The sequence below is a fragment of the Strongylocentrotus purpuratus genome, unplaced genomic scaffold (assembly GCF_000002235.5).
Source record: "Strongylocentrotus purpuratus isolate Spur 01 unplaced genomic scaffold, Spur_5.0 spur5_scaffold_9, whole genome shotgun sequence".
In the NCBI taxonomy this organism is placed as follows: Eukaryota; Metazoa; Echinodermata; class Echinoidea; order Camarodonta; family Strongylocentrotidae; genus Strongylocentrotus; species Strongylocentrotus purpuratus.
In genome coordinates, this window is record NW_022145615.1 from 16,736,023 (window position 1) to 16,851,060 (window position 115,038).

The 115,038-nt window shown below is 37.5% G+C and overlaps 6 protein-coding genes and 1 long non-coding RNA gene across 12 annotated transcripts; 4 read left to right on the forward strand and 3 right to left on the reverse strand.

The window, feature by feature from the left end:
• Positions 1–29,687: 29,687 nt before the first annotated feature.
• Positions 29,688–34,851, forward strand: LOC575577 (kxDL motif-containing protein 1). Of its 2 annotated transcripts, none has more exons than XM_003724257.3 (4): positions 29,688–29,801; positions 30,761–31,105; positions 31,779–31,825; positions 32,395–34,851. In XM_003724257.3, the coding sequence occupies exons 2-4, from the start codon at positions 30,834–30,836 to the stop codon at positions 32,718–32,720; spliced, it is 645 nt and encodes a 214-aa protein (XP_003724305.1). In that variant the 5' UTR covers positions 29,688–29,801; positions 30,761–30,833; the 3' UTR covers positions 32,721–34,851. The 2 variants fall into 2 exon arrangements, with proteins under 2 accessions (XP_003724305.1, XP_011680708.1); XM_011682406.2 differs by having other exon boundaries at positions 30,764–31,105.
• A 2,352-nt stretch (positions 34,852–37,203) lies between these two features.
• LOC575648 (polyamine-modulated factor 1) lies at positions 37,204–50,152 on the reverse strand. Its single transcript, XM_030976506.1, has 5 exons — positions 49,930–50,152; positions 40,450–40,558; positions 39,985–40,088; positions 38,793–38,991; positions 37,204–37,923 (listed from the first exon to the last, which is right to left on the reverse strand). Exons 1-5 carry the CDS (start codon positions 50,112–50,114, stop codon positions 37,840–37,842), a joined length of 681 nt encoding a protein of 226 aa, XP_030832366.1. The 5' UTR covers positions 50,115–50,152; the 3' UTR covers positions 37,204–37,839.
• LOC115920566 lies at positions 45,787–49,872 on the reverse strand. Of its 2 annotated transcripts, none has more exons than XR_004062402.1 (3): positions 47,127–47,294; positions 46,542–46,685; positions 45,787–46,007 (listed from the first exon to the last, which is right to left on the reverse strand). It is a non-coding gene; the product is annotated as an uncharacterized LOC115920566 (long non-coding RNA). The 2 variants fall into 2 exon arrangements; XR_004062403.1 differs by lacking the exon at positions 45,787–46,007 and adding an exon at positions 49,707–49,872 and having other exon boundaries at positions 46,397–46,685; positions 47,127–47,203.
• Positions 50,153–64,528: 14,376 nt separating the features above from the next.
• On the forward strand, positions 64,529–73,987 carry LOC588810 (ADP-dependent glucokinase). The gene is made up of 6 exons (XM_788475.4): positions 64,529–64,882; positions 65,665–65,893; positions 66,610–66,675; positions 67,758–67,989; positions 69,039–69,223; positions 70,297–73,987. The coding sequence occupies exons 1-6, from the start codon at positions 64,698–64,700 to the stop codon at positions 70,888–70,890; spliced, it is 1,491 nt and encodes a 496-aa protein (XP_793568.3). The 5' UTR covers positions 64,529–64,697; the 3' UTR covers positions 70,891–73,987.
• A 4,008-nt stretch (positions 73,988–77,995) lies between these two features.
• On the forward strand, positions 77,996–109,105 carry LOC100893413 (dynein intermediate chain 2, ciliary). Of its 4 annotated transcripts, XR_004062556.1 has the most exons (20): positions 77,996–78,127; positions 79,597–79,680; positions 80,471–80,524; positions 81,030–81,077; positions 81,671–81,751; positions 82,512–82,638; positions 85,941–86,014; positions 87,162–87,188; positions 89,248–89,376; positions 90,702–90,803; positions 92,193–92,198; positions 102,779–102,947; positions 103,434–103,595; positions 104,329–104,576; positions 105,157–105,246; positions 105,649–105,736; positions 106,527–106,755; positions 107,267–107,369; positions 107,942–108,366; positions 108,440–109,105. XR_004062556.1 is itself a non-coding variant. In XM_030977457.1 (19 exons), the coding sequence occupies exons 1-19, from the start codon at positions 78,098–78,100 to the stop codon at positions 108,230–108,232; spliced, it is 2,142 nt and encodes a 713-aa protein (XP_030833317.1). In that variant the 5' UTR covers positions 77,996–78,097; the 3' UTR covers positions 108,233–109,105. The 4 variants fall into 4 exon arrangements, 3 of the variants coding, with proteins under 3 accessions (XP_030833317.1, XP_030833318.1, XP_030833320.1); XM_030977457.1 differs by having other exon boundaries at positions 107,942–109,105; XM_030977458.1 differs by lacking the exon at positions 92,193–92,198 and having other exon boundaries at positions 107,942–109,105.
• Positions 92,759–97,544, forward strand: LOC115920790. The gene is made up of 5 exons (XM_030977462.1): positions 92,759–93,028; positions 94,410–94,523; positions 94,867–95,020; positions 95,794–95,930; positions 96,660–97,544. The coding sequence occupies exons 2-5, from the start codon at positions 94,413–94,415 to the stop codon at positions 96,939–96,941; spliced, it is 684 nt and encodes a 227-aa protein (XP_030833322.1). The 5' UTR covers positions 92,759–93,028; positions 94,410–94,412; the 3' UTR covers positions 96,942–97,544.
• On the reverse strand, positions 97,705–101,532 carry LOC105440961 (putative nuclease HARBI1). The gene is made up of 4 exons (XM_030977461.1): positions 100,959–101,532; positions 98,869–99,135; positions 98,467–98,603; positions 97,705–98,126 (listed from the first exon to the last, which is right to left on the reverse strand). Exons 1-4 carry the CDS (start codon positions 101,313–101,315, stop codon positions 97,850–97,852), a joined length of 1,038 nt encoding a protein of 345 aa, XP_030833321.1. The 5' UTR covers positions 101,316–101,532; the 3' UTR covers positions 97,705–97,849.
• Positions 109,106–115,038: the final 5,933 nt, after the last annotated feature.

A 115,038-nucleotide genomic window follows, 5' to 3' on the forward strand; every position in this document is an offset into this window, starting at 1 on the left:
CTGCCAATTTGAGATGCGCATACCGGTATATATATATAGACCTAGCGATCTCAAATTTCTAACCATAACTTTTTTATTATTGGTCCCATTTATTTGATTTATTCCACCTTTCGCCAATCTATTAACCTTATTTTTCTGCTTCCATACAAATGAACTTATTACAAAGGTTGTATCGCCCTTTAAGTGCACAGAAGGAGTCCCAACTGATCACAGACACCAACCACAAAAATATAGGCTGCCATTCAGACTCGATGATGACTACGAAATTAGTCAGAGTAGAGGCATACCCTTACAGGTAGTCATGCTTTGTCTACACTTTGCCCGTTTCTAAATTTAGATAAAAGAATTTCAATGATGTAATAATGGAAACCCTCCCTATTATATGAACTACCTGTATTATGAGGAATAGGTTACCGAATCCTGTTTGGGATATGAGGTTGCTTGATATCATCGGTATAAACAACCACATACTGTAAGCCCTATAGGAGCAGAGAAAAACTAGGCTCTAGGTAGCACCCAAAAAAAATGAACCCACAAAAATTTAACTCAACTAAATATAACAATATTGCCCCTGTGCAAATCTTTTGTACAAGAGTTCAATAAAAAGCTCATGTGGAAAAGTAAAAAAGGAAAAAAAGAAATAAGAAATGTGGTCCCACATAGGGCAAATATTTTTGAAAGCAATGCCACAATTTCTGTCTATCATTACCAGAATATACATTGTATGTACAGGTGTACAGTATTAAATTTATTGTAAATGTACGTACATGTATCCATGTACTGTAGTTGCAATTAATCAGACATTTGAACATCGAAATAACATCATCAATTGGGAAGTGTGTCACTTCATTTGTTAAATGACTATTTCCTCATCAATGAACAATGCACATTTGTGTAGCAATTAATAGTATTGTTATCTTTACATGCTTAATCATTACAGTAATATCTTACAATTACATGGATGAATTATCTGTAATTTTCAGCTTAATGCCCTAATTTATGACAAAGTCACAGTCACAGAGCATGATTTTTACAATTTGAGGAATTCACAAATAAAACTCAAAGACCTGAATACCAGTGAACTTAAATCCCATTTGAAGGATTCATCAAGTGCATTTAACATTAAAAAGAGAACAGAATTCAAGTGAATTAATTTCCTTGAATTATACACAAGCAAAACAATCTCAAGAAAAAGCAACTAACCAATAATAATATTAACTGAAACATAAAATTAAATTTGTGCAGAGGGTAAATGAATTAGAAATATCAAACCTTTGCACTTTCACTGAGTGTTATATTCTGTTTTAAAAATCAATATTGATAGAGGGCTTTTGGGTTAAAGTTCAAACGGTGACTTGTTTCATAAGAGAGGACAATCCAATCAAATTAAAAATACATTACAAAATTGTATCTGTCATGGCAAGTACGGGGTCTGGTTTGTAAGACTAATCCACCACCTGCAGGAACAAAGCTGATGCTGCACGGTGCAAATCAAGACTAGAGCGAAGAAATTAATTTGGAGTCCAGCGCTTGTCAAGACAGGGCATTAAATACCAGCCGATACAGTTTTGCCTCTGGTGTAACGATGGTGGATAGCCTTAGTTTTAATTGAAACATGGGCTTTCTCTCAAAATGATTCATCAGTGTGATGGGACTTGTACAATCTAAACTCACCCCATCTTCAATTTATCATCAAGAATGTGAAACAACAGAATTGTAAATGGCAAATCTAAAGGTCTTGCTTCCTTGTAAGAAGTCGTTTTGCATAGGGGAGATCTTTTTTACATGTAATGTTGTAATATTGTATATGTGTGGGATGATTGGCAAAACAACGTAAGCAATGTATCTACTTAAAAGTTATATTTAAAACCGTTTACATTACATGTACCGGTACATGTGTACAAGGATATAGTGTGTAACACACAATAAACATGTTATAGCATACCTACATTGTACATGAAATGTACAACTGTACAGTTACAGTATAGTTGGAATTGTTTAACATTTATCTTTTATCAATATTGTCATTAAGATGGGATCTATAAAAGCAATCATCAGTATACAGCAATTACAAGTAGCCCTGAGGACACCATGGCATTGCCATGATATACTGTACATGTAACATTCAGCTTTGCCATACTGTACTTTGATACTTTACTATAACTTCCTTCATGTAGTGCATGCATGTTTAATGTAGATGTACATGTATGTACACATTGGTTTGTTTGTTTTTCTACTTAAATTTGTTACACTAAAATTTTGTAACATTAAAATCTCAAAGTGGAACACAGTACAAAGTCGGGCAATTAAATGTGTCTGTTTTTGTAGACAAGAGACCAAGCTACCATATTAAGCAAGGCAACTCAAAATGGTAAATACATGCAGACTATGACTCAGATATTGGGAGCTGAATATTTGGTTGTCGATTGTTCACACTGTATTAATTCTGTCCGAAAGACTTGCCAAGGGCATGCGTCTGCTATTTTTTCTCCTGCATGGTAGCTTGTAATTGGACATGAAATTGAATGAGTACAGTATCTTGTGTCTACATGTAGCCTACCTGAGGATACTGACATGGAAGAATGACATACATGTACACAATAGGGTATTACTTCACAGACGTATGTAGTCAGTTAAGTTAACAGAGAGATGAATGGTAACAATACATGTACATGTACTGTACATGTATGCTTGTTGATGTTGACATAGAGAGATGTGACTTGGGTAAAATCCCACCAAATCCTACACAGCGCTTGCGCTTGAATTTTTTTTGCCAAAGAAAACTAGTGTGGTAAAGAAACACAAATGAATGTGACTATGTGAGGGATAAGTAATATGATCTGTAACATACAATTTCTGTCATGTACTGTATCATCAATTTCATGATATAACATGAACCTGTAGATACAGTGTATGTGTTTTTAAACAAAAATGCTTTCAGTTTCACTTGATATCTAAATATGCTACTGAGGAAGAAAGTTGTTGATGCTCATCCAGTGCTGTACTAATGTATACTAACATGTACATGTAGGTAATGAAGAACATGATCGCGTACATGTACAAGTAGAGGCCTACAAGTACATTGTTTTCACTTGTCAACGCCTGAAAGCGTTATTTAAATGTCAAATGTGCATACAGTATATGTACATGATGCATGCAATGTGGCTTATCATTTACATGTACATGTACAGGTACTTGAAGATCTACTAATTAAATAAACTAACATGCATACCAGTACTTTTACAGGTCGTACATGTACATGTACGTACAGTGTATACATGTACATGTACATGAACCTGTATGTCAATAAATTGTTGTTTTTTTTTATTGTTTTTCTCAATTCTAACCCTCCTCAATACCCCCAAATGCCCAGACATGCGACTCTCGGATGTAATTTGGAGCCCTTTCTGGGACTTACTGTACATACTTCCGGTGTACGGTGCATGCATGCGGCGTACGTATTATGCAGGCGCAATATATACGTATCCAAAAGCTATTCTGAGATTCCCGATTCTTGTTGGCTGCTACTGATCTCCTTGGATGTTTTACAAGTCCATCTGCATGACCATCTGCATGTCCATCATTTCGTATTTGTTCTTTCTCAAAAGAAACAAAGTCGTGATCGTACAGTAATATCAAACTTGTCTTGCCTTCGGAGCAAATTTTTCAAGCGCAAGTGCTGTGTAGGATTTGGTGGGAATATTTACACAAGTCACATCACTTATTCATGGATATTTCCCAATGTCTCTTTTGTTTTATTTCATGAGACCAGCTCACAGCAGATTCACAGTATCGAACCATATTCCAACTGACAATTCAGTTTATAAAAAATAGAAAATTGCTTATACTGTATGAACCATTCTAGGTATCAAAAAGCCAAAGATGGAAGTACATTTGTACCTTGGTGACTACCAGTTGCCGCCGGCCAAGACCAGACGGCACAGTACAGCGGCACAAAATAGACCGGAAACAACTAAGTCAGCAAGCTAACCCCAGAATGCATTTGAAATGGGGGCTTGAAAGGAACATCCGGGCATTTGGGGTATTGGCGATAGCAAATATTCAGTAAAATTTTCAAGAAAGGTACATTGTTCAATCTGGTTGATTTTGAAATTCTTCCCTAAATATTCAGAATGTCAACAGGAGCAAACACAATATTTGTCATCCAATCTATTTTTAGGAAAACAAAGTAAATACACATGTGCAATGAGCCTTGACACATGATTTAAAGAGAAAAACTGACTGAATTGTCCTTGTAGCATGATAAGCATCGTTGGGTTTAATTAAACACACACTCTAGTGTAAATTTGTGTATTTGATCATCAATTTTATTTTAACTAGATTGTTATGAAACTAAAGCCACTCAAAACTCCAACCTACAGTACTTTCATATGGAATAAATATCCAGTCTGGTGTGGGTAGACTAATCACCAATCAACACCCAAGCTTTCCACTTATTTGTTTACCTAAATTCAGACTAATTAGGTTCATGGTCTAACTCACTAACACTGGTCAAATGTAATTCTTACAAAATACAATGAAAAGGATATCCCGCTTCAAGTACGATTATGATAAATCCATCAAAGTCAACAAATGATTACCCTTTCCAAGTATCTGCACTTTTCAAAGCTTCACAAATACATGCACAGGTTTTTAAAACAGGATATCACTATAAAAATAACCTAGTGAATTATTAGTTCTGCTCACTTCATACATTTCCTAGAAATAGGAATAGAGAATAGCATTCAGTGCAGCTTTTACAAAAGGTAACAAACAAGTGTATTCCATTCTTCTCCACTATAGATGCGTACTATAGATGCGTACATGTACATGTACATGTTGGCCTAAGAACTAAACAAGCACAGTGCGCACCCCCTCATTCCTCCTCGCTTGGTTCCTTACGGAACGTTGAGGAGTACTCCCGAAGAAGAAGAACTAAAAGAACTTGTGAAGTTACTGGTATTGATAATCATATACCCGGTAACTCAATTGTGTTATGAAAAAATATCACAAATCAATCAAATAAATCAATCAATTCAAAGCAATAGTCAGATAAGGAAGCCAAACATAATACGTTACCAGGCGAGGAGAAGAAGAACCATCCTGGCTTGGCACATCTCCTAAGACTAAAGACTTACAGTCACAGTTCTAACTGTCTTCAATAATATGGCAGTCTAAATTATGTGCATATCACAAGGGGGAAAATGCCATATGACACCATAACCACGTACAGGCCTACAAGAATAAGTTTATACAGTTTCTACTTTGGCTTAGTCATTAAAAATAAGGTGATACTAAATATGTAGTTTAGAGAGATAATTACAAATGGTTTCTAATGAGTTAGTATGTATCATGTTCAATACAATTAGAGAAATCCAAACCAATGCATTAATGCACAACCAACATCACATGACCATGACACTAGACATATTTATCTAATTAAGTTCATGACCTGTTTTTATTATTTATACTATAGCCCAGGTTTTAGTGCATACCACGCTTCATTCACACTGAACACATAAATGTGTTCTTACATGAAAGTGAAAGAATGGTGCTATACAAGACTGGTTTGCTGACATAATGTACATGTAATGTATGTGTCATGTGTCAATGACTCCTCTAGTTTTGCTTCCGTGGTCTAAATAACGTGTATGACATTTTATACATTCACATGTAGACATAATGCAGCCTAGAGAGTTTTTCATGACAATAGAGTACTGACCTAGCTATTCACACCTCAGGGAGAGTGGGTTGGAATATGATGAGGTAAGTGTCTGGAATCAAAACCCCTTCTTTGAAAGACTGGGATTATTAAACAGCCCTATTCATGTAACAAGGATCCTCCTACCCTACTCCTATTGTATCAAAGGGTCATCTTAATACTGTTAATGCAATGACCTTCCTTTTCCCTTTGATACTCTTTATTGTTTTTTACTTCCTCTGTGCACCTACATGTATAGGCCTGATGATTGACTGTACAATAACACTGCACAGTACATGTATACACATGTTTTTAAACATGTACATGTAGACATACATGTACTGTAGTAACATTGGTAAACAATTCACAATAATGTCCGTACATTTATGTGCATTGGGCTTGGGACTCATGCATACAAGCACTTGTACAGTCACTGTACACTGACTGTATCACTGTCTAAATACATGTATGTAAATGTACATGTACATTTTCTGTAGATAATGCATGTACACATACATTGTACAGGTGAACATGTAGCAAAGCTTTGGAATTACTTGTTTTAATTGGAACTCAGTGTACATTTGAAGTATTGACAGAATTTAAACACCACCAAATTTGAGCAAACATAATTTTTGTCTGAATCTCTTGAAAAGTAAAGCGACTGTGAATCTGATACTGCTCAATATCATCTTCTTCTTTAATGAAATAGGCCGCTTTAATACCAAATTATAGTTTCAAGATTAATGTGTCAAAAAGGAACATCTTTATGTCATGTACATACATTCTTGAACAAGTAGATCTCCACACTGTACATCTACACGTACATGTAGCAGGAAAATAAGAGGGGAAAAAATTGCACCTGTATATACAATATTAGGCCTTTGTCAAGGCCAGTTCGTTCAGCAAACTCAAACAAAATTACCTTCCTTTTTCCACACATTCATCTCAAAATGACAGGAAAAGAAAGATTGCCAATGCAACAAACAAGCTCTTGGTTCAATTACTTTGAGCTTGACCTGCCATGACCCCTAACCTTCACATCCGCTAGCACAATTTCTGTGTGTCAAGTGTGCTTTCTCTCTCAATGTTTCCTGAATCAATATATGACTCTATATACCCAGGACCTTTGTACAATTTCTAGCAGTAAGAATAATATCAAATACATAGTATGGAATGAGGTGTGAAATAGCATGCATGAAGTTTCCAAGCCCATCATACCGGTAGACCCCTTTTTCACTCACTTCTTTGGACCGGTCTACTCTAGACAGTCAGTTTACCAGACTGCTCCAGGATTATGGTTCATTTGCATTCACAATCATAGTAATTTTTTAGCCTGGTGAGACCTGTGATGCCATAGAAACTGTTTCTTCCATGGCATTACTATCTTTGAAATATTTTGGCAGTTCGGTGTGTTGAGTTTGTTTTGTTCTTTTTTCCCTGTTTCAATATTGGAGCTTATTTGGTGGTGAGCAAGCGAGTGTACACAATGCATATTGCAGGGACCAGACTGTTATGAGAAAGTGGGAGAGGAATGATGACGTTGAAACACATGTAATAAAGCATTCAAAACTGAGAAATATCAGCCAAAAGAGGGCGGGGAAAAAAAAACACATTCAAATTGAAAAATATCAGCAAAGAGGGCGACAAAAAAAAAGTTTTTCTAAAAAAACCTTTCCGACCGACCGACCAATGTTTTGGCACCTAAGAGCAATACAACAAGTTTTTATTTTAGGCCTTCTGGAAATGTTTTGGAAATTTGACCAACTTGGTCGACTTTAATTTTTTTTTTATTTGACTAATATAAGGGATTAACAATCACCCATACATGTCAGTCTATGAAGAAGAATCAGGATTTTGTTATTATCGACTTTAATAGCTGGTTATTTGACACAGGGGACATTGAGGTGTGTAAGGATGACTGTATGTGTACACTGTACAATGTATATCAGTAGTGGAAGTACATATACTGTACATGAAGTAAGCCTAGATTTTTTCAATCTGTTTTCTGAAATGGCATACTCTAATCCATGTCCATACAGACCGATACACAACGTTGACTATAAACCTTGAACCTTTAGATATGAAACTAGCTACTTGCACAAAACTTCTCTATCCCTAATCAATACCACTTGGCACTCCTTTAGAAAGGCAAAATCACCATGGCAATGGAAAGTGCATCTGTCATCACATTACATTTGGGTAGATTTACATCTCTTAAGAAAACAATTATATTAACAATAACATGTATACATGTCGCTGCATTTACACTGCAAGCAAAACTCATGGAATTTTCTGAATTTTTCTCATATTCCAGTGTTTTTTCAGAAGTTGATAGGATTAGGCAACTAACGGAAAACACAACAAAAAACCCAAAAAAACAAACTTGCCTGTGAAACAGAATGAGCAGACACCAATGTTTTTTATGGGTTTCCAGTAACTATTTAAATGGAAGTCAAATAAAAAAGAAATCTTTTTTTCAAATGTATTTTGGGGGTTGTGTAAATAGTAATACTTTTATTTGTTAATTTACATGTACATGAAGCCTCTGTAGGCTTAGATTACATGTATGTGTCAACATTAGGTCTGCAGTTTCTACACTGTATTTTTTTGCACATGATCACAACAGAGACAAAACATAGCCTACACTGTATGTTCTCACAAAACTCATCCTAATTTTGCTAATGATATGTCGTTGTCATAGCAATCACAACCATCTGCCTACATAATGCAACATGGACGCACATAATTTAGGTAGCATACTGTGTCATAATGCCACAGAGCAGAAAGGGAGATTGCAATTGATAAGTCATAGGTTATTTGTCAAACAGTAATTTAACCACAATTATTTCTCCTTTCTGACAAACACCATGGAAAAACACAACAAAACCCAAACAACAGTCCAGGATTAACAGCAATCGGTCATGGGTGGTTTCCTCTGGGCCCTTTGGCGCTAGTTGTTGGTCCACCGGAGGTTAGAATACAGATGACTCATAATACAAAACTGGAGAATTTCACTTGGCTCTAATGACCTTGCCTGGACTGTCTGTATGGTTTGATATTGAAATCTTCCTGATCTGAAAGTGCCATTGTTTAAAGCATTATTCTCCTGTGCACTGTACTGTACTTGCAAGTGCAGAAATAATAATGGGTTGTTAGCTATTACAGAGCATGCTCTGATTGCGTTGTAACGAGCACCTGATAGCTGATGCACTTGTGTTTTTCGGTTAGAAATAACATTCAAACAGTTCATACTCAAAATAATATACATGATCACAAAATATATACATCTAGAATACATGTATGAGACATGAACTGATATTCTTGACTTTTTTAAAAATACATGTAAATTTCACTAATTTATATGTGATAAAGTATATGTGATAAAGTAAATGCTAAAGTATTTGCTTCTTTTTATAAATTATAAAGATATACAAAATGTACATGTACATGGACTGTATGTACATATACTTTACAGTTAAATATCTCAATTTCTATTTGTTAATTGAAATTCTCTTCATTTTTTTTTAAGAGACTTTAATATTTTCTTACCCCAATGGAAATAGGTTCCACATTAATCTACATGTAAATTATATGACCCCCTGCTGAACCGAGAAAACTGATTTATCACTGCTTTGGGTTCTTATCCACTTGGAATCCAGGTAGCTTAGTACCAGTTGCGTTTAGAATTCAAAGAATCAAAGTGCATTGGAAGTTGCTTTCTCTACAGAACACAATGGCAAGATGGACTTTGGTTACATTTCACTAAACTCCCTACTGAAGAAAACACTCACTCTTGTGAATAGAACTACTGTATTAACAAACAATTGAATAGAAGAAATCCTCGCTTTGTAATTGAAGCTGTATGAAAAGGTAGGAGTTGTATAAAATGTATGTTGCAAATAAATAATACATGTATATGAAAGTACTATGAACTTCTGTTTTTTTGTTAACTACATTTCAAAAATATTATTGCTAGTGATATTCCTTTGTCTCGCAATGTATGGTCCATAAGGGATCTAAAAGAATAAAGATCACGACGTTTCGTGCGCCGCTGCAACACTTTGTCAGGTGATAAAATATAATGTAAGCAAGCGTGTTTTATACTCTACTGGCGGACCATTGGTCCCATAATTTGATCAATAATTAGAATAATAACGGACAAGGCCTATTGGCCGAAGCACACTGATGCTCAACCAATCAGCGGGCCGCTGGCTCGGCTCGCCTGCCGGATATCACTAGTGATAGTATTTTAGATACTACATCCTCAGTGAGCAATATATTTAGCATTACATGTAATAGCTAACAGCTTAGAATGTACTCAAGTTAAGCCTTTTTAAAAAAAGGAAGAGGCAGTGCTTAAATATTTACTATTTTTGCTATTTTTTCCTCCAAGATGACCGCCATGCTAAATATGGCTGGCCAAGGTATATTATTCATGAATATTGTGCTATTTGAGTATACTGATGCAATGTACAGTAAGACAAAACAAATGATTTGTGTAATTTTAGTCCACTTGCTACATGTAAGAAAGTTTTAAAATTCAGAAACGGTGAAAAATTTACATGTGTTCAGCTTGAATTAGCTTCAGTACATAAAAGCTATTTATACAAAATGTACATTTGTATCGCAGCCTTTTTTTCTGAATATTATTTAGTTAATAGTGAACAAAATGAGGCAGGGGCCAAAAAGAAGGCGGCCGGGGACAAGAAACTTGTAAGTTTCTTTTACTTGGCCTATAAATAGAACACAACAAAACACCCTAATCTAGAGTTTACACTGCATGTACATACAGTACATGTACCTACAAAGTATTTGTTGCGTTATTAACATACATGTACAGTGTATATTAGAAAAATATTCATCAAGAAAACAATATACATGTACGTACATGTATGTATACATTATACTTTTAGGCTTTTAGGGCAATCAATTTGCACGAACATGTATGTACATGTACATGTATCCACTTTCCAATGCAAAGCACCTCTTTGAATCTACACTTTAGCTACAGTCAAACCTGCCTTTGTGGCCACCTCTATTATTATTAAGACCACAATGTGTCTCTCTCAAGAAAGAAGGATGTTGACTGTTTCAGAACCTGTCTAGATAGGCCAGCTGCACTGCAGTACAGTGGGCACTTTTTCTGTCTCCCTTGGCTTGGGTAACCATAATAGATGGTTTTGACTGTACCTGCTGTGTACATGTACAATGTACTAACAACACTGTAACAGTGGAAAGGATTTCTAAAGGGATGCCATTAACATTGTATGCATATAATGTACATTGGTGATGTGATTTTACATGTACATGTACATGTACATGATGATGTGCGAAGGACTTTGTTCATGTAAGGAGTACAACCAGCCGTTGAAGCCAATAATATGACATCATTCAGCAACACTGATGCGTCTGTCATTTGTTTTGAGTATGACAACAGAGTCCATTACAGGATGACGAATATATGAGGGGGTTATGATGATTCATGGTAGCCCTGGCCTGGAGGCTGGTTCAAAGCTACACACCAGACACAGCTAGTCACATGGTCATGAAAACAAGAAATATCCAGCACCTTTTCTAAATTGGATACATGTGCTCTCCATAATGTGTCTGTCCACCACCCATACACTGTGTACAGTTCTGTACATACATGTACATGCTATTTCATACTTGAATACACCCAATAGTAAAATTCAACTTTTAAAAATGAAGAAATGTGTTAAGGCATATAAGGAACAAAAATTATACAAAGGCAGTGTGTTGCCATACATTGTAGCTCTACTTTTTTCTACAATAGATGACTTGTCTTAAAGAGGAAATTCACTAATACTATAATATGGTTGGTTTACTAAAGTCAGGAGAAAAGAAACAAAGAAAATACAAGTGCACGTACAGACCAGTAAAGGATTGAAAAAGTGAAAGTAATTTTGATACATTAAAATAAAGTAGGCCACTTTCGTCATGAAATCAAATTTAATGCACAAATCTTTGTTTGGATAGGTTGTGATAGGTTGTGATTGAGATAAGACACCCTAGGGCCTTGCTCTAGATAATTTGCTAAAATATCACCTTATTTTCAAGCTTTTACAGGAATTTGTGTGTTTCAGCAGCTATTTTGATATCCCAGCATAATTTCATGGATTTTTGTGAGTTGGATTGATGCTCAATTGAAGTGATTCAGAAGTTTTTCATTTGGATCAAGCTGAAAGTCCTTGGCAGCCATCTTGATTTCTCCAGACCCCATAGTCCCAGACATGCTTCTGGAAGTTTGAGTTTGTGACATCTTTTTGACTTTGGTCTGTGTATTAATTAGGTTATTGTGTGTGGATGATAGTGTCAGTGCACATGCAGTGTACTGTGTGTGTCTGTCTGTTGACTATCCACTGTTGGCTATTTACTAGCTCCTGTGCTTGGTTGTATTTAATTGATTAAATTAATTAAGAAGTAGAGTGTCTAGTCTAGTCTATATAAAGAGGATTTTAGATCTAAATTTTGTAATAAAAAAAAAAATCATGGCTGCAAGTAATATCAGTGACGATTTGCTGATAATTTCCCAGACTGATTCTCAGAGCCAAACTGGTAGGGCTGACAATACAATATCGGTGTTGCAGCCCAACGGCAACACTTCACTTTCAGTGAGTTCAGATGGAACAGCATGCATTGGCCCATGTAACTCTGTGTACAAGGACTCCACAAAGGTTGACATGTTAGAGTGTGGTTTATGTGGTGGATGGATGTGTTTCAAGTGTTTACCATACAACAAAACTGAAAAGAAGTTATTATCTAAGCCTGAGATACAGTGGAAGTGCCCCAGGTGTTTAAAAGATCCTTTGGCTCAGGCGCAGCTTCCAACTGGCATTGATAGACTTGCCAGCATTGAGAATAAGTTAGACAAGGCTATGGAAATGTTTACAACCAATATACAACTCCTGATAGGCAAAATTGACCAAAAGGCTGATAGGTCTGAGGTTGTTTCCATCCAGACACAACTCACTGCAGTCAAATCTGATTTGGACTCGCTGAAAGTGGACCGACAAACAAATGCAAACAAAGATGTTGGACTCTGTGTGAGTGAAATGGAAGAGAGAGAGGTAAGAAAACTAAATGCTGTGGTTTTCAACGTTCAGGAGAGTGATAGCATAGATGATAAGATTAGGAAAGAGGAAGATACTAACTTGTTTCAGGCAATACTCACACAGATTGATGCTCCACCCACTAAGATCATAGACGTTAGACGTTTGGGGAAATACAGCAGGGAAACGGCCGCTGGCAAACCACGCCCCCTTAGAGTTAGCACCGAAACAGTCAAAGAAAGGGACTCGATCATAAAATCAGCTCCGCGACTAAAACAATTTGTTAACACAAAGAGAGTTGTTATTCGTAGAGACTTAACCCCGATCCAAAGAGAGGAAGAAAAAAACTTATACATGGAATTGCAGGGAAAAAAGGGAGAGTCAGCCCGTCAAGGGGATATGAATGCACAGTGGGTGAGAAGGAGGGGAAGGGTGACCAACATCGGGACATATATAGAAGCAGCACAAGCAAAGAGAATGGAAACAAATGTGAGAAGAAAGACAAACAAAACACCCGTAGAACAAGTAAAAGACCTGGAGAGCCGCGAAGACTTCCCAGAAATCAACCAGTAGGTTGTAAACTTAATAAACTCAAGTGCATTTATGCAAATGTAGATTCATTATTGAATAAAAGAGATGAATTTAAATCAATCATTACTTTGTATAAACCACAAATAATTGGCATTACAGAAGTTAAGCCAAAGAATTTACGTTACAATGTTGAAGTAGCTGAAGTGAAGCTAGATAGTTTCGATATTTTTCATAATCTCTACGAAAATGGCCGTGGGATTTGTTTGTATATATGTAAGAGCCTCAAAGCAGAGGCCTATACAAGTTTTTCTGTTAGTAGCTTCAAAGAAGCAGTTTTTGCCACAGTTGATTTTCAGGAAGGTGGTAAACTCCTTGTAGGTCTTTTTTATAGAAGTCCAAACGCAGATAACCGTGTAAATGATGGGTTGTGTGCACTTTTCCAAGAAGTGGGTCAGAGTACCTTTCAGGATGTTTTGTTAATTGGGGATTTTAATTTTCCAGACATAGACTGGGGATTAGAATCTTGTACAAAGGGTGTAGAGCATCCAGCTCATAAATTTATTGAGAGCACTAAAGATGCTTTCCTAGTACAGCACCAAGTTCAGCCTACACGGCACCGTAGTGGCCAATGTTCCAATGTCTTAGACTTGGTTTTTACAGCTAATGAACATGCTATTGCAGATATTACAACCTCTGCCAGTCTTGGCAGAAGTGATCATTATACATTGATTTTTGACATGAAAATAAGAGGCCAAGGCGCCAAAACTGGAGAAACAAGATACATTTATGATAAAGCAGACTATGATGCAATGTATGATAAGATTATGGAAATTGATTGGAATAATGAATTTTGGGAGATGTCCATGGAAAAATCATGGTCTTTCTTCAAAACTACACTGTTAGACATCTTTAATCGTTATACACCAAAGAAAACACTAAACGTAAGTCAGAGGAAAAAACATTGGATGAACAGAGAGACTCTGGAAGTGGTTAGAGAAAAACATAGACATTTCAGAAAGTGGCAAGAGATGAAAAGCGAAATAAATCGGGAAAAGTATTCTAGTGCAGAAATTGAACAGCAAAGACGTTGTTATAGTAGATCCAGCAACCAAGCAAGGTGGCAGTGTAGGAAGGCGGTGAGTTCATATGAGAAATATATAGCCTCAGGAGTTAAGAAGAATGCAAGAGCCTTCTGGTCATATGTAAACTCAAAAATAACAACTCGGGAAAGTGTCTGTAATTTAACCAAACCTGATGGGAGTAAAACAGAAACGGATCAGGAGAAGGCTGAGGTTTTGCAAGATTTCTTCTCTTCAGTTTTCACCCAGGAAGATTTACAAGATATTCCTCTCCCTTTAGATGTTGAATTTGACACTCCACTAGACGACATACAGATTACGTCAGGAGATGTGTTTGAATTACTGCGTAGACTTAAGCCTAATAAATCTCCGGGGCCTGACAAAATACATCCCCGTCTACTAAAAGAACTAGCAGATGTGTTAGCTCTACCGATTTCTTTGCTGTTCCAAAAGAGTCTTGAAAGTAAACAGTTACCCCAGGACTGGAAATCTGCAAATGTTACCCCGATTTTCAAGAAAGGTAACAAAAGTGATAGTAAAAATTATAGGCCAGTTAGTCTAACAAGCATTATTTGTAAAATGATGGAGAATCTTGTGCGTAAGCAATTGCTTGACCATCTTATGACGAATGATTTGATTTCAGTTCACCAGCATGGGTTTGTAGTTGGTCGGTCTTGCATCACCAATCTTTTAGAAGTGTTGGACCAGTGGACACAGATTTTGGATGATGGAGGCACAGTAGATGCCATATATTTGGACTTCATGAAGGCGTTCGATACGGTGCCTCACCACCGACTGCTTCTCAAATTAGAATCGTATGGAGTTCGTGGGAATGTACTTGCATGGTTAGAGTCTTTTCTGAGTGGACGGCAGCAAAGAGTAGTGGTCAGAGGCAAGCAGTCTAAGTGGGGCAAAGTCCTGAGTGGAGTGCCGCAGGGCAGTGTGTTGGGTCCATGTTTATTTTTGCTATTTGTCAATGACCTTCCAAAAGTTGTCAACTCAAATATTTCGATGTTTGCAGACGACACAAAGTTGTATGTCCGTGCTGATACTGCAGATTTAAGAAAGCAACTTCAAGAGGATCTGTCACGGATGGAAGAATGGGCTGAGAAATGGCAGCTTTGCTTTCATCCTGATAAGTGTACTGTTTTAAGGCTTGGGAAGTTACCGGCAGAAGCCTCTACAGACTATTGTATGAAAAAGGGGACAGACTCTGTAACACTATCTGTTACAAACGTAGAAAAGGACCTAGGTGTCCTAGTAGATTCACAACTATCATTTAAAGATCACATTTCCCAAACAGTTCTCAAAGCGAATCGAGTACTTGGAGTTATCCGTAGGACATTTATGTACCTCAATACTGATACTATGCCGTTTTTGCTTAAAGGCCTCGTTAGGCCCATTTTAGAATATGGACAAGCCGCATGGTCCCCATACAGATTAGGAGAACAGAGAATGTTGGAGAACGTACAAAGACGTGCAACAAAGATTATTCCTGGCCTTAGAAATTTAACATACCAGGAGCGCTTGACCAAACTCAAACTACCAACTCTTGTTCACAGGCGTAAAAGGGGGGACATGATCGATGTGTATAAGTACGTGAATGGCTTGTACACTGTGCAAGAGATGCCCTTTAAGATGAGTACAGAAGATCGAACTCGAGGTCACTCTAGAAAACTTGAAAAGAAATATTCAAGGCTAGATATAAGAAAATACTTTTTTAGCAATAGAGTCGTGGAACTGTGGAACGGTCTCCCAGAAAACGTTGTGGCAGCTGGGTCGGTAAACTCTTTTAAGAATAGACTTGATAGTCACTGGTCAAAGAGTGTACCAGTAAGCCTTCTGTATGAGCCGGTCTAGGTGTTGTCTATTGTCTCATGTTATTACACAACCTCCTCCCTCCACAAAATAGCAGTAATCACGGAAGAATCCTGGATCGATGAACAGGCTTAGACCTACAACATCGTGTTTTAAAGTAAGTAAGTAAAGTAAGTAAAGTTACATGTAAGTGCCTTGTTACAAATTTGTTCATTCCCTGTTACAAATAATTATATCTTAATGATCCAAATGCAAATTGCATACATTGTACATTACACGTTGTTAGGTAGGAAAAGCCATGTTTGTCATAACTGGCAACAACTAATGTACAGTGTACATGTATACCGGTACTTGCAATTTGAATTCTGACTACTGAGATACATTTATTAATTATTATACACTTTGTTGACCAACTTTGCACCCTCATATTGGCATAAGATCTTCCTTGAGAGTGTGGCATCCTCATCACCTTCAACTTATATTTCAATTCCAATTAATATTTGAACTAACACATAGTATTAAACAGATATTTTTTTCAAGAATTAGTATTGTATGGCCATACATGTACATGTAGTTAAAGAGTTTTCTCAGAATTTTGCGTTCGTTCCAAAAAAAAATATGAACTTACCGACTAGGGTCTGGAAATCTTCTTGTACAGTATGATACTTTTCGTCAAATTAATGCAATTGTCTTACCTACTATGGATTGCTACATGTATTTCGGATATAAAAATATCAGCTGTAAGTGTAAACTCTCGAGTCTCATGCACGATTTAAAGATAATAAAGGACTAGTTTTTGTTATGACTTTTCCTTTAGACAGTTACTTGTATTGAAGCACACAAGCCTGACAAGGATTCAAAGACAAACTAATATTGTACATGTAGTTGCAGTGTTGCACCATTTCGAAGTCTACAATTTTGCTGTTCATTTGGTAGTATTTCATTCTAAATATTTTTGTGTAGAATATGACTTATCGGTAGAATCTACATTAGGTCTAGATCTAGATCTATGTTGTAACTTAATCATGGATCAAATTTCACATTCCTAATTTTTAAAAATTAATGTCAGCGAAACTTTGGACACACCATAACTTAAGTCTAAAGGAAATAAGATAATTAATATTGTTAAAATATAACAAATATTACCTTCTTTGAAGTTGGGCTTCTTGGTTCAGCACCCATCTCATTTCGTCTAAGACCATCACCACCACTCCCTCCATCACTAATCCTTCGATTACCATTCGTCACCAAATTGAGAGCACCCGCTCCTCGAAATACAAACTCATCCGTCACCCCGGCCCCATCGTCTTCTGTACTGTGATGTCGATACCTGTCTGATGAAGTATGGGAATCATGAGGGCCATTCCTGTGGTATTGTTGGTTGGTTGAAGATGTTGAAGCTGAAGAGAGTCCAGCATGGAAACTGCTGAGGCTGCTGGCAGGCTGGATAGGGGTATTGTCCGCCGTCAGATCCCCGAGCGAGTTCGAGCAGTAGTCGTACGGCCTACCGCCCAAGTACTCACCGCGGGTGGATGCGTTTTTCTTGCCCGGGAATATTTTGTTCAAGAATTTAGACATGATTATTCCTTTCTTACCGGATCATTCCGTCTTAGAAGATAAATCCTACTGAAAGGGTATGGAAGATTGTTTTTCTACCACTGTACTTTCGTCAGGAACAAGACTCTGAAAGCAATTCGTCACTAGCACTGGCTCCGATGAAATCGCATGAAGAGTTACTGAACAAACGGGTTAAATCTCTTCCTTTGTGTACGTTCAAATCAGTGCATGCATAATAATGCAGCATACATGGTGCATGCATGAACATTGTGTGCTGAGTGCGTGCGCGCTGCTGCACGGCAGCCATTTAGAATTTCACAATAATAATTTTGTGTTATCTGCAAAGTTTATTCAATTCAATTCAAGACTTTATTCCAGACTCAGCTGCAAGAGCAGAGGTCCATATAACATATTTACATGTAGATGTAAGCAATGAACAATAATAAAAGGGGAACATATTATTAAAACTAACATATTTAGATGCAGGGGCGCCTCCATAGGGGGGGGGGTCAGGATATTGTCGGTAAAATTGCGCTGTCGTCGGGGGAAAAAGAGAAAAGGGGGAGGGGAAAAAAGAGAGGGAAAGGGAAAAAAAAAAAAAAAGGAAAAGAAAAGAAAGAAAGGAAAAGAAGGAAAGAAAAGACTAAAGAAAGAAAGAGAAGAAGGGGGAGGAGAGGAAAGGAAGAAAAGAAAGAAAAGAAAGAAAAGGCAAAAAATAAGAAAAAAGAGTAAAAGGGAAACAAAAGAAACGGGGGATGAAAGAGAGGAGAGAGAGGGGAGGAAAGAGCCCGAGAGAGGAGAAGTGGGAGTAAAAGAGAGAAGGGGGTTGTTGGATGGAGTCGTCTCGTCGAGGGAGCAAGAAAGACACGGGTAAATTGCTGTGTTAAGGAAACGCAAAAGCTTCCGCGCTCCGCGATAAAGGGGGAAACTGAATTCAGACTTATTAAGAGTCAAAAACGGTACAACGAATCGTCTTCTTTCTCGAATAATTTAATGAAACGTCAGACAAGGATTAAAATCGGGCAAAGCTAGTTTTCATGCAATCGAAACCGGGCTGACCAGATTAAACTTTAAAAAAGCAGAAACACGAAGTTGCAAACCATCCAGAGACTCTGAATAAATTGCGTTACTTATTAATTTATTATTTCATTACAAATCTTTATTCTCAGTTTTCTTATGAAGACTATAACTGATTTTCTTATAAAACTGAAGATATTTATAGCGTATATATTCATTACTGAATGAACGCCTTTAAACATTTACCAACAACAAGGATTAAAAGTCGAGCACGGTTCAACGAATCGTCTACTTTCTCTAATATTTAATGAACCGTCAAAACTTCCGCGCTTCGCGCGGGAGGGGGAGAACTGAATTCAGATAAGGATTAAGAGTCGATACGGAGTCGATAACGGTACAGCAAATCATCTTCTTTTTATAATAATTTAATGAAACGTCAAAGCTTTCGCGCTTCGCGCGGGAGGGGGAAAACTTAATACAGACAAGGATTAATAGTCGAGAACGGTACAATAATCGTCTTTTTTTTCCTAATAATTTAAGGAAACGTCTAAGCTTCCGCGCTTAGCGCGCTCTTTAAGTGATTCGCTTGCTCACCGCCCCTCCCTAAAATAAGATCCTAGCTCCGCGCCTGCATTAAAATATATAGGTATGATGCTGATTAAGTTGACGAAATAATTCATATATTTATGTCGTCGAGGAAAATGACCATTTGCGCAAGTACTATAGATAGTCCATAGGAAAAACAATTTAGCCTTCGGCCCCGGGTTTATAGGGTTAAATTTGTAGATATTGGGACATTTAATTTTGTCGGTAATTTGTGGCTAGTTTTGTCGGTAATCGTTGGCCTCTACACCCCCCCCCCCCCCCACCCATTGAAAAAGGTCTAGCGACGCCCCTGTTTAGATGTAGATATAAACAATGAACAACAAAAGTAAGGGGAACACGTATAGATATTAAAGAGAAACAAAACTAAACTAACTGTGACAACAAGCTCTTCCACAAGTCTGAGGTGAACATTGTACTGCTTTACAACGGTTTACCAACATTTTAACAATCACATTTTCTGAAGTGTCAATTATCTGTATTCCACATTAGATCTTATGTTTAGACTCAAATTGAGTTTTTTAAAATGTTTATGCTTTTATTGATTATCAGAAGGCATTCGTAGGGTCAAATAATGGAGTCAGTTGATCGCTTACGAAATTAATGTTAGGCCTAAAGGCCATTATCAATTTGTACTAAAAGCCAGATCCTGTTTAAAGTCTAATTCTGGAGAACTGTCGCAATCCCTCCTCACTATATAAGGCCTAAACAAAGATGTTGTATTGCCCTTTAGGTGCCAAAACATGAGTCGGTCGGTCGAAAATCTTTTTTCTTTAAATAAATAATTATGACCTTCGCAGAAGAGGATATGGTTGTTTATTTTAAATTGATTACATTGTTGTATGCTGATGATACCTTAGATTTAGCAGAGTCAAAGGAAGACATGCAAAAATCCCTAGATACCTATAATGCCCCGAATACCAAAGTTGTTATTCCCTCAACAGGCAGAGGGAGGAATATTCCCTCTTTTAATATAAACTCAGACGTAATTATGTTGTTGGTGGATATGTTGATTATTTTAATTGGTATAACTTTCCATTATAATACCCCCAAAATATATATAAAGCCAAAAGTTTTATGATCAAGCTATCAAAGCATTACCCCTTGGTAGCCGAAAGAAGGATGCTAGTCTCGATTGATATTCAACCTGGCTTATTTGATAGCCTGTATTACCTATCAGGCGCGAATCCACGGGGGGGGGGGGGGGGGGGGGGGGGGGGGGGCGACGGGCCCACCCCCAGCAAAAACAGGTTAAAGAAAAAGAAGGTAGCGTTAAGTTCGCCTTTTATTAAACAAATAATGAAAATTGCCCCTCCCGCCCCCCCCCCCCCCCCCCCCCCGTCCCCTTGAAAAAAAAATTTCAAGGGGGCCCCCACCATGGGTCAATGTCGCTATTCATAAGGACCGCTATTCATAAGGTCCGCTATTCATAAGGTCCATTATTCATAAGGACCGCTATTCATAAGGTCCGCTTTTCATAATTGGAGAAAAGGGTCATTATTCATAAGGGTCATTATTCATAAGGACCGCTATTCATAATCAAAGAAGAGGGTCGGTATTCATAATATTAGAAGAAGGTCGCTATTCATAATAGGAAAACGGGGTCGTTATTCATAAGGGTCCCTATTCATAATATTACAAAAGGGTCGGTATTCATAACACAGAAAGAGGGTCGCTATTCATAATACGAAATGAGGGTCGCTATTCATAATACAAATGAGGGTCGCTATTCATAATGCAAAATGAGGGTCGTTATTCATAAGGGTTATTATTCATAAGGGTCATTATTCATAATAAGAAATGAGGGTCGCTATTCATAAAAGGAGAAGAGGGTCGCTATTCATAATAGAAGAAGAGGGTCGCTATTCATAATAGGAGAAGAGGGTCGCTATTCATAATAAGAAATGAGGGTCGCTATTCATAATAGAAGAAGGGGGTCACTATTCATAATAGAAGAAGAGGGTCGCTATTCATAATAGGAGTAGAGGGTCGCTATTCATAATAAGAAATGAGGGTCGCTATTCATAATAGAAGAAGAGGGTCGCTATTCATAATAGAAGAAGAGGGTCGCTATTCATAATAGGAGTAGAGGGTCGCTATTCATAAAAAGAAATGAGGGTCGCTATTCATAATAGGAGAAGAGGATCGCTATTCATAATAGAAGAAGAGGGTCGCTATTCATAATAGGAGTAGAGGGTCGCTATTCATAATAAGAAATGAGGGTCGCTATTCATAATATGAGAAGAGGGTCGCTATTCATAAAAGGAGAAGAGGGTCGCTATTCATAATAGAAGAAGAGGGTCGCTATTCATAATAGGAGTAGAGGGTCGCTATTCATAATAAGAAATGAGGGTCGCTATTCATGATAGGAGAAGAGGGTCGCTATTCATAATAGAAGAAGAGGGTCGCTATTCATAATAGGAGAATAGGGTCGCTATTCATAAAAGGAGAAGAGGGTCGCTATTCATAATAGAAGAAGAGGGTCGCTATTCATAATAAGAAATGAGGGTCGCTATTCATAATAGGAGAAGAGGGTCGCTATTCATAATAGAAGAAGAGGGTCGCTATTAATAATAGGAGTAGGGGGTCGCTATTCATAATAGGAGTAGAGGATCGCTATTCATAATAGGAGAAGAGGGTCGCTATTAATAATAGGAGTAGGGGGTCGCTATTCATAATAAGAAATAAGGGTCGCTATTCATAATATGAAATGAGGGTTGCCATTCATAATACGAAATGAGGGTCGCTATTCATAATAAGAAATGAGGGTCGCTATTCATAATAGGAGTAGACGGTCGCTATTCATGAAACGAAATGAGGTTCGCTATTCATAATACGCCCCCCCCTCGGCTACGTTCCTGGTCCTGTAGGGGGGGGGGCGATATATAGCCCTGAATAGTTGTCTCTTTTTAAAGTAACTATATTTTATCTGTTATCTTTGATAATTATATAGAGCCAACCCCCGCTCATGTGGTGACGAAAAAAAAGTAAAACATAACACACATGTAATCCTATCGTAAATTTTCCTCCTTGTTGGAAATCTTGCCCCATCTTCCTGCCCCCGACTGATCTTATCCAGGCAACGCCACTGAGATATTAAGTACGCCAAGCAGGCCCATTATCCATTTTAGCTTACTATATAAGAAACTAGTAATTGTTTATACGACAATAATGTTTTTGTAGAAAGTAATTTTTATTAGGACTTATGGACCTACAAATTACTGAGCGGAATTGGACCTGACAATTGGACCTAAGCCCAGTATCTACCGATCCCCCGAGCCCCCCCCCCCCCCATCAGTACGCCCCGGCGCGGATCAAGAATTTTCCAATTGGGGGGGGGGGGACGGAAATTTGAAAAATGCGCAGACCGTTTTTTCAACTCAACATACCAATACTGACAAGGTCATATTAGAAGCACGATACGGGTACCTAGAAGCAGGAACAATTTTGGAAAGGGGTGCAAGCTCACTTCACGTCTCTTGTCCGATATCAACATTCCCCGTTTTTAAGATATACATTTTTTTTGACATTTTCATCTGGGGGGGGGGGGGGCTAAAGCCTCTTGCCCGATTATTTTCTAGTTCACAATTCTGCTTGTGAGCGAAACGAGCGAGCAAAAATTTGAGCATTATATGTTTTTTGTGAAAGTGTTATTTATCACCAAGATAAACGAGAAAAGATATCAAAAATTCATATTCGGGCAGCTTGCTGTCCCCCCCCCCCTCCCCTCCCCCACCCATTACGCGCGAAAGCTTTGAACTTTCATTAATTATTAGAAAAAGTAGACGATTTATTGTACCATTCTCGACTCTTAATCCTTGTCTGAATTCAGTTTTCCCCCTCGCTTTTACCTTTCATTAATTATTAGAGAAAAATTACGATTTGTTGTACCGTTCTCGACTCTTAATAATTGTCTGAATTCTATTCCCCCCTCTTGCGCAAAGCGCTTAAGCTTTGACCTTTCATTGTTTAATGCAATTATTAGAGAAAGAAGATGATTCGTTGTTCCATTCTCGACTCTTAATCCTTGTCTGAATTCAGTTTCCCCCCTCCCGCGCAAAACGTGGAAGCTTTGATGTTTCATTAAATTATTAGAGAAAGAAGAGGATTTGAAGAGAAATGAATATATGATATGAATAGCGACCCCTTACTCCTATTATGAATAGCGACCCTCTTCTCCTATTATGAATAGCGACCCTCTTCTCCTATTATGAATAGCGACCCTCTTCTCCTATTATGTATAGCGACCATCTACTCCTATTATGAATAGCGACCCTCTTTTCCTATTATGAATAGCGACCCTCTTCTTCTATTATGAATAGCGACCCTCTTCTCCTATTATGAATAGCGACCCTCTTCTCCTATTATGAATAGCGACCCTCTTCTCCTATTATGTATAGCGACCATCTACTCCTATTATGAATAGCGACCCTCTTCTTCTATTATGATTAGCGACCCTCTTCTCCTATAATGAATAGCGACCCTCTTCTCCTATTATGAATAGCGAACCTCATTTCGTATTATGAATAGCGACCCTCTTCTCCTATTATGAATAGCGACCCTCTTCTCCTTTTATGAATAGCGACCCTCTTCTCCTATTATGAATAGCAACCCTCTTCTCCTATTATGAATAGCGACCCTCATTTCCTATTATGAATAGCGACCCTCTTCTCCTATTATGAATAGCGACCCTCTTCTCCTATTATGAATAGCGAAACTCATTTCGTATTATGAATAGCGACCCTCTTCTCCTATTATGAATAGCGACCCTCTTCTCCTTTTATGAATAGCGACCCTCTTCTCCTATGATGAATAGCGACCCTCTTCTCCTATTATGAATAGCGACCCTCATTTCCTATTATGAATAGCGACCCTCTTCTCCTATTATGAATAGCGACCCTCTTCTCCTATTATGAATAGCGACCCTCATTTCCTATTATGAATAGCGACCCTCTTCTCCTATTATGAATAGCGACCCTCATTTCCTATTATGAATAGCGACCCTCTTCTCCTATTATGAATAGCGACCCTCATTTCCTATTATGAATAGCGACCCTCTTCTCCTATTATGAATAGCGACCCTCTTCTCCTATTATGAATAGCGACCCTCATTTGCTATTATGAATAGCGACCCTCTTCCCGTGTTATGAATAGCGACCCTTATAAGTAATGAACCTTATTTCGTATTATGAATAGCGACCCTCTCGTCGTATTATGAATAGCGACCCTGATTTCATATTATGAATAGCGGCCCTTATGATTAATGACCCTTAATATGAATTATGAATAGCGACCCTCATCTCACGTTATGAGTAGCGGTCCTTATGATTAACGAACCTTATTTCATTATGAATAGTGACCCTCTTTTGCCATTATGAATAGCGGACCCGGAAGTACGGGAATTTACACGTTATGAATAGCGGTCCTTATGAATAGCGGACCTTATGAATAGCGGTCCTTATGAATAGCGAATAGACCCCCCCACCATTGAGCCACAAAAAATAGTGCTTACCCCCCCCCCCCCCCCCCGCCCTCAAAATGTTGCGAAATTATAATGAATTTCATACCCAGTCTGAGTAGCCTATGAGGGTAACAAAATCTCATTGTTATTATTATCATAAACTATAGTATTTTCAAAGATACCTCACCTTCTTATCCATTCTTATTTTCTTTACTTTTTTTCCTTCACTCAACTACAAAAGAAAAAGTGTTCACAAACTAATGACAATTTTGTAAATAATGTTGTGAACGTAGATTTTATATTCATGTTTGTTTGTTTATTTCTATGCCTTTCTTTTCCTCCATGAGGCCAAAAAGTTTTCCAATTAAGTTCAAGTTCAAGAAACTTGACTTGAATCCACAAATCAAAGCCGATCCGGGTGCGGGCAGGTGCATGTATAATAATATTAAAGCTCACATTTATAATGCGCCTACTCTTTGTTTCTAGGCGCAGTATACATTATTATTACCCCGGTCATCGGATTCAGGCTTACTCGCACACAATGAAGGCCTATGCACATGCTCCACTCCCTAGGTAAAATTCCGGCCAGTCGCCATTTTACAAGCGCTACTTTCTCATCAATCCACATTATCTCTCGCATCCTACTGAGTATCCATTGAAAACACCTGGGTGGAAAGTGGCAAATGTTGATTAACATCTTGCCAAAGGAGTGCCGTGTCGGGATCGAACCACGACCTTCAGATTTCAAGTCAAATGCTTAAACCACTCGACCACGACACTGTTTGCAGGTGAAAGGTGGACAGAGGTAGAAATAACCTTCATTTGATATTAATATTAATTTGTGTCAACCTTCCCCATGCATAGACGGCAAGCTTGTACGCAGGGGGGCGGGGGTGGTTTTTTTTTTTGGGGGGGGGGGTTCGAACCCCCACCCCCCCCCCCCCCGAACGAAGAAAAATGTCAAATTTTCAAATTTCGAGACCAAAAAAAAAAAAAAAAAGTGTCCTCTTATCCCCTCACCCTTAGGTGACCTTACCCCCCCCCCCCCCAACGAAGAAAAAATGTCAAATTTTCAAATTTCGAGACCAAAAAAAAAAGAAAAGTGTCCGTTTACCCCCCCCCCCCCCCCCCCCCCCCCCCCCCCCCCCCCCCCCCCCCCCCCACTGAGCGACTTTTCGGCTGGCGCGATTTTCAAATTTTCGGATTAAGTAAATAATAAAGCTGAGTCGTTGCGAAATTTTGGGCCCGATTTTAACCCCCCCCCCTTGAAAAAAATCCTGCGTACGCCCCTGATAGACGGAAGCCCTTGCCGCACACACACAAGGGGGGGGGGATAATTATCTCCCCTCGATTTTCTTTATGATATACTTAAACAGTTTGATTCAGAAAAATGGTGATTGGATAGAAATAAATATAATTTTCATATACCCTAAAATGAACATCGAAATCATTGTAAAACAATAAAATATAAAGACATATACTTTCAGAGGTGACACTCCCGGGAGGGGTGCACTCTTCCAAGTGAGAAGTACGACTTCCCGTTTCGATAAGTGCTCCTTTTCATCTCTTATGGCTTATGAGTGCCTATTTTCACCTCTGATAAGTGACACTTTTCCTTTCCATAAATGCCCCTTTTCAAATTTAAAATTCCTCTTTGAAAGTCTGATATTATAGATTATAGATGTTCCTGTTCCTTCAATAATAGTCCAAAATCCTTTGTAACAAGTGCCCCTTTTCCTATCATCTCATAAGTGCCCCCTTTAACGTGCAAAAAGTATACCCTTTTTAACCTCTGATTTGACTCGTTACTTTGACTTTGAAAATTGCAAAAAACATCACTTACTGTCACTGATGACAACTTCGTAAATTCATAAGTTTCATATTTTAAACGGATATTGCTCAAAATTTCACAAAAAAAGTTTGTTTCTCTATAACGGTTCAGTTTTTATCAAAACCTAGCTAAGCAGCCTATCGAGAGGACCTTCCTTTTAAGAAACACATTAATGCTGCTTGAATTTTCTAAGAGGACATGAATTCCACCATGACAGCATAGACAAACCTAACAAGCCTAATTTTAATTTTAAAAGTTCTATTTTGGAATTGAACAGCTTGAACATGTAACATTGCAAAAATTCTGCTCTGGAAGTCTTTGCAAAGCTGCATTCAAAGAGAGCATGCAATAATCCCCAACGGCCTAGCTCTCACATCGTGTATATAATAGGCCTATACGAAATGTTTCATCGTTATATGCCGACATGTATTATGCCTACCAAATATATTGCCCAGTCTAAATTTTGTAAGATTAATTGCATATTTTCTTGGGAGAATTAACAAAATATTTTTTGAAGACCAAACTCATTAGTTTGATTCTATATTTCACACGGGTGTTCAATAGTGTTATGCCAAATCTGAATATTGGTCATCTCATATTTACTTCATATTTGCTTCATATTAGTTTTAAACAAAAGATGTTACAGTTAAAACAACCATAACACTGGGGCAACCAATCTGATTGGTAGCCTTGGGGGGGGGGGGCTTGGAGCCCCCCTCCCTCCCTCCAGTGACAGGGGCGGCCGAGCGACTTTCAAAGTGGGGGGGGGGGCACCAACAAAAAAGGGCACTTTCTGGAAAAAAGGGCACCTACAGTGGGAAATCTCAAAGCGATATACAATTTTTAGACATTGGTATATACCCCTACATTGTGATTACGTTATCAGGGATGATTTCAATATCTGTTTCTCTTCATACATCATACAAGATATCGCTTAAAGGGACTATGTCCCATTTTCAGGCTAAAAAAAGGAAAAAGTTAAATTCCAACTGCATTTGAAAAGATAATACTAATTTAGAACTTCCCTAAAAAAGGTGGGGCTTGAAAATATCTTCAAGTGGGAAAATAACGTTCATAGTTGTCAAATCGACTTTAGGGCTATAGAGCCCAAAAGTAATAGTCTTGATTTTCAGACAATTGTACCGAATGGTCATACGTTTTATGCTGCGCAAAGATCCAATCAGTTTAATCTTGGCCATCACAAGAAGTGGGTTATTGATGTAGACAAATACTCATGTACCCTTTACAACTCTTTTCATGTATGTTATTACCAAAGAAGAAAAAAAGCCAGTCAGACACTCAATAGTGTCTGACAGTGAAGTCTAGCAAGTAAACAGTTTTCCTTGCATAATTTGAATATGAGGACACTGCTAACGTTTAAATTTCACAGATAGGACATACATGACATATTCATAATTCCTGCAAAGTTCTACAGCATTTGAGGTTGGCTGCAAAAGGGACATAGTACCTTTAAGCATCAAACTTTACAGTTGGGTGTGATGTCTGAATATGAATTTACGAGCGAGCGAAGCGAGCGAGAAAATTTTTAAAGATCTGTGAGGTCGCAGTGCGAAAAATTACATCTTATAAAGAGAAAAAAAGCCAATCGTGATGGGGTTATAAGCACATTCTCATAACGGAAGACTGAAAAGACCTTTAATAAGTAACATAATTATATAATCTTTAAATGCTAGCGAGCGTAGCGAGCGAACTTTGGGGGAAACTGCTCTTAGTCGCTTTAAATAAGGGGCACGTTTAATGATTACATGAAAAGGGGACAATTATCGAAAGGGATAAGACACTTATTAGAAAAGAAAAGGAGCACGTGTATAAGTACAAAGGATAATTATAAGAGGTGAAAATGAGGCATTTTTTCACTTGAAAAGAGGCACTCACCAGTGATGAAAAGGAGGCGTTTACGAAAATGGGAAATAGGCATTTGTTGACGGAAAAGGGGCACCCATCAGATTTTAATAGGGTCATTTATAAGAGGTGAAAAGGGGATAGGTCCCTTATTAGAAAGGAAAAGGGGCACGTATCATTATCAAAAGGGGAATAATCAGAGTTGCAAAGGGGCACTGACCAGATATGAAAAGGGGCACTTATGAAAATGTAAAAGGGGCACTTATAATAAAGGAAAATGTGCATTTGTTGAATGAAAAGGGGGCACCGTTCAGATGTTTAAAAGGGCAGTTATGAGAAGGGGAAGGGGAAGTTATGAGAAGGGGAAGGAGCTCTCTCTTTTTAATGGGGGCACTTATCATAAGGAAAAGGGGCACTTATTAGAAAGGGAAAGGGGAAGTTATGAGAAGGGGAAGGAGCTCTCTCTTTTTAATGGGGGCACTTATCATAAGGAAAAGGGGCACTTATTAGAAAATAAGATGGGTACATGTTAAAATGAAAGGTGCGCTCATCCGAGTTTAAAAAAGGGGTAGTTATTAAAAGGAGAAGGGGCACTTCTTACAAAGGAAAAAAGGGGAAGTTGTCAAAGTAAAAAGAGCACCTCTCAGTTTTGAATAGGACAATCATCAGAGGTGAAGGGGGCACTTATTAAAAGTGAAAAGGGGCACTTCTCGTACCTGAAAAGAGGCACTTACTAGAGATTAAAAAGGGCACTTATTCAAGATAATTTCAAGATTCATGAGAATGGAAAATGAACATTTATTGCAAAGGAAAATGGGAACATGTCGAAGGAAAAGGGGCACGTGTCAAAAATTAAAAGGGCACTCGTCAGAGGTGAAAAGGGGAAAGGGGCACTTTTACTAAGTAATAGGGGCATTTGTCAAAGTAAAAGGGGCACCTTTCCTATGTAAAAGGGGCACTTCTTACAAAATAAAAGGGGCACTTTTCCTATGTAAAAAGGGGCATTTTGGGGGTATCTGAAAAAGTGGGGGGGGGGGGGGACTGTGCCCCCCTGCCCCCCCCCCCCCCCCCCCCGGGAGGGCCGCCTTTGTCCAGTGACCATTCTGTAGCTGTTGTGATTTGTTAGAGACTGAAGCTTTCGGTCTATAAAGGTGAAAGGTGGTACATGTTCTGCAAACCGGAAGTGCTATTGTTTGGCTTCGTAAGATGTTGACCTTTGAGAGCGGCTGTGTAGTTAATATTCATTACGTCATTGGAAGCCGTACAATTGGTAAGGATGAAAGAGTTTTATAATTTTATTCAGGACTGTTGCGTTGTGAGATAAAGATATAATTACGGCCTGTTATGACCCTTTTATCTGTCTAAAACAAATGTATAGAATCTGACTGTAGTCCCGTTAACTGTATTTTGTGTATTGACTATTGTTCTACACTACAGCCTCAGGAGCAGACTAGAGGTCTACCTTAATTTTAATACAATACAGTTTAGTTTTACATAGCCTTAATTGGCACCCATACTGTAAATAGTCTACTCATAATTGGCACTCATAGTCATACCGATGCCATAAAGGATCCCCTGCATTTTCGCAAACGTTTCATAGTCTATTTCCGATCCGCGCGCTAGCGATGCGAAAAAACAGATTCAGCAATGATTTTCTTGATGTATTTTACATTGACTTTGAATTTTACATTGATTTAAATGAGCGATAAATCCTCAGGAAGACGGATAATCCTTAAAAGTAGACGGTGAACTACGTAAGGTTATTTTATGACGTGGAATCTGTATTTCGCATTTCCAGCGCATGGTTCTGGAACCCGAAACCCGCAGAGCGCCGATGAAAAAAAACGTCCTCGAAATTTCTGGAGTAGACCAAGTATTTAAAACGTTTTTTATTTTTCCCCCTTTATTTTGTATACGGTATGCAATAGATTTATACCTTTTACCGATTCATTGTGGGCTCCTAGGGGTCGATGTACATTTAGACGACTGGTTTTAACGGGTGTGGACTCGTGTATATTGGTATGGACATTGGAAATGATTTTGTGAATCATCATCAGCATTTTCTATACTTGATGAAATCTGCATTCAGTAACTGGTTTGACACAGACAACTTGATGCTCTATATTTTTACTGTAAGTTGGTTCATACATTATAGGTATAACAAAATATGATGTGCCATTATGTAATTAGACTCAAATAATCACTTATCTTTTAACCCTTTTCTTTCAGAAGTACATTGTAGGTAGGCCTACAAATACCTGAGCATTGATCCTGAACTTTAAGCTGAAGTATTAAAAACAAAATGTCTTCTTCCAACACTGGTACGTCTCTCACTCCGGGTTCCGATGCTTTCCTGGACTCACTTCTCTCTATGGTCAATCAGGAGGATATGATCGCTATCCTCAAGGCTCAGTCTCAGATGCTGGACCGCTTTGAGAAGACCAACGAGATGCTCTCCAACTTTAATCGGCTCTCCTCCAAAAGATACGAGAAGACATTTGAGCAGTTCAAAGAGCACACAGAGACGCTTCTCACTATGAAAAAAGATCTGGATTCTGTGTTCCGCAGGATAAGGTATTGTTGACAACATTCAGATGAAATATTGTTATGGGCTGTTGCTCACATCTAAGTATCGTCTTATGAGAGCTAGAAATGGTGCTTACCGTACTGAGATTTAATTGATGAGATAACCTTTTAGCTCTCTGCAGTCAATACATGAGATCAGAATTCACTTTTTGTACAAGCATTTTTCAAACAGTATCACGCATGTAAGCAAATGAGCTGCTTTAAATAATAAGTAAACCCGTCCTCAGTGGTAAATATTGGGGATCGACAGTGAGTAGTGCTGTTACTGGGAGCTACCAGTCCATTTGCAACTGAAAACCATTTCAAAGTTGCAAGCTGACCCTTTTTAATTTATTTGTTTTATAACACGAGTTCTATTTTCATTTCAATCATAAGCACAATAATTCATCTTTATGATCATCAAATTCCAACCTGCTGCAGCAACTACCTGCCTAATATCGTTTTAAATACTGCACTTTTTGTTTCCCAGGTATATTTCTCCTTGAAACTTTACTAAAGGGATTATACATGTACATGTACACATAGGAACACCCCTGCCAATAAAGATGTTGTACTTGTTTCCTTCTGGCAGCATTTGGTACATGTTTACCCCGGTAATTGTATCATGTTTGTAAAACGGTTGACACCCACTATTTACCATTCCACTTGTCTTTTCTTCCAGAAACCTGAAAAAGAAGCTAGCTACAGATTATCCCCGAGCATTTGTTGGTAAGTGGTTGAAGCAAGAAAGCTGCTTTCTCATCTCCTTCTACTCGCTCTCCTCCTCAATCTTCTTCTTCCTCTTTACCTTTATCTCCCTTTTCCCTCTCCCTCCATATTTTTCTTCTCATTTTTCTTTTTCATCTCCTTCCTTTCTAAATGCTTTTTTTGACTTGAATATCTCAATGTTGTTATTTCTCTAAAATTAAATTAAAAGTCAGTACCATTTCCATTATATATCTGAGCATGCATGTGAGATACTCTATTTTGAAGAATATTAGATATATTGAAATATGTGACATTTTGTAATCTCAAATACATAAATTTTACTGTTTGCAAAAATTGGATTTCACATTTTGCCCTACAAGATTAGCACCATTCAGTGTATAGGGTGTCAACTGTCTACATCGAATTCCATTATTTAATTAAAAATACTTGTTTTGAATTTTTTTATTCATTTTCTATAAATATTATAGTAAATGGAGGACTATATCCTAATCTGAAGATTAGTACTAATTTAATGTATAGACATTATCCTTTTCAAGCCGTCTGTGATACTTTTGTTTTCAATGTCCAAGCTGCTCTTGAAGATATCGTCCCACCTGACTTGGATGAAGAGGAAGATGAGCCTCAGTCAAGATTCCCACATTCTCCATCCAATCAACCTCCACATCAACCTCCTCATCAACCTTTGAAACATCCTGCTGCATCGCCAAGGCAACAAGAACTTTATCAACAGCCACAACATGCACAGCAATCGACTCAAGCTCAGCAACACCATCCGCCACAGCAACATCAAAAGCAGCAATTACCACAGAAGCAGCTATCCATGGACAAAGTGGGAAGGCCAGAATCAAAAGAACAGGCATCAAATTCTAAGCATGGAAGTGATGGGGACAAATGACAGATGTACAAAGATATTCCAATTTAATTTAATCTGTGTCCATTTCTGTGTTAGCCAAGTGAACTGTATTGCCATATCAGGCCTATTTACACAGCCCCAAAATCATTTTGAAAAACATTGCTGAATTTACACTACTGGAAAAAACAATTAACAAAGAAACAACAAATAATAAAGAAAATGTGTCGTTTGCTCCTTCTGGTAGTGCCGATGCCCGACTTGTCGCTGCTCTCCATGGATTAGCAAGGAAGTGAGACGAGTCATGTGACCAAAATCTGGAATCATTCCACGATGTTTGAGAGCGAGCATTTACAATGAAATAATCTGTAAAAACTTCTGCCGGCATTAAAAAAAAAAAACACTCCAGGTGTGTTTTTCAATATGGGTTTTTTTTTGTCGTGTTTTATGGTAGTTGCCTAGCAACTTCGGACAAAACACAGGAATGTGAGAGAAATCTACAATTTTGGTTGCAATGTTAATGCAGCTTTTGATGCCATTCCAGCTTGTAATCATTGCAAAATTTATTGCTAAACGATGAGTGTGGAATGAATTCTCTCTATGGCCATCCCAACATTGGAAAGCAATACCTGAACTTTATGAACTAGGCACTGAATAAAGGGGATGGGATATCTCAATGCTTGACACTAACTATACTATTTGGTTGTTGTTGTCGTTCCATGGGATTGAACGTGCGATTCTCTCTTTATTTCCACTTCTAATCCCCCACCATCCTCATTAATCAAACTATTTGTCCTTCTGTAAGTTACAGAAACTGTCCCAATTGTTGTTGTAGTAGAGTTTTGGAAACTAAGCTTGTTGTCTCTATCTTCTGCACCTTAAAAAGGCTAAAGAGGGCCACTTGACCGTTTCATTTGTCACCTTCTAATCATGTATTCGTTGATGATAGCTTCACGATGATGGATGTACATTTGTCTACATTTGTAAGGGATTTACCCTAATATTTGGATCGTATGTTTATACACCTTGCTAACTTTGGTTAATAAATGAAATCTTTCCTGTAAACTTGCATACATGACTTTGATAATGTCACAGATGTCCAAAAATGTACGGTACTGAAAATACGTTGTTTGGGATACATGGATCCAAAATGCTTCCATTTCCAAGAAATCTCCTGTGTAATAAATTTGTTTTTCTTATGACAGCTTTTAAGCCTTTCGACTGTTAAGGCAACATGAACATGAGCCTTTGAGGAAGAAACTATGCCAAAAGAGAAATTAATCAAACACTAAAACTTAACTTTCAGGGCCCAAAATCAGGTCAAGTGCTTTAGAGGCTGTGGAAGGTTTTAGGGAAGGTGTTAGGAAGGTCCAACATTCAGATATATTTTTTATATAATATTCATTGTATCTGTATATATGCCAAGAATACCACAACCACCGTTTTTCAATTATTTTGTGATCATATATATTCATTATCTAGACAGCCGTTTATATTTTGAGGATTATATATTTTTCTATAATTTATGTAAGGTGCTGTTCTTGCCTTTTTTTTTTGTTATTTACATTCCTGTACATTACATAAATGGTGTAATTGTCTGATTTGGCAGGAAAATCTTGATAAACAATTACAAAACTTGAGAATATGTTTCTATTTATTCACTGCAGGTGAATTCAATAATTGTGATAACAATCTATCTATGAGTATGACACTTCATTCTGAAATCTCCCTTAAAGCCAGCCAGGCTATGATTATACCGTTCCGTCTTTGAAATTCGAAAAAGATCTTTGTTACAGAATTGTAGACAATTTTCACAAAGAGCCTACAACAAAGCTTGTATGACAGTACAAAGATAGACTTCAGCATCATAACTGGGACATATGGTTTACATTAGAGTTGTACCAATTGAATGAGTTAGTTTGTTCACAATAAACCCCTGCCTCGAGAACCCATCCTTACAGAGGATTTAATTCACATGCTATGATAACATCTTTATGGAAGGTATTCACATTGTCATTGTATCTGTTTATTGATTTATTGTTATGTTGTTTTGATGAAAATTGTTTGTAAAATATGAATATATCTTTAACAGTGATGTGGGTAATAATATGCATCAAACAGATCAGCAGCATCTTGCTCAAAAGGTTGTGAATTAAAAACAACTCCATAAATAAAATCAATAGTTTACTGTTTTTATATTGGTCCTTTTCAATGTAATAACTGATCAAAGCTTTCTAGTGTAAACTTCAAAACTCAAACTTGATTCTGCACCGATATTGCACATTCTTCGCTCCACTTAGCAGCAATCCAGCCTTGTGGCTATTTTACAGGGGCACCACACTCTATAGTAGACCCTACCAGGAGATTGTCTTTTTTTTGTTGCCAAAAGTGACTGACAATACCATATTGTAATTGATGGGGTTAATTTGACAACTTTTTATGGCATCAGGGCACATTTTTACATAGAATAGGCCCATCAAATCCCTTTTGCTGATGAGTGGAAAAATTACCTCTGATCAAAAGTGACTATAATGTTTTTTTGCCAAAAAAGTGGCCAAAATAACCAAAACATTGTGAGTAGGGTCATATTTTTGGAATTGGCACAAATTTCACTCCAGATAGGCTATTCAAAGCTTCCCCACCAAAATTCTGATTAAAATCTCCACAGCTGGTATTGATAGATGGGCTGTGAATTGTAAATCAGCCGTATTGTTCTTATTTGAAATTTAAGTGTCTTATTTTTTGAACTTCTTTAATAACAAATTTTTAGCAAGAGGCCCCTATGTATATCAGTTGTAGCACAGGCACTGCAACAAAAGCAAATAAAAGTCAATAGAAATTAGCAATGTTCATTTATATGAATTTAATGCTTTTATATACAAATATGTACAATATAAATGACTATTAAAAAGTATAAAAAGTGTATCAGTTTAATATATCCTGCTTAATAAGTTGATTCACAAAGAACTTAAGTTGAACTTACAATTATGGAAAGCCATTAGCATCTATGAAAATATTTTGCAAAAGTTGTTTTAAAAGGCATAAAATGTTGATTCAAATCATTCATATTTTCTATTATCAAGGAAATTTCATGTTCTTGGTGTGGAATTCGTAAAAAGTCTGAAATACTTGATTTTTTGCTTTTGAATATATTTTATTTTAAGGCTACGAATGGATATCCATAATTTTTAAGTCCAACTTAGAGTTAAGTTCGACTTAGGATCTTTGTGAAACACCCCTCAGCTCAGGTATGATATATACCTTGTGACTACTATTTTACACTTCTTGCAACACAGAGTAAATTCATTTAATCTTTAATTCACTATGTAGAGTAGAACCTTATTTAAGGGATCCGGTAACTTGTCTCAGATCCTTAAACACAATCCCCGAATTAGCTCATGCTGCAAACATAATTATAAACCTTAAAGTCATTCAGGAATTCCATGACCTTTAAAGGCTGATCAACTGTCTGATTATCAAGATATTTATGATTAAATATCGAAATTTCATTTCACGTTTTCCTAACGGTTTTCATAACACTACAGTCTATTGAGGAAAATGAGTACCGGTATGGTAAAACCGGTCATTCAAAGGTTTTAATTTTTGGAAGCACTTCATGATCATTTTGAAGCACAATTTTTTTAGGGCTTCATTATAACACCATATCACATACCCTGATAACACGTAGGGCCATGCATCTCAAATTAAACATTGTTAAACGATGCCTTTAAAGGGAAAGTCCACCCTGATATTAAGTTTTATTAGCAAAAAAAAAACAAGTTTGAGCTAAAATCGTTTAGAAATTTGAAAGTTATGAATTTTCAAAGGTGCCGTCTATCAAACACACATTGGCAACTCTGACGTATCTTGCAAGCTCCCCTCTCATTTACCTTTTACCAAACAACTTCATTTTTCATATTTTCCCTTAAGAAAATTGTTATCATTACACCAACCCTAAATAAGATCATTGCAAATATGTTTTTATACAACTCCTGTATGAAACAAATCTATTCCATCATCAATAACTAAGAAAATGAAAGCTAATGAAATTTGTTGTACAAAGCAAAATGGAGGAGCTTGCAAGATACGTCACAGTGTTGCCAGTTTGTCTTGTAATGATGACAACTTCAAAAATTGAAAACCTTCCTACTTAATCAGATATTGCTCAAACTTTCACTTATATTTTTGTCTCATTTTTCAGCTTTTCTTAAAGCCAACTTAATATCAGGGTGGACTTCCCCTTATAAAAGAACACTGTTGTATCAAAACTCTGTATAACAAGATATTTTGCAGCTTCCAGTTTTTTGTTTTCTACTTCTTTATCCCTGATGCAAGATTTCAACATATAACAGTTATCCTTGTGGTTCCCAAGGAGTCTGTTACAGCGAGGCTACACAAGTATATGAATACATGTATGTTCATTCCATGGAACCATACACTCTACATTAGCTTCACTACAGGCTTTTGGGAACTAGTAGTGAAAAAAGGACTGTCCCAGGTATTGGATTATTTCAAGAAATTACTACAGCAATCGGGAAAGTACCAATACCTTAAAAATAGTTACCGGTACTATTTACAGTAAAGCTGTAATTAGCAAGATGAAAAGTATGTTCTAGAGGTCAGGATATGTAATGGTATGGTATGGTTTGAAGAATAATCAAATATTAGAGTAGCCTTAAATTCAATACAGCACCTAAGCTGGTGGACATTTTGTAATCCAAGATGGCTGCTGAAACCTGAAAAGTAGCCATAGCCATGCTAGAGACATCATTTGTTTTGGTGTCAAAACCTAGGATTTATTTGGTAATATGAAAACATGATAGATAAAATAAATAATATTTGAAAACTAAAAGATCATATTACACAAAGGGGGCGGAACAATGACTATCTAAAATTCAGGAAGATCCATGATTTGATTATTTTATTGAGCTTTAAATCAGAACCCTCTCATTTCACACAATACTAATATTAACCCCTTACATGGAAGTCCTGCTTATATCTTCTTCACGAAATGGATTCAACCATGATTACATACATGTAGTCCATGAGGCATTGGTATTTTTAAATTGGATAAAAAAGAGCGATGATTGTTTTCACAATTTACACTTCGTAATGACAATACCATTGACCTTTGACATAGCCAGCCAGGCAGAGTCAGGATCCATCACGTAGCAGGTATTGAGGAGCATAACTGATGGAGGACCTTCTCTAGCTCGGTTATAGGAACTTGATCACATGATGCAGCAGCCTGATACATGAAACGGAATGAAATATATAAACAAGGATTTAAGATATACTTGACACCAAACTGCATCAACTGAAGAATGAGAGGTATTACATAGTTTAAAAAATAAAAAGGATGCGCCAAAATCAACAAGGGTAACAAGGCGGAAAGATACAAACAGACAGACAGACAAAGAAGTGCGAAGAGCATAGGAGTATAAGGAGGCATTAAAACCTGTTTGATCTATTTCAAAAGGATATATAATAATAATAATAATAATGGTGGCTTCTTGTATAGCGCACATGTCCATCACGTTGTGACGCTCCAAGCTCTGTTGTCCCATACATTAACAAGCCCGTGTAATAGTTTTGTATTCTGATCATTAAACATGTATTGCAGTAATTGCACTACTACAGCTAAGCTCACATGAAATATAAAGTAAAGTTTAAAATGTTCAGAACTTTCCAAGATTTAATGCACTGATATCAAATCACTGAATACCTTGGACTTCCTCCAATTTTTGTCAGATTCAAGACTTCTCGTAGTTTGAGCTGAGAGAATTGATATCACACATCCTATAACGAAAACATGCTGACCACTTCATCAATGAAGATTCCGCACTCATCATGACGAGATGTTGGTGAAAATATTGGCCACATTTCATTCTTCAACTTTAAACAAATCTAAAAAGACAGCTAATTATTTCATTACAATATTGTAAGATGTAGTTGTTACTTTTAGAGGGTTTTAATAAACTTTCTGTTTTTCTCCTTTGTAATATTGTCTTCCCATTGACTGAGGGAACTGGGTGGATCCTGTATTGAACCTATTGAAATGAGAGAATTCAGCATTCAACAGGTTAAAACACATTGCACCCTAAGCCAAGGTAGTACCTGATTGAATGCTTCTAGTTGGTGATTGATCTTCATTTGTGTCTTTCCAAGCTTTTGTCTCTGACCCTTGATAACCTCTTGGAGTCTGCTACCCTCTGCTTCTACTTCTTGTAGGACTCTCTCCAGCTTCTCTTTCTCCTTCAGCTTTTCCTTGTACACTTGCCTCTGGCAATCCTTCTCTGGCTCACCAGAAGGCCGCCTGCAAGGAACAAAGCAAAATACTGTAAGACCAAACTATATAATACTGTACATGCAAGAAACTTCTGAAAATGATCCAAATTTGTGGAAGTGTCAGATTCACTACAGCAAGTTTTTTTGGATTCATTTTTTGTTTTATTTTGTTGTTGTTACATATGAGGTGAAATATATTGATATAAAGAGCAGCGATTTTTCTCAGGATTAAGTTGACCTTCGGATAAGACCTATGATTGAATATGAATATCCTCTGCTTTCTATATTTATATAATCTTTCTCAGAAGCCCCACAACATCATAACATACAGGCAAATAAGAAGTAAAGTATAAACCAACAAATTTAAAAGACCTAATGAAATTTCTTCAAGATGTTTCCTGTGTTGAAACTGAATTCAGGCATTTCCTTTTGGGATATGTCCTAAAAACATGCTGGAAGATTTCAAGAAAACATCCGTCATTTAGTGTGATAAACTCGTCTCTGAGTTATTTCTCTGTTCTCTTAATTCTTTTAATCAAAGGTAAAAAAACAGAATGGTGTTATCACCTCTAAATTCTTGCATCTATGAAAAATAAATGCATCAAGTGTTTGTTTGCTATCCATGCCAATTTGGACCTCTTTCCTTTCATTTTATTTGCACATGCTGTACAGTATATTTTGTTGAAATTTTGGTTGGCACTGGATGCCATTTTCACTAAATGGCGTTAGTTCAAGTAAGTGCCTCATTCACATATAAGGCTGCAAAAAAACGGTGTTTTATTTTGTTTATGGTGACATAAGGTGCAGTGCGCTTCACAATTCCTAATTCACAATTTTATCAACAGAGCTCAATAAATATGCGAAGGACCTTTGTTGCACGCAGTTGTCATTCATTTACATGTTTAAAAAGGTGTGGCGGTTTACCGCATGACATCTAAACTAGCCTTGAGGCCTACATGTACAAGAGTATCCTGGATCCAGAAACAATACGTGGCTAGCCTAGAATAATAGTATATCTCACCATGCTACCGGGTTGCCCTCGTTGCTTGTCCCATCTATAAGCTTGTCAAGCTCATTGAACAGATGAACTAAATTCTCTTCATCAATCATCAGCTCAATCTCTTCCTGCAAAGTACAATGAACATAGTGTTAGACTACATGATTTAATGCTTATACCTGTATAGTGGTTTAACCACTTGACTGGGAATGCAAAGGTCATGGTTTAGACTAGAGCCCCCAAATGGTACTTACATCCTTGAGCAAGGCATTTTATACACATTGCTCCTCTTCGCCCAGGTCATCAATTCACTCTCATTTCCTTGATCTTAACTGATGAGTTTGAGGGTCTTAGTAATGGTAGATAACTCAGGATATTATAGAGTCGGCAGACTAGTTTGTTATGGTAGACATGTTGTTTATTCAACTACAACTGATACCGGATATTCGGATATCGCATATATATCGTAACATTAAATACATGCTGTACCTTGATGGATTTCTCAAGCTGTTCTTTAAATTGTTGCAGGAGACTCTTCAAGGCTTGTGGGTTCCTGTCTGCCATGTGCTTCCCATAGTGCCTGTTGAATGTGCTGAACCTAAGGAGATAATATTGTGAAAGAGCATGACACAGTAATCATTATCATCAATTTGTATTCATTTAAAAAATAGCTTTACTAGGCCCACCAGCAGACTTGCACTTTCTTGCAGGGAAAAGTCCCAGTATAGGATAGGAAGCATAATAGCGATTAGTTTAGTGTAGATTTAAAAATCGGTTTCTTATATCAAAATGCTATACCGGTAGATCTACAAGTAATAGACCAGTCTAGATCTACATGTAGATCTACAGCCGTTAATAAATAATAATAATAATATTCACAACTGAATTATAGGCGCCGTTTAAACTAAAGACGAAGCCAGGATTTTATTTTAGGCGGGGCGGTGCGAAGCATTTACAAAGCGCGCTCCCAAGGGGGGTGGGTGCAGGGAGGGGGAAGTTTCCCTTCTCCCACGCGAAGCACAGAAGCTTTGACGTTTCATTCAACTATTACAGAAAGAAGACGATTCGTTGTACCGTCCCCGACTCTTAATCCGTTGTTTGAATCAAGTTCCCCTTCCTCCGTGCATAGCGCGGAAGCTCCAACGTTTCATTAGATTAAGAAGATGATTCGTTGTACCATTCTCGACTCTTTATCCTTGTCTGAATTCAGTTTACCCCCTCCGCGCAAAGCGCTGAAGCTTTGACGTTTCATTAATTTATTAGAGAAAGAAGACGATTCGTTGTACCGTTCTTGACTCTTAATCCTTTTTCTTCCTAGATCCTCTACGTCCTCTTCCTTTCTTCTTTCTCTCTCTTTTTGTTTTGTTTTTTGGGGTAGCGTTTTTGTTTTGTTTTGGGGGGGGGGGGCGACTACCCCATCGCCCCCCCCCCCCGCCCCCCTGGCTACACGACTGAGACAAAGTAACATTAACAACACAACACACAACGTACGACGATCCCCGTGCCTAGTTAGCCTCAACGAGACGAGTTACTTGTAATATTAGCTAAGCCAGATAAGACTAGCCTTAAGAGCTCCCTCGAAATGTTTTTTATGATATTATTCAAGGGAGCCTTAAACGGCACCCATAGGGTCCCACGGAGAAGTAGGTAAACAACAACTAAAATGTGTCCAAAATCACACTTTCCCGCACCCGACCAATATTGGACAGTGGCTTTGATAAATTTTGTTTAATTGTAGTCCTGAGGGCCGTTTCTCGAAACCGTCATAACTACAAGATCAACGACATCTCGCCACTGTCACGCAACTTGTCAGCTAAGTGTTTCACGAAGCCGTCTTTGCCAAGATGAGCGACAACTTCCGTGACAAGCGAGTTGTCACTGCTCCGAACCTGTCATATCTTTTTAATTGCTGTAAAGCGCCATCACAAGTCAGTTTGTTGCCATTCAATGGGCCGCGAAATGGACGATTAGTTTCACTATCATTTTGAGAAAAATATAGACGAGTTCGGTACGTAATTCTCTGGGAGGCGAAATGCAAATGTACAAAAGTGAGAATACAAATTATACAGAAACTTTAAAAAGCTGAATATAAACATTAAATCACAAATCATTAAACTATAACATATAAATAAGAGAGGTAAGAATGTTACACACCGTTTTCCATAGTCGATCCATAGTCTTTTCTTAGGATACCGTCATACCTTTGGGGCCGATGTGCATTATTATTTCCTCTCTAATTACTTCTTCCAAATTACATTTTCAATATCAAATCAATTATATAACGAGTATTAATGAGACTCTAGAATAAAAACTGGCTGAGAAAAGACATTTTGCCTTTTATCCTTCAACTAACTTTTGATGCGACTGTCAAAAAAAAACACTCACCGGTTTTTCTTCAATTTAAGAATCTTTACAGAAATATGCAAATCGTATGGTGATCTACATTTGATAATGACACTATTTATTATTTATTTTAGGAGAATTTATAAGTAGATCTATATATTTCTTTTTCAACAATTTCAGCCCCAAAACTTTTGGGTTATTCTTGATAAATCAAATGGATCGTGACAAAGACTATATTCTTGAGCCGCTAGTATCGCGATATATCGATATCATGTCTGTCATGGCTTTGTGAAACGGTTTATCCGCTTCATGACATCTCCGTAGATCACCAACAAAGATATGACTGTCATGGAGTTGGTTTCGAGAAACGGCCCCCTAATTACCTCCTGAATTTAAAAATCGGAGGTAAAAATAATAAAATAAAAGCAATTTTCTTACTAGACCAAATTTTCAGTCTCTTTCATTCGTTATGCCTCTTATTTGGGTAGGGTCGGCTCTCTCTTTAGAGACGGAAGCCGACTGTAAGCATTCCCTTGCTATTTTTAGATTTAGACCCTGGCCTAGAGGTCTATGCCTAAAAGTATGGCCATATTTTTATGGAATTATGCCATGAAAATCCCCCCAAATGTCATTCTGACATTCTGACAGATCTGACCCCATCTACGCGACTGAGACAAAGTAACATTAACAGCACAACACAACGACGATCCCCGTTCCGAGTTTGCCTCAACGAGACGAGTTACTTGTAATATATTAGCTCAGCTCGATCCGACCCCATCTAGTCCTCCTAGCTCGCCTGTCGCCGTGTCGGCGCATTGCCGAAGGCCAAGACAGCAGCCAAACACTGCACCGGACGCGTCTTATTTTTTCGTACCACGGCGAGCCCGGATTCCCGTTTTATCATGAATATTCATTAGGCAGGGCCGGGGAAAGTCTCGATTCTCTTGAATATTCATGTATGATCGAGGCATGCGCAGCATCGAATATCGTGTGTAACAAGTACGTTGGATTAATGGCAGGCCTATAATATGACATAGAAAAGCAATGTCATGGTCATTTAGATAATACAGTCATAAATGCTGTGTTTAATTACTAGTAAATGCCAAAATGTCAGTACCGGTAGACAAGATATATAGCATATATTTCAAGTAAGAGTCTTGATAGGCAATTTGTGAGTAGCCTAGGCCTACTTTTCTGAGATTAATGGGAGTCTACTTCTTTTCATGAATTGGTAAATAATCAGTTCTAGGTTTGCTTTTTAAATATTACAAGCAGAGGTTGCATTATGGTATTGAATATGTGTTACAGTATTATAAACTGTATAAAATAGATAACAAGAATAGGCCTACATACAGACATTTATCAAAAATAAAATACTTGTGTATTGCACTTAAATTATTTCTATGATCTATGCTCACTTAACTGCATAAGGAAGAAAAGGAAGAAAGAAAAATGGGATTAGAAAGAAGAATAACAAAGTTAAAAAGTAAAATATATATAAATAATAAATGAATGGAAGAAATAAAGAATACGGAATAGATACCAAGGAAGAAAGAAATAAATTGCAAGAAAATTGAAATGAAAAGAAGACAAAAGAAAAAGGGAAAGGAGCAAGATAATATTGATACCATATCTTCAATCTTGTTTTCTTTTATCTTGCCTCTTGTTTTTGTTTAGGCCTAGCTACCATTTTTTCCTTTCCTTTCTCTTTTTCTCTTAAAAGTTCTCTTTGGTTTCTTTCTAAAATAATGAGGAAGGGGGGGGGGGGGGGGTGGGGGACTCGATGATAATTCATCATTTGAAGGTTTACAATGTGAAGTCCACGAGTTATATGCACCCACTGAAGAAAATCCATGTACAGGGTTGCTGCAGGAACCCCAGCACCCACAGATCCCACGCATGATGAGACAAACTCGAGAGAAAACTACACATTCTTTCACATACATTGAAGAAAAAAAAGAAGAAAAAAAATCCAAGATCGGTTGTACTCTTTTTGACCCCTCCCCAGGACGTCGATCAATTACATGTATGTGCCCCCCCCCCAAACTCTGGCTACGGCCCTGGCGATAATTACCCACTATTCAAATCTGACAGGTGCCCCTTTTTCTTCAACAAATGCCCCTTTAACCTCATAATAAGTGCCACTGTTCCATTTCCATAAGTGCCCCTTGTGATATCTGATAAAAGCCCTTTCATTTTTTTTACTTTGACACGCGTCCCCTTAAACTTTCTAACAAGTGCCCTTTTACCTTTTGATATGTGCCCCTTTCCCTGTTTAATAGGAGCCCCAAACCCAACCCTTTCTCATAAATGCCCCTTTGACACATGCCCCCTTTTCCTTTTTTTATAATTCCCCTTTTCTCTCTTTCTCTGTCTTTCGAAAACTATCTTCTGAAAGGTTTGTTCTCTTGACTGAGCAACCTGTTGCAATTCCTTTCTGTCTCACTTTCAGTCGTACTTGTTGCCACTCATTTGCATTCACTCGTTATCAACTACCATCAACCATTCCATATTCACTCCATTACTGTCCACATTTCAATTTCATTCTCTTCACTCTCCCTTTTTGCAGCCTTTCCAGGAGCTTTGCTAGAAGTAGAACATTTTTAATGTAGAGGCCAGAGAAACCGGAAAGTATGTTAATCATTTTATTCAAATATCTAACTTGAAAAAAAGGAAAGTGAAACATTGTTTAATTACAATATATTGACATAATTTTGTTAAAGAAAAAATTTGAATTTAAAACTGGAAATTTGTAATTGGTTTGCCAGCCCCCCCCCCCAAAAAAAAACACACTCAAAACACAACAGTGGTACCAGGGTTTTTGTTAGGAGGCCCATGTACTGTATAATTTTTATTATTAAGAATAGTTTTCTCTTTTTTATTAATTTGACATTGGCATACCGTAAATTTCACCAGGAACCCCCCCCCCTCCCGACACTGCCATTACTTCTACCAACAGTAATGCTATAATTCAAAATTTCACTTTCTAAATCCTTCTAATATAAACATATAATCATATTTGTACAGAGGATAAGATAAGAGGATAGCAAGCCCCCCCCCCCCCCCCCCACTCCCTGTTTTCTTTAGTTGGGAAGCATCGAAACATGATTCTATGAAAGCTACCAGTTTGGATACGAAAGGCAATGAGGATTAGCAGTTTCCATATTTAATGCATTTAGAGTGTTGTCTTTCAAACCTTCTTACATACAATACTTGAAGTAGCAATAATTTCATAATCTACAAAACTTCCCATACAGAAGTCCATAGAGGTAAATGAATTTTAACATGTATAATTATAATCAAAATATCATTGATTAATTCAATCTTTGATATAGACTGATAGACCTTTATCAATCAAATTTGAAAGAGAATCTTTCTGCCCAGTCCTCAGTTTCATCCTATAAGATGGTAGTTGACATTGTTAGAATTTTAATGTTTATTCGTTGAGGATTAGTTATCTTTAATTATTTGAAAGTCGACATTCAAGATGATAAACTTCATTAGCTTTATTGAATGTAGTATTCTACAAACATATAATACAAATAACAAATAAATATCATGTAAATATTCCAGTTTAAACCCATCTCTATTGTCCTCTTTCATTATATGAGGGTGGCATCTTTAAGACGTAGTCTCGTGTAGATATCTTCTGCATCCATCACTAAAGTTGTAGCCTAGTTTTCAGAAAAAAATATAACCCAAGTCTGTTGAATGGAAAAATGAAATAAGATATAAAAAAATCAACAATGACTAATAACATACACCCTGATACCTGCTCAGAAAAAGGAAGGACTGAAATTCACTTGGGGTTCTAGTGGGCAAACCTAAACTATTTTTTGTACAAGACTAGTTTAAATACTGACCGCATCTTAAATTATTACTGATGATCCCATTAAGACGATAGGCCTGCTGGAGCTCGGATCAGACAAGGTATGAAATAAGTAATACAATGTAATACAACTCGTGCTCATACCGGTAATTGAATAATACTCGGTTAAGTATGGGACATAAAATGACCAAACAACTTTGACCAGAGAATGTACTGGAAATAATGCTACTGAAACATACGTAATGTAGACTTATATTTCATCTATATTGACATTTAATTTTTAATCTAAATTACAATTGTGATATTAAGTCAATTATTCTTTTACAAGTCAACTGACAATGAAAAATATCTGTTTCAGATCTATAATTTTCTCCATGACATTTGTTCCACAAAAATTTATTGGGGGTACCTTCATGTATATTAGCACACTTGCTCGTATGAAGTGTAGTAGGCCCGCATCTCTAGATATGATCCCGTCAACATCTGTTCTTTGTTCCTCTCCTGAGTTTGCAAACCAGAATGCCTTCATCATCCACTGTAGAGAGGCATCATCCTACATGAGAGAAAACAAAGTAGGTACATGTACTTCAATTAAAAACTGATACTGATGGATACATATCAACCATAATACATCCTATAAACAGACTTTTATCAATCTTATTTTGTGTTCTTCTTCATCTTCATTGCTCAAGAAGTGAAAGTACCCCTTACAAAAAATAATAATGAGGGGTCCTGTGTATACCCTACATGTAGTGCTTACAATGTACATTTGATATGGCTCTTCTAAACACAGGACCTCCTGTAAATAAGGACAAATTTTCCTTTGTAAACATAGAAAGAAAAGACATCAATATTTGTATACTAGGTGCAGAACTAGAATAAAATATACCCTCCACTATATATGCTTGCAATGTCAACTTAGTTCCATTTCCTTTTGAGTGAATTAATAGGTGGTCGTTTAATATGTGTGTGCTAAATAACCTGATAACTGTACCTGCATGGGACTTTCTGCTTCATCTTGCAAATATAAGAGATGTTGTAATGTCCTCCTTCCAGCTCTTCAGTTTCAATCTTTTGGAACAAAAAGAAGAAGAAAATCAATACGACAATCAAGGCATCCCTTTCTCCTTAACAAAATAAAATAGATCTAGCATAATTCAAATTAATAGATATTTTTATGTCATGGTTGGCCTTAATTTTAATATGGTGTGGAAATCAACATTCCTATTTAATGAACCACAGTACAAAGTAAAACTAAATGGAAGATTTAACTTGTGCATCAAACAGTGGTTTCTATGGCCTATGAACACGAAGCAGTACTAAGTAGAATTAGTTTATTATAACAAGAAGAGGTGGACTACATACCATATAAGCAGAGGCGGCGCTCCGAGAGGGGGGGGGGGCAGAGTGCCCTCCCATTTGGTCAAGTACCCTAAAAGTGCCCCTTTTTGCATAGGAAAAGTGCCCCTTTTTACATAGGAAAGTGCCCCTTTTACTCTGACAAGTGCCCCTATTAAGTTTTTAAAGTGCCCCTTCCCCTTTTAATAACTACCCCTTTTAACTTGGATAAGCGCACCTTATATCTTCACATGTGCTCCCTTTCATTTTTAATAAGTGCCCCTTTTTCTTATAAGTGCCCCCATTTAAAAATAGGCCCTTTCCCTTCTCATAAATGCCCCTTTTCATCTATGAAAATAGTTCCTTTTCATTCTCTTAAGTGCCCCTTTTCATCTCTTGTAAATGACCCTATTCACTTCTGAGAGATACTTGTTTTACTTTGACAAGCACCCCTTCCCCTCCTAGTCAGTACTCTTTTCATCTCTTATAAATGCCCCTTTTATTTTGACACGTCCTCCTTTTCCTTCCTATATAATGCCTTTTTTCCTTATAAGCAACCTTACCCCTTATCATAATTACCGGTACCACTTTTCGTCTTTGATAAGTGCCCTGTTTATTTAAACATGTGCCACTTTTTCTTTTTAATAAGAGCCACTTCCCCTTCTCATTACCGTTTTAACAATGATATGTTCCCTATTTCCTTTCTTATAAAGAACCTATCCCTTTTTCATAAATGCCCCTTTTCACTGCTTATAAATGCCCCCTATCAAAATCTGATGGGTGCCTCTTTTCCGTCGACAAATGCCCATGTTCTTATCATCCCTGGTGCATGCCTCTTTGTTTAGGTGTAAGAAGTGCCCCATTTTCACCTCTGATAATTAGCCTTTGTACTTTGACACATGCTTCTTTTCTTTTCTGATAAGTGTCTTAAACCTTTCGATAAGTGTCCCCTTTTCCTCTCATCATTAAACGTGTCCCTAATTTCAAGCGACTAAAAGCAATTTCCCACAAAGCTCGCTCGCTACGCTTGCCCATAGTTATAGATGTTATAATTATGTAACTTATCACAGATCTATTCAGTCTTCCGTTATGAGATTGTGCTTATATAACCCCATCAGGATTGGGTTTTCCTCTTTATAAGATGTAATTTTTCGCACTGCAAGCCAAAAACTGCAAAGTATGATACTTAAGCAATATCTTAAATGCTGTATTAAGAGAAACAAATATTGAAATCATCCCTGATAATGTAATTACAAAATAGGGGTATATACCAATGTCAAAAAAATGGTATATTTTCCCTCTGAAGGTGCCCTTTTTTCAAGAAAGTGTCCTTTTTGTTGGTGCCCCCCCCCCCACTTTGGAAGTTGCTCCGCCCAAAGACTCCGCCGCCTCTGCGTATAAGTAAACATAATTGTCGACTACCCTAGGGGTCTTCTCTTATACAACGTCCAACAAAAAATAGATTTATCAAATGAACTGCACACTTTGGAGAAGAAAAAATCTTTAATATAGGTCTAGATCTAGATCTAGAAAAGTTATGACAACTTGACAAGCACACTGGACACACACAACATCTGAACATTAAATAAATGAATCCTAGGTCTAGTTTGTTTGTTTTTGAATATTTTTATTAATAAGTTCCAGGTTTACGTCTAAATGAAATATGGTTTGGAGCCGTTTGATTATCCATGGTCACAAACAATTTTGGTCTAAAATTTGACACGCACCAATGATGCAACTGAGCGAACGGATAGCACTTAGTCTTACTAGTATAGCCAACAGAGTCGACATCTACTAAAGATATAAACAAGAATTAACCCTCTTGGATTATTAAAGAAATCATACTTCATAGATTATTTTAAGGTGTAACGTTAAATCTAGATTTAAATTCAATGGATGATTGGTGAATTAGATTCACGATGACGATCAAATTTGGAATAAAACCTGATCAGAAAGTTTTATCTTGATGCAGATGAGCACCGAAATTCCCCAACGTGGGCCTGCCGGAACCCCGGGGCTCTAAAGGGTGACATGAAGGCAAACCGCAGTCAAACTACTTCACGACGATGAAAATCAAAGTGCAATTTCAAGAGAAATATTTTCCTAGCCTTTTCCCCACAAATCTGTTGAGAACAGTCTCAAAATGTAAAGAAATTACAGTAGATCACGAATTACAGCTTTTTCAAATTAATGACTAAATTCTCTTAATCTACTGATATTTCAATCAATTACTCACCCATATGCATTCTCCGTGAACTAAATCTTCTCACTTTGTGCGAGTATAGCGCGCGTCGTGCATTCCCACCTCGATATGAATATTTAAGAGAATCGAGACTTTCCCCGACCCTGCCTAATGAATATTCATGATAAAACAGGAATCCGGCCTCGCCGTGGTACGAAAAAATAAGACGCGCACCGGACACTGAGGAGAATGTGAACTCAAAAACGAATCTACTCACTTGGCCGAATCAATGCATTTTTGGATTGTTTTCCTCAGTGCATCCCTGAGGTGCATCATCCGTGCTCCATCAGGCTCACCTGGAGGATCACCTGCTACTGAAGATTCGTTTGCAATCACTTGTTTTTCGTCCTGATTTTGTACGAGACTTTTGTCGCCTTCAGAATCACCTTTACAAGTCGCCATTTCGAATTTCCCGCGGGCGCCGGTGACGAGCGGCCGAACGCGCGCGCAGTAGCACGCAAACAACTCGTAACTACTTAGATGATAGCTCCTTGAAACTGGCGACTAATAAAGTGGAGGCTAGCCATAGTGTCTCCGAATCGTCCAATCAAGGAAAAAGACAAATTTGCACTGAGTCGCGGCTAACTTCAACAAGAGCTCAACGAAAGAGAGGATATTTTATTTAAGAAAGGCAAGGGCTTCTTGTATTGAACTTATAAGAACGCTATAACTCACCACTTTTGCAATTTTTTTTTTTGGTGAGTCCGGAACGCAAAAACATAACTTAGCGCGACCCTTGCCTATATCGATTTTAAAAACAAATTTGCGACAAAGATATGTGAGAGGAAGAAATATGGTACTTACTTGTATTATATTTCAAACAAAAAAATTGTCTTTCACTTATAAAATGTACTCATTAAAATAAGGGACCAACGTTCAATTTCTAATCTTTAGCAAGTGTCTCATTTGAATGAAATATTGCTTCAGACCATGATTTATACGTCATTAAACAAACATAATACCTGCCAGGCTGCCAGTGTCACAAATAAGGTATCATTATGCTTATCTGATCGTTATTAAATGTCTAAAACCCAGACGCACTCATAAGTGCCCCCTTTTTATTTTGAAATGTACCCCGGCCTTTTCCCTTTCTAATAAGTGCCCCTTTTCTTAATGATAAATTCCCCTTTTTTAAATTTGTATAAGAGCCACTTCCCCTTCTTATAATCCCACTTATATGACACCTCTGATCAACGGTGTCGATTTGTATCTGTGGTTGGGGGGGATGATAAGTGCCAAAATATTTTCGGCAATGGATCAAAGCAACCATGAGGTAGAAGCGTGTGGCAGGTTGCACCCCTCCCTTCCAAGTTATTAACTTTTTCAAGTCACCCTCAATAAAGATAACATTTCAGAGAATATGGGCTTGCTACCTGGGTTATTATCCTCTCAAGCGCGTAGCGAGGATTTTATTTTAGGGGGGCGGTAGTGAGCACGCAAAGCGCGCTCCCTAGGGGGATGGGTGCAGGGAGGGAGTTTTCCCCCGTCACGCGCGAAGCGCGGAAGCTTTAATGTTTCACTAAATTATTAGAGAAAGTAGCCAATTCGTTGTACCGTTCTCGACTCTTAATTCTTGTTTGAATTCAGTACTCCCCCCCCCCCCCCCATTCCCGCGCGAAGCGCGGAAGCTTTGACATTTCATTAAATTATTGGAGAAAGAAGACAATTTGTTTTACCGTTCTCGACTCTTAATCCTTGTTTGAAACAGGTTCCCCTTCCACCGCGCGTAGGGCGGAGGCTCTGACGTTCATTAAATTATTAAAGAAAGAAGACAATAATATTCGTTGTACCACATATCAATTCCTTCGCGCTCCTTTTGGGAGATCAACCGACCCGCGCGCATTTTATATTACATGACATATGGTAAAATTCTCGACATCTTTTTACACTTTTCTTTACCATTAAAAATCGAAATTGAGAATAATATCCTCAATCGAGATATGAGAAGAAGGAAACATTTCCTTTACATTCCATGTAAAACCATGCCCTTACTTGAAAAAAAACCTCCGTCACTTTGACGTTGAACTTTACAATCCATTTAAAAAAAATTACTCTCTCATACACAATGTCAATGGATCGGTCGCACTGTGCTCGATTGCCTTTCAATAAACCAATCTTTAACTTTGCAGCAACGCGTTTTGCGTCAAATTTGTAAATCCTCAATCACAGACAATGACATATGATACGTAAGCTTTTCATACATATAAATTTCATTTTGATTGATTCATTTTTAGCTCCGTCATTTTTCATGTCAAATCATGCTTCATGTCCCATTTTAGAAGCCCGACCCAGGGTTTTGTGCCAGCTAGCCGTAATGCTATGCATACACATATAACTGAACATGCATAAGTACAGTACATGTACACACGCAGCGCAGCGCGTACGAGCGCACTGCACTACATTTCATTGGGTCAGTACCATTATGAAAATAGGGTAACAATGAGTGGGATGGGTTTAGTGCCGTCACAATAAACTTGCGCATTACACGCGTACGTACAATTAGAGCAATTTATGCACCCCCAAGAAATAATGAATACAGCCCGACCTCTCTACACACAGAACTGCACAGATACCGCACAGTCCGGTCAAGGCGGTACGCGTAGCGTTAAACTGCCAAATTTACAGAAATTGTGAGGAGCGCTTTTGCTATGAAAGGAATTGATATGTTTTCGACTCTTAATCGTTGTCTGAATTCAGTACTCCCCCCCCCCCTCCCCATTCCCGCGCGAAGCGCGGAAGCTTTGACATTTCATTAAATTATTGGAGAAAGAAGACAATTTGTTGTACCGTTCTCGACTCTTAATCCTTGTTTGAATCAAGTTCCCCTTCCTCCGCGCGTAGCGCGGAGGCTCTGACGTTCATTAAATTATTAAAGAAAGAAGACAATTCGTTGTACCATTTTCGACTCTTAATCCTTGTCTGAATTCAGTTTCCTCCTCCCCCCCCCCCTTCCCGCGCGAAGCGCGGAAGCTTTGGCGTTTCATTATTAGAGAAAGAAGACGATTCGTTGTACCGTTCTCGACTCTTAATCCTTGTCTAAATTCAGTTTCTTTTGACGTTTCTTTAAATTATTAGAGAAAGAAGACGATTCGTTGTACCGTTCTCGACTCTTAATCCTTGTCTTAATTCAGTACCCCCCCCCCCTTCCAGTGCGAAGCGCTGAAGCTTTGAGGTTTCATTACATTATTAGAGAAAGAAGACGATTCGTTGTACCGTTTCCAACTCTTAATCCGTTTTCTTCCTACGTCCTCTTCCTTTCTTCTTTCTCTCTATCTCTTTTTTTTTTGGGGGGGACGACCGCCCCACCGCCCCCCTGGCTACGCACCTGTATCCTCTCTGTCTCTTATTATCTCTTTCTCCCACTCTGTACTTCTGTTTTGCACTTTTGCGCTTCGCGCTTTATACATTTAGCTTGTTGCTTTTTAACGCTGCGGCTTTGCATTTGGCGCACTGCATTTTTATGTTGCTGTTGATTGAATAAATTGAATACATTCATCAATTCCTGATGAAGCCGTATGAGCGAGAATTCAATTTATCCTTGTCTCATATCCATGTACGGTTGTCTCATTTACGTATGTATTATGAAAATGATATAGCAAAATGTGTATATTGATGGTCATCTTGCGAGTAATAACCATTAACTACTCTCATTGTGCTCTCTTCATTAATTTTTTTCTTTATTTTTTTAAATTTTGTATGGTGAATTATTGGGGGGGGATGATTGTACAGGCCACCCCCCCCCCCCACCTGAAATATTGGGGGGATATATCCCCCCATCCCCCCCCCCCCGGATCGACACCCATGCCTCTGATAGATGCCTCTATTAAAATCTCATAGATACCCATTTTCCTTCGACAAGTGCAAATTTTACTTGATAATAAGTGCCTCTTTCAATCCGCACAAGTGCCCCATTCATCTCAGGCGATCATTGCCCCCTGTACAGAAGTGTCCTATCTCTGATAAGTGCACCTTCACCTCTTGTGCCCCTTTTTAAATCTGAGAGGTGTGACGGTGTCCCTTATAGTTTGACAAGTAAGTGCCTCTTTTCCTTTGTATGCCCTCTTTTCATTCTTATAAGTGCACGCTTTACATCCCCGATAAGTGCCCTAATTCAGATTTTAAGAGGTGCCCCTTGAACTTTGTAATAACTGCCCCTTTTCATCTCTGATAAGTTCTTTTTTTTTTGTTTTTGACACGTGCATGGCCCTTATCATTTCTAGTTAATGCCAATTTCCTTCTGATAATTCAAATATTTACTTTGTAATATTAAGTCCCCCTTGCCGTTGTCATCACTCATCAGTGCCCTTTTTCATCTCTGATGAGTGCCCCTTATTAAGTGCGAGGAATGCTCCATTTCACCTCTGGTATTTTCCTTCTTACTTTGACAATAGTGTTTGGAATTAGATTATGCAACAAGGAGCAGAGTTGAAGCCCCTCTAAAGTGTGTTGGGGAGCTACAAATTCCCCAAAACTTTGTGGGGCTCCCAACTCTTGAGAGGGGCTTTAAGACACTCGAGATCATTAAGCGATGTTTGCAAATATAGGAGCCGTATAGGCATATGATCTGGATACCTTGGCACAATGAGCATGACAAATTCCATATAGGTTACATGGGCATGCGGGAGTCAGCCCGGTTACCATCCACATCAATGCTAGAATGAATTTGTATGATATTTCGTTGATTAACTATAAGGGTAAAACATTAATAGGTAATAGTACGCAGCAAGTTCACACAATCTTTTTTCATTTAATAAAAAAAAAAATTGTACGCACTGGCGACAATAATATTATTGCTATTTTTCTTCAAAATTAATGTTTACCGACTGATTTCTCAACTCTTGATTCTCATAAAAAGTTAACGATATTGTGACTAGGCTGGATTTAACGTGCTATACGTATCAAAAGACGGTCGACAAACGATGTAGCGTGGTTTAACTATAAACCTACTTAATAAGTCTATAATCACGTTCTCATACGGATTAAACCTTGGACATAAACTAGGTTCTTCGTTAGTCCGTCAAGGCTCCAACGAAGAACCTAGGTCATGTCCATCATCAATCACAACCGTTGGAACGTACATGCCGGCAATGACGCATGCCAACAACTATATTGCCTGTAACCGCCGAACACTAATGCACTGAATATACATTTATCTACCCCAAGTTCATGATACAAAGTTAATTCACGGTTACAAAAATTATATTTTTATTCTTCTCGAAATCCACATACTACAGTTCGTATGATTTGAAGAAGGTTGTGATGACGAAGCCTATTTAAAACAAAACAAGTTCATTTTGGTGAGTTTTGATTTGTGAGGACTGCAATAAGAACGGGTACATTATGAATTCACGGTGAAAAAATGATGAATTTTCAATAATCGATTACAGTTAGTAGTATGTTATGAATATTCATGGCAATGCATGATCTTTGTAAACATAGTCCTTATCCACAGAACTGAAAAATATTTGGTCTTGTGTTTAGTATTAACCAAAAAAAGGTGTTCATACAGGGATTGCCCGAAAGTAATATTTATTCAAAATCAATGTTTACCGACTGATTTCTCAACTCTGATTCTTATTTTTAAAAATTTAACGATATAGATGCTAGGCCTAGGCTGGATTGAACGTGCTGTACGTAAAAGACGGTTGTGAAAAAATGTAGCGTATCCACCCGGATGACGAACCTCATTGTGTCCCTCTAATAGACCGGATAAGTACTAGAATTTGACCCGGCGCCGGAAACGTCTGTTTGAAAACCTCAATTTGTATTCTTTCATCAATATTCGTCTTCAAACATATTTGTTTTGAATATCCTTGAAGAAATGTGTTTTAAATGACATCCTCTTTCACATCATTAAGCTCCCAAGACTTTATAGAGGCTTTAAGCTCCTGTAAACTAGTCGCTCCGTGCGTTGGCATAAGATCTAGCCAGCTGTATGCTCCTCGCTCGAGCTAACTATAGCTAGCTGCAGTAATGTTTCGCCGAATTCATATAACTTTTCACAATATTCAGGGGTTTGAGCGTCTTCCAAAGTAGGGGAGGGGGGGGGCACCAAAAAAAAACACTTTCTGGAGAAAAAGGGGCACCTTCAAAGGAAACCTCAAAGCGAAAATATACTGTTTTCATATACATTTATCTATACCCTACATTATGATTACATTATCAGGGATGATTTCAATATTTATTTCTCACTTTACATGGTCATACTTGGCAGTTGCATGTGATGGTCTAAATATAAATGTTCAAGCAAGCGAAGCGAGCGAGAACACACTCTAAGATTTGCGAGGTCGTAGTGCGAAAAACGTCATCTTATAAAGAGGACAAAACACAAATCCTGATGAGTTTTGAGCACAATCTAATGAAGAAAGACGTAACAGAATAAAGGAGTATAATCATTCAATTATAAAGGCAAGCGAGCTTTAGGCAAAATTAAAGAAAAAAGGGCTCTAAGTCGCTGTAAATTAGGGTTGCATGTTATGGAGAAAAGAAAAGTATGCCCTTATTGAAAGGGAAAGGGATGTTTTAGAAAAGACAAGGTATACACGGGTCGAAGTAAAAAGGGCAATTATCAATATTGAAAATGGCGCACTTCTTGTACCTGAAAAAGGATTCTCAGCCTGCATGCTCTCAACAGAGATGAGGAAAGGCATTTGTGAGAATTGAAATGGGGCATCTGTTTAAGGGAAAGAGCACCTATCAGATTTTAATAGGGGTATTTACCAAATGTAAAAAGGGGCATTTTGTAAAGGGGAAGGAGCTCATATAAAAGAATAAAAGGGGCACTTATCAGAGGTGAAAAGGGGAATTTCTCGCGCCTGAAAAGAGGCCATTACCAGAGATGAAAAGGGGCACTTATGAGAATGGAAAAAGTTCCACCTACAGCTGGGCGACAAACTCCCATCGAATAATACACGTCATCAAAAGTTACGCGCTATAATTGCTTTACACCTGAACAAACTGGAGGATAACAGAGCAGAAAACTGTCACCTAGATGTAATTCCACGGTAATTATTATTCGAAATCTTTTTGCACCTGTACATTAAATAGTACAAATTGTATGTCACTCAGGTGCGTCTCGCTTCTAAACCCTGAAGTAGACGATGTACGCATGACTACAATATACATCTAAACCGATCTTCATGATGTACAAACCATGCACATGATCTTTAAACGTCTTTAAACAGATAATCTGGTACCGTAATTCCATTTAATTCAAATTTTGTGGAATGTCATTTTTTCCCCCAAAATTTCAAAGGGGTTTACGTGTTGTAAGGAAGAGGAATTTGGTAGAGTAGGATACAAGCATGTTCATGGATGCAGCACAATCTGATTCATGGAAATACCTCTTTCCTAATATTTGAATCGGAACTAATTTTCATTTCATCAAATTGAATTGTTTTTACTTATTAACATGCACAGATCCATACACTAGTAGTGAATATTTTGTATATATATATACCAACACTCAATGTTCACATTATAGATAAACTATGATATCCATCCTTTATCAATTGATCTTTCTGTCTCTTTCTCTCTCTCTCTCTCTCTCTCTCTCTCTCTCTCTTTCTCTTTCTCTCTTTCTCTCTCTCTCACTCTCTCCCTCTTTCTCACTCGCTTCCTATACCAACACTCAATGTTCACATTATAGATAAACTATGATATCCATCCTTTATCAATTGATCTTTCTGTCTCTCTCTCTCTCTCTCTCTCTCTCTCTCTTTCTCTTTCTCTCTTTCTCTCTCTCACTCTTTCCCTCTTTCTCACTCGCTTCCTATACCAACACTCAATGTTCACATTATAGATAAACTATGATATCCATCCTTTATCAATTGATCTTTCTGTCTCTCTTTCTGTCTCTGTCTCTCTCTCTCTCTATCTCTTTCTATTTTTCTTTCTCTCTCTCTCTCTCTCTCTCTCTCTCTCTCTCTCTCACTCTCTCCCTCAAAATTCTCACTCGCTTCCTGGCTTTCCTTTCCTCTGGTTTCTGTTTGTTTATTTGTTTGCTAAGTTATAATAAGGCAAGTTGACTATCTTTACGCTTCGGACAGTAATAGTCTTAATACATTTACGGAAGATATAATGTAAACAAACAAGTACAAGAAAAGAAAAAAAATTATTCCATAATTTATTAATTGCCAAATATATCATCAGATAACATTTATTTTCCTTTACGATCTGTTTTGTTAGATTTTGATTACCAACTATCCGGTATTTCATAAATAATAATTGTTTTGCTCCGAAACCTATCAATGATTTGTGCTTTTTCTGATTACCAGTATGCTTGACGTCATCTGATAACTCACTACCTTTCATTGTTTGGCACATTTCGGTTTTCCTAAAAGTTTTTAATATTGCGTTTTGGTGGTTTCATTTTTTTTTTCCATCCATGACTTCATTCATACTTTTTTTGTTCAGGATATTTTTCGTTTTACTAGTGGTTTCGCATTTTTTTCCCAGTTGTTTGTTTGTTTAGTTGATTTTTTGAATATTTTTAATGTTAATAAACATGACGGTATTGTTTGTCTATCATGATTATTGCTGGTAAGAGTGATTTCATTTAGTTATTGGGAAACCCCCGACATAGCTCATACATTTGTTTCATGAGCCAAATGATAATTATAACGTGAGATGCTAGGGCCCAAGATCTTACAGATGCTTCTAAGGTTTGCTGACATAGGCTGCTCTTTAACACATAGATGTGAAGAGCTATTACAGATGCTAGCATTGCAAGCATCACAAGAAATAGGGGTGCATGGCTTCTAGTAATCTTGATCCTTGGTGGTGACAGTTCTGTCACTTCAATGTTCTCCTCAATATCAAGGCCGACTGTACTTACATTTTTATTATTGTTGTTGTTATTATTAATGTTATTGTCTTTATTGTTATCATTGACCCAGTCTAGATAAACATTGGATTGAAATGGAGGATCAACTATCCAGGAGTTATAATGCCAAGGAGTTGAGCATTCTTTATAGATGTATTTTTCGGTACGGTATATACCCCCTGGTAGTTCCTCTGGCAGGGATTCTGTGAAGGTTGAACTCACAGATGTGCTCGACTCTGAAGATCTGGGAAGACTGAGGTCAGGAGAACCCTCGGAGACTTCTTCTTTGACCATGGTAGGTTCATTGGCCAATGTTGAGATCTCCTTTGTGACCATATTGTTTTGGCTTGTCATCGACAAGGTGTCCTCTGTGATCGTTGGATGCAAGGTGATGGAATAACCCATTTCTTGGTGTCACTTAGATCATGGCCGAGGGCAGGCGCGTACACAGGGGGGGGGGGGGGGGTTTGGGGGGTTAAACCCCCCCCTTTAGTAAATTTTTGTGTGTAAACCCCCCCTAAATTTCCCTAAACCCCCCCCCCCCCCCCTTTTGGATTCCCCATGACCGACCTCAAAAAGATGACCTTACCCCCCCCCCCCCAACGGAGCAAAATGTCAAATTTTCAAATTTCGAAACCAAAAAAAAAAAAAAAAAGTGTCCGCTTACCCCCCCCCCCCCGCCCCCCCCCCCCCCCCCCCCCCCACTGAGCGACTTTTCGGCCGGCGCGATTTTCAAATTTTCGGGAGCAAAATATTTTGGGCCATATTTAAAACCCCCCCCCCCCCCTTGAAAAAATCCTGCGTACGCCCCTGGCCGAGGGTATGACCACTAAAGCGACGATTATTTCCTCGTCGTTGACGTCTGTTGTGACCACGGAATGGCGTCGCCAAGATCTTGACGAACACAAACGCGAGTACGCCAGAAGAGACTGCCACTCCCGCCCCCCCCCCCCACTCAGTGTTATTTAGGGTACGCATAATTGTGCTTGTTCCCTCTTTTTGAAAGCACCCCCTATCTGAGGACTGCCAACAATTCCGAACCCCCCTTTCGCGGGCTTTCCGTTGGCTTTTCCTGCCTTGGAGACCCCCCTAAATCATTAAAGATACTCAATGTACCCCCCTGAATTTGGAATTTCTCAGGAGTCCAAAGAGATGAGAGAGAAAAAGAAAAAACACCCCCTTTTTAAAGAAATCTCCGGGTGAAAAGTTAATACACCCCTTTTTTTTTTTTACAATTCTCAGGCCGGACTTTGTCGCACGAAAAGTACCCTTTTACCGGACATTTTGGTAACACGCGTGGGGTCCGTCCGTTCTCGGAGTTGGGGGGGGGGGGGCTGGGCTGCCACTATGACATTTGCAGTGGTAATGAGAATGTCCAATACGTTCATTACCACTGCAGTAGCGAACTCTGAGTAATCCAGGTTGATGTAAAGGGTAAAACCGAAACTCAGAAGTCCTGCCAGACATAGCGACAGCCAAATGAGACATCCGCGTTCGATTAGATTTTGTGCGGAAGTTTTGATGGGACGAGGGGTAAGGGGATATACCACTTTGGAATCTCCTGAAGGTGTGATCGCAATAGTACTAGATTTGGTGACCGTCTGGTGATCAAGATTGCGGGTCTTGATTGTCAAAGGTATCAGGTATTTAAAAAGAATAAAACAAATATTTCCACTGAGATCATGAAAGACCATTACATAATATTATTCGTTTATGCTGTACATACATGTTAATAGATTGTATGAATGATAATATTGAAAATCTATTTCTGTTTTAATAAGAGACCTACCGATTTTCTGTGAACGAAATAATTGTTGCTGACTTCATTTCGGGCTATTTTCCACATAAATCTAATTCAAATTTGTTTCTTATATCGACAAAAGCGTAAGAACAATCGTGTATTTTACATCACATGGTTAAAGGTAAACTAATCATGCCGATAACTCAATAAATTGTGCTCACCTCAATTGAGACGCGGCGCTCTCACTCCATTCTGAATATTGAGAAGATGTACGATGGTATGTATCAAGACACGTGATCCTCATCTCAACCAATGAGAGCCGACTTTGTCTGGTGGGGAGGGGTAGGTCAAGGGCAGTTGTTCCAGATCGGGGTTGAACTCAACCCTGTAAATATCAGACGGAGAGGGGGGTCAGTTCAGAATTGGGAGAACAACCTTATCTAAAATTTATTCTGATTATAAACTCAACAACTGCACCTGCATTTCAAAACCGCCATCATGCCATCAAAACAAATTACTTCATTAATTTGTTTCTTACTTTTTTGTTATCTATATATTTACTTATTTATCTATTCTTTCATTTAAAATGTATTTATAATTGTCATTATCACTATAATTGTCATTATTATTATCATACTCGTTGTTCTTATTATCATTATTATTATTTTTATCGTAGTTTTATCACCATCATCATCATTAACATCATGATCAGGCACGTAGCCACGAGGGGGGGGGGGGGGGGGGGGTGGGGGCACGTGCCCCCCAAAAATTCCAGGATCGGTTGAACTTTTTTAGACCCCCCTTTTTTTTGTTTTACCTCGATCGCTTACATGTATGTGCCCCCTTCCCCCCCCCCAAAAAAAAAAAACATCAAACTCTGGCTACGTGCCCGTTGAAAAGGCGCGCTTATTATAAAGAAAAGGGGCACCTATCAGATTTTGATAGTGGTAATTATTTTGGGTGAAAAGGGGGCATTTATGAGAAGGAAAAGGGGTACGTATCAAAATAAAATAGGCACTTAACAAAGAAGAAAATGAGCATTCAACAGGAGGGGAAGTATTATTACAAAGGAAAAGGGGCACTTGTCAAAGTAAAACGTGTACCTGTAAGATTTGAATAAGGATAATTATCAGAGGTGAAGGAGACACTTCTCATAGGAAAGGGGGCACTTACCAGATATAAAAAGGGCACTTATGAGAATGGAAAAGTGAAACTTTTTGCAAAGGAAAAGGGGGCACTTATCAAATTAAAATATAGGGGCCTTTATCAGAGGTGAAAATGGACAATCATCGGAAAGTGGAGGGGATCTTATGAACAAAAAAGGTGGTGCCCTTTTTAAAAGGAAAAATGGCACTAATGAGAATGGAAAAGAAGCACTAATTATAAAGGAAAAGTGGTATTTGTAGAGGTAAAAAAAAATGGCCAATTATCGGTGGTGAACATGTATGGGAAGGGAAAAGGGCTCTTACTAAAAAGGAAAATCGGCACTAATTAGAAGAAAAAGGTCAAATTTGAAAAAGGAAAATCGGCACTTCTCTTACCTGAAAATTAAAGGGGCACTTACCAGATGGGAAAGGGTCTTGCCCTGTGTAAGAGGGGGCACTTTTAGCAGCCGACCCTGTAATTACGTTTTGGCTCTTAATATCTCATCACATCTATTCTACACGATGGGTGGCGCGGAGCCAGATATGCTGTCTATTCAACAACGACATAATAATTCTGAAAGGTATTGATTTCAATGTTTTACTTTTGAGTTTTGCGATGACAAAGTCGGTACTGTTATTCAAATGAGGCAGCACTAGCTTTTTGATCACATTTCGGCACAAAAATTGTGGCCAATACCAATCATAATACTTTAACAACTTTTGTTTCTTCCTTCTTCCTTTCTTTGTCCTTTTCAAAATAATAAAGAGGAACAAAAAACAAACACGATAGTATAAGCAAATTGAATATGATTGCCAACCTCTTCCACGAGTCCCGACAATACAAACCTACTCCAAATCCAAGCTCGTGGGAGACAGTGAGCATGGGATGACAATAAATTATGCTTTATACAATACTTCATTTCAACGAGATTAATTAGTGGCGTACTGAACGAAAACTTTTTTCTTGTAGGGGGGGCGCAATCTTTGCGAGGGAGCGTAGCGACCGAGCGGGGGAGGTGTGGGCCCCTCCTGCGGTAGGGAGCTTTGCATTTTTCGACTTGAAAATGTGCAATCTAGGGCATACCTAAGAAGGAAATTTTGACTTGTCAAGTCAAAATTTCAATGACGACATGCAGGGGCGTCGCTAGACCTTTTTCAGTGGGGGGGGGGGGGGGTATAGAGGCTACTGATTACCGAAAAAAGTAGTCACCAATTACCGATAAATATATTAATGCCATTGTCCTAATGTCTACAAAATTAACGCTTTAAGCCAGGAGCGCGGAAGCTTTGACATATCATTAAATTATTAGAGAAAGAAGACGATTCGTTGTACCGTTCCCGACTCTTTATCCTATAGTCTGAATTCAGTTCCCCCTCTCACGCGAAGTGCGAAAGCTTTGACGTTTCATTAAATTATAAGAGAAAAAATACGATTCGTAAGCGTTTTCGACTCTTAATCCATGTCTGAATTCAGTTCCCCGCCCCCTCCCCCGCGAAGCGCGGAAGCTTTGACGATTCATTAAATAATTAGAGAATGAAGACGTTTCGTTGTACCGTTTTCGACTCTATTATTAATCCTTGTCTGAATTCAGTTCCCCCTCCCGCGCGAAGCGCGAAAGCCTGTCGTTTCATTAAGTTATTAGAGAAAGAGATTCGGTGTACCATTCTTGACTCTAAATCCTAGTCTGAATTCAGTTGCCCCCCCCCCTCTTGCGCGAAGTGCGGAAGTTTGACGTTTTATTAAATCATTAGAGAAAGAAGACGATTCGTTGTACTGTTTTCGCGGAAGCTTTGACGTTTCATTAAATCATTAGAGAAAGAAGACGATTCGTTGTACCGTTTTCGACTCTGAATCCTTGTCTGAATTCAGTTTCCTCTCTCCCACGCGAAGCGCAGAAGATTTGACGTTTTATTAAATCGTTAGGGAAAGCGTGGAAGCTTTCTCAATTCATTAAACTATTAGAGAAAGCGTGGAAGCTTTCGATTCATAAATTAGAGAAAGAAGACGATTCGCACGAAGCGCAGAAGCCTGCCGTTTCATTAAATTATTAGAGAAAGAAGACGATTCGTTGAACCGTTCTCGACTCTTAATCTTTGTCTAAATTCAGTTTTCCCCCTCCCGCGTGAAGCGTGAAAGCCTGTCGTTTCATTAAGTTATAAGAGAAAGAGATTCTTTGTACCGTTCTCGACTCTAAATCCTAGTCTGAATTCAGTTCCCCCCCCCCCCTCCCGCGCGAAGCGCGGAAGCTTTGACGTTTTATTTAATCATTAGAGAAGAAGACGATTCGTTGTACCGTTTTCGACTCTGCATCCTTGTCTGAATTTAGTTTCCCCCTCCCACGCGAAGCGCGGAAGCTTTGACGTTTTATTCAATCATTAGAGAAAGCGCAGAAGCTAATTTCTCCGAGACGATCCATTAAACTATTAAAGAAAGAAGACAATTCGCACGAAGCGCGGACTCTAGTTTCATTAAATTAATAAAAGAAAGGAGACGATTAGTTATAAAGTTTTCGACTTTTAATCCTTGTCTGAATTCAGTTTCCCCCCTGCCGCGCGAAGCGCAAAAACCTGTCGTGTCAATAAGTTATTAGAGAAAGAGATTCGTTGTACCGTTCTCGACTCTAAATCCTAGTCTGAATTCAGTTACCCCCCCTCCCGCGCGAAGCGCTGAAGCTTTGACGTTTTATAAAATCATTAGAGAAAGAAGACGATTCGTTGTACTATTTTCGACTCTGAATCCTTGTCTGAATTCAGTTTCCCCCTCCCACGCGAAGCGCGGAAGCTTCGACGTTTTATTAAATCATTAGAGAAAGAAGACGATCATCGTTACTGTTTTCGACTCTTAATCCTTGTCTGAATTCAGTTTTCCCCTCCTGCTTGAGGTTCATTAAATCATTAGAGAAAGAAGACGATTCGCTGTACCGTTCTCGACTATTAATCCTTGTCTGAAATCAGTTTCCCCCTCCCGCGCAAAGCGCGAAAGCTTTGACATTTCATTAAATTATTAGAAGATCGACGATTCGTTGTACCGTTCTTGTCGTATTGTCTGTATTTTCAACGATACCATAGTCGGAATCGTCGCATTTCTTTGCCGAGTTAACTCTAAGGCCGAGCCGCCAGCGCTACCCCGCTAGGTGTCGGTGAGCCGCTGCTGGTTTTTATCTTCACACGCATAGCCACGTATTGCACGGTCGGCGGGTTCGCTTTGGATGTGGAGTCGGCGGCTAACTTGAATGATAGAGAATCATCATCGTTGAAGACTCAATATTTCCATCATGTTTTCTAATACGTTTGTCATTGGTGTTGTTCTTATTGCAGTTTCTTTGTACTATTCTGTGCATTTCAATCATGATAGAAGTGCAATATCTGTGGAGTCACAAATCGCAATAGCTTGGGGAAATGTCATTGCTGCCGGTTTCTCATTGCATGGACTCCGAAACAAGTCAAGAATCGCTGTCGGGTTTGTAAAACATTCCTTCTGTTTTTTTCTAATTCAGCATATGCATAGGGCCTAATGCTTAATTAGCTCTGCAACTTGCAAGGAAAGCCTGAGAAAAAAGTGTTTTGGGAGGATGCAGTCTGCAGTGCAGAGGACCTTTTTCAAAATGTAGTGAAGAGTAGGTAGGCCCTAGGCCTATAGAGATCTAGGTCTAAACTCCAGGGATCTCCGCCGCAGAAGGCGGGGGAGGAGCTCCCTGGAGTTAGAGTAGGCCTACACCGAAAGCTTCAGTCTCTGATATCTATAATCTAGATCTGGATGTGTACGATGCAGGTAAATGCATCGGTAGAGACGGGGCGCGGGGGTAAATAAAGGCTCTAGTTTAGAGCACCTATAATTAAGAACATGCTATTCATGATGTATTTACAGTAGTGCCACAAGGGAGAAGGCACTTACGAGAAGAAAAACAAATTATATTTTATGTGACTAAATCTAGATCTATGTCACAATCCACTGACCAAACTGCCAATTTAAGACTTCGTGATCCCATAGACTATTTCAAACATTCATAATTTTCTTATTATATTGGTCCAATTTATTTCAAACTCTCACCATTTTGTTTATAAAATCTTGATAATATTGTTCTGCTCTCATACAAATGAACTTATTACAAGGGTTGGATTGCCCTCTTAATTAGTTCTAAATTCATCTAAGATGTTTATACAAATGCAAAACAAATTCATAATTTGATCATAGATTCATAGATCTACATGTGCTTATATTTTCCTTTTCCTGTTTTCCAGAGTCAATGTAAATACAGACCTAATAGTCTCTGGAACAGCAGTTTTGAAGAAACTTGGAATAGACTCTTCAGGTCAAGCCATTGATAATGCAGTTATTGAATCTTTGGAGGAGCTGGAGCAAACTTTCGCATTTTCTCTCAAAAACGGTGCAGCCATTGAGAGAATATTTTCAAGGAGTGAAGACTTTGAGAAGGTAGTACAGGCAGCAGATAGCCTGGATGAAAAACAGGTAAATAATTATCTAGGCCCCCCTTAGGCATTACACAAAGATTAGCAAGTGATGTAAACTTTATTTTTGCAATGGATTGCATTGATCACTCTTTACAATCAATCGCAAAAATCAATTGTACAATCAATGACTAAGTTTTTTGTTATACATGTAGGGCCCCATCTGATAATGGCATTGATCTACATACGGTAATCAAATAAAATTATGAATGTGATGGTCACTGCTATTGACAAATATTTATTGAAATCATAGAGAAATTTGTAAACAGTAAATACATATTTACAGATGTACAGATACTATGAAGCTTTTCATCTTGTACTCATCCCATTTTAGTTTGTATTGTTTGATTTCAGGTTTCTGTTCATTCTTGCATTTTATTCCAATGATTACATGTCCATATTTTAGGCCAAATTCTTTCAAATTTGTTTAACATTCAGCAGGAACTTTTGACTCTCTTTCAAAACAGAAGAAAAAAATACTGAAAGTAAAATTGATGTCTATTGAATAGACTTCACAAGTCATTTTGCTAAAGCATAGATTATGTATATGTAATACAGGTTGAATCTAACAAAAATAAAAGACAAATGTTATATATAGCAAGGTAAAGACATTTCGTGCAATAATGATGCAGTAATTCAGCCCAACCAGTGGTTTATTCTATTATTATTTTTATTTTATTCCATATATGTATCCTTTTCTGATTGCTGTTTCTTCAGTACTTTGTTGGTGGGAATGCTGCACTGGCAGGACTCAAAATGGCTGACACATGGAAAGGACTAGAGGTGAGAACCACTTCGCATATAACTCCTTTTTTTGGGGTTGTACAACACATGCTCAGGATTCAAATTACTCCACGGTCAATAGCCTACACTGACTGAAGTCTACTCTTAACTTCAACAACCCTCTACCAAACTGTTGAAACACTTGAAAAACTTGACTTAAAAACCCAATTCTACCAAATCCTAACCCTAACCCTATATTTTTGATGAGATATATAGCCTGAGCAACTGTCACTGGAGCATATGTTGAATTGCCCTTCATTAATTCCTCTTTAGTTTCAATTTGAAAGGTCCAATAAGATATGGATCTGAAAGTTGGTTAATGAAAGACTTTTTTCTGATTTCTGTTAACTCCTATAATTTATAAATGGATTAGCAATCCAGTGCTAAATGATCTGGATTAAAACATATATGAAAGTGCACAAAAAATTGTTAAAATTTGAACGTGTTTGAGGTTTGGTTATTATCTCGATACCTTAACTAACATATCGTCTGTTTGGAGCCAGAAGGGCATTAACTCATATACTTCTTGTCCCAAGTAGACGATATGGTCTCTTGGTCACTCATGTGATCATTAACAAATTTTCTTCCAGGAGTAGATTTAGCATTTTAATTCATAAGATTTAAAGATAAAGTTGAGTTCTGGTCATGCAATTGCATTGTGAAAGAAACAGTGTGGAATCAATCAGAAAAAGTTAATCATGTAGCATATAAGTATTGGTGTGTACTTCAAGGTTCTGGAGTCATCAAAATGATCAGAAATTTGGCCCAGTTTTGGTAAAGTAACAAGCACTGTACACAGAAAGATGTATATGGGACTACGCAAACATGTGGCATAAAAATTGGGCCTTATATTTAAGCTGTTACTTGTCATATTTAGAATATGAAGTCATTTGAAGAGCCATGCTTTTCAGGGAACATTTTTCCTCTGATGTTCTTCCACACTTGCATAATAACAATAATAACGCTTCAAATTATTTTTCACCTCTCCCCAGAACTGAACCTTCTCCTTAAGTTTAATAAAGAATCTGATTACTCATGGTATTTATCTTGGTTTCTCTTGGAATTCTCCTTTTGCTCGACAGGTGCTGCTCATTGGCCCTTGTGGTCCTCGAGTTCGAGCACTCCTCCCTCCAAACATCATTGTCCCAAAGCCAAGTTACAAGGAAACGGATGAAGTTCATCTCATCATGGAGTTCAAACGCAATGAGAGGTGGGGCGACTACGAGGCAAAGGTCGCGACACGGTTCATCTCATCTTACGATGTCTCCAATACGGAGATGAGTGCCCTCTCAGAGTTCTCAAGGAGTGTGACAGGTGAGATCTACCTGGATGAGGATTATAAAGAAGACACTGTACATTTAGGAATATCATTCAACAAAGACATACCAAAACTTCATTCCCGAATTCAGGCAAGCAGTCACAGTTCACATATGCCCTAATTTTATTCCTTTACTCCCCAGTTGGTAGCTTCATTGTTTGGTTTTAGCTTTCTAGTTTATGAATGTGAAACAGAACAGAATAAGAACTTAAGTTAGGGTTCAGAGTTTGAACATATTTTAGGGAGATCAATATGCATAGTGTTAGGAATCTTATAAGTATTTGTGAATATGTTAATGTTTTTGCACGTGCAGTAAGATTTTGGTGAATGGGAGAAAAAGAATGTACACCAAGCATGCTAATGTTGACACATTTTATGTTCAAGTTTTTCTTGTTGTGATTTTTGTTGGTTGGGATGAGAGGGGTTAATAGATAAGTATCTAGATAAGTATGTGAAAGTTTGCCATAATAGCTCCAACCCATTCCTTTTTTTGAAGAATCATTTCTATGTGGATACATTCTGACTACTGTAATTAGCCTTAGATTCTTCTCTTTTTGTGATTTCTTTTTGGGGTAAAATATATTAAAAATACATTGTATTCCTAATTTTGCTTCAATTTATTTTTAATTTTTGCTGAGGAAATTTGGCAGCTAGACCATGACACTGGAGACTCCTTCCCATGTAAATTTAAGATTAGGATATTCAGTGCTCTAGTCTTTCTTTTATTCTCCAGATGAATTGCCATGTGAGTCTTGGGATGCTATTAAAGGCATCGTTTAACAAAGCCAACTCTGAGATGTATGGCCATACGTTTTATCAGCGTCTGTAATATGGTGTAATATCGAAGCCCCAAACAATTACACTTCAAAATGATCATGAAGTACCTCAAAAAAATAAAAGCCTTTGAGTGGCCGGTTTTACCATACTGGTACTCATTTTTCCCAATACACTGTAGTGTACGGTTTTTGAAATTTTGAATTCCAATTGTAAATATCTGTTCACATTCGCTAACGTTACTTCCTCTCTATGTTGTTCATCGAACAAGACTTTTCACCAGATGCTGTATTTTTCTCTGGCCTTCATCTGCTGGATGGCCAGCCAGGAGTGAAGAAAGAAGAGAAGATGGCTGCTCTTAATCAAGAGTTGTCTCGTCTGCCATCAGACCTACCTGTTCATCTAGAGCTGGCTAGCATGGCAGATCCTGAGTTGATCAAAGGCATATATACACAGGTCAGTAGTGTGATGGGAATATAAAGGGATCATACTGTCTGTTAGAGTCAGAGGGACGTTAATTCAATTATTACAAGTTAATACCCTTCTTGCTTTTAAAGGTATAGACCAGTTCTGGTCATGCGGTTGCATTGTGAAATCGATCAGAAAAGGTTGATCATCTAGCATCTAAGTATTGGTGTGTACTGCAAGGTTCTGGAATCATCAAAATGATCAGAAATTTGGCCCGGTCTTGGTAAAGTTTCAAGCACTGTACACAGAAAGATGTATATGGGACTACGCGATATCTATCCAGGCTGGATAGATATGATAATTTACCAAATATATCAATTAGTAGGCGGTTTCCTGGCAAAATTTGTATCACCACATATTAGTCAAAACATATTCTTTCACATGATTGGTAATGAGAGCTTCCATTTCATTTTTTTTGAGAGGGGGGCGTTTCCAAAACTGGTCTTAACCTTTAACATACAGTACTATCATTCAATCATGTTTAATTGCGAGATATTCCAACATTTGCTCCAGTGTCATTTTCTGCAGGCTTTATGAAATCAAATGAGGTAGTTGTCCAGGGGCTGATAATCAGGGTGCATGCAATGATGCAAGTATTCCTGATGTAATCAAAACAAAATCTGTGCTACATGTATTTGGAACAAATTGCCTGTTCAGGGCAAGAAGGGTGTTAACATGAAAGAATTCCCTTCTAGCTCCAAACAGACATACTGATAATCATTGTAGGCTCTACCTCTTAAGTTACTTTCATAATTCTATTTGCACCTTTAATACAATGATATCAATACATTCTGATTATAAAGAAGGAATATTTCACAATTTAAATAATTAAAGAAAGAAAATTGTTGATGTGTATGTGTGTGTGTCAAGAAAAAATGTGAAATATTTGAGGGGGCAAACTGATAAGAGTTTCTTTAGAATCATTCCAGGTTCTTGTTCATTAAGTATACATATTTGTGAATATTATCCTTTCATAAACCATAACTGATAACTACAAATGTGTATATGCAGTTTTTGCACAATCTATCCAATATTAACTGTGACCTTTCATTCTCTTTCAGGTTCTGTCATCAGTTCACTCCCTTGGCCTGAATGAGCAGGAGCTGAGCTTCATGTCATCTGTCAACTCCGGTCCTCACCCTGAGGTCTACATCAGGGATGGCTATCCAGAGGTGGGTGCTGTAGCTGATATCCTCTACTGGATCTTGACCTCTACGCAACAGGGTTCCTGGCTCACCAAGGCTGAACAGTCCAGCGCTGCAGGATGGTCCTCCACACTTACCAGGGTGCACTTCCACAGTCTTGCCTTTCACATTGTGGCTACGATGAATGGCACATGGATCAACAATGCTGCAGCTGTGTCGGCCGGAGCAAGGATCGCCGGACGGCAGGCTTGCGATGATGGCAGGATTGTGGACGAGAAAGTAGAACTACGTGTCCCACAAGCATTCGCCTTGTCTATCAACCATGCTCCCCTCAGGCATAGGATAGTCAGCGTTGATCCTCAAAACCCGGTTATATCATGGACAAGAGATAACATTCAATTTCATTTTACACCAGTTTTAGTTTGTAAAAATCCTGTGAAAACTGTTGGACTTGGGGATGCTATTTCATCGACAGGGTTCTTGTTTTCTCAGATGGTCTCATCAAGCTGATAAATGTGTACTTTTAGATGTAAATGCTATACTATAGAATAAACCATCTATCTTAAGAATGCTGAGAAGTTGCTAAATGACCAATGCAAAATATAAAAAGGAAATATCTTAGCTTCAGAGATCACATATAAGCTATTAGTACTGTAGCCTAACCGCCAAACCAAATGGAAGTTCGCTGAAACCGAACAGAACCAAACATTATTGTCATGTTCGACAGTTTGGTAAAATAAATAAACATGTTATGCAACAAATAGTTCATCAATTCATAAAGTGATACTGAAAACAAGTATAGGTTGTAGACCTACTTTTTAAAACATAAATTTCTTTGTTGTTAAATCAAAAAGTGACTTGTCACATGAATTTGCAACACCCCTGATTCATTTTGGTTTTAAAATTCTTCAGGACAACAGAGATAGTTACATTAGACCAAGAAGTTACTTGATTAGACTCAATAGATCAGGCCTTCTCAACTGGCGGCGCCCATAAGAAGTTGCACATGCACATGGTGGTGCAAATTTGCCATACAAGAACCAAACCTTTATTCACAAAAAATTCTTAACCTGGCTGAACCATATCGAAAATTATAGTTGAGTAACAACACTGAAAGCTATCAAATTGTGTACTTTAGAATAATTTAATTTGTCATGTACCCAGGAGAAGAGTTTGAACATACAGTTTTTTGTAATTTTTCAAAACTTATTGGTTTTAAATTAACAAGAATGCTGAACTGCTGAATTTTGTTTAGGATGAAAAATAGTTTTGTGAGGTCATTCTTTGTATGTCAGTTTTGAACATTTTTATATTAGAAATATCTCCTGAAAAGGATTGCTCTTCAAATCACCATAGTCAAACAATATTGTAATGGTTAAACATGGTAATGCATAGTTTTTTAATGAAAATGCAATATTTCTGCATTTAATCTCACACTTTTACTCAGCACAAGACACACTGCTGAAAAAATTCTTGCAACATTTAAACACCTGTAAATGGTAACAAATGTAGATAAATTTCTCTGGCTTTAACAATTTTTTAGTTGTGTCAATATAGATGGCAATATGTATATTTTGGCAGGATATATAGAAAATCTACTTTTTAATGAAAATTTATCATAAGTTATTAATAAGATTTTAGTTAAAAAAGAGTTGGACATAAAATTTGACAGCTTTTCTACTATTATTTTTTTCTTCAGATATAGAGCATATTAAAATCTTTAATTTTGCCATTGTGCTTCCAATTTCATGTAGATTCATCCCTACATCCATTTATACCAGGCACATTGTGATTATGTATTTTTGTGTGCAAGGGATTGTTGCCAAAGAGACCAACTTCTATAAAATACTAATCTTCAAGTTGTTCCCTCTTTTTGATTCCCTTAGGTGTACTGTACAATCTTCTATTTTGGGGTAACTTGTAATTGTGAATTAAAGATAAAACTGCATTGTAGTTATCAAAGTCATGGATTTGAAGATTGTTTTAGATCTCAGACCATGATGATCATAATAATAAAAAAACTGTCTTCCAAATAGCTTTGAACGCTTTGCAGGGACACATAATATTTTGATAATTGCTCAATCATGTATTACTTGATAAATTGTATGACATCATATATTGTATGTACATGTAAGCGTAATGCGGTTCACATTTCTGTCTTTTTATAACACAGACATAATTGCATACAAGCATTATGAGCAGCAAATATTTGCCATCCCCACTTTCCATTCAGTTCATTTATTTATGTTATCATGGTAACACACTGCAGCCTCAGCAGCTGTCTTTCAGAGAGTCCAGGACATTTATGTGTTTTAAAAAATGCTATGGTTTCTTGCATCGTACGTACGTGAACAATCCTTTGAGGAACATGTATATCCAATGATGAGGATTGAGGGCATTTCCACTGCAAGCAAAAACACAGGGTTTATCTCACATTTCAGGGTTTCATTTTGGGGAAGAATGATATAAACATAATCTTCTTCTTTTGTTTAATTATATAATGATGCACATCACCCATCTATTAAAGCAAGAGTTAAAATGTCTGAAATTATAGGAACACTTTCCTTTTCATTGTGAATAATCTATGTTGTCATTTATATACCTGTAATGTTTCAATGCATGTTTTTGAAAAGGCTGTTTATTTGTGCATGAAATATTCTGATTTCCTTTGCAAGGTAATGCAGTAGAATGAAAAGCTAGATAGGCTGAAATAAGCAATGCTACATGTATATTTGTGTGCAAATTTTACAGTTTGAATAATCGCTCCCTACTATTGCCTCAGTACTGTCCTCTTTTGGAAAGTATGACTAAGAGATATTTGCAGTTAAAAGCAAAAAAGAACTTGCTTTTTTTTTTTCTTCCTAGATATAGCAGAACATCGTTGATGGCCTTTGCGTTTTGAGGTAGTTTAGAAGGATAATATTTGCGATCTATTTTAAGTTGAAAATTATGATTTAGTTCTTGTATTTGATACAAATATATAGTGCCTTTGCATGAAAGGATTTTCTTTAAAAATTTTGTGCAATTTGTATTTAATAAGAAATATACATGTAACATCCTCATTATTGCTCTGTGTGTAAGAACACGTGAATCCCTCTCGTGCCATTTCTTTATGATGACTTTTTTTTAAAGTGTACTTCAGATGTCGTCGTGGGATTTTTAAGAATTAAGACTTTTTACAGTTTCGATAAAATGGCCCCAGAGAGTAACATTTTGGGCATGGTATATCTGTCCATGTTATTAGAACTAAGTGGTTATTTCTTAATGACCCTGTTATGAATTATATATCAACAGAAGGCGTATAAGACCTCTAGATTACAATAATATCAAATATATGCCATTTTAGAGTCCATCAAGAGGAGAAATAGCTCTCTGAAATCTCAAAATCTCAATTTTTGAAAATTGGTAGTTACCGGTAGTAACCTTATGACATCATCTTATGTGGAGTAGGCATATTCACAATGAATTACCGGTAATTAAGCATGGCTCATCGCCTCGGCTACATAGGCCAGCCGATCAGGTTTACATGTTAGGCCTAAAAAAAAAAAATGTTGTATTGCCCTTGAGACCTACCCAAGAATCTTGAAATCTACGGTCAGCTTTTTTTTTAAACCGTTTTTTAGGGGAAAAAAATATTAAAGCATTCAAAATTGAGAAATATCAGCCAAAAGACAGAGAGAGAAAAGAAAAAAAAAATCTGACCGACTGACCGACCGACCGACCCATGTTTTGGCACCTAAAGGGCAATACAACATCTTTTTTTTTAGGCCTTATGTCGCCACTGTAAACTGAGGCAAATTTGACCCCTGTTGACCCATAATTTGGAGGGGGAACTGAAAATTAGGTTTTAACTTCCGTGCAATAATGAAATGGAAAATGTGTTTTATTTGTTTAAATTTGTACTCCACGATCATTCATCTTTCCATTGATATTAACTTGTATTTAATTTGCTAAGGTCTAGAAGGATTATTAACTTTTTTTTATCTTTTTTTCTTTCTTCAATTGTCAGAATTCGAATTGCATACATAATGTGTTGCTTGGTAGGACAAACATTATGGTTTGCCCTTCCTAGCGAAATGAGATGTATGCAATATGCATTCTGACTACCTCGTATTGAAATTCAGTTATTTGTAACAGGTGAATGGAATAATTTGTACTTCACAAAGACATATGCATTAAATTTGGTTGCATTATGAAAATGACCTATTCGGACTAGATTTTTTATTATGGGTATACAGTCCGGGACTGTCCCACTGTATTGGATACTGGCTCATGTCATTCCTTTGCACATAAGTGGGGGCCTATTTCATTAACATCCATTCCTCACATTTTGGAAAGACTCTAACGATCCCTTACTCATATAATGTCATATCACATCACATCACAACACCCCAACAACATCAACAAAAACTTGGGGGCAGGGGAGGGGGCCCAGGCCCCCTGGATCCATGGAGATTCAAGGGGGCACATGCCCCCCCCCTCCCCCCGGTAAAAAAAGGGGGAGGGAGAAGGGGGAAAAGAAAAAGGAGGGAGAAAAGACAGAAAAGGGAAGAGAGAAAGAAGAAGAAAAGGGTAAAGGAGAAAAAGAAGAAAGAGGAGAAAAAAGGAGGGAAAGACGGAGTAGAGAAAGGGGGGGGGGGGGGGGGGAAGGAGAATAATGAGAAGGGAAAAGAAAGAAAGTGATTTTTTTTACCAGGAAAGGGGCGAGGGAGGCTGACTCCTTCCGTCCCTCCTTTTTGCCAGACCACAAAAAAAAAAAGAGAGGGAAAAAGGCGGGAAAGAGAATTTTTGTGACACATCGTCTTCTTTCTCTAATAATTTAATGAAACGTCAAAGCTTCCGCGCTTCGCACAGGAGGGGGGGGGGATGGGTACTGAGCTCAGACAAGGATTAAGAGTATAAATAAATGAAACGTTCAAGCTTCCACGCGGGGGGGGGGGGAGCTGAATTCAGACAAGGGTTTAAAAGTAATAATTAAAAAATACGTTAAAGTTTCCGCGCGGGAGGGGGGGGGGGGAAGTGAATTCAGACAAGGATTAAGAGTCCGAAACAGTACAACGAATCGTCTTCTTTCTCTAATAATTTAATAAAACGTCAAAGCTTCCGCGCTGGAGGGGAAAAAGGAATTCAGACAAGGATTAATAGTAGAGAACGGTTTAACGAATCGTCTTCTTTCTCTAATAATTTAATGAAACGTCAAAGCTTTCGCGCTGGAGGGGAAAACTGAATTCAGACAAGGAATCGTCTTCTTTCTCTAATAATTGAATGAAACGTCAAAACTTCTGCGCTTCGCGCGGGAGCGGCGAAACAAGAATTAAGAGTCGGGAACGGTAGAACGAATCGGCTTCTTTCTCTAATGATTTAATGAAGTGTCAGAGCTTCTGCGCTTTGCGCGGGAGAGGGATACTGAAAAATAAGTTAATTCCTGGCCCCGGGTTTATAGGGTTAAATTTGTAGACATTGGGACATTGGCATTCATATATTTATCGGTAATTGGTGGCTAGTTCTGTCGGTAATCAGTTGCCTCTACACGCCCCCCCCCCCAACAAAAAGGTCTAGCGTTGCCCCTGATAGCAACGCAGTTTATACACTCGAGATAATTTCTGGTGAAGTACCAAACAACCGGCTTTGTGCATTGTGCAGCAACGAAGCAACACCTTGCGACGTGACAGATCACTTTTCTCTAACTTCTAACCAATTGGTAGGCCTCGTTTTTTATCTCCAGGAAATACTGGTGGACATTAATGCGCAAATTGTGGTTCTCAAGTTGCAAACGATCCCTATTCTTGGAGGTTTTTTTGACCCCCTCCCAGACCTACCCCCGCTGGGTCACCCCGATCCCTTGACGCTGATGGCTCGCTCTGTCGCTTCGCTCCATCGTTTTTCATATATTTCACCCCACGCGATTTTGTGCCCCCCCCCCCCCTGGTAAAAAATTTCTGGATCCGCCACTGCCTGAGGTATAGTAGAGCCAGTAGATACATAGTAGTTAATATCACCACCCTTTCCTTTTCCTTTTTATTTCTTTTTTTTTGTGGGGGGAGGGGGGGGGGGGGGCAACTGTACGTCATGTAGTGCCAGACCAATTTCTGGTGTATAATTAAAAATAGATACGACATAAATAAAAAAAAAAACCTGATAAACACAGTATGCAAACTAATAACAATAATAATTAAATACAAATAAAAGGGAGGATGGGATTGAAGGCTTAAAGGTATTACAAAGTTTTGGTATCGGTTCATGAATTTGGTTCAAATTAACATACTGGAAGCATATGCGTTCCTACAATATTCATTGATCGTTGTCCCGGTTGAAATCGAGTCTAAAGTTATGAAATTATAAATAATAAACTCTTTATGTTGTATAGCTCCCTCTCAAGGTCAAGATTTCAATTTAGCTATGAAACAATGTTTCTTGACTAAAATCGACTGATTAGCTATTCCCGTTTGGAAATTATATATCACAACTACATATTCTGAAATTTTCACGGTCGCAGCTACCATTGTACGGCCGTAGGCGCTATTTGAAATTTATCGAAATTTACCGGGAGCACCGGTAAATTTTTATATTCAATTTTTCTCGAAAACAGAAGTGTGTTAGGGGTCAGTTTTTTTAGTGCTTATAATACATCCACAGGGTCATCAAAATTGTAAAAATTCACTCTCCACCCAATTTTCAAAAATTCCCAAAACTTTGTATTACCGTTAATGAAAAAGAAATTCTCAGGGTGTTAAAGGAACTCCGGCCGTTTGATGTAGTGACTTATCCATAAATTATTGTTCTTCAAAATTAAGTTTTCGCACACCTGCTGACCATTGTGTTTCATAATGTTCTTTTAAAGACCGTCAAAACTACTGGGCCAGAAGGGATTAGACCAAACAGCGAGGTCACTGACAGGTGGCTATCTCATTAACTCAGCTCTCAACTAACATAAGAAAAAGAGGCACCAACAGGCACCGATTGGGGAAGTCATAATGAGCAACTAGCTACAAGAAGGACAGTGGGGCTTTAAGTATTGCATGTATTTATCGTGGGCCATCGAGAAATCTGATGTTCGCCCAGTAGCTTTTTTGTTTTTCGATTTTCTTTGGTGAATTAAATATCTCAGCAGGGATATCATAAACCCATCCAGGCGCGTACGCAGGATTTTTTCAAGGGGGGGGGGGGGGGGGGGGGGGGGGGGGGTTAACATTTATAAATCGGGTCGAAAATTTCGCAACGACTCAGCCAGCCGCCGAATAAGCGGGGGGGGGGGGGGGGGGGGGGTAAGAGGTCACTTTTTTTTTTTTTTTTGTCCCAAAAAAAAATCGCAACGACTCAGCCGACCGCTGAATAAGCGGGGGGGGGGGGGGGGTGGTAAGAGGACACACACAAAAAAAATCCCAAGGGGGGGGTTTAGGGGGGTTATGGGGGGGTTTACACACAAAAAATACCAAAGGGGGGGTTACCCCCCTCCCCCTCCCCCCCCCCCCCCCCCCCCCCCCCCCCCCCCCCCCCCCTGTGTACGCGCCTGAACCCGTCCATTTCCCACACCACGCGCCGCGGTGCATGCAAGGAACTATTAGAAGTCTGCATTTTAGACTACTAATTGCTACAAGAAATTAGCGAGAGCGCATGCTCAGTTACCTTAACAACAGACGGCTTCCGTAGTCACTGAAGTCGTTGTGTGATCAATATTCCGAATATTTAGCAATCTCTAACTATTGCCTAGAGAGGAATGCCGGTAAAATCAATAAAGACCAAAGGGGTAATGTATTCATTGTTTTCTTAACTTTTATTTACAAATATTTATATGTACGAGAAAGATTGAAACTTCGTTTGATATGACCACTTTTGCGTCAGCAGCCATGCCATTGCCAATGCACAGCACGGGCAGCCGCCGTTGTTAGCGCGAAGGCTTCTCGCCTTGCCTGGAGCTGGAGCTGGAGAAAGAGTCTGATCTTGGCAACCTCGTACCTCCGGCATAACATTTCGACATAATCGCTATGGCTATGCCTATGGCTTGTCTCGGCACCCAGGCCATAAACCACACCCCACATAAGTATTAATTATTTTATAACTAGATCTAGATCTAGGCCTAGTCTAGAGTAAGGGCTCAAGGCTAGCTTGAATTTGAAATGGATGTTAACTTTGAAATGGGTGCAGGGTTCAATTCAGTGCACGTACTACGTTAGTACGTAGAAGTTTGCGCATTGAGTGGTGTAGATCTACTCGCTCTCATTGGCCGATCTGCTCGAGTGGCTTCGAATTTAAGTGAGAGAGGGCCTACTTATTTTAGCGTGCAACTAAGTTCAATGGCAAAGTCAATACGTAATATTCAGGGCTGTCAACTTTGGGGAACTGCTTCGAGTTCGAGGGAGATCGTATGCAATTTTTTTTTGGCTCAACAGGGAAGGGGGGTGTTGAGTAAAAACAAAAAAAACAAAAAACTTGAAGTACTCACTTCCGTTGAGCAAAAAAAATCCATACGATACGAGTACGCTGGTGCATTTTACACGTCTGGTGGGAGATTTTTCTTAAACCGGGAGATTGCGGGAGAGCAGGAGGAAGGGTGTGGTGGCGGGAATCTCCCGCTTCGAGCTGGTGGGACGACGGGAGAATGAGAGTGGTCGCGGGAGTGTTGACAGTCCTGAATATTACGTCGCACCACAAGATTTTGACACGTCCTGCTTTAAAGAGGTGACGCACTTTACATAACTGACGCACACACGGCATTGCAAACACATAAAATAGAAAAATCAACGACATCTCAGAATAAATTTCCAGTTTGTACCTTAAATATGGTGAAAATGAGAATTGTTTAAACTTTAAAAATAGGTACCGGTAAGTAAAACTTAAACTTAAGTGAAATACTTATGTGAAAAAATCATAACAAAAAGAGGGTTTGACTGAAATATCATAATTTTGGTATCGAAAAAAACAAAAATCGCAAGCTTGCTCGTCGCACAAATATCTAATAGCATTGAGTGAATGCAGAACAGCGATAGCCAATCTGAATGGCCCATGCCAACTTATAAAAATGAGGCTGAGATCAGATGAACGATCTGCGCATGTGTTAATTGTAAGCTAAAGTTCTACGTGCAGTGTGACGTCCATTTCTTGCTTTTAAAAGTAATTTTCTCCATTTAGACTATTTCATTTTTTCCATTTAAACTCTAGATCTATACTCTCTAGACTATTTAATTTTTTCACTTGATATTCTTTTTTATCTTACAGGGGTCCACCCAAGGCGGAAGCCAAGCAGGTGGAGCTAGTACCCTGAAGGTTAATAAAGCTAGAGCACCAGTCAAAGGCAAGAAGGTGAGTGTCTTAAGATATGTAAGAGAGATAGAGAGAGAGAGAGATAGAGAGGGAAAGAGAGAGAGAGAGACAGACATATAGACAAAGGGGAGGAGAGATGTGTTTTGAACAGCATATGAGCGGGTTTACTTTCCCTCCCCAAAGATTTTGGGGGAACTGGCACTTTCGACTGATTGTTTTCAAGGGTAAGAATGAAATGACTGTCTCTGTTGTATAGCGTTGAGGGAATGTTATTTTTTGAGCTGATCAGGCCCTAGCTTGACACAGAAACGGTCCAAGCAGTGGAATAGGTATTAGATAGTGTGAACCACATGATCCTTTAGATATTTTTGGCCATCAAAGGAATGAAGGATATAATTCTGTGTCTAATACTCATTGGCTAGTATGATATTAAAAAAAAAACGATTCATAGTTTGGGTTGTGTTGTTTTTTGTAATATAGAATAATTACTATTTGAGATTAATTTTAAAAGTGACACATCAATTTTAGCAAGGCTAACTGTGTGCATGGTACTGTTGCAAGCACCTTTCTACCTTTCATTGTAATCTCTCTCTTAATGCAAAGCTGTCACAAGTTGACTTTCTTTTCAAAATTTAAGTGTTTATGTATGTTGTATGTTCATTTCAGCATGTTGAATATTTCATCAATTGATTTTTGATGATTTCTTTTACTTTTTAGATGATTTATATGATCACAGAACTTGTGTGTTAACATCCATAACAGATTGACTGTTGATGAGTGGTATTATTATAATGATTATTTCACATGTATCATCTTTATGCCCTCTCAGGATGATGATGATGCCACAGAGGCTGGAGAACATGGAGGTGAGGAGTGGATGCAGGTAAGTTTCTTCTTTTTTTTTAGTGGAAGAAAACGCCCCTTTTTTGTACTTTCATGTTTGTTTTTTTTTATAGCGTTTTTGTCAAAACTTATCCACAATCCACAATTATGATTTGATGTGTTTTTTTGTATGATTAAAATTATTATGAATAGGGTCTCAGCTTTTCTGTAGTGATGCTATAATGGTTTATTTTCTTCTGTTGTATAATTACGACAATTGAAAGTGAGATTGTTGCTTGTACCCTCCCCCCCCCTTCTCTTTTAGTTATTTTTTAAAATATATACCTGTAAAGTTATATATATTTTTGATTTGTTTTGTTGGGGAGGGGGGGGGGGGGGGCTGGTGTTAAAATTGATGTTGAAAACAGTATACAGTCTTGATGTAGTATTTATTAATCTCTCCTTCATAATGTGGATATATACAGTCTCATAGTGTTTGTCATGATATATACATTGTATTCCTTTAATTTTTATTTCTTCTTATTTTTGTCTCCATCTCTCCACAGACAAAGTCTTTGATAAAGCCTGATGATCAGCTGGAGTTAAATGAAGTGGTAAGTTTAACTATGGATTGTTTAGGTTGATCCAAAACCCTGTCTCAACCATCATTTTCCAACTGCAAGACATACTGCATGAGAGATGTACAAACATTTCAACAAGTGGTTAAAGTGCTGGAAAATGCAAAAATAGTTTTTGAAACATACATGTAGCATCATCTGTTTCTATTGGTGAGGAACTCCTCATCCAAGTACATCAACCCAAGTAAAGTCTAAGTAAAATTTAACCTTGTTTGCATTTAAAGGCTGATGACTGTAACTTCTGGGTTGAAATGTACAAATTCTTAAGTAGCAAGAGATACAGATGTATTCTCTGAATGGATTTTTAGATGTATTTTTAGATTCATGTTACATGTAGGGACAGACACATTTATTGTTATGCTGAGATTTTATTCATATGGCGCGCATCAAACAGTGTGCCACAGCACTAATGTTATTTGTGTAACATTCAAAATAATTGATACGTCAAAAATTATACCTCAAGGCACAAGTTTATCAAAGTTGGTGATTTTACTGAAAGTATAGACGATATTATGACCATTGATTTGTTCATGCCTCATGTTTTCTCTTCTTAATTTGATCTAAAACAGGAGCTGAAGGAAGAATTCACCAGAATTCTTACAGCCAACAATCCTCATGCTCCACAGAATATTGTCAGATACAGCTTCAAGGTTAGTCAGATTTCTCAATTTGGTAAAATGGCACGTACTGCATGCATGAACCCAAAATAACTATTGATGATTGATTGATTGATTTATTCATGACTTGTTGATAGTTGGTTATTTTACCTGACTTCTAAGAAAGCGTAAATGCTTGTAAGTAAACAACCAGATGGCCGACAGCTTTAGGTCCTCTCCGAGGGACCTGGTAGTGAGGATTAATACCTTACCAAAGGACACTATATCATCTTGGTTTCTAACCCAGGTCACCGGATTACGAGACATGCTCTACCGACTGAGCTATCGCGCCTCCTATTGATTTATTTCTGATATTTAGACAGGGTGGCTCATTATCACCAATAATGGTGCTCTTCCATGAGGCCCTGTTAAACAAAATGAGGAACAATAGTTTAACAAAAATATTTAAAAGAATAATAATAACAAAATCATACACTTGTGTCTCTAAGACATCATTGCAGTTGTTTATGCATGTGGTAAGGCTTGCACGAAACCCAAGTTGGACTTTGGTTCTTTGAGCTTACAATACTATGCGAGTGCGTACTCGTGCGTTAAATAGTCTACTCAACAAGACGTTTTGGTTTGATGCATTTCACTTGCAATATCTCTTTGTAGAAATTTGTAGAAATATTTGGAACTCATGCAGAGTCGGACTACAGTATAGCAACATGGATCACCAAAAGACTTTTGGTGAAAGGGATGAAACATGTTTTAGTGATTGGTGCACTTAATATTTTGCTTGTTTGTATTGCAGGATAATTCTTTCAAGCAGACATCCCATGTTGACCAACTAGCCATCCATTTCTCACTGGATGGTAACATGATCCACAAAGACTCGGATGAAGCTAGGAGACAACAACAGAGACATGGTGCTTCTGAAGGTAAAATACCAGGCATTTTTAGCACAAAAATTGAAGAGTGGTAGCTAAATTACTAGCCAGTAGGCTCGTTCCCACGTGATGCGGGTAACTGCCTTAATTAATTAACAAAATATTTTTTTTAAAAACCTGCAGCAGCAAAATAAAGTGACACAATTGTAGCCCCCCCCCCCTCACATTTCTGTATATCATTACCCACATAGAAGGGACTACACCTTATGGGCTTTGTTCTATGCAGACAATATCCCCAACTTTCAATTCATCTATTCCTGTACAAGTAAAAAGAAACGGCTGTTGTTTACATACTGCTTCACATGCGAATGGACCTTTATACAGAACTAATAGACAGATATTCCTGGAGTTTGAAATGTGTAACATTCATCTATTCATTTTCAATTCATGATTAGCTGGCAGTCAATATTCTTGCGACCCGACATTTGCCCTAGTGAAAATTGCTATGGGCTCTGTATAAGATACAGGGTTAGGTAGAGTTTTGGGTCCATGGTTGAAAATATGAATTTGGAAATTGGCTGCAGAGTAATTGTAGCAGGAGTACATGTATATGTCATAAATTCTGTATAAATTAAGGACTGTGCATGTCAACTTGTATGTTTAGAAAGTAGAAATTATAGTCCCTGGATATTTACACATAGCAAAATATTGCTGCACTGCATAGTCTAGGTTTGTCTTATATCAATACCAGAGGGAAAAGTGTATATGCGGTCCTATACTATTTTAGATTATTAATTTTCTGCAAGTATTATAATTCTGCAATTTGCCAAACTACTGGCAATAGAGTATGTAGGTGGTAGTCTCTTATGAGTAATTTTCCTGCAACAGAACATTACCAATTCAGGATTCCATTATCATTAATAGCCTACAGAGACACTTTTAAAGTGAACTTTCATGAAGAGAAAATTGTCTGCTAATTAAAGGATGATTAACTGAAGTTTACTGCACTAATTTTTAACAGTGACCAATGGGATATACATGTGGTCCGAGGTTTTATGTACTAACATTTACTTCAATCGACAGACAAATTTGCTGATTCAAGGAAAACGGTGACCATGTCTTACAGTTACTAACACCTGAAGTATATACATGTCTGTTGAATGACCTTCAATTAAAATGGTCGCGAGAAAGCTTAGGATATTTTTTTTCCTATTCAGTCTAGACTATGTGTATTGTAGTTGTAATTCAACATTTCATATGATTAGAAGGCTCTTTTAGGTGATTGTGAAGTAGGTGTCGAATAATCTTTTCATCTTTAGGAGTGTTTTTCTAACTCTTTTGCTCTTCCATTTATCCTCTTCTAACACAAAGTTGGTCTTTTCTTCAAACGGTGGAGTGGCGCCGGTAGGTCTTGCATACATTAACAATCTATTATACATGTACAATGTATACGCTGGAACCCATGGCTGCTTATATTCATTACAGCATTTTTGTTTACTCTTTCTCTTGCTGTAACTTATGCATATTTATTATGTCGCTATGTAAACTTGTGAGGCAGCCCCTGGAAAACGGCCCTCTTGCCCCAAAATGCCATTTATAAGAGTATATATATGGTTGTATGACATTTTGCAAGGGGTACCTGACAAAGTTGAAGTGATGAATAATGAAAATTAATAGTAGTTTGTTTGTTCATTTGTGTAATGCAAGTTTACCATCATCATTTCCTGTATGTTATATAATCTGTGCCTATATAATGCAAACATCTTGATTCATGTTCGGTCACAATTACTTTCACCCTAAAGGCCTTTTGCAACTGAATTATTTACACATATATTTATTTATGACCAAAGAACAGGTAATGAACATATATTCTACATGTACCTACATGTATACTGGAATAGTTGTACACACTCCTCATGCTCCATGTATTGAGTGCTTTACGTATTTATCTCTATGTACATGTATGTATTTCACATCGTTCACATTGGGGATAAAGATGCTTTCATAGTCACTTTATTAAATAAAATTATTAAAAAGAAAAAATATCCATCTCAAATATCATTCAAGTGATTAAGTTAAAGTTTAAATTCTGAGAGATTGGAATGGGGTATGCAGAATATTTTTCCCACCCCAAACTAATTGCAAAAATATGGATTCCAGTCTTTCAACTTCACCAAATTTATAAAATTGAAAACTAGTGGTACTGCCAGCAGCAGATCAACTTGCTGGTTGTTGCATGTCCAACGCATCAATTTTGTAATTTTACTAGATTTTTTCAAGAATTTATTCAATATTATTTCTATTTATAAGCAAGTATCCTATAACCCTGTTATAAATGCATTTTCATTATAATAAGAAGAATGTGCTGTACTCTTTTACCAATTTTATGATTTGTCATCATTCTATGGTTAGTGTCTGAAAAAGGTGGTTACCCTTCCCTTTTAATAAATACAGTGACATACAGTGACCACGTTTGGAGTATGCATTACACTTCATTATATATCTGTCAGATGATAATGTCAATATCAAGTATTATGCATAACACTTCTTCATAATACATGTTCATTTTTTTCTCACTTTTTCTGTTAATCATGCGACACAATTTTGTTTGTTGATTAATAAACCTGTCTAAATAGAATTAATGAAAGATGTTCTTTCATCGGTGTACATGTAGTTGTATTGTACCCATACCCAAGTAAATTCACAATAAACATATCACTCTCCTTGTCCAAATATCATTTTCACTAGCTTATATTTCAAAGGGCTCTGCCATAATTATCCTCTTTTTGTTCAATTGCGAAACAAAGTGCTATTTTATTGCAACATACCTCTACAGTTCTTTTTTTAATTGAATTGAAATGCTTTTTCATGATGTATGAAGCATTTGCTTGATAACATTTTGCTAATAGTGTTGCATGAACGATGATCATTGGCACGTTGCATGAATACAGTGCTTGGTTTCCATTGTAATGCTGGCTATAACAGGTAAATAGTGATAAAGAGTCTTTTAATTTGATCTTTGTGAAGTTTATTGACCTGTTGCATTTATTTGGTACTGTTGCATCAAATCACAATGCTACTTGTGATTTTGCAATATTTTTAAGCTGCAAGTTTGCAACTGTAAATGTTTAAAATCAAGAAATACATTTTGACATTTCTTTATAGTAAGAAATACATTTTATACATTTGTATCTGGTTTATGATAGATAATCCCAGACAAAGTTTATTATGGATCTATGTAGATGCAACCAGGAACTTTTTAACTTGTCAGGAAACCTTCGCTAATGATATGCTATGAATATAACGTATAAATTTGTTACTGACTTCAAACTGCTTTCTTTTTGCCTTTCCAGCAATCAGTGACCAGGCTATCAGTGAAGTTGGAGAGGAGAAGAAAGAGGAAGATGGAGAGCAGAAAACAGAAGAGGTAAATATGTCTTACCACCCCCTCAGTGCCCCCCCCTACCTATTACCCAGAAGTGATATTTTGCATGGTTATATTTTGCGCTGGGAAAATGCATAACTACAAAGCAGCTCTCTAAAAAGAATGTGAAATGGGGACAACTTAGTTTACATAATAGAGATCTAATTCTCTACATTCCAAGAAAGATTTTTTTTTTTTTAGATAAGTAAGTAAATAAATAAAAATATAAAAAATCATATTAATCTGAAAAATGATGTATAGAGTGATAGCTATATTGACTGCTCATGAGGATGATAGTGGGAATTATCACTCCCATGGTGGTGTTCATACCGGCCCTTCTATCACCCCCAAGGTGAAGCCGAGGGGTGATAGAAGGGCCGGTATTAACACAACCGAGGGAGTGATAATTTCCTCCATCATCCGATTACAGAGCAGTCCATATTTGTTTAATATACCTCATTCTTTTCATTGATTCATGAATAGGTCTAGAAAATAAATCTAATATCAAGAGTCTATAATGCTCATCACAGTAATATATTTACAGTATTTTGAAGCTTAAAACAGTTTCAAATATCCAACGTTAAAAGAAATCCAACATACGGAAATCCAATCTATATTGTATATGTTTACAGGGACCCAGAGTAAATTGCATGGCTTGAGCGCGCATTTGAAATCTTGTACGCTGTGTGTGTGCAAAAGTCGCTGAGGGGTTATAGGAGTCCTATCCCAGGGTTTGATAGTAGCTATCAAACCCTCTGACGCAATGATACTTGATAGATCGAAATGCTCCTTGTCATGTGATATTGTTTTGACCAATCAGTGAATGACAATCTATGTATGAGGTATACAATGATTCATACATGCGTTATCTGTAGCTAAGTCAATGGATTTATGATTTTGTGTTGTTGAAGCATATTTACAGACAAAAAATCCAGCATATATTCATGCCTTAATGTCTTTGAGCTATCAACAAATGGTTTGCGAATATTTTGCTAATTTGTTTACTGCTTTAGTTTCCTAAGAAGGGTTCAATAAGATTGTGGGCAAGCAATCAGATATTATATGGATGGAATGATATTCAAATATTCCCGTAATTAGCAAACAAAGTTGAGATCTCAAATTAAAAGTAACTCTTTTATCATTATTGAAGGGTGAGAATCAAGAGGAAGGTTCTGAGGTATGTTGATGTAGTGTCAGATATTTCAATGTTCTTTAGATTCTTTGGAATTTAGTTTTATTTTCCAGAATTGTTTCTTGGTGAATCTCTTGAATGTTTTTGTTTACAATTTTGCTGTGTTGCATGCTTAAAGTACAAATGCATGGAATTTAAGTTCGAGACTTTAATGTGTAAGTCTTGTTTGCTCTTCACGTCCAGTTCTTGCTGTATTTTATGGATGAATTGTCTGGGTTTGATTTTGATTTTTTTTCCCCCTAGTTCTGACAATACTTTGTTTTATGGACATGTATTTTTTTTTTTTGTGATGGGGGAGGGGGGGGGGGGGGGGGGGAGGAGTAAATATATCATAATTTAAAGGTGAGTTTTACTTTGTAGAAACTGTGCATGGTGTGTTTTTATGTGGGATCCTAAAACTACATTATTACAGGATACTTTGATATTGAACTCTATCCAAATTGTAGACTATTTTGGTTACCAAGACAATTAAGTTAGTGAATGTCTATGAAGCATGTAAGATTAAAATTGGGTATGCCAGGCCAGGAGGCTAGTAGATGCAATTCATATGTCAATCATTCCATTATATGATACTAGTATAAACTATAGATGCAGGCCGAATGGCCAGTTGGATGCCCACGGCTGCGGCCTCTATGCAGAAACACACATCCAAATATTGCTCTCTGACATAGTCATTATTCTAGCTGCTTTAGAGTTGATGCTTGAATGCATGGATTAAGGAGGCTATGCACAGGTCATTGATAAAAACATCAACAGAGTGATAATTTCTTGATCGAGCAGTTGAACACCATATTTTCCTCTAAATCCTAAATGGCAATTGATGTTTTGATGAATCTAAATATGTGTACATATCCTAGATAGTTTCTGTCTACAAAGAATAAAAAGTAATACAGAACATTAACTGTTAACTTATTCATAAAGAAACATGCTGAGAAGATTTTGTTCCCTACATGTACATAATGATATTACTTCAAGGTACATGTAGTGACACCTTGAAAAGGCTCACTTTGGTCAGGTTTTGGTTATCTGTTGTTTGCATGGTTTTTTACTTTTTTTCTGTTGACCACTTTTCTGATTTTGCATGATTGTTGGTGTCATTAATGAATTTACCTGTAATTGTCATGAGTGATATTTTGTTGCCTTTGTCATGATCAACTTTTATGTCTCTCAATCTTTTCAATTTATGTTTGCTTCTCCTTTTTTTTTTTTTATCCAGCATATATTATCAAGTTGACATTCCCCTCATTCTTTCAAAAGATAAATATAAATTACCAAAGTCCTTTGAATTTGAACATAAAAGTTTGGTATAGAAAACTTTCATTGGTTGGGGTGATCACATGTAGCCTGTAATTAGGCTTCTACAAACCTTAAAATTTAGGTTGCAAACTTTCATCCACTCCTGTGAACTTCCTCAATCAAGCCAAGAGATTCTTCACACATTTCCGACTGTCTGCTGCCTCAACATAACTGGAGAAAAAGATCTATGATAGTGAATAGCCAGAGTCCCGTTTCAGTGAAATAACAATTGTTTCTCATACAATATGTTAAAAGCACAACAATGCCAGTAAAAAACCAAATAGTACAAAATAATTCCATCTACATCTAAATACAACTGGCTTACACTTTGGTTGAACTAATTAATAAAATTATAATCTTGTTAATCTCTTTACTTGCCACTCATCAAGTAGAGAGAATAAAAGATTTTCATTATTTTATTATGTTTGAAATACTCTACCGGTATTTGAAATATCTTTACAACATAAAAATGGCAGTGGCCATATATTATAGCAATTGTTTGTTATGTTAGGCTTTTGAATGATTGATTGACTATATATTGTGTAATATTTAATCATGTTGAGTTTGAGCCAGCTCTAATAATTATTATTTTTGTTCTCTTCATGTTGCTTTTCTCAATATTTATCTGTTTTTATTTTCTCTTGCACACATACTCTCTCCCTTTCTCTGTCTCATTTTGTCTCTGTCTTTACCTGTCTCTCTGTCTCTGTTTCTGTCTGTCTCCCTCTCCATCCCCTCCCCCATACAGCCCAAGGAAGGTGAGAAGAGGGATGAGGAGGCTACCCCTGCTCCTGGTGAGGCCAAGTCTGATCAGAAACTCACCAATCAGTTTAACTTCAGTGAGAGAGCCTCACAGACATACAACAACCCATACAGGGTAGGTGGCTGCAAGCTGCAATATTTCTTATCAAGTTTGAAATAATGATATATAGAAACATATGAATCTAATTAGAAGCGTTTTGCTTTATTTAAAAGCCATTTCTTAACACTTTTTTTAAAAAGACTTTGAAGATGTAAGGACTGACTGCATATGTCAGTACCAAGGCTGCCTGAGGCAAGTGACCACTTAAAATGTTGTTGGGGAAAACAGAAATCCGTTCCTTTGTTTCCCCAGTGAGCCGTTACCTTTAAAACCTTCTTCCTTTGTTTCCCCAGCACAAAATAGTATAGTATTAATGACTGCTTTGAGAGAAATAGTTGTTTTATTACGCTCAAGGGAAGGTTAGAATTGTGCTATTCCCCGAGGCTTGCCGAGGGGAATAGCCCAATTGTAACCTTCCCGAGAGCGTATGAAAACAACTATTTCTCGAATATTGAAGCAGTCATTAATACTTTTATATGCCGAAAAAAAAATAGACTAAAAAATGAAAAATGAAAAATATTTATCATTTTCGTCGAAGACGGGATTCGAACCCTTGCGTACAACAAGAGGTATACCGAAAACCAACGCTTAGACCACTCGGCTATGGCCCGCCGTTAACATGCTTGGCAGTTTTCTCCAATATATACATTAAAATAGATTGAAACCGGCTTCGCGTGTGATGAATGCTTCGCAAAAGCTCCATATACGGACTCTTCTTTTACTTTTGCAATGCATATTGGCACGAACTTAGATCAAGATCTATCGGCAGATGTTGTTTTTTTGTTTTTGGAAGTTTATTTTCGTCTTCATGTCAACAATGCAAGATAAAATTGTCGGTAAGATCGATCGAGATTCAATTGTATTGAAATTACCGACCAATCCTTCGCACACATACGGCATCCTCCATCGCTCAAACCATTTTTTAACATGTAACCCTATGGGGTAACCATGGAGGCTGACCAACTTTTTTTAATAACCATGGTTATTAAAAATATTGAAATGTTTTATGCATGGTTACCGAGAATTTTACAGGAACAGTTGAAGTTTATGAATGCAATTCGACCAATCAGATGGCTGGATTTCTTAAGTGAGGTATATAATATCTATTATGTCATGAATTTTGTGCAGTCAACCAAAAATGAGCACCAAAACCTGATCTTGATTACCTTTTAGCAAGTTTCCAAGTCACCCTGCAATGTACTGCATTGGTATAGACCAAATCACTGTGTGGAAGGAATTTATCAAATTCATTTTATTTGGGGGAGCTAGTACATCCTTTCAATTCTTAACACTGATAGCTTGAGAAGCTTACTTTAGACCTATTGCATATTGTTTTTTAGGAAAGAGGAACACAGACTGAGCCACCACCCCGTGCTAACTTCTCATCTACTGCCAATCAATGGGAGATATATGATGCATACATGGATGATCTTGAGAAGCAGGTAAGACTCGTAACTGGTGTCCATGAACATAGCATTCTTACTTGTCATTTTGTCTCATTATAGTTATCATATTCATTTTTGCCAGGAGAATAGTTTTTGTTTTTATGTTGAGCTGTATGAACAACACATTTCTGGACATTTACTCCAGGAAAAGAAATAGAGACAGGAAATATTTTATTCCAGAATACTTCTTTCTTTCTTTCTTCTATCACCCTTTCTTCTTATTTTTTCTTATTTTTTCTTCTTTTTCTCCTCTTTCTTCCTTTTCTCACTTTCTCTTTTTCTTCTTTTTTTTCTCTTTCTTCTTTTTCTTCTTCTTCTTTTTCTTCTCCTTCTTCTATTTTGTTATTTTCCTTCTTCTTGTTCTTTTTTCCCAAAGAATTTTCAAAATATATACATGGAATATAAGCTGCCCGTATATCAGAGCTATTTTGTATCATCAATTTAATCAAAGATTTTGCTTGAAATAACTTCTTTGCACTTTTGTATATTCTACTTTCTATATTTAAAGGTTATACTGTATATATACCCCTATACTCTCTATGAATATCTTGTTACTACAATTAGTGTTTACATTTCTAGACAATTAATTTAAGGTGAAGATAAAAAGAAAATTTGTGCATATTCATATTATAGTGCCCATATGCTTCAAAGATAGATTTGTTAGTTGTTAACTCAAACTTTCTGGCACATTCAAATTCAAATTCAAATTATATTTCCCATACAACTGTGAAATGTTATTGTAAAAAGGAAATCTTGTACTTTTACATCACTCAAATCTGTTAAAACTTAGTATATTTCGGTATTATTCTTTAAATGTACCAATAATAGGGGATGGAGACTGATGTGAATGCCTGGTTTGCAATTTCGTATAAGTTGTGACACTTCATTCTAATTTCCTGTGATAAGATGGTGGAATATTAATTGATCTGAAAGCTTTAATGGAAGTTATAAGCCAATTTTTAACACTTTGGGTGTGTAATTATAAGTGATGTAGTCGAAGCAAGCAGTTTTCAGTCATATGAAGCCGCTGAAGTCTAGAACCTTCTTATAGACTTTGTAAATTTACCTGTGAAATATGGTCCAAGGCTGAGCTAGGCCAAATAAGCCACTAAAAGATAGCCTCAAGGCCGAACTTGAATACAACACTGGTAATTAGATGGCATTCACTATACATGTACATATTTAATTTCATGTATTCTACATCATCATTTACATGTATATGATATATATTCATTATGCTCATGATATTATAATCTTGCATACATCCATATATTACCATGTATTCCACCCCTCATCCATTCTACCATTGCTGCCGATAACTCCTGCGTACTGCTGGCGTTGTTGATGATGCAACCGCTTCGCTATGCATCCTTTTGCTCTCGCTAGGCTGAGGTTTGTAGTATGTTTGCTGTCATACATGTATATTCAAGTTGCATTGGCATTAACTAGACTAACGGCATAACCCAGAACGTTTTTGTTCAATTGCATGGACTGCTTGGCGCTTTGACCACTTTCATTTGGTCTTACTTTAAGCTGGAGAATCTGTTGTGATGTGTGCATCGCTTGTCAGTACAGCCTGCAAACCGCATGAATTACATCATTTTACTTTTCAGATTTACTGATGAGATGTTTTGCAGCATTGTGTGTCGTCATCTTCAACTATTTGCTTGTTCATATCTTAAGCAATGCGATAGAAATTGATGGAATTATATAATTCTAACTGTAATAATGCATCATATTTGGTAACAATAATTCTCTGTTGGTTTTAATCGTTCATGGAAGAAACATGTGTACATCTATCATGTTGATTGTGAAATTAATTTGTGTTTCTTGTTTTTAATCTTTAGCAAGTTGAGCAGAATTCATTAACAATAACATAGTGTAGTGCATGAAATGCCTTGTGTTTTCAACCCTCTTTTTAACAACAAAACAAAAGATTTTGGAGAAATGAAGACATGGGCCCCGTATTATAAAACTTTTGACTTACCATAATAGTAACTCCCCGAGATACTATTATGGTAGTTACCATCAATGGTAACTACCATCGGAGCTTAATATCCGTTGCATAAAACCGATATTAACTAATATAAGAAAAACCCGCGAATGGTCTTCTTGGACGAGCCAGAAATTTAAGCGCATGCGCAATACCCGTCGTCTGCTAGATATAGCCACTGAGATAAACACCGAAGACGGCTGCTGCTAATCTACAATTATCGTCAATCGTACGTATTTCTTGACTTTAATCATTTTTATGTGTTAATCGAAAGAGTATATTCATTCTGCTATACATATTGATAAATGTATTAGTACTGGCAATAAATTTGCAGCCTTTACTCAGACAGTATTTGCCATCGTACTGGGGTTTAATTGTAATGTTTACGTCAGTCTCCGCAGCCGTACGTGCTTTCAGAAGCCAGCGGGGACTAGAGTACTGAGCTCCCCGGAGGAGCTGGGTGGCATAATCTGACATTCGACTACTAGCATGACTAGATTGGGTGGTGTTTTGAACATTCGTTTATCTACAATACCCGATGATTTAAAGTTGTTTAAGGGTAAACAACTTGCAATTACCTCATAATATCATTCTAAAAATGTAAAATACCAGACTCTCAATTAGAATATCTAGATTCTAGATAAAATTAAGACTCTCGATAAGACAAGTCGATTAGAATTTCAACTTCATTCAAATTTCTTGTCTATAATTATATAGACTCTCAATTAGAATTTCAACTTTATTCAGCTTCAGACTAGTAGTAGATCTATAATCAGATACTATTTAAAATAGTATAGACCCTAGACTATATGTCTAGTGTCACAGTGTGTGCATGCCAAGTGTGAGAGCTGAGGGATAATTGGGCCGGCGATTGGGCCGGCGATTAACAGGGGCATGAAATATAACAATATACTGAGCTGTATAAACTATAATCTAGATCGACTACATGTAAGCAGGGTGTTGGAAAAGCCCCCCCCCCCCCTGATGTAAGTTTGCGGGGGGGGGGGGGGGGGTTATTTCTCAGACTCAAGAGTCGGACTGAGTAAGGTCTATAAACCGAGTGTAGATTTACAGAACCCAATAATATTAACATGATTAAGTAGTAAACTATAGCATAGACTAGCTTTTACTCATACATAGATCTACATTGGTTGAAAAAGTAAATCTTTTACTATTATTAGTATTATAGGCCCTAGTAATTGTCTATTGTGAGTATTGAGTGGTCTAGTCTAAGCAAACTCCTTAAACTTTAATTTATTTTTCAATTGATAAATAATAATAATAGTTATTGATAATAATAATAATAATAATAATAATAATAATAATAATATATTGTAAAATGCATTAACTACATGTAGAGTCTAGTCTATATTTAAAAGTTAAATAGTGGTAATTTAATTGGCAGGTTTTGGACCTATACTAGTAGAAATATTGAGATAGTCTACTGCATGAATCTATAGATCGAGGCCCTATACTGATCGAGTAACAAAACCGAACAACAATCTTGTGTTTAAAAGGGTTTGATACCGTCAAATTTGATTTAACAGAACTCATTTTAAACAATCTTTCTGGCTTCTCATTAGTTTTTTAATTTTGTTTCTTCATTCTAGGAAATGGTGAAACGCAGGCCGAATTTGACAGGTCGGGATGTCCGCTGCCTGGCAGACTACGTGAAAAAGAACCGCCAAGCTTTGTTCGGCAAAGCGGGGAACTGTGTGGAAAAGGTTTGTAAAATCCAATGCAGATCTATGTATTAAAATTTCCAGAACATAACTATGATTTCGAATTTGAATAAAGAGTCTTTTTATCTAACTTATTTTTATTTTTCCTTCTTTCAACTTTTCTTCTAATAAGTATACCGAAAATGATGTTTTGGTTTTCATTTTTTCTGATGCCCAAGACAGAATGCAGTCCACTGTCTTTGGAGACAGTTGGATGCTACCATATGAGAGTATTCTTTCAAAATAAGTAAGGGTGAATTAATATGTTAACCATCTATTGCATATAATTAAAGAGAACTTGAGTAGGTTCCAATTTACATTGTACTTTTCGTTCTTGAATTTGTAGATCAAAAAACGAAAAGAGGATGCATGGGCCCTAGGGCTCGTATCCCTAGAGGCCCAGGGACTCCAACCAGGTAGAACAGTAAAGGACTTGCGTCTTACCTGGAATGAAATGGCGGCTAAGGCCCGAAAGTACCGGGACGCAAAGAACAAGACAGGTAAATTAAGCTGTCTTTATTGTGTAACAGATAAAACTGTACAAGGTACCTTTTTTGTATACTCCTTCCACATGTAATTTATCACCAATAGTTACCTGTGCTTTGGAAAAGTTAAAAAGTAAGAAAGCATTTGTGCAATAAAAAAACAAGTTTTTAAAATGGTGGGATTCCATCTGCTATTAGTATCTACTGTACCACCATAGGTCATCATAAATTGTACATGCATTAAAAAATTATCTTTAATATATCATATCAACATTCATGACTTAGGACAACAGCCTAGTGTTTGAATGCTAGGCTTTTTTAATTTTTATTTATCTTTAAAAAGATAGCATGTTTTGCATGGTATATCCTATTTCAATAAAGAATACTCTAGAGTAGCCTGTCAAGAAGAGTATTGAATTAGTAAAGGGGTTTATTATTATCAGGAGACTTGGTTGGTAGATTGGTGGTCTCATAATCCGACGACCTAGGTTCGAAACCATGTCGTCGGTGCACTAGTGTCCTTTGGTATTAAGGCATTATTCCTCATTACCAAGGTCCCTTAGATAGGACCTAAAGTCGTCGGTTACTAATAAGCACTCGTGCTTTTTTAGCAGTCGGGTAAAATAACCACCACTAAACCGCAAATCACAACTTACACTTATTTGGTGTAGATTATTAACCATCACGACCTAATCCAAGATCTCTCTTTAACTGTACGATCGATATTAACATTTCGTAAAATTTATGGTAAGAAGTTAACATTTATTTCTTTGACTTTGGATCATTAGGAGGTGGACCACCAGTGGAATATAATGAGAAGCACGAGGCAGTACTGGAGGCAATGGTGGAGGAGAGTGTGGAGGGCATTCTGGGGCCAGAAGAGGAGGCTGGATACCTAGCTCTCCCTTCGAGCCAAATGTCACAGGTAAAATTTGTAGAATTTGATTGACCCCCTCTCTGGGTATGAGAGTACAAACAAACATAAAAATATATATGACTTGTGAATATGTACATCTTTGGTTTAACCCTAACTGAGCCAAGGGGGGGGGGGGGGGGGAAACAAGTACCCCCACCCCCCTCCTCAACACTTTGCACGATATGTCTGCATCGCTGGCCGAAATCTCAGGGAAGGGGGCGGGGGAGCCCTTTCCCTAACTCTGAGAACTTCAAAAATACCCAGGCCTAATCAGGGTTTATCTTGAATTGTAGATGGTATTGAAATGCTTACCACTATATTACTTAATTTAGTTGACGACCTTCAAAGTGTCAATGTTATGTTGACCACCCTACCCCCCTAACTCTATTTGAAAAATTTATCCCATTGAACATGAGATTCAAATGTGGCATGTATTTTTATGTGAGGCATTTTCCATACGGGTATATGGTAATTTTTTTGTTTAACAAAAACAAAATCCTCACTGATGGTGTACGGTACAACCATTTTTTTTTCTCACATTTTTTAAAATATTTTTTTTAGGGGGGTGTTAACCATTTTTTCAAACATATTGATGATTAGATAAAACCCTTACCGACATTGTTTCTCTTTTTATCACAGAATTTTAATAATAAAATAATAATAACAACATTTAGACAGTATGGTTCTATAGTTCTTTAAAACTCAATCAAGGCAATCTTTATTGTTATATGCATACAGACATCAGAAAATGCCATGGCTGTGGCCATGATGGTAAGCAGCATGGTGGGTGGCATATCTGTGCCGGCCCGGGACCCACAGACCAGTACTAGTGCAGCCAGCAGTGCCGGACCACCAAGAGGCCAGCCTGTTCTAGTAGGGGATAGCACGGCCATAGACACCAAGAAGCCAATCACCTGTTATGAAGAAAGGCTTCTGGAGATAGAAGAGGAAAAGTTATTACTTATGAAGCGTGCGGTTCACTTGTTCGAATTATTTGTTTGTAATCAAAAAGAGGTTTAAAATTGTCACTTTTGTTTGTTTTGCAAATTTTTTGTTTTGCAATTTTCTCATAAATTTGACTTCATACCTATTATGGCTGTAGTGAGCCAATAAATTATTATGTAAGAATGATATGTTAATTTCGTTCTTATTCATGATAACTTTACCTTTCAATATTCAAAAAGATTATATCATTGTGCATTTTGGAACTAAGGAAATTAGGTTTCCTAGAAATCAATATGAATATGTCGTTATTAAAAATGAATTGACTATGCATGAGCGTTCCACGGGACTCCCCCCCCCCCCCCTTCCCCAGTCAGGTTTGGATTAAATATGTGGCCTGCTTCTGAATAGAACAAATTACAAATTCAGGAGATATACTCTTCCCATATATACTGTAAATTAACTGAATCTAAAGATAAAAATGTTATGAGGCCAATCTTAAGGATATCTTACACACTTCATTGAAAGAGGGCCTTGAATATGATGTCACATTCATATACAAATTTATAAAACAATATGACTATTGGCAGGTCAGCAGAACATGCCCTAGCCTGGCGATTCCGTGAAATTTGAATTTTGGCTTGGTGCTACCTTAGCAATTAATCCCCCCCCCCCCCCCCCCCCCCCGGTTGAATGCAGTACTGAATTGATTAAGATTCTCAATGCAAACAGAAGATTACTACCACTTGAGTTATATAGTACAAGTATACTTCAACAATATTGTCACAACTAAATAGTGCAGTAATAAAAAGAATTTATGTGTCAACTTATCGATGACCCAAAATGGTGTTTTAAAGCAGGGGAAGTCCACCCTAAAAATAAGTATGTTTGAATGATATAAAATATAGATAAACAATAAGGTCAGTGACAGTGAATGTTGAAAAAGATTCTTGGTTACAGTATATAGAAGTCTTCATCATAAAAATCTAGTGGAAATAATTGGCAATAATAGTGTTTCTGATGGCTAAGCCGTTGTCTACAATGTGGTCGTCCCTGTCTGGTTCGTGTTCATGTTGTTCAATACCAAAGTCTACTTCATCAGGCTGCTTCAAATCTTTAGCCACATTGTGCAATACGGCGCATGCAGTGATGATCTTGCACGCTCTTCTGGGTGCCATTTGCATACCATTCAGTAAGCACCTGAATTTGTGCTTTAGTTGGCCGTTGACTTGTTCGATTCTCACTCTCGTTGTGGCATGTGCTCTGCAGAGTAAAGGAATTGAAGTATAACAAATTAAAAACAAAGAATTATTGGGAAGTCTATTAGACTATGAAAATACATGTACATCTAACTACAGTGTTATACATCTAACCTATACATTGTCAAAAGGAAGTAAGTCACATATATGAGTAATTTTCTTTTTTACCTGTAGCTCTTCTGGGCCAAATGGTATTCATGAACACTCATCCTGCTAATTAAGAGATGTGATTGGCAAATTGACATCATGGTATTGCTTTGATGTCTAAAATGGCATACATTCATTCACTTTCTTTTTTAATTGTAGATACAAATATGCATTGAAATGTTTCTTGTAGTACATACCTATTGTAAGCCTGTTCTGCAGGAGTCCTTGGATTTAGCACTGGTGTCATCAGGTATGGTCTTAAAGCGTAACCCGAATCTCCAAGAAGTAGACCATGCTGTTGTAGATCTTCAAAAGTCTGTCCAACTCTGCTGTTCTGTATAAAGGAAGAATCATTATAAGAATGAACATAATATGGTAGAATAGGTGCCCCTTGACCTTTGATATTTATTGCATTCTCTTGCATATACACATTTTGAAAAATTATTAAAAATTGTAAGATCTTAGCTTCACAATTATTTTGTAGCATTTGTAACAAACATTTGACATCAATTTCAATGTCAATATATGTTTTCATGGAGGCATTAAAAACAAAAGTGGGTTACATAGGAAATTTTAGAATCAAAATATTATGGATTTACCTGAAATATCCTGCTGTCGTGAGTGCTGCCTGGCCAGCGTGCCAAAATGTTTATGATCTTGTAATTGGTATCACAAATTATTTGGGTGTTGATGGAGTAATATCCTTTTCTGTTCATATAGACGTGCTCACCAGGGCCCAAGGGAGCTCCATTTAGTCTAATGTGTGTTCCGTCGACCACTCCTATGACCTGGGGAAAGCCTGATATGTTGAAGAAATCCACTTGGCCTCTGTTGACTTCTTCCATTGTCGTTGGAAACTTGATTATCTGAAGTGTGAATTGGAGATGCAGAAAGAAAACAAAAATCAATAATTCCATGTTGCAGATCTTCATATGTTATGTATACAATACAAGTCTAATTCATGTGCAAACTTTTGAAATGTAATTTGACGTATATTTTATTCATCGTCATTATATTTATACAGCTATGCTGAAATTCACCAGTATTTATTATTATAGACAGAAACGATGTTATATCAAGAAATGTAATCTTTATCACATTGTAAATTATATGAATAAATATTTATCTCCTACGAATACATTTAATATTCAGAGAATTGGACATGAACTTTCTTTCTTTCAATCAAGTGTTGAGAAAAGTATGTGAAATATCTGAAGAAGTTTGTGAAGTGATTAAAAAAAAAATTATGAGAGAGAGTGCAAGTTTTCTTTGGCTGTACTCGAATTCATGAACATATTCATAGTTATGCTATTAATGGTGATGCAACTAACTATTCCTATAACTATCTATTCTTAAAAACTGATCTCTTTTCTTTCTATACCCCTCGTCTCTCTCTTCCCGGGCCTCTATATAGCTCTCTCTCTCTCTCTCTCTCTCTCTCTTTTCTCCTGTTATTTATTATTTACTTATTAGTTTATGCTTCTCCGGGGAGAATCTTGTTTGAATCTACGTTCTTCCTCTTAATATAATCATGACAGTTGTGTTTTTTTTTTTTTGTGGTCTTTTCATCAATCATTATTATTATCATTTTCTTTATTATATATAGCAGTATTGTTTTACTATATTTTTTTAAAACCATTTTGTTGTGAGTTTTTTTTTTGTGATGGTAGTTTAATTATGTTGTATTTTTTACTGCTGTGTATGCGCATATAAATTTATCATTAAGTCTATTTGATATCTGTGCAAAAAGAGGAAATGATGAAATTGGAAATTGAAGACGTTAAAATATCTATCGATTGGCATATAGCTTTCCATACTCTGGGCTCAGCTGTTTCAATTTAGAGTACGTATTATTTGTGCATGCAACATTTGCCTCTGCCTCTGGTCATGTGAATGTGATGAGAGACTCCTCGTTTTGTGCATTAGAAAGGGTGCTGTTTTCGTCATGACAGTCATTCATCATGCAATCATCATTCAGTAAGAAATTTGTTTTGACATATATACCTATATGAAGGGTCATAGGTACACGATTCATACAATCAAGCTCGCATCATATCACGCCAATTTATGGGCGACTCTACACAAATCAATATACCTAGGACTAGACCTACGTGCAAAATAGTAATTATACTAGCGCTAGCGCTAGCATCTAGCACTTGCACTCTCGCTAACTTGGGGAAGGAAGTTTGGATAAAGATGTCTTTATTATTATGAATTCTTTATTAGACGTAGCTATTGTTTGATTATATGACCACTAATAAAATGATACTATAGGTCTACAGACTACTACACAGAGACTGCAGTGACAGTAGTAGACGGGCAGCTAGGCTCGGCCAACTAACCGACCGCGCCAGCGCTGCCCCAGCCTCCCGCCCGGCCGCCACAGTCGCGGGCTCTGTCCCATGGCAACCACTAAATTGTCAGACCGCTGCATAGACCTATGTCATGTCATTGCTTGGTCGTCTAAGATTAATTAAACATATAAATTTATCTGAAATAGGTCTTCCATGTGTTCATTATAAAATGCATAGTATTTTTAGTATATGCATGTCATGCATGACAAAAATAGAGTTATTTTTCATCCTCTTAGTCTTATTAATTTGCTGATTGAAAATTCAAAATACAAATTTTAGACAGACTGTATTTTCGTCTTCTCTTTGCTTTATTAAAGAAAAATGTATTGACTTACCTCATGTTTCAGTGTGCCGAGGGTCACTGACACACGGTGAATTACCCTGGATGCTGTTGAGCGGGTGATGCCATGAATCGTGGCCGTGGAATCAAGCACTGCCCCCGTTGCATAAAAATTCAAAGCTATGAAAACTTGCAGCTCTGGGGGAAGTGCCTGATTCCGTTGGGTGTCGTGCTGCAACAGGGGCCGAATCAAATTGATAACATGCATACACCCATCCCTAGTAAACCGGTACTTCCGGAAAATGTCACCATCCCCCAACTCCAACGGCTGGCTGCGATCTCTGAAGATTCGCTCCCTCCTCCTCGCTCTTTCGATATCCCGACGTCGGAACACAGCCAGTAACGCAGCCATAGTTACGGTAGTGTTACCGCAAGCTCAGAGGGTAGCGGTAATGTTACCGCTGATCTTTATAGACTTACCGCTGATCTTTATAGACTTACCGCTCAAGTCCAGCGGTAAGTTTTTATGCAACGGATATTTACCGTTTATCTTAAAGTTACCGCTGCTTTTGAGACTTACCGCTCAAATGAGCACTTACCGCTACGGTAACTGTTTTATAATACGGGACCATGATTGGGATATTTTTTTTGTAATTTTGAATTAAATTTTGATTGGTTTGTTTGTAAACAAAACTTTTGAACAGCATACAATGTTTATCATGTTTTAAAATTGTACATGTGAAGTAATTTTTTTCAACTGGTATCATGCAAAAACACAGTGTTGTACATATGTATGTACCGGTATGTCAAATGCATGTCCCTCCTTTGTGAAAGTAGTGCATGCAAACCGACTAAGCATAATTATAATAACTAACTAACAAACTAATTTGCTTATCAGCCATGAGACTAACAGGAGTATGGATATTTCAAAACAAGCAAACAGAAAAGGTCAATATATTTTTGTGTCAACTATGTTTATGAAGCATGATAAAACCTTTATAGAAGGCAAGGATCAGTCTTTAATAGTGCTTGCAATGGTCCAGTTTGTAAAAAAGCACATATGGCACAAATAACTCCAACTAAAATCACAGAACACATAAGTGTAGCATGGCTTTTTAAAATGCAGATCAAACAGAAAATTATGCGAATGATGCCTATTTTCAAGGCTTTAGTCTTTTGCGAATCTCAAACACCTGCAAAGTTCTCTCAGAGACTCAGATTAATGTGTGCAAAGGTTGTAGTTTGACAGTAATTATTTCAAAAGTGATGTATATGTGCTATATGAATAGCTTTTGTCTAACCATGGTTCTGAAAATAGTACTTTCACTCATTTGTTGGTGTACTATGTGTATATTTGATGACTAGATTTTGCTTTCATGAGCAGCATATATGTATATCCCTTATCATTCACTGTGGATTTGAAAATATTGTAAAAATTACCTTTATTTGTTCTTGGGCAGATTGTAACCATGAGCTGGCTTATGTAAAAGTTATCTGCCAGTACATTTATGGAAGGTCATTTCAGTTTGTACCATCGTTTCAATTCATTTCCTTGAATGTACATATGACATTGCAGAATTTGCAGTTTTTAACTTTTGATGATGTTCATGTGTATGCAGAAAAATGACAATCATATCGCCTACTTTTGTCCAACAAATTTTCCATATACATGTAACTCTTCCTAAAAATGTTATTTGATTCGATTTGATAGACATTTTTGAACAAGTAATTTTAAGACTGGGTATAAGTTTAGTCATGATTTCATAACATTATGCAGATTAAAATGTGTCAAATCTACTCGTGACAATGGTGATAATTAGATTGAAGACTTACAATTTGATGGTCATTCCAACCTCTTCTCTGGTTTAATTGTAGGAAAAAGCTAAGGAGAAGAAGGCTGCACCTACCAAGAAGGATGAGGATAAGAACAAGAAGAAGCTGACAGCCTTGGAAACCCAATCAGATGATATGAGTCGCATCAGTCATGCTGCTAAGATCATTGAGAGGATGGTCAATCAGAACACTTTTGATGACGTTTCACAAGGTAAGATGATTGGACGAGAGTCTCCCACATCCTTTTTTCAAATATAAACACCCACCCGCATACTCTATTTTCAATATACTCCAATCACACAGGGTTGGCGCGAAGCAAAAATGTTGTCACATCAAACAGAATTTTGACTGCAATGGCTGCACTGTGTGTATGTGTTAAAACACTAAATTATTGTGTGAGTTAATAATAAATTTAAAAAAACATTGCTTATAAAGCGCTTATCACTGAAGTCTCTAAGCATTTAACACTGACTATAATGCATGCTGTTTCTCTGCTACTATGATTAGTTCTCATATTGGCCATTTAGCGATCACATGCATATCACAGGAATCGGTTTAGGGCAATTGTAGTATTCTATTTATCACTTTCATCTATTTTACGTGTAATGAACACTTGCTTCTCTAAAAAATTACTGATCATTAAAAAAAAAGTTATCATGGTCTTACTAATGTTCTTTTATATCTGTGATCTTGCTAGATTTCAAGTACTACGAAGACATGTCTGATGAGTTCCGAGACCAGGAAGGAACTCTCTTGCCCCTCTGGAAGTTCTCCTATGACAAGTCCAAGCGTCTGGCTGTCACTTCGGTGTGCTGGAATCCCAAGTATAAGGATCTCTTTTGCGTTGCCCATGGATCATGTAAGTTTGCATTTACCTCTTTTCAAATGAAGTTTCCAAGAACAGGATAGACAGAAAAGAAGTCTTTTTTTCTTAATGTTCATGGTAATATCCCAACCTGATGCTTTCAAATGCCAAGTTTTTTTTTGGTCAGTTTTCTGCTTCATGTTGAAGGGAGGTTATTAAACTCATCTTATCAATTTGGTTTTGAGCCTTATAGATAGACGTATCAACATGAGAGATACAAGTGAAATAGATAAGTTAAATTCTTTGAATGGGGAAAGTTATGACTTTTTGACAGTTGAGATCACGTATGGCATGACGAATCTCCTATTGGCAGTGAGATCAGGATGTTTATTGTAACCCTAAGTAAACCAGAAAAATATTAAAACATTATTTGCAAATGGCAGGTTTGGGGCCAGTTTTCTGCTTCATAGTTAAAGGGCAATCAATCCATTCTCTCTGTTTGTGAAGTTCTCAAATTGAAACTTTCCTTTTTTCTCAGCTCTTATGATTGAACGAATGGAGGGACACGTAGGAAAATGTTTTCAGCAATTATTATTTACAGTGACCTGTATCAGTTATTATGACAGATGTATATAACTGTTATACATGTATATAGTTGCCAACCATTCCAATTTTGGAGGAATTATTCCTGTTTTCCTGCTGATATTTTGACTTTGTAATCCTCAGCACTGGTGAGGTAAAACCTTTTGACTTGTGATTTAATCTCTCTCTTTAATACTCCCAACAGATGATTTCATGAAGCAATCTCGTGGCATGATCCTCTTCTACACACTCAAGAACCCATCTTTCCCTGAGTTCGTCTATCCTACTGACAGCGGTGTGATGTGCATTGACATCCATCCCGAGCACCCTTACCTGATCTGTGTTGGCTACTATGATGGTTCTGTTGGAGTCTTCAATGTGACAACCACTGATGCTAACCCTGTCTTTCAAAGCACAGCTAAGACTGGCAAGCACACAGATCCAGTCTGGCAGGTAGGAATCATTGTATTATATTAGTTTAATTCTTGTATAGCAGTCATGTCTAGTGGCACATTAATTGTCACTCCTGGCGCTCCATTATTATTATCCAGGTATAGCATGGCTGCCATTACAGCACTCAAGCATTTTAAAGCCCCACTGCGCACTACTTATAGCTACTTGTGCCCTCTATACAGCAAACAATGCCTAATCAGTGACCATTGCATGGTCCCCCATGATCCTCTTTTTCTTATGTTAATTGAGAGCTGATTTGATGAGATAACCACCTGTCAGTGACCAGGCAGGGAGGTCTAATTATTCCTGGCCAAACTAGTGCAATGGGGCTTTATAGGAATTAAATTCCTTCCCAGTACTCGTTCACCTCACCTTGGTGGAGTGTGGCAAATGTGGCAAATGTGGCAAATGTGGCAAATGTGTACAAAGGACAATAGTGCTGCGACAGAGATTCAAACGCTGTACCTTGTGGTTTTACAGTCCAGATTTCACTACCGGTACATCTTTTTGTTAAATTTACTTGTGTATATATTTTCCCTTTATCTCATTTACCTGGTCTCTTTCTCCCTGAATGTTTCAGGTGGCCTGGCAAAAGGATGATCTGGACAACAACCTCAACTTCTTTTCTGTATCGTCAGATGGACGAGTAGTTGCATGGACATTAGTCAAGGTAAAGCAAAAGAAAAAGAAAACAGAAGAATGAGGAGAAAGAGAGAAAGAAGAAGAATAAGAAGAAAGAAAAAAGAGGAGAAGTAATCATACATTCAGCTTAGACTAAAGATACAGCTGTTCTACCATTTTGAAATATTTCTATTTTCAATACTTGAGGGGGTTGTATGAACTTTATTTCAGTTTGAACGCACTTACTCTCCATCAGTTGAAGACAGATATTTGTTCAAGTATTAAGTATGTTAACCATAATTGTCTCACTTTTTTACCACAATTTCATATCCCCCTTTTTTTAACAATATAAAACACATTTATATATATATACTGAAATGATTGAGTTTAATTTGATTGCATTGCTTGATGTGTTTTCTTTCTTTGTTATGATTATTTTTGTTGCATGTAGAATGAATTGACGTACACTGATGTGATTCAGCTTCAGCTTGATTCAGCTCCTCAAGATGGCCCTGAAGGAACTCAACTAACACCTCTAGGTAAGCTTAAAGATTGCCAAGGTTTAAAAGTAATTTGACTATTTGACCTAGGATTGAACCTTATGATGAATTTCACATGATGACAAATAAACTACATTTGAGCTATGAATTCCAATGGGGATTTTGTGCAGATTGCTTCATCAAGATTCTATGGCCTATACTCTATTAAGATGTTTACCAGATGCTGGGCTGAGGCTTTTATTCAAAATCAGGTTTGACAATTAATATTAGTCTGAGGTCAAATAGTTCCTCTTAAATGTTATCTTAGACCCAGGGTGTAGTTTAACTGAATTATTAGAATATACAGACCTTTAGGTTTAATATTGGCAGTAAATGAACACATTTTTTGTGTTCCTTATGAGGATTGTTCTTGGTTTTCTTGGTCAGTTTTGGTGGCAAAATAAAAATCGGAAAGAAATCTGTTAAATACTGTCTCATATTTTTCTCCTTGTATGTACGATATCATTTTGCATTGTATATGACCTTTAATTTGAAGTTGAATATCAAGCCATTGAATCATCTGTCTGAAAACAGAACTTTAACTTCCATTGGTACATGTATATGTATTTCTGAAGACGTTCCCGTATTGCTAACATTTAAGCAATAAATATATCATATGCTGAGAAGGGCATTGAGTCATACACTTTTGCAAGTAGTTAATTCTTTTGCTGTTCGTAACAGACAATTATTAGATGCTGCTAGCTAGCGCATTACTTCTCTTGAATGTCAATCATTGCCAATTTAATCTTATGATTTTGTTTTCCCGTCATCTCTTCATCCCTTCATCCAGGCTGTGGTACCTGCTTTGACTTCCACAAGCAGACAGACTACCTGTTCCTTGTGGGTACAGAAGAGGGTAAGATCCACAAGTGTTCCAAGGCCTACTCCAGCCAGTTCCTGGACACGTTTGATGCCCATCACATGGCTGTCTACAAGGTGATGTGGAACCACTTCCATCCGAAGATCTTCATCTCCTGCAGTGCCGACTGGAGCGTCAAGATCTGGGACCACACCTACAGGTTGGTTACAATGCCAAAATCTTGCTAGTTATGTTCACATGACAGCCTGTAAACTTGTATTTTAGGTCATAGTTTTAAACTTCCGGGTTATCTTGTAGTTAGACGCTACAGATGCACTGGTGGTTATGAAACTTTGAGTGTTCTTGAAAGTATAAACTGCAAATATTTTAGCCCTGGGGGTGGAGGTTCTTCACTCGCCATGCGGACGAAATTAACTGCGAGGTTCTGCTAGCTTGTAGTTAAAAAATAAAAGCTCGCCCAGCTTGTAGTTAAAACTTTAAATATGTTGTTGTGGATAATTTTTTTAAATACTGAGGTTTTGCAAACTTGAGTTCTATGATATTAACTTTGGTAAGGCTAAAGCAAGACTTATACGCAATGTGAAGTGAATCGATCAATTCAAGATTTATTTATTTATTTGCATATGTTAGTATATATTTGTCCATGATTTGGAAGTGTCAACCAAGTTTTATTTTTTTAATTTTTAATATAACAATCATTTTGAATACAGGAATGGGCCAATGTTCACCTTTGACCTTGGAAGTGCAGTTGGTGATGTAGCCTGGGCTCCTTACTCCTCTACAGTCTTTGCAGCAGTCACAGCAGATGGCAAGGTGAGTCCATATAATATGCTGTTCTTGTATAGCTCATTTTACATAACAACATGTCTGTGCACTTCCGAAGGACCTTATATATTATTACCTCAACTTTAGCTCTGCCAACCATAGAGCTCAGTGCTCTGAAAGAGTAAATCCCACCAGGTACCCACTTAGTACACCTGGATAAAGTGTGGCACATGTATATTAAGATCTTGCCAAAGGACATTAGTGTCGCGACCAGGATTGGAACCCTGTACCTTAGCAACATGGAGACTTTTAGTGACTAAAAATCTCACAGAGGAGTCATTTCAAAGAAACTACAGAATCAGATTTGATCAATAATGTGATTTGATTCAAGCAGGAAAGAAGAACCATTTTGCTGATGTGATTATCAACCTATAACGTGACAGAGAGAGAGAGAGGAACCTTTCTTTGATTTTGATAAGAAAATTATTCTTTGGTTTAAGAGTAAATTGGGTCCAAGATAAGGCCAATGATGTGGAAATGCTCTGTGATCGATCTCTACTTTGTCCGACTCCACTGATTCCCATGGTTGTAAAACAATATGTTGTCTTTGTCTTTCCTAGGTGCATGTGTTTGACCTCAATCTCAACAAGTATGAGCCGATCTGCGAGCAGGCTGTGGTACAGAAGAAGAAGACCAAGCTGACTCACGTCACCTTCAACCCAAACTTCCCCATCCTGCTGGTGGGTGACGACCGGGGCTACATCTCCAGCCTCAAGCTCTCCCCCAACCTCAGGAAGGTGCCCAAGGACAAGAAGGGGGCCGTCCTCAACCACGGACCAGAGGCTGAGATCGCCAAGATGGACAAGCTGCTAGCCCTAGTCAGGGAGCCACCCAAGGATAACAAGAGCTAAGAGCTAGGAGGACATCCCCAGCAATATGGTTGGTCTAGGAGGATTGAAACGGGAATGAATTCACTAATAAACAACAGTTTAGCCAAGTGGAACAGACTTGATCAGATTTATTTGACTTTTTGTTGTTGATACACATGCTTATGTGTTCTTCATTTCATGATATTGAATTTAGCACACTATGAAATTAACATACATTTTTGGATACACATGCTTATGTGTTCTTCATTTCATGATATTGAATTTAGCAAACTCTGAAATTAACATACATTATATGAAGTTTGTCTTTGGGGAAGAGGGGGGGGGGGGGGATGTATCAAACGCTACACAGGTCATCAAAGATAAATAGTTACTTCCTCGAGTACATCTTCTATTTGATTAATGATCTTGACATGCATATTCATGATTTCCTCCAACATTAAATGCTATTTTATTTTTCTGGACACAATGGAACAATATATCTAACTGAAAATCCTTACAAGGAAGGGAATTATGTATATTCCCCTTTCAATTTTCATACTTGTACAAAGGAAACATGTGGCCTTTCTCCTCTTATATTTTAATGTTTTGGATCATTACTGAGTTGTACATATGTATATTACTAGAGTGTGTATAAATTTCAAGAACAGAAGGATACAAAAGTCTATTCAAGTACAATTTTGTCATTGAACTTACCTAAGATATATTACTTTTCTCCTGCCTAATTTCGCCCATTTTTGTTGTATTTTTTTCATTCTCTTAATGGAAATAAAACTCAATTATCACATTTATTTTACTTCTACTAGCTATTTTTTTCTTCTGTGATATAAAAATTGAATATGTGCTTATTTATTTTTCATAAAGGTCTGTATGGAAAACACACATTAATATTACAGATATATTCAAATTAAGAATTAATATTTTGAACTGTGAATGCCGTCCTATTAGCATAGTACTTCTATAAAAAATCCTTGATATATGTATGCAAAAATATGTTAATGTACTTGAAATTGTATTCATTATACTTATTTTATGTCATATTGAATTTGAAAATAAACACTGACAAAAAAAAATGTGTCTACCTTTCCATTGCTTTTGTCTCTTTAAAAACTTTAAGGATCCATCATATTGCATGAAATTTTATAATGATTTTCATAATAAATGTTCTGTTAGTTTTGAAATTCTCGGCTTGTTCACATACAGCTTGGAAAGCAGCCACAATTTACTGGGATTAAAAATATTAAAAAAGCATTTTACAGTTCATATTTTAGTATTTTATAACACACAGATATGTGAATACGGATAGGCCTTTTTCGCGCGCAGCCCCTTTTTTCATTGCCATTTGCCGTTTATTCAGTACATAAACAAACAGCAGCGGTGTTACCTGGCCTATATCAACAAGCCTGTTGGGAACTACTTGGGGATTTAATTTCACCCTCTATCTCTACCTGTATACTCTCCCTTGGCCTATGTATCTTAAAACTTTTTATTTGTACCGATTGTCACTTTTTTGTAACAAACGGGCTTTCAACTAATCAGTAGCTTAAAACAGTTGTTGTCGTTAACAAAGCTGTTCATGCATGGCCACAACAACAAGTTGATAACAAGTTTTCAGAGGGGCAAATCTTTGCCATGTCTCTTGAGTTTCATCTCTTAGTATTGCTGAAATGCTGCATTCTAAAGAAAAGGGGGTGGGGTGGATATAATAATAATAACGAAGTCATTTTTATATAGCGCATAATAAAAATTCTCTATGCGCTTTACAACAATCAAATAAACAATATATTAATTGATTAATCTAAAGATTTAAATATGCATGAATTAACAGAAATACATATCGCATACAATGATGAAGGAAAAAAAAATCAGATATGATATAATCTTATGAACACAATTATAATAGTTGGATAATTACAATTGAGTAATGTACAGTTGACCCTAAATGCCCCCCCCCCCCCTATGTGCTACCATTTAGTTTCAGCAGGGGTTGAAATGGATCCTAAAACATTTGTCAATCATTTAAGATTCATCTCTTGATATTGTTTAATGCTTCAATTCAATTCAATTCAGAACTTTATTTCAGACTCGGCTGCACAAGGCAGAGGTTCATAAATCATATGTTACATAGATATATAAACATGATGAGTATAATAACAACAAATCTTACAAAGAGTATAACAAACTAAAATATACTACGTACATACAATCTAAACTCTAAGTGTATAATGTAACCTGTATCTGTATAAGTTGATAAAAGTATAGCAATTGAAAATCGCTCAGTGGGGGGGGGGGGGGGGGGGATGAGTGGCATAGTGAGCGCTTTTTTATTTTACTAACACCCCCCCCCCCCCCTCCCCTTGAGCAAAAAAAGAAAAGGTAAATTTCTGGTCACCAAATTTGTTTTCTTCTTTTTTTTCCACAGGAATAATATTTTCCTAGGGGAAAATTTCTGGGGGTAGATGTTATCCTCGGGGTGGTTGTCCTTGGGGGTAGTTTTCCGGGGGTAATTGTCCTGATACGAGGGAACAAACACAAATGATGGTGAAAGGGGGAGAGAGAGTGAGAATGGGAGAGAGAGAATGAGAGAGAGAGTGAGAGAGAGAGAGAGAGAGAGAAAGAGAAGAGAGAAAGAGAAGAGAGGGAGAGACCGAGTGAGATGAAGTGAAGGTGAGAGCAGGCAGGTGGTGGGGGAGAAAACGGATAAGCATCATGCCGAAGCACAATCTGTAAAATAATTAACTCCTCATATGAAGATGACTCCGACGATAGGGTCAGATCACGCATAGTTTGTAAGTGTTAGCTTGACGGCAAAGTTACTTCCATTTCCTATAATCCAAAATCAATCTAATCCGGGTAGGTCTATTCCGGCCCCTCCCCTCAACTCCACCTGAGAAAGGTATCACTTCTGATTGGTTAAAAAGATTGCTCTACCGCTCGTCATGAATAGTAGGCTTTTCGTGATTGGTCAGTTAAGGGGCATTTTCTTTATTTTAATTTTAAAAAAATGATAAATAAGCATTGCTTTTTCGTTCAGTTTCATCCCCTTTTGTATTAATAAAACAAACAATTTTATCATTAAATTTCATGTAAAAATGGAACGAAATGTTTTTTTTATTGGTAACCAAACAATAATTTTCGAAAGAAAGCAAGGTTCATGCTCCACGATTGGTCAGTTATGTCAAACTCTGATGACGTCATTACATTGACATTGACAACTTGAATGACAGTATCGTCGCAAGGCACTGGCTTCTGCGCATTACAGGGCGTGGCAGGGCGTAGTTAAAGCGTTTAACGCCAATACGGGCCACTAAACTGGAAGCACAATGATGCGCTTCATGTATGCGCTGCGCGTTGGAAGTATTTACGCCCTAGCTAACGCCCTGGTAACAAAAATGTACACAAATCACATTCTCTTGCACTTTTGCGATCTCGAGAACTTTCTGCCAAACTTTTGACAGTTTTTGCCTATTTTTCACTCTTTTAAAAGATCTTATTTCCATCCGCCACGTAAGTACCTAATTCTTACACATTAATGATTATTTAGAGCAAATTCGAAGAAAAACGGAACAATATTTTATATTTTATCGAAGCAAAAATAACTTTTCGTTGACTTTTGTTGTTGTCCACATCCATTCCCGTATCATACTAAACACGCATGTTAACGATGATCTTGATCATGATGTCTGCCTAACCCGCTTACGTGATGACATTATCTCCCCTTTTCTTTTCATGTGTTATTTATGCATTTCAACTTCGTCTCCTTACTCCTTCGCCCCCCCCCCCCCCCCGTTTAGATCACAGTTTCTAAATAATATCACTGGAAATGTTTTGCGTCGGACGTCTTCGCTCCCCACACCCCTATATCCTTGGCAGACCTTTACCCTGTATTATCGGGTCAGCTTTTCCTGTTGTCATCCAACCACCGATGGCTATCCCCCAGGATGTAAGCAAGAAAATAATGTGAAATGAAATAAATAAAAGAATAAGAAAAATTATATATAGATACAGGTAGATACGACAAATACTTCAAACGATCAACAAAAAAATGATAACCAACGTAAAATATATAGGCAAAAATGTTAACAAAATGAAGAAGAAAAAAAACAGTTATTTGGAAGAAAATACGAAAAAGAAAATATAAAACACATTTAGATGGTATACTTTGCGGTTACCATGCATAGTCACTGGAATTTTGGAGGTGGCCTACTGTATGATATAGCCGTATATTGCGACATCAGTTCACCGATACAAAAACAAATCAGTTACCATTTTTGCCTCAAACTTAATATAAACAGGAGCTATGTAGGTCCTTCCAAGATCCCAGCTTCTCTCTGCCTTCTACCATTTCACCCACACCAGCTATGTCGGGCAAGCTCCTTCTGAAGTACCTCCAGAACAACTTGGAGAAAGAACAACTTCAGCAAGGCATTGTTGTAAGTCTTGAGTACAAATTAAAAATTGATTAATTTGTAACAAGTTAAGTTAAGAATGAGTTTATTTAAAGTTTTAAACCATATAAGGTAAAACTGAATTGTATGTCTGATGCTTTAATACAAACAAGTATCATATAATATTTATAAAAAATATCAGAAATTGAAATAAGAAACCCAAAATTCAAAATGATTTTTTATTATTTTTTATTTTTTATTTTTTATAATCTTCTTTCTTTGTTTTGGATGACAGAGCCTGGCAACTCAGCTTGGAGTTAGGGCTGATGGAGATAGCACAGCCCTTCTCACTAAGATCAGCTCTATGGTGACAGAATCAGAGAGGAGGAGAGTGTCCGCAGAGAGAAGGGCTAAGGCATTTGAGGAGAGGTACCTGGACCAGGCCATGAATGGTCAAGTCTTGGAGCTAGAGCTGGCTGAGGCCAGAAAGCAGAAAGATGCTGCTTTGAAGAATCTCCATGTAAACCATTTATTTATTTATTTATTTGTCTATTTTTGTTGCATATCGGTTTGACGGTATAAGAATGTTGCTATTCATTAGTATAATTGGTTTTCACCATTTTTGTCTCTTCCGATATGGTTCTCTTATTTCAAAATTGAGAAAAAGACGGCATGCTAATAATGATACAAACAAATATATTCATAGTTGTATAACTATAGAATGTCCATGAGAAATACTGTTTGATTTTCTTTTCTTTTTTTCCTTCAGGATCTGACATGGCAGCCAACGGTCCTCTCTCCTGTCGACAGCGGCCCGTCTACTTGTGTCTCGTGGTAAATATCAACATCAAAAAATTCATTAAGCGCAATAAAAGTGAAATAGTAATGCTCTTGTTAATTTAAAGTGGTGCAATTGAGAAACATAGTTAATATTTCCAACTGTTTGTGAAAAGCATTACGTCATGGAATTAATATCGAATCATACACACGGGAGGCCAATATCATGATGGGAAATGTTATGTCGGTGTTTCTGTTGTCTTTTAGGTGTTCTAGAGATAATCCCCAAACACCGTCTACAGCACCATTAGACAATGGAGTAGCACCCACCTATCCATCTACTCCTAGCACAGCCCCCATCGACACCATCCCATTATCCCTCATGTAAGAATCACAAACAAAGGGCTACCCTATGTAAACAAAAATAGTGATAATCAAAACATACAAACAAATAAATAAATGATGGAATAAAATTCGGATTATAGATGAATTAATGAATTGATTAACTAACAGTTAAAAGAATGAATAAAATGATGGATTAATTAATTGATTAACTAATAACTAAAAGAATGAATACACGAGGAAACCATAATTAAAAAAATCTCCCCCCCCCCCAAAAAAAAATAAATGATGTAGGCCTATATATATATATATATATATATATATATAACGTTCTACAGAGATGCAAGCAACGTTTTTGTGCTCTTGGATCTGCCACTAGTCTGGTCAGAAAGTATTATCTTGTGGAATGAAAGAATAAACATGAACGAATTCTTCTGTTTTTCCATTTTTTCATTAGACCATCTAGCCCCAGCCCTTGGGCTAGTGGCCCTGGTACCCCTCCAGCTGGTACCCCTCTAACAGTTCCTCTGCCCGCTCAGGCCACTGTGGTTCTCCAACTTACTCCACACACAGCTTCACAGTAAGACAACACTATTTTTTCTTAACAACATTAAAAAAAAAAAAAAAAAATGATTGAAAATTTCTAAAACAAATGATAACATTTGATTACCTTTTCATTTAAGTGGGCAAATGCAAAATTCCGAGGTTTTTTAATTTGTTTGTTTGATTGTTTAAAAAAAAATTTTTTTTTAGTATTACTTTGATATCTTTCTTCTCTAACCAGATCTCCAAAAGTGAGTGCTGCTGATGGTGGAACCACTTCGCCTTCGAGCAGAGCAGCTGTCCCAGCCCAAGGCCCATCAGCCTCCTCCTACGTTTGGGGGATGTGTGATCTGATGTCGTTTCACAAGGGCGGTAGCGACGTCTTCTTGGGAAGCGGGGCCAACGGGACGGTACACCTCTACCGTCATCGTGCAACCGACCATCCGATCGCGCTGAAAACCTTCGAACTACCTAACGACATCAAAGCAATGACAAGGAAGGTTGGTGTAAACTAACTAAATTAACAAAATAATTTGGTTGCCGCCCCTTTATGACTGAGCATTGTAGCGACAGACGATGACTAAAGAGAGGGAAGAATGAGAATGATGATGAAACATAAAAACAACAATACTGATAATGGTCATGAATTTGTATCTATACTCAAGTTTCTTTGTTTTTGTTCAACCTGACAGGTGAACGCCATCCAGTCGGAAGCTTTCATCCTTGACGTTCTCGGCAGGGAGGATTGCTTTCCCACTTTTCTTGGATGCTTGGAGATCA

Coding starts and splice junctions, on each gene's coding strand:
- LOC575577 (XM_003724257.3), top strand. CDS start 30,834: ATGTCTTCTTCCAACACTGGTACGTCTCTCACTCCGGGTTCCGATGCT. Junction 31,106..31,778: donor TCTGTGTTCCGCAGGATAAG/GTATTGTTGACA, acceptor CTTTTCTTCCAG/AAACCTGAAAAAGAAGCTAG. Junction 31,826..32,394: donor TTATCCCCGAGCATTTGTTG/GTAAGTGGTTGA, acceptor TCAATGTCCAAG/CTGCTCTTGAAGATATCGTC.
- LOC575648 (XM_030976506.1), bottom strand. CDS start 50,114: ATGGCGACTTGTAAAGGTGATTCTGAAGGCGACAAAAGTCTCGTACAA. Junction 40,089..40,449: donor AGCTTGAGAAATCCATCAAG/GTACAGCATGTA, acceptor TGTACTTTGCAG/GAAGAGATTGAGCTGATGAT. Junction 37,924..38,792: donor AACTAGAAGCATTCAATCAG/GTACTACCTTGG, acceptor TTCATGTATCAG/GCTGCTGCATCATGTGATCA.
- LOC588810 (XM_788475.4), top strand. CDS start 64,698: ATGTTTTCTAATACGTTTGTCATTGGTGTTGTTCTTATTGCAGTTTCT. Junction 64,883..65,664: donor AAGTCAAGAATCGCTGTCGG/GTTTGTAAAACA, acceptor CCTGTTTTCCAG/AGTCAATGTAAATACAGACC. Junction 67,990..69,038: donor GTTCTCAAGGAGTGTGACAG/GTGAGATCTACC, acceptor TCATCGAACAAG/ACTTTTCACCAGATGCTGTA.
- LOC100893413 (XM_030977457.1), top strand. CDS start 78,098: ATGCCGGTAAAATCAATAAAGACCAAAGGG. Junction 78,128..79,596: donor AATCAATAAAGACCAAAGGG/GTAATGTATTCA, acceptor TTTATCTTACAG/GGGTCCACCCAAGGCGGAAG. Junction 86,015..87,161: donor GAGAGCAGAAAACAGAAGAG/GTAAATATGTCT, acceptor TCATTATTGAAG/GGTGAGAATCAAGAGGAAGG.
- LOC115920790 (XM_030977462.1), top strand. CDS start 94,413: ATGGTGAAACGCAGGCCGAATTTGACAGGTCGGGATGTCCGCTGCCTG. Junction 94,524..94,866: donor CGGGGAACTGTGTGGAAAAG/GTTTGTAAAATC, acceptor TTGAATTTGTAG/ATCAAAAAACGAAAAGAGGA. Junction 95,931..96,659: donor CTTCGAGCCAAATGTCACAG/GTAAAATTTGTA, acceptor ATATGCATACAG/ACATCAGAAAATGCCATGGC.
- LOC105440961 (XM_030977461.1), bottom strand. CDS start 101,315: ATGGCTGCGTTACTGGCTGTGTTCCGACGTCGGGATATCGAAAGAGCG. Junction 99,136..100,958: donor TCGGCACACTGAAACATGAG/GTAAGTCAATAC, acceptor TTCACACTTCAG/ATAATCAAGTTTCCAACGAC. Junction 98,127..98,466: donor GCAGAACAGGCTTACAATAG/GTATGTACTACA, acceptor TTTACTCTGCAG/AGCACATGCCACAACGAGAG.